Raw genomic sequence first — 142,787 nt, 5'->3', positions numbered from 1 at the left:
TTTTTAAAACTGTAAACACATGACTGCTAAAAGATACATCTGAAATAGTTTTATAATAAACTTGCCTTCCAGTCAGTCTTGACTCTTGGCAACTATCTAGACAAGTCCTGCAGTTCTGTTGGCAACATTTTCAAGAAGTGGCTTGCCCTTGCCTTCTTCTTAGGGCTGAGAAAGAATGGCCAGCCCAAAGAGAAACAATTGCATCCCATGCCTTAGGCAGGACTAGAACTCAGGTTTCCCCAGCTCCTAGTTCACAACGATTAGACCAATGTCCTCAATCATTGGAGTTGAAGTCTACACATCTCCAAGTTTGGAAAAAAACACACCAAATAGGCTCCCTAAAGTGGGGGAAGGGGAAAGAAAGGGGAAAGGAGAGCGAAGGGGAGAAGGAGAAGGGGGGAGAGAGGAGAGGAGAAGAAAAGGGAAAGGGAAAGGAAAGGCTTCAAATCAGGGATGAAATGCTACCAGTTCGGACTGTTTCGTCAGAATAGGTAGTAAAAAAATGCTACCAGTTCGGGAGAACCGGTATTTCCAACAATCAGCTGTGACCGCAATTTATTAGCTAGAAAGCAGAATTTCCTGCTTTCTAGCTAATATAAATCGCATGGCACAGCGGATTCCTCCCCCCCCGCTGTTCTCTTACTTTTGCAAGCGTGCTTGGTAGCAGGCTCCGCCCACCCACGCGGACATCATCACATCCATTTTTGACACTCTGGGAGTTCCTGTGCATGCGTGGAGGTGGCACATTCTCTCACATTTGCGAACTGGAAGCAAAGGTAAGTAGATTTCACCCCTGCTTCAATTACACCATTGTAGCCCTATCTCTTTTGCCTGATCACTCCCCACCATGATGGCCTCCCCTTTTCCAAACCAATTCCATCCCTGCATTACGCTAACTGGAGCTTGAAAAGGCCAGCAAAGAAACACCAAAGCTACATTACAGAGTTTCCCGCAGGATACATTTGGAGGGAAGCAGGAAGATCATGGAAGGAGCTTCACATTTTTTCTCAATTGTTTATTTATGAAAGTTATATATACCAGCTCTTCATTCCAAAGATGGCACAACGAGAAAGACAAAAAGCAAAGCAAAACCTAACAATCTAAATGGAAAGCATATGGATATTCCTCAACTTACCATCATAATTAATGCCAGTTCATTATGGTCATAAATCATGACAGTCATAAGTGACTGTCCCAATTTTATGGTCCTTTTTGTGGCGATCATTAAGGAAATCCATTGCTAATAAAGGAGAATATTTTTGTAGGTTGATATGAGGGGCCCTTGGTGCTCTCTGGGTTTGCTTGTTTTCTGACAGACATTTCATTACACATCTAGGTAACATTATCAGGGCTAGTGCTAGTGCTCAAATATGTTTCAAGACTGGAAGTTTTTAAGAAGACATTGGACAATCATTTGTCTGAAATGGTATAAGGCCATGATGGCGAACCTATGACACGTGTGCTACAGGTGGCACACGGGGTCATATTTGCTGGCACATGAGCTGTTACCTCCGTGTGCATGCGTGAGCAAGGCAGCTGATTTTTGGCTTCCGGAGAGCTGTGGGAAGCTGTTTTCGCCCTCCCCAAGGTTTCAGGAAAACCTCGGAGCCTGGGGGAGGGGGAAAAATAGGCCCAACGAGTCACCGGTAAGTTTGGAAACAAACTTCTGGTTGACCTGTTGAGGCCCGTTTTTTTCACCCTCCCCAGGCTACGGAGGCTTTCCTGAAACCTGGGGAGGGCAAATATGGCTTCCCCTGTTCCCCCCAAGAGGCTCTCCGGAAGCTGGAAATGGATCATTTCCAACTTCAGGAAAGTTCAAGGTTTCAGGAAAGCCTCCCGAGCCCAGAGCTGGGAGGTTGAAAAGTCCCCCAATTATAATTGAATTGTGGGTGTGGGTGTGGCCACATACGCACATGCAATTGCGCATGCACAATTTTGGCATGCCTTTACGAAAATGTAGCCCTCACTGGTATAGAGTTTCCTGCCTGACCAGGTGGGTGGACCAGAGGACTTCCAAGATCCCAACTCTGTTATTCTGAGATAATTCTTTGGTATTTGCTTCATTGGCTGGCCCATAAGCCACAACAGCCCTTCACATGGCTCTTATATGTCTATATAGCTATGTTAGGGCTGTTGGTGTCCTATGTTGGCAGCCCTGGGAAGATTCCTGATAATCCCTATGCCCCCTTGCTTTAAAAGTTTGAAGCTACTCCCACATTCGTCAAACCCGTAATTAAGAGCAGATCCATGGCTTTAGCATTACTCATTTTTTCCTTCTCTCTCTCCTTGTTTTTTTTTCTGCCTTTGTTTACCATCTTTTCCAACGAAGAATGCTGGAGAATTCAGCTGTTTGCACTCTGTCTGTATTTTGAGTTGGCTCAACAGAAGTGTTATGGGTCTTTGCTTTTTCTAACGTTTTCTGTAAACGTTTCCGCCGTCCTGTTTTAAACAGCACAGTGGTAGCAGCAGCCAGATGGCCTGAAGAAGCTCTCAAGCCAAGTAATAAAGACTCTTGTTCTTTTCTCCCTTCTGTGTCTTCAGCATTTGAAATTCGGAGCCATGTTGTCTATGTATATTATTTAGTTATTTCTATATTCTTCCTATATTATTTTTATAAACAATTCAAGGTGGAGAACACACAGAATTCTCCTTGAGCCTCCAATTTTCCCCACAACAAGAACCCTGTGAGGTGAGTTGAACTAAGAGAAAGTGATTGGTCCAAAGTCACCCAAACAACTTTCATATCTAAGGCAGGACTACAACTCACTGTCGCCTGGTGATTGGTCCAAAGTCACCCAAACAACTTTCATATCTAAGGCAGGACTACAACTCACTGTCACCTGATAATTGGTCCAATGTCACCCAGCCAGCTTTCATATCTAAGGCAGGACTACAACTCACTGTCGCCTGGTGATTGGCGCAAAGTCATCCAGCCGGCGTTCATATCTGAAGCAGAGCTAAAACTTACCGTCGCCTGGTGATTGGCCCAAAGTCATCCAGCCGGCGTTCATATCTGAAGCAGAACTAAAACTTACCATCGCCTGGTGATTGGCCCATAGTCATCCATCCGGCTTTCATATCTGAAGCAGAACTAAAACTTACCGTCGCCTGGTGATTGGCCCAAAGTCATTCAGCCGGCGTTCATATCTGAAGCAGAACTAAAACTTACCATTGCCTGGTGATTGGCCCATAGTCATCCATCCGGCTTTCATATCTGAAGCAGAACTAAAATTTACCATCGCCTGGTGTTTGGCCCAAAATCATCCATCCGGCATTCATATCTGAAGCAGAACTAAAACTTACCATCGCCTGGTGATTGGTCCAAAGTCACCCCACCGGCTTTCATGCCTAATGCAGAATTAGAACTCACACTCCTGGGTTTTTGTCTGGTGTCTTAAACACTTGATCAACTGACAGAACAAACAGTGGAAAGACAGGTATGATGTCCCTTACGGCATTAGGATAGTCAATCGTGGCTTGATTCATGCAAAGTACTGGATAGGATAAAACAGAGTTGGGTAGCATTTCCCAGTTCTTGAAGGCAGGGTGAGGTATGGGGTGGTGGGATGGAATTAATATCTGGGACTTATATCTGGAATCCGGGCTCTGTGTAGGAATTACAGCCAATTAGTTAAGTTGCCTTATTGTGGCCTCATTGGAATTCTTCTCGTGAGCAATAAAAAAGGGTGGATGCCACGAAAGTGAAAGCACACACTGCACATTGAACACGTGAATCCTGGTTCCTCTGCTGGGTATTTATCTGTGATGTCACTGGTATCCTGTGGTTGAGTTTTGCTCTGTTCTACTCTGTGATGAAAACTTGGTGATTTTCAGCTTTCTCTTCAACAGAAGACCAATGCATTCCACTGGTGCCCGGAGTTAGTGTGGACTTCTGCTGCTGTTGGGAAGGGACAGAGGATGAGATAAGCAAATGGCATAAGTGAATTCTTCCCTTTGAACTGCCTAAAATTAGTGTTTCTCAATCACAGCAATTTTAAGATATGTGCCCTTCAACTCCCAGAATTCCCCAGTCAGCATAACCAGCAATTCTGGTGAGGCCACAATAAGGCATTTGAACTAATTGGCTATAATTCCTATGCTTAGGACCTGCATTCCAGATCTAGCTGGCTGGGGGATTCTGGGAGTTAAAGTCCACACACTGGAAAGGTTGAGAAACTCTGGTCTACATTTTATCTTGAATCTGCACCATGTTTAGCCATTTGGAAGCACATTCTGGCAGCGTATTTATTTACTGCATTATATTTCATGTTCCCTCTAGAGGAGACCTGCCCCACTGGTGGAGGATAAATGGCCAGGTTAATGAATTAAAAACCAATACGGGCCACAAAGAAATACCTGGAGTGCCAAACAGCTGTTAGTTAGGCAGCTATTAGAGCAGTGACATTACAAGTAGTCCTTGACTTACATCCATTTATTTAATGACCGTTCAAAGTTACTACAAAGGCACTGAAAAATGGGATTTATGACCAGTCCTTGTACTTACAATCAGTGGTGGGATTCAAATAATTTAACAACTGGTTCTCTGCCCTAATGACCAGCTGGGTAGGTGTGACTGGGTGGGCATGGCCAACTCGACACCACTCACTTCACCTGGCCTGGTTTCTCATAACCGTGGGAATGCTGCAACGGTCATACGTATGAAAAACAATCATAAGTCACTTTTTTTCAGTGCCATTGTAACTTTGAATCAGTGGTGGGATTCAGCCAGTTGGCACCTAATCGGGAGAACCAGTTGTTAATTTTCTAAGCACTTCGGAGAACTGGTTGTTGGAAGAAATCTCCTTTTGTTTTTTTCCACTTTACAGGGCTAATCCTGTAAGGAAGGCAGGAAGGAAACATTTTGGTGTTGTTTCTAGCCTAACCTTTATTGCCCTGCTTACAGAAACTGCCTCTCTGGTTAACCCTTATTACAGCTAAGGCGAAGCGCCCATTGACCTGAGTGATGTTGAGTTGGCCATGCCTATCCAGTCACATGACCACCAAGCCCCACCTACCCAGCTGGTCATTAGGGCAGAGAACCAGTTGTTAAATTATTTGAATCCCACGACTGCTTTGAATGGTAACTAAATGAACTGTTGTAAGGCAATCGTGTACAAAAATACAAATAGCTTCTTTGCTTGCAAAAAAACTGCCCTAAATATGAATCATTAGATTAGAAATGAGGGAATACACACGGAAGGTCAATGATAGCCACAGCCATCATGGAAACCTAAATCTTTCTGTCTGAATACCTTTCCTGTAATGTGGAAAAAAACAAAGGCTGTTGGAAGGAAATTTCTTCCAACAACCGGTTCTCTGAACTTCTCCCAAATAGGTGCGAACTGGCTGAATCCCAACACTGCTTACAAACATCGCAATAGCTCCACAATCACATGATCGAAACTTGGGTGCTTGGCCACTGGCATGTATGTGTGAATTTATCCATGTATATATCCATGTATCCCGATTCATGGGATCACCATCCAGGACTTTCCCAGCCGGCTTCTGATAATAAGCAAAGTCAATGGGGGAAGTTGGATTCACTTAACAACTGTCATTCGCTTAACAACTATGTGATTCACTTAAAGGCAATGTTTTGCTTAACAAACGTTCCAGAAAACTCCAAAAATTGGATGTGATTCACTGAACAATTGGTTTGCCTAACAATAGATATTCTGGTCTCAGTTGTGATTGTAAGTTGAGAACTAACTATACTGGAACTGGTGGCAGCAACAAGGCTTGGTGGAGTTCAGCAATAGTGGAGGTCAATTTATTACTTTTAAAAAAACTCTAGCAGGCCATAAAAGGTTGCTTGGTGGATCACACAAGGTCCATAAGTCATATGTTTTGCAGGCCTGCTCTGGATGCTGGAGATATGAAAAGTCTCTAATTTCAACTCTATTAAAATTGTTCTGTGAGATAGGTTGGACTGAGAAAGAATGACACACACATACACCAGTCACTGGCCCATGAGTTCCACCTGCCTTCCCATCACTTGGGACAGAAGAGGAAAATTGGCCAGAACTCTTCTCAGTGTCTCCTGGTTTTTTTAAAAAGGAGGAAAGTTCACCATCTCACCTTTCCATTAGTCAACTTGTAAAAGAAAAAACCCAACCTTTAACTCTTCCCAAAGGGGATTCAGTAGTTAGTCAGGGATCTTTAATGAGGATGAAGAAACCCTCAGCATTTCCTGAGCTGTGGTGGCACAGTGGTTAGAGTACAGTACTGCAGGCTACTTCTGCTGACTGCCGGCTGCCAGCAGTTTGGCAGTTTGAATTTCACCAGGGCTCAAGGTTGACTCAGCCTTCCGCCCTTCGAGATGGATAAAATGAGGAGCCAGATTGTGGGGGGCGAGAGGCTGACTTAGGTAAACTGCTTGGAGAGGGCTGTAAAGCACTGTGAAGCGGTATATAAGTCTATTGCTATTTCAGCAGAATAACCGAATAAAAAAGTTGGAAGGGACCTTGGATGCCCTTCTAGTCCAACCCCCTGACTCTATAAGCCCATTCCAGACAAATGGCTGTCCAGCCTCTTCTTAAAGCCTCCAGTGATGGCGTAACCACAACGTCTAAAAGCAAGCCATTCATAGCAATAGCAATAGCAATAGCAGTAGACTTATATACCGCTTCATAGGCCTTTCAGGCCTCTCTAAGCGGTTTACAGAGAGTCAGCTTCTTGCCCCCAACAATCTGGGTCCTCATTTTACCCACCTCGGAAGGATGGAAGGCTGAGTCAACCCTGAGCCGGTGAGATTTGAACCGCTGACCTGCTGATCTAGCAGTAGCCTGCAGTGCTGCATTTAACCACTGCACCACCAGAACTAATTGTTCTGTCAGTCCAAGGAATGCCCAAATCCAGGAAAATTTGAGCATGGACGGCAGTGGCCTGTAACTGGAAGTACAGTTGCCAATTTGAGTGGAAGGTTTGCCTGTAGTGAAATGAAGGACAGCAGGCAAAACAGAGGACATCCATCCCTTGAGTTGACTTATTGGAAAACACTACTTCTGGTTTGTAGCAAGAAAAGACGGGGAAGATTGCCTTCATAGGGCCTGGGGGAGGGTGAAGGATGGTGTCTTTCATTCTTTCAAAAACAATTATGACTCCTCCTTGCTCTGTGGCAACCCAGCTGTGGTGACCATCCAGCCTCTTTTCTTCAATACTCTAGACCAGGGATTGCTAACCTTTTTGCCATTGTGTGCCAAAAGCGAGGGCAGCGCTGGGTGTGTGTGTGCACATGCGCGTGCCCACACCCATAATTCTATGTGCCCTCCCCCCTGCATGCGTGCGTGACACTCCCCCCCCCCCGTGCTGCCGCTTTTGGCACGAAATGGCCCCATGGTCCCATTTTTCTCCCTCCCCAAGACTCTTCCTAGGAACCTGGGGGCAAAAAAGGCCTTCCCCACCCCGCCCGGAGGTCCTCCAGAGGCCGGGAAACGGACCATTTTCTGACTTCCTGTGGGCCCGGTAGGTCCGTTTTTTGCTCTGCCCAGGCCCCAGAGGCTTTCTAGGAGCCTGAGGAGGGCAAAAGCGCCCTCCCCACCTCCCGCAGGCCCTCCAGAGGCCAGAAATGGCCCTTTTTCTGATTTTTCTGGTTTGCCCGTAGGGCTGTTTTTCTCCCTCTGGAGGCTTCAGGGAAGTCACCACGATCAACTTGCTGCAGGACAACTCAGCTTGGGCTTCAGGGAAGTCGCCTGAAGCCTCCGGAGGGAGAAAAATGGCCCAATGAGCAAACCGGAAGTCTGTTTCCGAACTTCCAGTTTGCGTGTTGGGTTGTTTTTCATCGTCCAGAGGCTTCAGGGAAGTCTCCAGAGGGTGTGAAAAATCAGCCGAAATAAAGGTCAAAATCAGCTGGCGCACACTGGAGCTGACAGGGCAATGCCTCACATGCCCTAAGAAATGGCTCCCCATGCCACCTGTGGCATGAGTTCCATAGGTTCGCCATCATGGCTCTAGACCAGTGGTGGGCAATTAATTTTCCCAAGGGTCCACATGAAAAACTGGGCCCGTTGTGCCAGGCCGAACCAGCAGAAATGAGAAGGTGAGTAGGCATGCACGCACAGACATATGTAAATTGCATATTTATGTAAATTATGTAAAAAGCAATCCATGTGGGGTCTACGACAACTCACCACGATCAATTCACCATGGCCAACTTGCTGAAGGACAACTCAGCGTGGGACAACAGTTACACTAATATCAAAGAAAGTAAGGTAAGAAAGGATGCCAAAGGAGGACAAAATAAAATGTGAATGACAAAAATTCAAATAATTTTAAAAACAATTTAAAATATTTAAGTTATTTATTATTTAATTAATTTGTATGTCGCCCACTCTCAAAGAGACTCAGGGCGGCTTACAAGTAAAAAAGGGAAAGGAAAGGACATACAAAAACAAGACAACATTAAAAGATCCACAACATTCACAACTTAGGATGGGGCTGGACAAGGTCAACAGCCCCAGGCCTGCCGGAACAGCCAGGTCTTGGTCGCTTTGCGGAAGGCCGGGAGAGTGGTGAGGGTCCAGATCTCCACGGGGAGATAGTTCCATAGGGCTGGAGTAGCAACAGAGAAGGCCCTCCCCCGGGGAGTCGCCAGCCAACATTGACCGGCAGATGGAATCCGGAGGAGGCCTAGTCTGTGCGATCTTATAGGCCTCAGGGAGGTAATTGGCAGGAGGCGGTCTCTCAAGTAGCCAGGTCCAATACCATGTAGGGCTTTAAAAGTAACAACTAGTACTTTGAAGCATGTCCGGAGACCAATGGGAAGGCAGTGCAGCTCGCGGAGGATAGGTGTGACGTGGGTGTACCTGGGTACACCCACTATCGCTCGGGTGGCTGCGTTCTGGACTTGTTGAATTGTCCCACAGCGGGTTGTGCCATGGTGAGTTGGCCATGGTGCGTTGTCCAATAGCAAGTTGACCGTGGCAAATTGGCTATGACGGATTGGTTGTGGAGAGTTGTCCCATTCTGATCCCTGTGGGTCAGACAGAGATAGCCAGAAGGCTGGATGTGGCCTTGGGGAGGGAGGGCCATAAAAGGCCCAAATGTATTTTGGAACAGGGGTCACCAACCTTGGCAACTTTAAACCTGGCAGACTTCAAGCCCCACAATTCCCCAGTGAGCAAAGCAAAGGCTTAAAGTTGCCAAGGTTGGAGACTCCTGTTTCTAGAAGGATGGTCAGAGAAAGAATTGGCTGGAGACTCAAGACTTCTACTTGCTCTGATGGTCAAATGCTGTCAAAGAGGGAAGGTTTAAAGTCTCGGCCCTCCACGAGATAATCTCTAGTCATGCAGGTCCTGTGTCACACTCAAAGCTGAGTCAGAAAAGAGCAGCTTTTGAATTGCAGCACCTGCTGGGGCTGCCACATTCCTAGGCTGAATTCATGGAAGTGTGAATCAGAGGCCGCTTTGCCTGCAGAAGGAAGATGCCAATGGGTCTCACGAAAAGAGCTCGCTCTCCCTTTGGAAACCACGTCTGCCTGACAGCGGATTAATTACATCATATGCAAATGTAAAGCCTATTGTCTTGACCTCCTTCAGAAAAGGATGACAGGTTATCTCGGAAGTCTACTTCATAAATGTTCAAAGGCAGACTCGTATTTCTTAGTTCATTGCAGCAGCAATTAAAAACTAATTCCCGGAAAGCAAGTCTGGTTTGAAAGAGAGATTCCCACACGGAAGACTTCAGGCTTACGTCTTGCCAACACGTTAACGCTCCTGTGTTTTAATTGTGGGGATGGATCAGAGGTGGGTTCCTACCAGTTCGCACCTATTCGGTAGAACCGGTTCGTCAAATCTACCGAACCGGTTAGGAGAGGTTCCACCAGTGGACCCGGAAAGCAGGCCACACCGACAGAAGAGGTTCCAAAAATTTTTGAAACCCACCACTGGCAAGGATCTTGTAACTTGACAGCTTTAAGACTTGCATGCTTCAATGCCAGAGTTTCTGAATAGCTACTTGGACCGACCTAAGTACTAATTCATAATTTCATATCCAGTCACGTGGGCGGCAAGCCACTCCCAGCTGGTCACATGGGTGGCAAGCCACTCCCACAAATGAGGTCACTCCCACAGAGTAGGTTCCAACAACTTTTGAAACCCACCACTGGGATGGATGGTATTTTTCAGGTCGAATGCTGTAGGTAGCATTTCAATGCGGGATGTGTGTGTGTGTGTGTGTCATATCCCAAGAAATGGGAAATCAAGACAAAATGGAGGCCATACCAAAACTAACATGAAATTCATTTCCCATCCATTTATTTAATTTGTATGTTGCTTGATTCCCCACTGTTAGATCGGGTGAACGGATGAGAGAGGACTCAGGCTTCAGTGACAAACAACAGCTCTTATTAGAAAACTATATAGACATCCAGCACTGGCCTGAGTCTCACAGCTAGCCCTTTTATAGGGAGCTGTCAGACGGCTCAGCTAATCGGCTTTGAGTATTTTCCCACCGGAATGGAGGACCCTGCTGGAGCCTATTGCTCCAGACTCAATATACAACACCCACTCTTCTGAGCAGTTCACAAGTTAAAACATCAAAGCGAGAAAGAAATTACAAGGATAAAAGATCAAGGGTGACAAAAATGGAATAGGAACGAAGGCTTGAAATTTTGGGCTTAGACAACTTCGAACTACGCTGCCTACAGTCTGACCTAAGCTTAGTACACAAAATTGTCTGCTACAACATCCTCCCTGTCGACTACTTCAGCTTCAACCGCAAAAATACACGGGCAAACAATAGATACAAACTTAAACTGCTCCAAACTCAATTGCAGAAAATACAACTTCAGCAACAAAGTGGTCAATGCCTGGAATGCACTACCCGACTCTGTTGTTACATCCTCGAACCCCCAAAACTTTAACCTTAAACTGTCTACCGTGGACCTCAGCCCCATTCCTAAGAGGTCTGTAAGGGGGTGTGCATAAGCGCACCAGCGCACCAGCACCGCGAGAGCCGAGGTGGCGCAGTGGTTAAATGCAGCACTGCAGACTACTTCAGCTGACTGCAGTTCTGCAGCTCGGCTGTTCAAATCTCACCGGCTCAGGGTTGACTCAGCCTTCCATCCTTCCGAGGTGGGTAAAATGAGGACCCGGATTGTTGTTGGGGGCAATATGCTGACTCTGTAAACCGCTTAGAGAGGGCTGAAAGCCCTATGAAGCGGTATATAAGTCTAACTGCTATTGCTATTGCTATGCCTATCGTCTCTATCTTATTGTCCCCATTTATTTGTACTCATTCCCTATGTATATACATATACCTACTTATATGTTTACATGTTATAGTCATACTTATACTTGTTTTCTCATACATGCTTGACAAACCAAACCAAAATAAAATAATAATAAAATAATAACATAACATAACATAACATAACATAACATAACATATAACATATAACATAACATAACATAACATAACATAACATAACATAACGTAACATAATAAATAGCCAGGCCTTTGAAGGGTCTTCAAAATACAGATCTCAAATGGAACCTCGTTCTAGAGGACAAGCATTTCTACAGAAAAAAGTGCACTTCTGGGGTTCCCATAGATGGCATTGATAATGTAACTTAGCCCCATTATGGGGCACTGACGTTGTTGCCTAGATCGGTAATGAAATGTCTGAAAGAAAACAACCAACCTCAGAGAGTACCAAGGACCCCACTGTTCAACCCTGAACTACAAATATTCTCTTCTGTCAGATGGCGTTATTTAATTGAAGGAACCCAGAACATGCCAATCCTACCAGATTGGATTGGCTGGGCAGATGCTATGGGAGACAACGGATCCCTTAAGTAACTAGACCCAATACCATGTAGGGCTTGATGGGTCATAATTATTCCTTTGAATTTTTCCAGGTGCATTACAGTAATCAAGCTGTGGGTGGCTGTCTGAAGGGTCTCCTTACCTCCCTATGGCCTTCCAACATCACAGCATGTGACTCATCTTCTTGGCTGCTTTTAGAACCTAGGAGGGATCTGGATCCAGTAAACAGGTGGAGAATCTCACTGCAGAGAGGACTCTGGATCACTTCCATACGTTTCAATTCATTCCAGGTCTCACCCTCAGACAATGCGCTGGGCACCTCAGTTTGCCTACCCAGTCAGAATCAGAGCAGATATGGATGACTTTATCCACCAGGTAGTCTGAATAATCCTCAGAGTAGCCTAGCAGATATTCCAAGGAACCCTCCTTGCCCAATGTGGATTAGGCTGCCTTCTTTTAGACAACTGTAAGTGAAGGCAATAGCAGCAGAGAAATATTGGTGTTTCTCCCATGCAAGTTTCCCGCATTGCCACACACAGGAAGGCCAGCTGATCATCGCATGAGCATGCATGCCAGGAACCAGGAAGAAGAATGGGTGATGCTGCATGTGCCAGTTGATATGGCTCCGTGTGCCACTTCAGGCACGCGTTCCATAGATTTGCCATCCTGGAACTAGGGCCTTGGCCAATTCATCCACCAGATCCTCAGGAAAAATCCCAAAAATCTATATGCAATGCAAGTGGGTCCATCAATCACCTGAGTGGGATGATCAAATGGGCCCTGTCTCCTTGCAGGGAGGGATGACACCAGAGAGTCAAAACCAATCAGAGAATGAGCTGTCTGCAGCAATGGACTGATGTCAACATGTTCCACTGCCAGATGGTATCTCAATGGCCTTGAGACAAAAAACACAACCAACAGTTCCCAGTATGTGTTAGGCCATCAGTGACTTGGGACAAATCCATGGATTCCTGAGCCACCCTGGACTCAGGATCACCAACAAACCGATATCCCAAAGCACCAACCAGCTGGAGACTCCAAGCACCAACCCATCAATGGAATCCAATACTTCAGGTGGAGATGTTGCCAGGCAGGAGGGAGGGAAGGATCCTAGAAGCAACCTCAACTGTTCCCTTAAGCCCAAATTCACACAGAGCATCTCATATCCATTCTCTCTGGAGCAGAGATATTTGAATAAAATGAAATGAAATGCACCGAAACAAGTGACTTACAACCTGTCCTTGCCCTTATGACCGTCACAGCCTCCCCAGAATCACATGATCAAAATTCGCACGGTTGGCCACCAGTAAGTTTTTACAACCGTTTGTCCATCCCAGGATCATGTGATTGCCAGTTGCAACTTTCCCAGCCAGATTCCGACAGACAAAAGTCAATGGATTTGTTTATTAACCACGTAATTCACTTAACAAAAAGTCAGTGCCACTCTCCAAACAATCACCTTTTTTAGCAATAGAAATTCTAGTTCCAATTGTGGTCGTACCTCGTGGGCAGGGGTGGGTTTCAACCAGTTCGCGGCGGTCCCTGCGAACCGGTTGGTCGCCGAACCCGGAAGTAAGTAACTTCCTGGAACGGCGAAGGGCGCGCCCGCCCGCCCGCGGTCCTTACCCGGTTTTGACGAGTTCTGTGCTTCCACGCATGTGCAGGACGCATACAGCGCCTGCGCGATCATCCAGGAGCAGCTGGAGCATCACGCAGACGCTAGTACGCATGCGTGCACCGCGCGCGTGCACGAGGATGCCGCCGGCCCCGTTCCAACCGAACCGGTTGGAACGGGGCGAGAAACCCACCCCTGCTCGTGGGCTACCTGTATTCAGCCCACAGCATGACCCTGGTGGAGAATTTTAAAGTTCATTTTATTATTTATTAAATAGACATGTCACTCACCACACAGAGGTGGTATTCAGCTGGCTCTTACCGGTTCGGGCAAAACGGTAGTGACGGTGGCTGTAGGCTTTGTCCACCCACCCTGACGTAATGCACGACCTTCTGTGCATGCGAGCACACTCACATTTGCGAACTGGTAGCGAAAGTAAGTGAATCCACCACTGTCACCACACTACCGGGCAGCTTACAAAACGATATGTGTGTTTGTGTGTGTCCATTTATGACAAGATAATCTGGGGGCGGGTGTTGAGGGAGGAAAAAAAGTGATGTTCCAGAGGGAGCGGAGCTGGGAAAAATGACCCTTTTGACAATTCCTGCCTTGTGGAAGTTTCTACTAAAGGCAGAATAATTTAGGAGAGGGAAGCGGGGGGGAGTGTCCCTTGCTGTCTGGGGTGTGTTACAGTAGTGGGGGTGTAAGGCAACTGCACCCCTGGCTGGCCTTTTGCTCCTTCGGGCATCCCCAGCCAATTGGCTTGGAGGCACCTGTGTCTTGGCGGTTCCTGCCCGGAGCCCGCGCTGCGCATGTAAGTCAAAGGCAGCTACACCAGCGAATGTGAGGGGAACCTCAGCAACCTTTATATACCCAAGTTATTTTTAACCACAGCCTCCCCTGCTGATGGCAGCGTTTCCTCTCCCAGGCGTTCAGGAAGCCCGCTTGGCTCTGCTTCCTGCTAACACGCGGTCCTGGCGTACAAAATCTGGAGTACTACAACAACACAGCACGGTGGGGGGAGAGAAAAAAAAAAACCCTGGCAAGTGCTCAAGACTTGACAGAAATCCTTTGAAAGCCTCAGAGGGCAGGCAGCCAGCATGCCGGGTGCCGAGGAGGCCGTGGCTTCTCCAGTGAGGACCCCACTCTCCAGCAACACCAGAAGCCAAGGCTCCTGCTTCAATAGGCCCTTTGCTGTCCAACCTGGGCCTTGCGTTTATGAAGGCTGCCTTTGTGATGGCGGCAAAGGGGGCTTGCTTCCCCCCCAACCCACCCTTCACGTTTTTGAAAGGCGGCTTTTGAGGAAATGACAGTGTTTCTCATCCCCTCAGCTTCCGTATTTTGACTCCATTTAAATATATAATATTCAGAGTTCCCCAAATAAGTGACAAGCGTTCTATTCAGTTATTCGTCCCTCCCTTCTTCCATGAGGTCAAGACATGATATGTAATTTCTCTTTCCCCTTTGGAACTTTTCTTTCCTTTAACAAGCCTGGGAGGGAGGTAAATAAGGGTAGGAAATAGTGATCAGCCCAAAGACACCCAGTTAGCTTTGCAACTCGGTGGGAATTTGACCATGAGTCTCTCTTTGTTGAATGTTTGGACCAATAAAGCAGCTTCCTAATGCTTACAATCACTGTACAGAAGAAGCTATTAACATCGCCCCTTCAGTAGAATTCAAACAGCAGTCTCTATTTTGGGGTCGCCATCCCAGTCCTTTGCAATCTTTCAATGTTTATTTTTGTGTACTGAAACTAGTTTCACACTTTGTGCTAAGCTTTTAGTTGCTGAACTGTGGTCTATAAATCATAATTGGATAAATATTAATCCTAAACCAAACAACTGCAAAATACCTGACATCAGTGGTGGGTTTCAAAAATTTTTGGAACCTCTTCTGTAGGTGTGGCCTGCTTTCCGGGTCCACTGGTGGAACCTCTTCTAATCTGTTCGGTAGATTTGACGAACTGGTTCTACCGAATACGTGCGAACTGGTAGGAACCCACCTCTGCCTGACATGAACAAAATCTGTAAGATCTGTTGTAAGAAAAAAAGCATCCACTGTTGATGGAATTAAATCTGGAAACTAGGGAACAGAACACCAAGAATGCTTCATGCAATACACATTTGGCTGTTTTGTAAGGCATAATCTATTTTAGACCAGTTCCACCACAAATCCGCGAAGCCCTTCTGCGCGGAGACATAAGCGTGAAGACTAATTCGCGCCATTCTAAGCGCTAAGGAAAAACACGACCCTACCGCGATGACATAATCGCGGAGGGCAAAATCGCGCATTCCCAAGCACTCAGTACCCTAAACCTAACCCTAAACCTAACCCTAAACCTAACCCTAACCCTAAACCTAACGCTAAACCTAACCCTAATCCTAACCCTAACCCTAACGCTAAACCTAATGCTAAACCTAACCCTAAACCTAACCTAAACCTAACCCTAAACCTAACCCTAAAACAAACCCCTAAACCTAATCCTAACGCTTACCTTAAATGAAGTCGGCTTTCTGCCGCGGCACCGTTTTAAAGCGCCCTTATGTTGCCGCGCTGTTGTCGCGGTGATGATGACGCACGGGAGACCAACTCTAAAAACAGCAGCTTGATTGATTGATTGATTGATTGATTTGTGATATTAAGTCACCCTTGACTTCTAGCAGTAACATAGATAGATTTTCTCCATGATGATCTACTCCAGGCCTGTTCTTTCGCTCATCACCACTATAATTGACTCTGTCCATCCTTCAACTGGTCATCCTCCTCTTCTCTTTCATAGAATTATAGAGCCAGAAAGGACTTTGGAGGCTTTCTAGTCCAACCCCCTGCTCCAGCATGAGACTTTATACCTTTCCCACAAGTGGGTATCCAATTTCTACTTGAAAACCTCCACAACTTCAGGAGGCAAGCAGTTCCATTGATTAGTTGTTCTCACTGTCAGGAAATTTCTCCTTAGTTCCAGGTTGGACTTCTCTTTAACGAGCTTGCACCCATTATTTCTTGTTCTGCCTTCAGGTGCTTTAGATAAGCCCCTCTTCTCTGTGACAGCCACTCAAGTACTGGAAGATAGCTATCAAGTTATCCCTAGTCCTTCTTGTTGTTAGACTAGCCTTACCTAGTTCAGTGGTGAAATTCAATTTTTTTACTACTGGTACTTTGAGTGTGGTTTGGTGGCCGTGGTAGGGGAAGGATACTGCAAAATCTCCATTCCCACCCCACTCCAGGACAAGGATACTGCAAAATCTCCATTCCCATCCCTCTCCAGGGCAAGGATACTGCAAAATCCCCGTTCCCTCCCCACTCCAGGGCAAGGATACTGCAAAATCTCCATTCCCACCCCACTCCAGGGCACGGATACTGCAAAATCTCCATTCCCATCCCACTCCAGGCCAAGGATACTGCAAAATCTCCATTCCCACCCCACTCCAGGGCACGGATACTGCAAAATCTCCATTCCCATCCCACTCCAGGGAAGGATACTGCAAAATCTCCATTCCCACCCCACTCCAGGGCACGGATACTGCAAAATCCCCATTCCCACCCCACTCCAGGGCAAGGATACTGCAAAATCTCCATTCCCACCCCACTCCAGGGCAAGGATACTGCAAAATCCCCGTTCCCTCCCCACTCCAGGGCAAGGATACTGCAAAATCTCCATTCCCACCCCACTCCAGGACAAGGATACAGCAAAATCTTCATTCCCATCCCACTCAGGGCAAGGATACTGCAAAATCCCTGTTCCCTCCCCACTCCAGGGCAAGGATACTGAAAAATCCTCATTCCCACCCCACTCCAGGGCAAGGATACTGCAAAATCCCCGTTCCCACCCCACTCCAGGGCAAGGATACTGCAAAATCTCCATTCCCACCCCACTCCAGGGCACGGATACTGCAAAATCCCCATTCCCACCCCACTCCAGGCCAAGGATACTGCAGAATCTCCATTCCCACCCCACTCCAGGGCACGGATACTGCAAAATCTCCATTCCCATCCCACTCCAGGGAAGGATACTGCAAAATCTCCATTCACACCCCACTCCAGGGCACGGATACTGCAAAATCCCCATTCCCACCCCACTCCAGGGCAAGGATACTGCAAAATCTCCATTCCCACCCCACTCCAGGGCAAGGATACTGCAAAATCCCCGTTCCCTCCCCACTCCAGGGCAAGGATACTGCAAAATCTCCATTCCCACCCCACTCCAGGACAAGGATACAGCAAAATCTTCATTCCCATCCCACTCAGGGCAAGGATACTGCAAAATCCCTGTTCCCTCCCCACTCCAGGGCAAGGATACTGAAAAATCCTCATTCCCACCCCACTCCAGGGCAAGGATACTGCAAAATCCCCGTTCCCACCCCACTCCAGGGCAAGGATACTGCAAAATCTCCATTCCCACCCCACTCCAGGGCACGGATACTGCAAAATCCCCATTCCCACCCCACTCCAGGCCAAGGATACTGCAAAATCTCCATTCCCACCCCACTCCAGGGCAAGGATACTGCAAAATCTCCATTCCCACCCCACTCCAGGACAAGGATACAGCAAAATCTTCATTCCCATCCCACTCAGGGCAAGGATACTGCAAAATCTTCATTCCCATCCCACTCAGGGCAAGGATACTGCAAAATCCCTGTTCCCTCCCCACTCCAGGGCAAGGATACTGAAAAATCCTCATTCCCACCCCACTCCAGGGCAAGGATACTGCAAAATCCCCGTTCCCACCCCACTCCAGGGCAAGGATACTGCAAAATCTCCATTCCCACCCCACTCCAGGGCACGGATACTGCAAAATCCCCATTCCCACCCCACTCCAGGCCAAGGATACTGCAGAATCTCCATTCCCACCCCACTCCAGGGCACGGATACTGCAAAATCTCCATTCCCATCCCACTCCAGGGAAGGATACTGCAAAATCTCCATTCCCACCCCACTCCAGGGCACGGATACTGCAAAATCCCCATTCCCACCCCACTCCAGGGCAAGGATACTGCAAAATCTCCATTCCCACCCCACTCCAGGGCAAGGATACTGCAAAATCCCCGTTCCCTCCCCACTCCAGGGAAAGGATACTGCAAAATCTCCATTCCCACCCCACTCCAGGACAAGGATACAGCAAAATCTTCATTCCCATCCCACTCAGGGCAAGGATACTGCAAAATCCCTGTTCCCTCCCCACTCCAGGGCAAGGATACTGAAAAATCCTCATTCCCACCCCACTCCAGGGCAAGGATACTGCAAAATCCCCGTTCCCACCCCACTCCAGGGCAAGGATACTGCAAAATCTCCATTCCCACCCCACTCCAGGGCACGGATACTGCAAAATCCCCATTCCCACCCCACTCCAGGCCAAGGATACTGCAAAATCTCCATTCCCACCCCATTCCAGGGCACGGATACTGCAAAATCTCCATTCCCATCCCACTCCAGGGAAGGATACTGCAAAATCTCCATTCCCACCCCACTCCAGGGCACGGATACTGCAAAATCCCCATTCCCACCCCACTCCAGGGCAAGGATACTGCAAAATCTCCATTCCCACCCCTCTCCAGGGCAAGGATACTGCAAAATCCCCATTCCCACCCCACTCCAGGCCAAGGATACTGCAAAATCTCCATTCCCACCCCACTCCAGGGCACGGATACTGCAAAATCTCCATTCCCATCCCACTCCAGGGAAGGATACTGCAAAATCTCCATTCCCACCCCACTCCAGGGCACGGATACTGCAAAATCCCCATTCCCACCCCACTCCAGGGCAAGGATACTGCAAAATCTCCATTCCCACCCCACTCCAGGGCAAGGATACTGCAAAATCCCCGTTCCCTCCCCACTCCAGGGCAAGGATACTGCAAAATCTCCATTCCCACCCCACTCCAGGACAAGGATACAGCAAAATCTTCATTCCCATCCCACTCAGGGCAAGGATACTGCAAAATCCCTGTTCCCTCCCCACTCCAGGGCAAGGATACTGAAAAATCCTCATTCCCACCCCACTCCAGGGCAAGGATACTGCAAAATCCCCGTTCCCACCCCACTCCAGGGCAAGGATACTGCAAAATCTCCATTCCCACCCCACTCCAGGGCACGGATACTGCAAAATCCCCATTCCCACCCCACTCCAGGCCAAGGATACTGCAAAATCTCCATTCCCACCCCATTCCAGGGCACGGATACTGCAAAATCTCCATTCCCATCCCACTCCAGGGAAGGATACTGCAAAATCTCCATTCCCACCCCACTCCAGGGCACGGATACTGCAAAATCCCCATTCCCACCCCACTCCAGGGCAAGGATACTGCAAAATCCCCATTCCCACCCCACTCTGGGGCCAGCCAGAGGTGATATTTGCCAGTTCTTCGAACTACCCAAAATCTCTGCTATCGGTTCTCTAGAACCTGTCAGAACCTGCTGAATTTCACCCCTGACCTAGTTCCCTTAACTGTTCATCAGACAGTTTAGCCTCAAGATGTCTTATCCTTCCTTTGTTCCACCTTTCCCAGCATTAGAGCCTTTCCCAGAGAGTTAGGTCTTCACATAGTAGTATCTGAAGGATGATAAGTTGAGCCTATTCATCTGTGTTTCAAGTGAGAACTCGTGAGTTTTATTTGATGACCCAGCTTGTCTGTCCATAGTATTCTCAGGAACTTTCTCCAATACAAAAGTTCAGAGACATTGATATTCTTCCTATCCTACTTCTTTAAAGTCCAACTTTTGCTTCCATTGAATGCTGCCGAGAATATAAGTAGTCCTTAGTTTACAACAGTTCATTTAGCAATCAGTCAAACTTACAACGGCACTGAAAAAAATGACTTTCGATCAATTTTCACACTTATGACCATTTCAGCATCCCCATGGTCACGTGTTCCAAATTCAGATGCCTGACAACTGACTCGTATTTATGACAATTGCAGCGTCCGGGGTCATGGGATCATCTTTTCCAACCTTCTGACATGCAAAATCAATGGGGAAGCCAGATCCACATAACAACCCTGTTACTACCTTAACAACTGCAGTGATTCACTTAACAACTGTGGCAAGAAAGACCATAAAATGAGGCAAAATTCACTTAGCAACAGAAATGTTGGGCTCAATTCTGGTCATAAATCAAGGACTACTTGACAATGGCAAGGTAGCATGGGTTAAAAGGGATTTGAAATCCCATTGAACAAGGTTAGGCTACATAATTTCTTTCTCTCTGCCTCTCTAATATAATCGGATTGGTGATGCTGTCATTTTCTGACTTTTTACAAAGCAGGGATTGTAAATCTGTGACTCTCTCCCAAACAACATGCTAATCCACAGGAAAGAGACCCACTGTCATAACCCTGTTTTTAACCTGATTCTCTAAAACTGAATTGAATACATTCTTTGATAAGATGAGCTTTTGAGATCCCCTCCCACCTTTAACACTACAAAATGTTGTTCAAACAAGAGGATTGGGAAGACCGGCATGATGTCGAGTCAAAAACATTCCTCTGGCAAAATTCCTGCAGGAAAGGAGGCCCCCTTGCAAAATGCAAAATGGAAAGTTATATACAGATTAGCTGGTTTTTTTCTTTCTTTCAAAGAGCTGCCTTGGAAAAAGCTGGCTAGGTACCAATCCATGTCATGGACAAATACTGGCTGTGTTTTGATGAAAGAAGTGGTTTCCATCCTGCATTTTCCAAATACATCAAAGCACATACCTACAATTTCACAGTCATGCCAGAGAACAGGCCAATTCAAATCGATTGATTTAAGCATCCTACAGATGAGCAGACCTTCAGATTTTTCAACCAACCAACCCCTGATTTCCCCCTATGCTGGATGCAGGCGAAGAACAGGGTTCACCAATCCTCTTGCCCCCCAGAAGGAACAGCCCCAAGGGCAGTTCTGAAATTCCAATATTTTTACTACCGGCTTGGTGGGCATGGCAGGGGAAGGATACTGCAAAATCTCCATTCCCACTCCACTCCTGGGAGAAGAATTCTGCAAAATCCACATTCCCTGCCCACTCCTAGGGGAAGGATACTGCAAAATCTCCATTCCCACTCCACTCCTGGGAGAAGAATTCTGCAAAATCCAATTCCCTGCCCACTTCTAGGGGAAGGATACTGCAAAATATCCATTCCTACCCCACTCCAGGGGGAAGGATACTGCAAAATCTCCATTCCCACTCCACTCCTGGGAGAAGAATTCTGCAAAATCCACATTCCCTGCGCACTCCTAGGGGAAGGATACTGCAAAATCCCCATTCCCTCCCCACTCCAGGGGGAAGGATATTGCAAAATCTCTGGGGCCAGCCAGACGTGGTATTTGCCAGTTCTCCGAACTACTCAAAATTTCCGCTACCGGTTCTCCAGAACCTGCTAAATTTCACCCCTGCCCAAGGGCATTTCTGCAATCAGTGTGGCTTAGTTTCAGGCTCATAGAGTAACCAGTTCAGTAAGCCCCTCTACAACTGTAGAAAGTTGTACTGGTTTGAGAATGGGGATGGAAGAAGCCAATTTTAGCGTTTCAGAAATTTGCCTCGCTACAACTCAGGAAGCCTCAGAAAACCACCAGAAATAGGTTGCCCTTTTATTTGGAAAGAGAATTACAGAGGGTTCTATTGGAGACAGAGGCACAGGAGCAGGCGGCAGTATTTTTATACACAATGGCGACCGCAAGCACAATTTTGGCATGTATGCGCTGCGCTGAACGGTGCCAGCTGGATAAATACTTGGCCTGGACTTGAAACACAAGGGCTCCTCTTTCATGGATGCTTTGAAGAGACTGCATTTTCTGCTTTCGGTGCATAGTATTTGAAGCCTCCATGTGGCAATCCTACAAGAAGACTGGAATGGCAAACCTTGAGATGCAAAATGATTCTTTTCTCAACGCTGGGAGAGAGAGGGGGGAGGAGGGAGGGACATGGCAGGGCATACTTTATCCAGAGTTAATGGACATAATATTTGCTTTTCTGCTTGATGATTATTTTAACATTGCGGAGTGAATTCTGTCTTGCTTTTCTTGGCTTCAGCTTTTACAACTGGAATCTGGCAGGCCTGCCTGTTGTTATGATTCTAATGCTAGTAGTTAACGCCTACAAAGCTGCTTTATTTCGTTGGGCTACTGAGCCCTGAGGTCTCAACCTAGCTGAAATTTGTCAAGCTTCAGGGGAAGCCAAAGGCTTCACTGTGGGGTCATTGATGCTCACTGAGCTTGGTGATTTTCTCGCAGACATTTCATTGCCAGACTAGATAAGATCACGAAAGGGAGCACCAGGGACCCCACAGTTCAACCCCGAGCTACAAATATTCTCTTCTATCAGATCCTTCCCTGCTCCATGGAAATTCTTTCAACCGGAGGCTGAACGAAGGGCTTTTGCCGTACTAAGTTCAGGCTTAGGCAATAAACATCTGTCCCCAGCTTGGCCTTATATTTGAGTGACCAGGTCAGAAGACGGGCTGAGAATATACCTTTTTTCTCCCCCACTAAATAAAGAGGCGAGGTGGCGCAGTGGTTAGGGTGCAGTACTGCAGGCCACTTCAGCTGACTGCTATCTGCAGTTCAGCAGTTCAAATCTCACCGGCTCAAGGTTGACTCAGCCTTCCATCCTTCCGAGGTGGGTGAAATGAGGACCCAGACTGTGGGGGCGATATGCTGACTCTGTAAACCGCTTAGAGAGGACTGAAAGCCCTATGAAGCAGTATATAAGTCTAACTGCTATTGCTATAATAAGACCTCCCTGCATAATAAGCCCAATCGGCCTTTTGAGCGCATGTGCTAAAATAAGCTCTCCCCCCAAAATAAGCCCTCCCCAAAAATATTTAAATGTATGCGCAGCCAGTCCCCGCCATTTCCTGGGGAAGGACATTCCACACGGGCCCTGTATGAACCTGCCATCCACACGGAATGGTGTTGCAGAGGCTGCTCCCGCACACCCTAGCTACTCGCCCCTTAGTGGCGGCTGTACAAAGAATGGCAGGCCCAGTGACACTAGCTGGCAAGAGTGTGCCAGAAACGAAGACAGAACTTCAAGCCCTCTCTGGATCAGCTGATCCATGGGCCGAGGGTAAGGGGCCTCCTGCACCTCAAAAATAATGAGACATCCCCGAAAATAAGGCCAAGTGCTTATTTCGGGGGGTCAAAAGAAAATAAGACCTTGTCTTATTTTCGGGGAAACACGGTATCTGCAGATCCCTCACACGTTGAACATAAACTGTTTCAACTCTTCCCCTCAGGATGGCGCTACCGGGCATTGCAGACCGAAATAAGTAGACACAGGGACAGTTTTTCCCCTCGTGCCGTCACTCTGCTGAACACCTAATTCTCATAGTGTTATCTAACATCTCTGTGTATTTACCCACGTAGTACGGTTGTAGTCTTATTCTTTATCCTTCTTATTATCTTTCTTATTAGTAGTATAGTCCAGGGGTGGGTTTCAACCGGTTTGCGGCGGTCCCTGTGAACCGGTTGGTCGGCGAACCCGGAAGTAAGTAACTTCTGGGAACGGCAAAGGGTCCACCTGCCTGCCCTCGCTCCTTATCCGGTTTTGACGAGTTCTGCGCTTCCACGCATGCGCAGGACGCATACAGCGCCTGCGCGATCCTCCAGGAGCAGCTGGAGCCTCGCACAGACGCTAGTATGCATGCGTGCACCGCGCGCGTGCATGAGGACGGCGCCGGCCCCGTTCCAACCGAACCGGTTGGAACGGGGCGAGAAACCCACCCCTGGTATAGTCGTAGTATAGCCTTTATTGTCGTACATCATGTACACAACTAAATTGGTGTTAGCCTCACTGGTGCAACCCATTACAACAAATACAAACAACATAAATAGTATAAAGAATAATCCCTATGCAAGTAATTAAGCGGGGGGAGAGAAAAACTAGTCATACATTTCCACGTGTGCTTGGAGTGATTGTGGTTGTGTTTAAAAGTCTGACAAGGATAGAAACTATTTTTAAAACCTGTTTGTTCGGCTGGCTATGCTTTGATGTCTTCTGCCCACTGGTTGAGGTATGAAGAGACATTGAACAGTGTGTGAATCATCTCTGAGTAACTTCCTTACTCTGCTAAAGCAGTGAGACCTAGCAATGTCATCCAGTGGTGTTAGAGGGCAACCAATGGTTTCTTGCGCCAAATCGATTACTCTCTGTAGTGCTTTCCTGTCCACAACAGTTAAATGAGCGTACCATTCTGTAATGCAGTATGTCAGGACAATTTCTATCGTGGACCAATCGAAAGAGGTCATCAGCTGTTGTTCCACCTGATTTTTTCGCAGGACTCTAAGGAAATGAAGTCTCTGTTCATTACTCCCCACTCTTAGTAGTATTACTGTTATGATTATCATTATTCTGTTGCTTTGCATGCGTGACCCGACAAATGCGCGCCCAACAGCAGTGCACCGTCAAAACCGTGGCGATAAAACTGTGACGTCAACAGCACGCCCACAAAGGCGCGCTGACAAAAGAGTGCGGACAGAAGCGCGATTAGGGTTAAGGTAAGGGTTAGGGTAAGGGTAAGGGTAAGGGTTAGGATAAGGGTTACGGTTAGGGTTAGGGTTAGGGTTAGGGTTAGGGTTAGGGTTAGGTTTAGGTTTAGGGTTAGGTTTAGGGTTAGGGTTAGGGTTAGGTTTAGGGTTAGGGTTAGGGTTAGGTTTAGGGTTAGGTTTAGGGTTAGGGTTAGGGTTAGATTTAGGGTTAGGGTTAGGTTTAGGGTTAGGTTTAGGGTTAGGTTTAGGGTTAGGTTTAGGGTTAGGTTTAGGGTTAGGGTTAGGTTTAGGGTTAGGGTTAGGGTTAGGGTTAGGTTTAGGTTTAGGGTTAGGGTTAGGTTTAGGGTTAGGTTTAGGTTTAGGGTTAGGGTTAGGGTTAGGGTTAGGTTTAGGGTTAGGTTTAGGGTTAGGGTTAGGGTTAGGGTTAGATTTAGGGTTAGGGTTAGGTTTAGGGTTAGGGTTAGGTTTAGGGTTAGGGTTAGGGTTAGGGTTAGGGTTAGGGTTAGGTTTAGGGTTAGGTTTAGGGTTAGGTTTAGAGCGTGCTTCTGTCGGCGCACTGTTGTCGGTGCGCTTCTGTGCTCATTCGTCGGCGCCATTTCGAACTCACGGTTTTATCACCGCGGTTTCGTGGGCACGCATTTGTCGAGCGCGCATTTGTCGGTGAACCCTTTGCATGTACACTGAGAGCGTCTGCACCAGAGACAAATTCCTTGTGTGTCTAATCACACTTGGCCAAATAAAGTATTCAATTCAATTTTAAAAAAAAAGAACCTATGTCATATGGTTGGTTGGAGTTCACCTGATAATGCCAGGAATGTAGCTGGCAGAAGAAAACATGCCATCCAGATCAAAAGGTACACAGTGTATTTTCCTCTTCTGTGAAAAAAAAAGAAAACACCCCAACCACAACATGTTCAAGGGGATTTGTGATAAGAGCAGAAGGTTGCTCACTCAGCCAAGTTCATAAGATGTCTGGAGACTAATAGCCTACTCTTCTCTGTTCAGCCTGGCTTAGCAAGTGGGAGCCTACTCGCATATTTTGGAAACTGAGCAGTGAGTTGGAATAGATTAGGGATATTTCTGTTGGTTTGTACAAGGGGAGGAACCTGCTGTATAATTTGCAAGAATTTTGGCAGAGTAGAAAAGCAGCTCTAGAAAACGAATGGAAAAGAAAAGCTTGCCAACTGTGGTCTCTGCCAGAAAGCCTCCTCCTGGCCTAGACTTTGCTCCTTAACATTTGTTAAAAACAAATCGTTTTAATGTAAAGAAAAGTGTCTGGAAAATATTTTCTGCTGATCTTTTGAACAGTCAAAATTGTGGCTTGGAAAGCAAAGCCAGCCAGCCAACTCAAATCGAGAACTTATACCATAGTAGGGCAACCTCAATAGGCAATTATTTGCTTATTTAGTGTTATCCATTTCTTTTTTAGCTTAGAAAACTCCATACAGGGCAATAAAAAAATAATATACTTACTGTTATTGCCTGTTACTTTTAGAAGAGCATCACCTATAACTTACCGGAAGCAGTTGTCTCACTTTTAAGGTCAAATCTTAACCATCCATGGCAGTTCAGAACTGAAGAAGCTGCTTGGATGAGAAGCGAAACGTCTTCTAGGAAAAACAAAGGAAGTCCAGTTCCCTTTTGAAAAATCACCTTTGGGAAATAAAAGTAGCCAGTTTGAATTCTGTTTGTGTGTTCTGATATTTATTCAGCAGATAGTGATTCTGGAGGACTCAGAAAGAGCCCCAGGCCTTCTATCTGGTTTTATGAGAAATAATTCAGAATGGGTATTGCAACATATCAAAAGTGATTGATTGTATAATTGGGACATCCTCTTTTTACGAATTAAGGTTTTATATTAATTTGGAGATCATATCCCAATTTAGTGGGAATAATGAGAGCTTATAAATTGGTACTCTCAAAAAGTATCTAATTATCAAATAACTTCATTCATGCTCAAAATGTTCTCACCTGTGGGAGAAGAGACTTCTTGTGCAAGCTGGGAAGGAAAAAGAGGCCATTTGATTCAGAATTTTCCTTAAAAATCTAAAAGTTATTATTTAAATAGTCTCTTCAGAGATGAGAGCCTAGAACAGTTATGGTGACCCTTTTTAGCACCGAGAGCCAAAAAGGGAGCACGCATGCGCGCTCGTTGGGGACACACCCCAGAAGAGAAGCTGCCAAGTGGGCATGCGCATGCTGGTAAGTGAACTTCCGGTTCCTGGCACGCGCATGCGCACCGGCTAGCTTGTCTTCCGGTTAGTGGCACTCATGTGCCCATGACGATCAACTAGCCAGCACGCATGCGCACAACAGAAACCGGAAGAGTTGGTCTTTCGGTTTCTGCACAAAAAACAGCTGATCATTGCGCACCAGATACCTGGAAGAGGAATGGGCCAGCCAACATGGCTCCGTGTGGCACTTCAGGCATCATGAGCCCAGAAAGATAGCACATATGGCATATTTTTGAGGCGCACGCATCAATATTGCTGGATATTACCTGGTGCTTCTCCCCTACCTTTTTAAAATCTGGAAGTTTACTCTTGTTTTAACTCTTTTAATTTTAATATTTAGATATAATTTTATGTTTTTATGTCTATTTGTATACTGAATTGCTTCATGGGGAGATGGGCAGTCTCTAAATACCCTGTTTTCCCCAAAATAAGACCTCCCTGAATAATAAGCCCAATCGGGCTTTTGAGCGCATGCACTAAAATAAGCCTCCCCCCAAAAATAAGCCCTTCCCAAAAATATTGCAACACAGCAGCAGCCTTGAGGTGACCACGCTCACCGCCTCCTGCACCTCAAAAATAATAAGGGCTCCCCGAAAATAAGCCCAAAGGCTTATTTCGGGAGTAAAAAAAAATAAGACCCTGTCTTATTTTCGGGAAAACACGGTATGATAAATAATATTTTCACTTAGACTGGATATAATACAGTTTAGAGCAGCAAAAGTTAAACTTGAGAAAAAAATTAAGGTTGCAATTACTATATGTATGTATGGGTTTTCCTGGGAGTCTCACTTAACATATTAATGAATCATCTTGCCAAGAACTTTGCTCTAATTAATAACTATGTCACAGGGTTAATCAGGTCCCTGCCCTGTATTCAGCCCTTCCCTGAATGAGGGGAGGATTCTGCAGAAGATGAATTGATTCAACAGATTTGGGGCAAAGGCAAATAAAATAAGAAGAGTTTGTCCTTAGAGCACGGGTAGGTAACTATGGCAACCTGGGGACTCCAACTCCCAGAAGCCAGCACCCAGGAATTCTGGGAGTTGAAGTCCACAGATTGTAAAGTTGCCATAGTTACCTGCTCCTGCCTTAGAGAGATTCAAGTGGAGATTTGGTGGGAACAGGACTTTTATTTTATTTTAGTTAGTTAGTTTGTCAAACATGTACGAGATAACAGGTATAAGTATAAACATGGACATGAACAAAGGGAATGGATATGAATAAATGGGAATGGTAGGACAGGGACGGAAGGCACGCTGGTGCTTATGCACGCCTCCTTCACAGACCTCTTAGGAATGGGGTGATGTCACCTGCAGACAGTTGAAGGCTGGAGGTGTGGGGGTTAGAGCAGTGTTTCTCAACCTTGGCAACTTGAAGATGTCCGGACTTCAACTCCCAGAATTCCCCAGCCAGCGAATGCTGGCTGGGGAATTCTGGGAGTTGAAGTCCGGACATCTTCAAGTTGCCAAGGTTGAGAAACACTGGGTTAGAGGATGTAACAACAGAGTCAGGTAGAGCATAGCAGGCATTGACCACTCTGTTGCTTTGAAAGCACTTGGATTTCAGCTTAGCCATATAACTATAAGAAACTGATGGCTCTTGCTGGCAGAATATAGGAAGTCCTCAATTTATACTTAGCAAATGTTCAAATTTATGAGGGAACCCCCCCACCACCCACTCAAAAAAAAAAAAGCTACTTAAAACCTTCCGGAACATTCTGAGTTCTGACGTCACCCTGCCTGGTCACATGGCCTATGATGGCATCCTTGGATGTGGGCTTGGACAAGGAGGAAGAGCGGGCTTCAGGGCCATCCGAGAGGGGCAATGTCAAAGACTCAGAACCTGGGATGGCTTAGGTGAGAAACTCAAGGAAGCCAAAGTTGGGAATGATAGAGTTCAGTGGTGACATTCAAATGTGTTTACTAGCGGTTCTGTGGGCGTGGCTTGGTGGGTGTGGCTTGGTGGGCATAGCAGGGGAAGGATTCTGCAAAATCCCCATTCCCACCCCACTCTGGGGCCAGCCAGAGGTGGGATTTGCCAGTTCTCTGACCTACTCAAAATTTCTCCAGAACCTGCTGGATTTCACCCTGAGTAGAGTTCAAGGCGAAGCAGCTCAGGCAGCGCTGAAGACAACTGGGTTAGACGAATAGCTGGCTGTGCAGACTGAGGAGGAGGCGTAGCTGCAACCAATGTCGACAAGGAAGAATTGCTGTCTCTGCCCGGCACGGGGCCAAGCCGAGAGAGGAGCAGTGGAGATCAGCGAGGCTGCTCGTGAGGAGGCAGCCTTGCCCTTCTCAATGAGGCACACCCAGCTGCACCTATTGAAGCAGGCATTAGAACCTAGTCTGTATAGGTGACAACCATCTGGAATCCAACTTGCTGCGTGTGCCTTGAAGTCTTTGTCCTGCTTTGTCGTGTCTTGACTCCTGTGATGTGGCTGTTGTCTTCGTCATGCCTTTGTCTGGCCATTGTTTTGCCTTTGTCTTGCCCGGCTGTGATGCTGCATTCTACGCTTGCTGCCTTGGCTCCCCTCCCCCTTGCCTTGCAACCCTCGGAGCAGAAGGAACAGCACCTGGCCTTGCTTGGGAGGTTGAACTTTGCTACGCTTGGCCTGAGAACTTTGGGGGAACTTTGCCTGGCTGCCTTGAAACAGGTCTTGCTCTGAGGATGTTTTACAAGTATGGTGGAGCAGTGGTGGGATTCATTTTTTTTTAATACAGGTTATGTGGGCGTGGCTTTGTGGGTGTGGCTTGGTGGGTGTGGCTTGGTGGGTGTGGCTTGGTGGGCGTGGCAGGGGAAGGATACTGTAAAATCTTCATTCCCTCCCCACTCCAGGGGAAGCTTACTGCAAAATTCCCTCCCGATCAGCTGGGACTCGGGAGGCAGAGAATAGATGGAGGGGGGTGACCAGTCCGAGGTGGTATTTACTGGTTCTCCAGACTACTCAAAATTTCCGCTACCAGTTCTCCAGAAGTGGTCAGAACCCGCTGAATACCACCTCTGCGGTGGGGCCAGGGAATGATTGGAATTAGTTGTACTAATAAACACATCTAACTCTGTCTGGCCTGGTATGCTTGTGGACAGGACAAGACCAAATTTTGGGGTGTCGGCAACTGGTTTGCATGTATATTTGAATTTGAATTTATTGACATTTGTATGCCGCCCACTCCCTTGGGACTCTGGGCGGCTTACAGGCAAGACAAAAACATATATAAAAATTAAAATTAAGAATACAAAGGTTAAAATTTCACACCATGCATACTGTTAGAGTGGGGCTGGATACAATCAACAGCCCCAGGCCTGCTGGAACAGCCAGGTCTTAGCAGCTTTACGGAAGGCCGGTAGAGTAGTAAGGGTCCGGATCTCTACGGGAAGATCGTTCCATAGGGCCGGAGCAGCTACAGAGAAGGCCCTCCCCCGGGGAGCCGCCAACCGACATTGACCGGCGGACGGTCCTTTGCAGCGCCCCATGGTCACATGACTGTGATTTCCCACAGTTTTGCTAGAAACTGGAATTTCCTGCAAAAAAACCCCCAACCCATAGCAAAAATAGGTTCACTTAATGACTTTAGCATTCGGTTAACGACCGCCACAAAAAAGTTTGTTCAAAAAGGTCCAGTCACATGGTGACTTGCTTTACTGAAGATCTGCTGTGGCGCAATGGTTAGAGTGCAGTACTGCAGGCTACTTCTGCTGACTGCTGATTGCCAGCAGTTTGGCAGTTCAAGTCCCACCGGCTCAAGGTTGACTCAGCCTTCCATCCTTCTGAGGTGGGTAAAATGAGAACCCAGATTGTTGGGGGCAATAGGCTGACTCTGTAAACTGCTTAGAGAGGGCTGTAAAGCACTGTGAAGCAGTATATAAGCCTATTAGCTATTTATGACCATCACGACTTATGACCATCATTGCCAGACTGTTACAGTCATAAAACAAGGACTTCCTTTAACAAAGACGCAGGCCTTGATCTTTTGTATCAGTGACTTTTCACATGTCTTTTGTTTCTCTCTGTATACTAGCATGATTTATCACAGAAACATCTGTTCATCCCCCATGGGATCAGCAGTGCCTATGGGCCATAGAAATGCATCACAGGGCAGTGGAGGAAATTGTTCTGTTGGTACGAGCTAGGGTTTCAGTCATTCTTTAACAAGTACAAGAAAAAGGAGGGGTGCTAAACTAACAGAGCTTCGGGATACAACATGTGCTTCACGGGGTGAGTAGGGTGTCCTTCCTGTGCTCCCAGCCTTGGCCTTTTTCTCAGGGTTCAGAAACCCGTTGTTGCCTATGGTTTACGATTCAGTTGGGCCACACGCTGGCGGGGCTGGTGCATCACTTTCAGTGGTTTGTCTTTTAAAAAAAAACTTGTTATTAACATAACAGTTGTATCAGTAAACCTCAGATAGTTGGTGGAGAGCCGCAGTTTTCTAGCGAGGCTGTTGAGTGGTTTTGGAACTGAAGCCACGTGCCCAAAGCAAAAATGACTTGGCTTCAGCTTGGGGTTGGGTTTTTTTTTTTTTAAATAGTTTTTATTTCCTTTGCTTTCTGAGATCTGGCTCACTGTACAGCAACGGTACATTGCAGATGACAGATACTGCAGTTTTGCTACACAGAGAGGCAGGAGCACAGATTCCCAAAGCTATGGGATTGAATCAGGGGTGAAAGTCAGCAGGTTCTGGAGAACCGAGAGTGGAAATTTTGAGTAGTTTGGAGAATCGGCAAATACCACCTCTGGCTGGCCCCAGAGTAGGGTGGGAATGGAGATTTTTGCAATATCCTTCCCCTGCCATGGCCATCAAGCCATACCCACAGAACCGGTAGTAAAACATTTTGAATTTCCCCACTGGCTTGAATGTGTGTTTGTTCATATATTTCCCTCTAGATTTGATGGGTTTCTTTAAAAAAAAACCAATGCATCTTATAAACTGAATAAAGCAGTTTTTTCCATCTCAGGGCTCTTCAGATGGGTTGACACTCCAGCTCCCAAAATTCCAAGCCGAGTTAGAATCTGGATTGTGGAAAGTAGAGGATGGCTCCTTCCCAGTTATTTTCCGCCCCTTGAATGCCTGGGTTGATATACCATATACTGCATCTATTTTTTAATTGGTGGAATGCAAGCAACATTTGCAAAGTAGTTTCTAGATTAGAGATCTATAGATTATATATTATCCTAGCAAATATTATATAAATGTCTTTATTGACCAAATAAAGCAGCAATTGGCAATAATATCTGCAGACCCACCTGGTGATGACTAGATGGCATATAGGAGATTCTGACTTGGAATTTAACAACTGTTAATAGCTTAATAACTGGGGCAAGAAAGATCATAAAACGGGGCAACACTCACTTAACAAATGTCTCGCTCAGCGACGTAAATTTTGGGCTCAATTGCGGTTGTAACTAGAAGACTACAGGTATCCCTTCTGCCCATTACAAGTTGAAGGATACATGAAAGAATATGGTATAGGCTTATTTATGAATGAAAAGACCACAGTTACGACAAAAGTACAAATCTGTGTCATCTCAATTGTTGTAGGTGTATGTGAAAGTAGGAAGCCATGGCTTGCTGATAGTTCATATTAGGTTCCAGTGAATTGTGATAACAGAAGAACCAAGAATGAGTTTTAGGGGAAATCGTGCAAGATGCTGAATGACTGTGGTCCGGGGTCGGGGTGTTGAGTCATTGTTTTAAGCTGTAAAAAGATGCTTGATTGATGAAGTGTATTAGAAAGAAGTCTGTGCCTGCTAACTCTATTTGCTAGTGAGCGCTGGATGGATCAGAAGAAATAAAACTAAACAAGAAGCTAAAACAATAAGAGGTGGAGCCCAGAAGGAAGCATGCAGATTAAATAAAAAATATGAATGTACACTGTAGTGATTTGGTTGTCAAAGACAAGAGGAATGAGAATGAAAGGGCAAAAAGAATATGTGAAGGAAGAGGGGATGGATTCCGAGGAAGAGAAAAGTGAAAAGTATAAAGAACCATACATATAATGTAACAATACATGGTGTTGAATGCTTAATTCTTCTGCTGAACACTAATTCTCACATTGCTGTCTAATATCTATGTATTTTATCCATGTAGTATGACTGTAGTATCATCACTTATCCTTCCTATTATCTTTTTTTTTACTCCCCATCTCTTATTGCTATTATTGCTACGATGGTGATTATTCTGTTGCTTTGGCTGTATTGTACACTGAAAGCCACTGCACCGGAGACAAATTCCTTGCATGTCTAATCACCCTTGGTCAATAAATAATTTTCTTCTATAAGACAGGACTGCGGGGAAAGGAGGCTGGCCTGCAGACGGTTAATATAATACAACATAACAATGTTTCTCAACTATAATGACTTTAACAAGTGTGGACTACAACTTCCAAAATACCCCAGACAGCATGCTGGTTGGGGAATTCTGGGACCTGTAGTCCACAAACCTTAAACTTTTCCCATAACCACACCGACAAAATATCCTAAGACATCTGCAGCATATTAAATATTTTTGTACTGCATGCCTATTTTTAGGATGCATGAAATTAAAACGAAAATCAAGAATGGGTGGAAATCCCACCTCATTTTCCTAGGTGGCATTGCCCTGTCAGTTTAGTTTAGTTGATGGACAATTTAAAACCGAAAGGAGCCAAACCAAAGAAAGGAGATCAGCAACTTCAGAACAGAATTTCTAGAATTCCTGCTGAAGATGAGCAGTATGGTTTAATTCAAAGATGAAACTGAAAAACGGCAAGCTGTGTTTCTCACTGGCTATGTTTTTCCGAAAGCAGCACTACTTTCCACTTAAAAGCTGCTGAATCACACAAACACTCCTGGTGTCTAACCACTTTTCTATTAGCCTCCCATGTAAAAAATGGCTTTAAATAAAACCACCTTAAGAAATCATAACTCTTTCTTCCACGTTGCTCACCGTGATGCTCTTTCCGGATATGGTTAACACAGCTCCAAATTGGTGGATTTCCCATTTCTTTCCTTTCCCAGCCATGCCAGGAAAGCAAGAACCAACTGTGTTCCTTCCAGGAGCAGCACTTTGGGGAAATGGTAAAAAAAAAAATAACTACAAGTATTCCTGGACTTACAACCAGCAGTGAAATGCTACCAGTTTGGACCAGTTCGCCTGAACCAGTAGTAAAAAAAAAAACTATTGGTTCACCCGAACAGGTAGTAAAAAAATGCTACCGGTTTGGGCGAACCGCTATTTTCGACGATCAGATGAGATGCGCAATTTGTATTAGCTAGAAAGCAGGAAATCCTAATCTAAATTGCTAATCTAAATCGCATGGCACAGCAGATTCCCCCCCCCTTCGCTGTTCTACTTACCTTTGCAGGCGGGCTCGGTAGCAGACTCCGCCCACCCGCCCGGACATCATCACGTCCGTTTTTGACGCTCCGTTCATGCGCAGAAGGCCCTGCACATGTGTGGAAGTGGCACAAGCAAGCGGAGCGCATGCGCACGTGCTCACATTTGCAAACCGGTAGTGAAGGTAAGTAGATTTCACCCCTGCGTACAACCTTTGATTTAGTGACCATTCAAAGTTACAACAGCACTGAAAAAAGTGGTTTAGGACTGTTTTTCACACTTATGACTGTTGCAGCATCCCCACAGTCAGGTTATGTCACGGCTCCTTCACTTAATAACCAAGAAAGAAACCACTCAACTCCATGTTTCAGAATTAAGTGTACTTTTATTGATTATAAACGATGAGAAGCAAAGCAAAGCAGGATCTGAGCAAAAGAGCGCAAAAGCAATAGATATCAATACATGTTCATTCTCCTCCTCTTGGTACCCCAGTCCATAGTCCAATCATATATCACCACAACTGTCAGGGGGAAACATCTTTAAACATCATCATCAGGTTGGAATGCTGGACAGTTGGCCTTGGCGGGAAAGTTCCCTCCTTCCACATGCGCAAACGGACGGTGAGAACAACTCCCAATTAACAGTCCTCCCGTACAGATTATTTCCCCCACCCAAACACCATGCCCTCCCTTCCCGTTTCAATGGCAGCCGCAAAGCAAGCAGCAAAACAGAGGCTGACAGGTTATCAAAATTCAGACATTGAGCAACTGATTCATATTTACGACGGTTGCAGTGTCCCGGGGTCATGTGATTCTTTTTTGTGACTTTCTGACAAGCAAAGTCAATGGGGAAGCCATTGATTCCAGATTCATTTAATAAACATGTTACTAACGTAACAATTGCAGTGATTCAGCTACCAATTGTGACAAGAAAGGTCCTAAAATGGGGCAAAGCTCTCTTAACAACTGTTTCACTTAAGCAACAGACGTTTGGGGCTCAATTGTGGTTGTTAGTCGAAGATTACCTGTACTATTACTTCTTGTCTCTTAGCCTAGAATGAAATATTTTCAAAAGTACCATATTTTTCAGAGTATAAGACGCACCCTTTTCCCTCAAAAAAGAGGATGAAAATCTGGGAGCATCTTATAAACTCAATAAAGCATTTTGGCCTCCTGAAACCCTGCCCCCTTTGCAAAAATGGCCTTGCATAGCCTTTGGCAGGCTTCCAGGGTGCTCCTGGGGGCTGGGGAGGGCAAAAATGAGTGAAAAATGGGCTGTTTTTTGCTCGTTTTTGCCCTCCAGCCCCCAGGAGCACTCTGGAAACCTCCCAAAGGCTATGCATGCTCCTTTTTTTTTTTTTTTTACAAAAAACAAGCCCGTTTCCGGGAAAAACGGGCTGTTTTTGGGAGGTCTGCAGAGTACAAAAAGTGTTTTTTTTTAATTTGCCTCTTCAAAATCTTGGTGCGTCTTATACTCTGAAAAATACGGTATTTTCCAGCTAAAATTCACCAAGGTTTTTTTTTTTTAATGCTGCAATTATTTTTTTAAAACAAAGAAACCAACAGCAATATCGCAACATTTTAGTACAGGTAGTCCTCGGCTTACAACAGTTCATTTAGTGATTGTTCAAAGTTACAATGGGACTGAATAAAGTGACTTACGACGGTTTTTAACAGTTGGGACTTTTGCAGCATCCCCGTGGTCATGTGATCAAATTTCAGATCCGTGGGTCCAAGTTTTTACGGTAGGCAACCCATCAAAAAAGGGCTGGTAAAGGCACAGAGCAGGGCCTAGGAGTGAGACTGAGCCTGCTACAACACACGCCAGCCAGCTGAATCACTGCACTTTATAGAAGATGGCATGACGCACAGCACAGGCAAAGCAGGCCACCCTGCTTGCAACCATTTCTTCCGATGTAGAGCAAGGAAATCTGAATGGAGGGCACCTTCCCGGCAGCCATGGGGGAGGGGAAGGGCGGTTGGGGACATTATCCTTTCTTCCCCTCCTAAAACGGTTAGGGGCCCCATTCTCAAACGAACGCAAGCAGGAAGTGAAGGTTAGCCCTGGGGTTTCAGAAGCTGATTGATAATAGATGAAAACAATTTTTTTTTTACAAGTGCTACCTAACCAGCTTCATCAAATTCATCCTTGATGTTTAAACCTAATTTGAAAGCAAGAACAAATGTGTTATTTTAAAAATATGGGAGGTGGGGGGGGTTGCCGTGATGGTGAATAGCTGTCAGGCTCTTGAATTCCTCTGTAAGCATTGATTGCAGAATTAAAGCTTAATTTGAGAAAATATATAATTTTTTTGTTTTCCGAACTAGGTCTATCCATTTGAAGACACCTAAACGTAAAGGTAAAAGTTCTCTTCCCACATATGTGCTAGTTGTTCCCGACTCTAGGGGGCGGTGCTCATCTCCGTTTCAAAGCTGAAGGGCCAGCGCTGTCTGAAGACGTCTCCGTGGGCATGTGGCCGGCATGACTAAATGCCGAAGGTGCACAGAACGCTGTTACCTTCCCACCAAAAGTGGTTCCTATTTTCCTACTTGCAAGAGCCAAAGTGGCGCAGTGGTTAAATGCAGTACTGCAGGCTACTTCAGCTGACTGCAGTTCTGCAGCTCGGCTGTTCAAATCTCACCGGCTCAGGGTTGACTCAGCCTTCCATCCTTCCGAGGTGGGTAAAATGAGGACCCGGATTGTTGTTGGGGGCGATATGCTGACTCTGTAAACCGCTTAGAGAGGGCTGAAAGCCCTATGAAGCGGTATATAAGTCTAATTGTTATTGCTGTTGCTATAATTTTTACATGCTTTTGAACTTTTAGGTTGGCAGAAGCTGGGGCAAGTAATGGGAGCTCACTCCGTTACGCAGCACTAGGGATTCGAACCGCCGAACTGCCGACCTTTCTGATCGACAAGCTCAGCGTCTTAGCCACTGAGCCACCTCATGCCCTCTTGAAGACACATATATTCAACTTAAACCACCATTTAAGTAAAAGGACTGTATTTGTTTTTTTAAATAATAGCTGAAGCTGAATAATAAACCCCTAGAGGCAGAACCCTAGTATATATAGGAAGTCCTGGGGCAGCACAGCACCATTTACTGTAACTCAACTGACTAAAGCCGTAACATGAAGGATTGTTATCACTCCCATCTTGATAACGGGAGAAGATAAGGAAGACTTTTTTTTAAAAAAAAAAAAGAAAGAAAATTGAAAAAAACATTTAACCAAAAAAAAAAAAAAAAGAGGTGTTTGCATCAATAGGCGTATGAGAGTATTCTCTTCTCAGAATCTAAGGAGCTGCTTCTGAGTTTAACCACATGTGCTAGAGTTCCCACCACTGATATCTAAGATAGCAGCACAAATGGGTACAGTCTCTTCAGACTAAGGCTGTGGCGCAACCCTGCTTGAATGATGTGTGCCAAGGTCAAAAGAAACAGGGCTTGCCTGGTATTCATTTTGTTTTCACCAAAAACTCAAAATCACCCAGAAAATCAAGGCAGGCTGCATAGCAGTATATAGGGCCTGTTCCAAGCAGAACCACAAATCCAGAAGCAGACTTTTAAAAAAAAGAAAAAAAAGCATTACTTATTACATGCCATTAATGGAAATGGAAACCATTCCTCCAACATACCAGAGGGACATCAGTAGTTTTGCAATGCACTTATGCAGAGGTGGGTTCCTACCGGTTCGCACCAGTTCGGTAGAACCGGTTCATCAAATCTACCGAACCGGTAAGAAGAGGTTCCACCAGTGGACCCGGAAAGCAGGCCACACCTACAGAAGAGGTTTTTTTGAAACCCACCACTGCACCTATGGTACTTTACATAGACAAACCTAAGAATAGAATAACAGAGTTGGAAGGGACCTTGGAGGTCTTCTAGTCCAACTAGTTTCCTGCTTAGGCAGGAAACCCTAAACCACTTCAGACAAATGGATATCCAACATCTTCTTAAAAACTTCCAGTATTGGAGCATTCACAACTTCTGGAGGCAAGTTATTCCACTGGTTGATTGTTCTAACTGTCAGGAAATTTCTCCTCAGTTCTAAGTTGCTTCTCTCCTTGATTAGTTTCCACCCATTGCTTCTTGTTCTACCCACAGGTACTTTGGAGAATAGTTTGACTCCCTCTTCTTTGTGGCAGCCCGTGAGATATCAGAACACTGCTATCATGTCTCCCTAGTCCTTCTTTTCATTAAACTAGACATACCCAGTTCCTGCAACCGTTCTTCATATGTTTTAGCCCCCAGTCCCCTAGTCATCTTTGTTGCTCTTCTCTGCACTCTTCTAGAGTCTCCACATCTTTTTTACGTCGTGGCGACCAAAACTGGATGCAGTATTCCAAGTGTGGCCTTACCAAGACATTATAAAGTGGTATTAACACTTCACGTGATCTTGATTCTATCCCTCTGTTTATGCAGCCTAGAACTGTGTTGACTTTTTTTTGGCAGCTGCTGCACACTGCTGGCTCATAATTAAACTTCTGAAAGTCCAATTCCTGAGAATTCAGTTTTGAACAGCTAACTTTTTAGAACACTCAAATAGAAAAGGGATTTTTTTCACAGTGTGAAAAACAACAGCCTTACCATGAGGGAACAGTTCAAACTGTTTTTGAAAGCTTGTCATTTTTCAGATACGGAAACCTGTTGCGCATGATACGCATAATTTATCCCACAGAATTCTGGTTTTTAGTAATGTTCTAAAAACACATGCAAACAAACTGCCAGTGGCTCGTGTGTCTTTTCTTGAGCGTTAGTAGGAAAGTATCTTGATTCAGCAAACCGTGGGTGACATATTGTTGCTGAAAATGAGATATATTTACTCACTGCTGTGGAATACCCTGACTATACCTAACTTGCTTTTCCAAGGCCTGTGGGTGATGGAGAAACTGTGCAACGTTTCATGGCAGTGCTATTTCCCTAAGCATTAGCACAACCCACCAGCCCTCTCTCTTCGTTCTCCATGGGTCTTTTTCCCCTTTATATACAGCTCCTAAAATATCTCTGCCCTGATAGGACGAGTGAATCCCGTCATGTTTTCATTCCTGGCCAATGACAAAGAGCTACTTCCTGCCCTGCTAAAGATGTTTCCTGTTGATAGCGCAAAGGACAGCAGTGAGGGATACTTCAGTTGCCAGCACAAGCATAAGTGAGGTCACTTTCTGTGACCTTTTGGAGCTTGGACAATTGCAATCACACAGCCTATAGGACTCATTGCCACAGGGGGAGGGAAGCGGTTCTCTTGAGCGGAATGCATCAGCTCACAACAATGGAATTCTTGCTCTAAAGCAATATTGCGGCAAACGGGCCCAACATGTTTTATGGCTTGAACCAAACAGTGGTCTCTTCCCCTTCCCAGTTCCTGGACTTCTCTCTTTCTCTTTCTCTCTCCCTCTCTGCAAAGTAGCAAATAGTAGTAATTACATCATATGATTGACAACTTGCTTCCTTTTAATCTTGCTCAACCTTAAGCGGCCTAAGGCAACCATCTTACCAGCTCTATAAGAACAATGCTCAGACTTTAAGAGATGGCATTGGCTTCACTCTACAACAATGTTGTTCAAATTTTTATGTGATTTAAAAAAAAAAATTAATTCTCCAGAGAGTTTTCTCAACCATAGAATTATGGAACCACCTTATACTTGACTCATTAAAAAACAACAGCTGTTCAGTGAGGACTACTTCTCATCAAATCATTCTTAGCCCTTAAAATCAGGTTAAAACAAAATAATGCTTAGAAGTCAGTCTCCCTTGGAGTTTCCATGTGACTGGATGTAAGATTGCCTGCTATTTTCTTTATCTTTTCTGGAGTTTGTCTTCGAATCCCGTTATGGTTCCAGGTTTGCAAGTGAGAAATCAAGGCAACAAGGGACACAACCAAGATTAGCCAACAGATCTTTTGTTTACAATATACAATAGCAAAATTGGGAGGGACATTGGAGGTCTTCTAGTCCAACCCCCTGCCTAGGCAGGAAACCCTGTACTGTTTCAGACAAATGGCTATCCAACATCTTCTTAAAGACTTCCAGTGTTGGAGCATTCACAACTTCACTGATGGTTGGGGGCAATAGGCTGACTCTGTAAGGGCTGCAAAGCACTGTGAAGCGGTGTATAAGTCTAAGTGCTTTTGCTATTTACAGCTTCTGGAGGCAAGTTGTTCCACCAATTAATTGTTCTAACTGACAGGAAATTTCTCCTGAGTTCTAAGTTGCTTCTCTCCTTGATTAGTTTCCAACCATTGCTTCTTGTTCTACCCTCATGTGCCTTGGAGAATAGTTTGACTCCCTCTTCTTTATGGTAACCCCTGAGATATTGGAACACTGCTATCATGTCTCCCCTAGTCCTTATTTTCATTAATCTAGACATACCCAGTTCCTGCAATGGTTCTTCATATGTTTTAGCCTCCAGTTCCCTAATCATCTTTGTTGCTCTTCTCTGCACTCTTTCTAGAGTCTCCACATCTTTTCTGCATTGTGGTGACCAAAACTGAATGCAGTATTCCAAATGTGACTTTACCAAGGCATTATAAAGTGGTATTAACACTTCACGTGATCAGTGTGGTCCTTGGACATCAGCTGCCCTTTTGAAATCCTTCCTGGAATATCGGGCAATAAAGCTACAGCAGCCCTTATGTGAGTGTAATAATGAATACAGGTGAGAATATTTTGTTTTGTGGTAGCTGAATGCTATGATGGGCAGATTGAGCTTAGGGGTCATAAGTGTTTAGTAGCAAACCGTCATGTAGTTGGTAAATAAAAACCAATTTATTGTTGCACAAGTTTTTCTACATCATAATTTACTCCAGCAGATGGGCGACCCATAATCTAATACAGTGGTCCCCAACCTTTTTATCGCCGCGGACCAGTCAGCCTTTGATAATTTTACCGTGGCCCGCTGAGCGCGCGCAGGGGTGGGGGGCGTTGTTCGCGACGACACATTGATTGTTTATATATCAGATTGTTTTGATTAAACTTCCCTGGAGCCAATATGCTATATGTTATGTTACTTAAGAATATATATACCTCAGAATCAGATACAACATCCACATCATTTCCAACTGAGTCAGTAAAATCATATGCCATGCCAAAACTATTTTAAATAAAGATATGAAATTAATCAAGTATTGCATTTATTTTTCAAAATGAATGTACAATTTTTTTATTATTTAAGTTTTGTACCCTATCTTTTCTAACTAACGTTAACTTTAAAAAGATGTTACATCAGACTACAATACAAGTAATTAAATGAAGACTAAAATAAGTGTTTTGGCATATTGAGCTTTTTATATTTCTTTCTTATATTGCTTCCTTAGTTGAGAACTTGCTCCTCAGCTTACTTATGCATTAACTGTTTGTTGCTTTTATGGTTTATTCATTCACTGCTCCATCTTCAGTTTTTTTCACAGGGGGCAGGGCTTCCTTCCTCCCTCCCTCCCTTCCTTCCTTCCTTCCCTCCCTCCATTCCTTTGGCCACCGATTTTGATCCAATTCTCTCTCTCTCTCTCTCTCTCTCTCACACACACACACACACACACACACACACGTTCTTTGGGGGGGTTGAATTACTCCGCCTCACTGCGCAAAGTCGGCTCAGCATGCGTTCGGCCCCCACTTATGCCGAATCAAATCCGCGGCCGGCGGGACCAGGGGGTTGCATTTCAAAGCCGCCAGTCCTCTTGCTTCTTCTCCTTCACCGGCAAAGCTCCCGCTGGCGGCTCCGCCCATGGCAGCAGCGGTGGTGCCTCCCCCTCCGCTCGGAGCACCTCAGCTGGTCTCTGGGTTATCCCTGCCTCCACCTCCGCCGCTTTCCTACTAGCTCCCGCGGCCTCAAAAGCACGGCAGAGGAGGAAGGGGGAGGGATAACGCGGGAGCCAGCTCAGGTGCTCCGCTTGGAGGGAGAGGCACTGCCACTGCCATGGGCAGGGCGCCAGCGGGAGCTTTGCCGGTGAAGGAGAAGAAGCAAGAGGACTGGCGGCTCATCAAAACAAGTCTGGGGAGGTCCTTTGCAGGCGGCCAGTTCTAGCCACCTGCAAAGGACTTCCCCACGTTTGCTTTACAGAAAACTCTGCGCGGCAGATAGAATCTGCTGCGCGGGCTTTTTTTGCGATGTGCGCGGCCGCGCAGGCGCGCACCTTAGAGGGAACAGTGATCATGGCCCCCGGTCACTGCACGGCCCGGTGCCAGGTACTCCACGGCCCGGCACCGGTCCGCGGACCGGGGGTTGGGGACCACTGATCTAATATACACAGAAAAGTGTTTTTGACAGCAGAGGAGAAAGGGGATTGGAGAATAATGCACTATGGTGAGATCCTTGGTGATTGCCGAGCTTGGCTGTTTTCTTGCAGACATTTCATTATTGTTATTACTTGCGAAGTCACGTCCGACCCATTGTGACCCCATGGACAACGTTCCTCCAGGCCTTCCTGTTCTCTACCATCCTCTGGAGTCCATTTAAGCTCATGCCTACTGCTTTAGTGACTCCATCCAGCCACCTCATTCTCCGTCGTCCCCTTCTTCTTTTGCCCTCAATCTTTCCCAGCATGAGGCTCTTCTCCAGTGAGTCCTTCCTTCTCATTAGATGGCCAAAGTATCTGAGTTTCATCTTCAGGATCTGGCCTTCTAAAGAGCAGTCAGGGTTGATCTCCTCTAGGACTGACTGGTTTGATTGCCTTGCAGTCCAAGGACTCGCAGGAGTCTTCTCCAGCACCATAGTTCAAATGCCCCAATTCTTTGGTGCTCAGCCTTTCTTATGGTCCAACTTTCACAGCCATACAATGCAACTGAGAAAACCATAGCCTTGACTATACACACTTTTGTTGGCAAGGTGATGTATCTGCTTTTTAGTATGCTGTCTAGATTTGCCATAGCTTTCTTCCCTAGGAGCAAGCATATTTTAACTTCTTGACTGCAGTCTCCATCTGCGGTGATCTTCGAGCCCAGTAAAATAAAATCTGTCACTACCTCCATTTCTTCCACATCTATTTGCCAGGAATTGAGAGGGCAGGATGCCATGATCTTAGTTTTCTTAATGTTGAGTTTCAAGCCAACTTTTGCACTCTCCTCCTTCACCCGCATCAAGAGGCTCTTTAGTTCCTCTTCACTTTCTGCCATTAGAGTGGTATCATCTGCATATCTGAGGTTGTTGATATTTCTCCCAGCAATCTTAATTCCAATGATTTCATTGTTAAACTAGTAATATCATCAGTGCACTGATGATGTTACCTAGTTGGGTAATGAAATGCCTGCCAGAAACCAACCAGGGAGCACCCAGGATTCCACAGTTCAGGATCCCACAGTTCAACTCTTGAGCTCCAAATATTCTCCTCCATAAATACCCTATGGGCTTCTTTTTACAGAATGTGTTCGGATAACACCTAAATAGAAGTCAGCAATGTTTTAACTTGGATTCCTGTACTGAGAACACAATGACTCTTTATAAACATCTCTCTCGCATGTAAACATGAAAGAAACATATCCCAGCAACACCCCCCTATGATAGTAGGCCCATGAGTGAGATCACTGAATTGTCTTTAACTGTACTGATGCTAAAAGAGTGTTTTCCCACTTATTACAACATCATCCAGCACAACCTCAAGGTATGTAAAATACATCCAGCCAATTGTAGTGGTGGTGGGGGGATAGAGGCAATGGAGACAGGATAGGGATTGGCTGTGGGAATTGCACAGTTTACACCTGCCCATCTTTATGCTGAGTCAAGGATGGAGGGGGAACACTAATTTCAGAAGTGGGGAAAAGCGCTTTGATTCTATATTTGGCATCTGATAGGTTGTGGTTCACTCAGTTGTTGGAACCGTTCCATGAGTCTATGATTAAATTTGCTTTTAATTTTAGCTGCAAAGAATAATACCGCTACTCTTTAAAATAAAAAGGGCTGTGTTGTTGTAGTCATTATTTACTTGACTTTATTAGTTAGAGTTTTGAAGTAGGTTATTTATCTTTTTTTTTACTATAACCTCTCCTCCTCCTCCTCCTCTTGCCTCCTAACCACCATCCCCTGCTTACCTGCCATGGTGCATTGCTGGTCTCACAAAAGATGGTCAGTCATAATGTGGTTTGTGATTTAGCGTTTTGTATTAACCCAAACATATTTCAGATTTTGTGTGAATCGACTGATTAAACAATAATATTAACCTACGGTAGGAGTTAGCACAAGTATTGCAATTTGTAAACCATGACTTACATACACTTCAGTGTAATATGTAAAACTTAGTTTTACTAAATTCTATAGGAAGTGTCATATGTGGATACTTAGACCATGTTAAATGTGTATTTAACAGAATACCAGATTTGGAAGAGACACCTTGGAGCTATTCTAGTCCAAACCACTGCTAAGCTGGGAAACCCTATACCATTTCAGACAAATAGCTGTCCAATCTCTTCTTAAAAGCCTCCAGTGATGGGGCACCCAAAACCTCTGAAGGCAAGTCATTCCTCTGGTTAATTGTTCTCACTCCTAGGAAATTTCTCCTACATTTAGGTAAGAAAACAAAATGCACAGGTAGAGTATATGAGGTACCTCGCTCAATAGTAGTTGTGAGAGGGATCTTGGAATCCTAGTGGACAATCATTTAAATATGAGCCAGCAGTATGCTGCAATTGCCAAAAAAGCCAACATAGTTGCAAGCTGCATAAACAGAGGGATAGAATCAAGATCACGTGAAGTGTTAATACCACTTTATAATGCCTTGGTAAGGCCACACTTGGAATACTGCATCCAGTTTTGGTCACCACAATGTAGAAAAGATGTGGAGACTCTAGAAAGAGTGCAGAGAAGAGGAACAAAGATGATTAGGGGACTGGAGGCTAAAACATATGAAGAGCCGTTGCAGGAACTGGGTATGTCTAGATTAATGAAAAGAAGGACTAGGGGGATACATGATAGCAGTGTTCCAATTTCTCAGGGGCTGCCACAAAGAAGAGGGAGTCAAGCTATTCTCCAAAGCACCTGAGGGCAGAACAAGAAGCAATACGTGGAAACTAATCAAGGAGAGAAGCAACTTAGAACTCAGGAGAAATTTCCTGTCAGTTAGAACAATTAATCGGTGGAACAACTTGCCTCCAGAAGCTGTAAATAGCAAAAGCACTTAGACTTATACACCGCTTCACAGTGCTTTGCAGCCCTCTCTAAGCGGTTTACAGAGTCAGCCTGTTGCCCCCAACCATCAGTGACCTCATTTTACCGACCTCGGAAGGATGGAAGGCTGAGTCAACCTTGAGCCTGGTGAGATTTGATCTGCCAAACTGCTGGCAGCTGGCAAGCAACAGAAGTAGCCTGCAGTACTGCACTCTTAACCTCTAACCACTGCACCACCGCAGCTCAGTAAATGCTCCAATATTGGACGTTTTTAAGAAGAGCTTGGACAACAATTTATCTGAAATAGTATAGGGTTTGCTGCCTAAGCAGGGGGTTGGACTAGAAGACCTCCAAGGTCCCTTCCAACTCTGTTATTTTATTCCTTAGTTCTAGGTTGCTTCTTCCCTTGCTTAGTTTCCATCAACTGCTTCTTGTAGGTATGAAATAGATGCAGATTCAATTTCCTGCTCTGCGGTATTGTCAACAACATTCCTTGCAGGGGCAAAGTATTATGAGCAATTTAAAGAATAACATTAGTCTGTGTTTCCTCAACCCACCTCAAACACTTTACTCATCCTCTGAAGATGTGCTTTAGATTTTCCCACTCTTTGAAGAATTACTAAGAAAAAGTAGCTTCTTGGGTGCGGTTCAGTCTTTTGAAAGGAACTTCGAACAATTGCACCAAAACAAGAAAAAGAACTTTTTTTTAGCAAAAGCTTTCTGCTTCACTAATTGCTTATCTCCTCCTGCTTGTACATTTGTATTTGGTTGATGTTCATCCTGTATTTTGCTGCTATAGACTTGGGTTGAATTGTTGCAAATTTAGTTTAATTTGTATTGGAAAACGTCCTGATTTCTTTGTGAAGGAGGACAAAGGCAGAAGCAGTTTGGGATGGACCCTGAAGGTGAAATCAAAATTGCTTTTCACTGTCCCCCAAAGGGCCAGACACGCGCTAACTCTCTTTACGTGCAACGCCAAAGTGCAGCTTGATAACAGGGTCCATGCTGGAAAGGATATAGATAACATTTGTAAAATGAAATAGCTGAATCATACGAGATTAGAAAATAACCCAAAGAAGAAGAATAGGGACCCAAGGAAGAGGTTTTATAACTGATGCTTGCTTAAGGAATAAATTGCAATCCTGACCTGTTGATAAAGCTCCTTTATTTTGTATCAATATTTGGGGCAAATGTCCCTGAGAAGCTGCAAATCTTTTGCCCTCACAATCTGGATTAAATCAGCCAAACAATTCTCTCACCAGGCTTTTATCACAAATTGAACCTGACTGAGGCCATGAAAGCAGTCAGGCCTCTAGGATCTTGCAGATTTCAAAGCACTCTGCTTTCCTAATTGTACCAAGCTATATTTGTTTTCTTTTCCACTTTGCAACCTGCTTTTTAAAAAAAAAAACCCACCTCAAATCCTTAAAACAACATGGGTAACTCATGCAAATAGATCAGAACAGCAAATGGCAGGACTTTTGACAGCTCAGGGCTGCAGGAACCTAGCAGTGTAAAATAAATGCATTAAGCCACAATCCAAAATTCATAGCAAAATCCGGTTTTCCAATCTTAAAGCAACTAATCCAGTTTTAGCCTAATGGTAGGGAAGGATTTAGGCCATCTGGTGCCTCAGCAGGTGGCCGATGGGGCTGGGAAGCAAAGTTATCATTGGGGAGCCTGTTTAATACTGTACAGGGAAATCAGCAAAAACATTCCAGGACGAAGGTAGTAAAAAACTTACCGTATTTGTCGCTCCATAAGACGCACCTGACCATAAGACACGCTCCCATTTTCGGCTTCCGCACATCCCGTTTTCAGCATCCGCATGTCCCGTTTTCAGCCTCCCACGCCCCATTTTTGGCCTCAGCGAAAGTCTTGCACGGAGGGTGAAAATGGGGTACACAGAGGCCAAAAACGGGGCACACAGAGGCCAAAAACGGGACATGTGGAGGCGGAAAGAGGATCCCGCATAAGCTGAAAACAGGATGCGTGGAAGCCAAAAACGGCTGAAGGGTCGGGGCCAATGGGTGGGCGGGGCTTCGGCGATATTCACTCCATAAGATGCACAGACATTTCTACTACTTTTGGGAGACAAAAAAGTGCGTCGAATGGAGCGAAAGATACAGCATCCCAGTGTCTTTGTTCTGATAATTGCACGGTCATGGTTGTCCATGAAGTCATTAGAAAGTCACCTGAAAATTTTCATGTGGACAGATAGTTCTCGACTTATGACCAGCCACTTAGTGATCTGTAATTGCGACATGGATTCAAAGTTCCGACGGCTGCCTCACCTGCAGGCATGTGATTGACTTTTGGACTCTTGGCAACCGACCCACATTTACGGCCGTTTGCAGAGAGTCCCACAGTCACACGACAGGATTTATAACTTTTTTTTTTTTTTTTTTGCAGGAAAAGGGAAAAGATTTTTTTTTTTTTTTTGCAGGAAAAGATCCCTTTACTTTCTATATTTTTTTTCTTTTTGATCTTTTTCTCTGTGTATACTGGATTATGTAACTTCTCTCCTTTTGTTTGGTAAAACTGTTTTTTTTTTTAAGTAGAAAGTCATCTGAACTTAAAAGGAGACTTTTTAACTGTACTCCATTTTAAGTGGTTGTCTCTGCTGCCCTCTATTGGCCAAATGGATATCAAAAATTAAACACAGCCTTAACAACAGCGGCTCTGATTTCTGTGTATTGTCCAGTGGTGGGTTCCGGATCCTGTCATAACTGGTACGCTGCGACGGGGCCAGGCACCCACCACGTGCACGCATGCTGGACACACATGCTCACCGCCGCCCTGCAGCGCTCCAGCTGCTCGGCGGAGTGTTGCGCAGGCACCATACGCTGCGTGCGTATACGCAAATGGCCCAGTTGGGTCAAATACAGTTAAGCAACGCAGGCAGGCAGGTGGCATCTCCAAAGCACTGTACCGGAATGGTGTCTGATGCTCCCAGCAGGCACCGGTACACCCGTACCGGAGCGTACCAGCCATAACCCACCACTGGTATTGTCTATATGGTTTGTATTTTTATAGGAGGTGTTATGTATTGAATATAATAGTGGTGTTAAGCCCTGCTAAAGTGAAACTAACCTTTAGACGACCCTAACTGTTACCTCCAACTGTTTTGGAGGGAAACTTTGAACATTCATATTTTGGGTGGGGGTTTTCATGTATTATGATTGGTTAAAGCCCTGCCAGGCAATTGCCTGCTGTTCCTCAGTTCCATTTTGAGTCAATAAATGCTGTTGTATCTATGCTGGTCTGCTTCTTGCCTACTAAAGCCCACATACAATAGTGACGACGAAGGTGAGATGCTGCACAGGAGTGTGTGGAATGACTCTATCCACTATTTAGTTCTACAGAGGAATTATTGAGTCTGTCATCGGCACCTCCATAATTGTCTGGTTTGCCTCTGCAACCAAACAAGACACAGACACAGACTTCAACGGATAATTAGAACTGCAGAAAAAAACAATTGCTACCAACCTGCCTCCCATTGAGGACCTGTATAATGCACGAGTCAAAAAGAGGGCTGTGAAAATATCTACAGACCCCTCACATCCTGGACATAAATTGTTTCAACTTCTGCCCTCAAAACTAGGCTATAGGGCCCTGCACACCAGAACAACTAGTTAGAAGGACAGTTTTCCCCCAATGCCATCACTCTGATTAACAAGTCCCACAATACTGTCAATAATTTACTAAGACTATTACTATTATTCTTCTCTTCCTTCCTAGTATCTATCTCTTCCCACTTATGACTATAATCATGTTGCTTGTATCTTTCAATTTATATTGTTTTATTTGTTTCCTAGTACGATTTGATAGCTTATTAGTAACCTTGTCTATCACTAAGTGTTGTATCTTTTTATTCCTGATGAATGTATTTTATTCTGCTTATGTACACTAAGAGGGTTCACCGACAAATGCGCGCTAGTCAAATGCGTGCTGACAAAACCGCGCCGTCAAAACCGCGCTGACAAAACCACGACGTCAAAATCACGCGCCAATCAACAATCAACAATCAACAAACCAGGACGCGAAAACAACCTTATAACCCATCCACCCTAACCCTAACCCTAATCGCGGTTTTGATGTTGTGGTTTTGTCGGCGCGGTTTTGATGTTGTGGTTTTGTCGGCGCAGTTTTGTCGGCGCACATTTGACTAGTGCGCATTTGTCGGGTCACGCACTAAGACCATATGCACCAAAGACAAATTCATTGTGTGTCCAACCACACTTGGCCAATAAAGAATTCTATTCTTTTGATTGTGTAACTAGTGAGTAGGATGTGTGAAGGTGTATCGAACTCACAGATTCATAACTGCATTAATAATGAAAATGTTCTCTGGGTTGCATATGAGAGCCAGTTTGGTGTAGCGATTAAGGCACCAAGCCAGAAAGCGGGAGACTGTAAGTTCAAGTCCCACCTTAGCTAAGAAAGCTGGTAGGGTGATTTTGGGCAAGTCCCTCTCTCTCAGTCCAACCCACTTCACAGGGTGGTTGTTGTGGGGAAAACAAGAGGAACAAGGTGTGCTGGATATATTATCCTCCTTGAGTTATTTGTAAAAGTAATAAGGGCAGGACACAAATAACTAAATATAGGAATACAGATGAAATGAAGAGTGATGGAAACGGAAATAATCTGAGTCAGCCTATGAGAGTCAGAGATGGCTCTTCTAACTATTTGAGTTGCTCATCTAATGAAACCTTTTTCCTGTCAACTGAGATATTTATTTTGTTATTATTTAACACATTTACATAAGCCATCAAATTCATGCATAGGGCACTGGATGCCCACATTAAAAACACACACACACTGTATAATAAAAAAAAACCATTAAAAACACCACACCATCCCTAGGACAGCAACAACACACAAATCAGCCACCTGACCAGTTCCATTCATGATCCCCAGGCCTGCTGGCAAAACCACACTTTAGGACAGGGGTGTCCAAACTTGGGAACTTTTAAGACTTGTGGACTTCAACGCCCAGAATTCTGTCTGGGGAATTCTGGGCGTTGAAGTCCACAAGTCTTAAAGTTCCCGAGTTTGGACACCCTTGCTTCAGGACCTTTGGGAAAGCCACAGAATGAGACCAACTGTACCTTGGGGATAATTATTTTCCATTAAAAGAATGGGGCCACCACCAAGAAGGCCCTTTTTCATGGTCCCACCAGATGTACATTCCTAATTGATGAAACTTGTAATATGCCCCGCCTTTCAGCCCTGGTGGAGCATGTGGATGTAAATAGTCCATGTAATTCAAATAGTTTGGCCTCAAAATAAAATGATATATGTGGGCTATGCAATCTAGGTCCGTGATGGAGAACCTGTGGCACGTAGAGCCCTCTCTGCTGGCACGCAAGCCATCGGGCAGCTCAGCTCCACACACATTCGTGTGGACCTCTGCTGGACAGCAGATTTTCAGGTTTCTGCTATGTATGTGGGAGATGCGGTGCATGTGTATGAGGTCGTATGCGCGGAGTGAGGGGTGCAGAGGGGAGTGCACCGGATGGCCCCGGGCCCCAGGAGGCTTCAGGGAGGCCTGTTAGGCCCATAACGGGGCACAGGGTGTGTGTTACGCACATGCACAGGGCGGGATCATGGGGGGGGGTCGCACACATGTGCAGGGGCATGAGGGAGTAATGTGCATGCATGGGGGCAGGGTGCATTGTAGTGTGGGTGAGGAACATGCGCAACAATCGAGGGCACACGTGCGATTTCAGCACACGAGGACAAAAAGGTTAACCATTACTGGTATAGGTTATTTTCTCCCTTGGATTCCAACTTAGGGATAGAATGAAGATGTTATAAGGCAGGGGTCGGCAAACATAAACACTCAAAGAGCCATTTGGACACGTTTCCCACAGAAAATAAAACACCGGGAGCCACAAAGGTCCTAACTGGAAGCCCCCTGTTCAATTCTGGAGCTGACCAGAAGTTCAGTTCCCCCACCATAGAGTCTCCTCCTACCGTGGCGTACTTTTTCCTCTACCTGTCATAACCGAAAGCCCTATCAATTGTGGAGACAACTGGAAAACCCTCCCCTTGCCATAGAGTCTTCTCCTGAAGTACTGTGCTTCTCTCCTCCTCCCCACCACCGGAAACTCCTCTCAAAATTGTGGCACCGACCGGTGACGGAGCCACAGCAGAGAGAGGAAAGAGCCACATGCGGCTCCAGAGCCACAGTTTACTGACCCCTGTTATAAGGAAATGAATGAGGATTAAAACATGGTGGATAAAAAAAATATGATGGGCAGAGCCAGAAGAAGATGGAGAGACATGAAAGATATGCTACAATGGCATCAAATGACAATGGTTGAGGCCATCAGAAGTGCAAAAACCAGAAATTTTTGTATCTCTCTGAACACCTGAAGTGAGAGGAGGAGGAGGAGGAGGAGGAGGAGGAGGAGGAAAGAGGGAGGGGCAGGAGGGCAGGTAAATGAAGTACTGTAAACCTCTTTGAGCTGCTTATGCTTGGCATCCTATATGGTACAATAAGACTGGTGTCAACAGTATAAGCTCAGAGTTTTCAAGATTTCCTTAAACCAGGGGTGTCAAATTCAATTTCATTGAAGGCCTCATCAGGGTTGTGTTTAACCTCAGGAGTACAGGGTGGGATGACCAGTTCGGCATCATTCATGTCAGGGGCGGCCTGAGCACTCTGCCAGTAAAAATAGGCTCCATTTTGAATTGTGACCAGGGATGGGTTCCTGCCAGTTCTAATCTTTTCTATAGAAGAGGTTCCACAAATCTACAGTGCCGTTTAGAACCAGTTCCAGCTCCCTCCCCCGCCCGTCCGCACATCATCAAGATGAAGAGCAAGAGGAGGAATTCTGGGAGTTGAAGTCCACAAGTCTTAAAGCTGTCAAGTTTGAACACCCCTGGGGTTTTTTTTCTAAAGGGTTAGGGGTGCGAGGGTCTTGTAACTTGACAGCTTTAAGACTTGCATGCTTCAAATGCCAGAGTTTCTGAGCCAACGTTTTGGTTGCTAAGCAAGAGCATTGTTAAGTGAGTTTCACCACATTTTACAAGTTGGCCATGCCCACCCAGTCACATGGCCAGCAAGCCATTCCCACCCAATCACATGGCTGGCAAGCCACTCCCACAAAGCAGGCCACACCTACAAAAGAGGTTCTAAAAAGTTTTGAAACCCACCACTGGCTGCGATGGTCTCCTGCAACCCTCTGCCATCAAAGACGGAGCTTGGGAGTGCTACCTGCGGCCCTCACAAGCTCCATTTTCATCTGCGATGGCCTCCTGCAACCCTCTGCCAGCAAAAATAGAGCTCGAGAGGGCCAAACGCAGCCTTCCCAAGCTCCATTTTCGCTGGCAGAGGCACTGCAGTGGACCAAGGAAGAACGAGGCAGGAGGCTCCTGAGGTAAGTTAACAGCTTTTTATTAGAACAGACAGAACAGTAGACAGGCTAGCGATAGATCGGGACTCCGCCTTGCTTGACAACTATTTATACAGAGCTGTCAAGCAGGGAGGCCAATAGGCGCGCATCTGACAGCCCGCGCTCAGCCATGCCATGCCTTAGCCAATCAGGCGCGGCCTGGCTGTTGCTGGCTGTCAGTCGTAGCCTTGAGGACTAAAACACCTCTTCCCCCCCCCCAGCGAGGGCGCAGGCGTCGATGTGGCGCAGGCGTAATTGTGAAGGTAGGTGGGACGGTGGTGGACATGCTCAGAACGCCTCAGTTCAACAGGCGGTGCCGGAGAGGTAAGACGTCCCCGTAGCAGCTCCTCCCCAGAGGGAGTGAAGCTCCGGGTGACATCACGGAGGTCTAATCCGGATGGCGGAATCCCAGGAGGAGGTAGGCCGTGCGGTGGGGGTGCAGCCTGAACAGGCGGGGAAATACAAACTGGCTGGCAAGGGGGTTGGGAAGGCCTTGTAGCAGAAGGCCTACACTGGAGGAACTGGGAAATGCGGTGACAGCTTGAGATGGTGTAACAGGTTGCTGGGACATGGCAACTGGGTAGGAGAGGCCTGACTCGGGGAAGGCCTCATGCGGAACGGAGGCTGCGAACTGCTACGGGCCTGGGGCTGACTGCAAGGCGATGGCGGCCGGCCACTGCAGGTCGGATGGAGTCGAGTCCTCTGGAGGGTGGCGGCACCTTAGTTGGTTCACATGGCGCCACCACTCCATGCCATCGGGTAGATGGACCCTGTAGGAACAGGGACCAGTTATTTCGGTGACGGTGGCAGGCACCCACCGAGGGTCCCTGGTGTAGCGGCACACGATTTTAGAAGGGGTAGGAGCATAATGGTTCTTTAGCCCAGCCATCAGCTTGTCCCAGCTCAGTTCGTAGACGGGTCTCGGAACCGCGAAAGAGAGGGCTGTCCCAAACATCTCAGGACCGCAGGCACTAAGAAAAAAACTGCACTTGCGTGCCTGCGAGTACCCCTACCTGTTGTTCGCTATTAGGAAGCACTCGAAGCGCTCCAGGAACCCGGCCCATGATTCGCCAGCAGTTCCAAAAGGAGCGAACGGGGGAATAGCGACCATGGTTCTAGTGGCTAACGTCTCTCGGCAGCACGGAGAAAAAAAATACAAATTCCTGTCTCTGTCTTAGGCTGTTACTCAAGGCCTGTGTATCCCACCCTTGTCGCCAGTGAAGTGGACCGAGGAAGAATGAGGCAGGAGGCTCCTGAGGTAAGTTAACAGCTCTTTATTAGAACAGACAGAACAGTAGACAGGCTAGTGGTAGATCGGGACTCCGCCCTGCTTGACAGCTATTTATACAGAGCTGTCAAGCAGGGAGGCCAATAGGCGCGCGTCTGACAGCCCGCGCTCAGCCATGGCATGCCTTAGCCAATCAGGCGCGGCCTGGCTGTTGCTGGCTGTCAGTCGTAGCCTTGAGGACTAAAACCAGTTCTTTCCTGTTTCCAGGGCAGCCCCTTCAGCCAGATCTAAGCACCCCATGGGCTGGATCCAGCCCCCAGGGCCTAGAGTTTGACACCCCTGCCTTAAAGGTAGCCTAACGAAATACTAATAGGAGACTGTTCATTGATATTTATGAGCAGATGACGTTTTTAACTACAGGGTCAGAGTAAAAGGTTTATAAATTTTCATTGGCCTTATGCTGCAAATGGGAAACACGAGGGAAAGAAAAGAAACTCCCTGAATCCTCTCTATAATTGGCGGTCTCCAACTTGAGAAATCCTATAATTTGTTTCTTTGATTATGAAGACTCATTCACCAACTGGCTGTCCTTCATGTATGCCATATTTGCAATTCTATGCCAGAGATCATGCTATCAGAGAGGTCCTGAACACTGCAGATTGAACATGCACACATACCAAATTTGAGCTTTTAAAAAGGCCTCTGTTCCAAGAATTGTTGTTGTTGTTGTTGTTGTTGTTGTTGTTGTTGTTGTTGTTGTTGTTAAATGTTCAATCACTGTGACTGGCAGGATCTACTGTCCTCCAACTTCAAAATTTCCTTGAGCTGGCCTAGACTCATATTCTACATTCTGGGATACTTTGCAAAACAGAGTAACAGAATAACAGAGTTGGAAGATACTACCATTTCAGGCAAACATCTATCCAATCTCTTCTTAAAAACCTCCAGTGTTGTAGCACCCACAACTTCTGAGGGAAAGTCGTTCCACTGATTAATTGTTCTCACTGTCAGGAAATTTCTCCTTATTTCTAAGTTGGTTCTCTCCTTGATTAGTTTCCATCCATTGCTTTGCTTTGAATATATAGAAAAAAAGTGGGATAGATAGCATCATAGATAGAGCCGAGATTGCGCAGTGGTTAGAGTGCAGTACTGCAAACTACTTTGGCTGACTGCTAGCTGCAGTTCAGAGTTCAAATCTCAGTGGCTCAAGGTTGTCGCAGCCTTCTATGGGTAAAATGTGGAGCCACATTGTTGGGGACATTGGATGATTCTGTAAAACTGCTTAGAGAGGGCTGTAAAAACACTGTGAAGCGACTTATAAGTCCAGGTGCTATTGCTATATTCCTATTGCTATCACTACCAGATGGATTCATAACTGGCTGACAAACAATACTCAACAAGTAGTCTTTAATGGGTCTACATCTACATGGAGGGAAGTAAGCAGTGGGGTACCACAAGGTTCTGTCTTAGGCCCAGTACTCTTCAATATCGTCATACACAACTTAGATGAGGGAATAGAAGGGGAACTTACCAAATTTTCAGATGATAATAAGCTGGTAGGAATAGCTAACACCCTAGAAGATAGACTCAAGATCCAGATGGATTTTGACAGACTTGAACATTGGGCCCTATTTAACAAAATGAAATCCAATTAGAGAAAAGTAAAGTCTTATACTTAGGCAAGAAAAACCAAAAGTACACAGAGAGACTTGGTGAAACCAGGCTTAATAGCAGCAACTGTGAGAGGGATTGTGGAGTGATCCAGTGAAATATGAGCCAGCAATGTGCAGCAATAGCCAACAAAAGCCAACACAATCCTAAATTGCATTAATAGAGGGATACAATCAAGATCAAGTGAGGTATTAATACCACTCTATAAAGACCTAGTAAGATCACAGCTTGAGTACTGCATCCACTTTTGATCACCACATTATAAAAAAAGATGTGGAGACTCTAGAAAGAGTGCAGAGAAGAGCAACCAGGATGATTAGGGGACTGGAGACTAAAACATATGAAGAATGGTTACGGGAACTGGGCTTGGCTAGTCTAGTGAAGAGAAGGACTAGGGGAGACATGATCGCAGTGTTCCAATATTTGAGGGGCTGCCACAGAGAGGAGGGGGTCAAGCTATTTTCCAAAGCACCTGAAGGCCAGACAAGGAATAATGGATGGAAAATGATCAAGGAGATATTCAACCTAGAAATAAAGAGGAATTTTCTGACAGTGAGAACAATCAACCAATGGAACAGTTTGCCCTCAGAAGTTGTGGGAGCTTCATCACTGGAGGCTTTCAAGAAGAGACTGGACTGCCATCGGTCAAAAATGGTTTAGGGTCTTCTGCTTATGCACGGGGTTGGACTAGATGACCTCCCAACTCTTGTTAATCCGAATATTGGGAAGGATTGCCACTCCTAGAAATGGCTTTGGCCATGCAAGCTGGAAATATTTGAGAGATGTGGTCCTCACGCATCTGAAAGACATCAAAAGATTCATACCTGGGTTCTAATAACCAACAACTGTTTCTCGCTCACAGGCTGCCAAATTTGTCTCTGGTTCTTGTCTTTGCCTGTCACTTGCCTTATCCTGCAAAGCTTTGTCTTTCACTCTACACCCCTCAATGTTTGCCATACAAGGTTATGGACGAGGGTCTCATCAGTTCCTGTGGGATGGATCTAATTTCCACTGAGTTTCCAAGCAGAATTCCACTTATGTTGTCTGGCCCAGCCGTATCTGTTGTGGACACAATGGACTGGCAAAGGCGGCTTCGGAAATCCCATAATAGCAAGATGGATTTCGGGACAGTAAAGCTATTCGGAGCAACTGGAAATGTAGTCCTTTGTAGGACAATTTCTGATTTATATGCCAGTTTCCTACACCCCCCACCCCCACAAGAATTGGTTTCCTAAAAGAGACATCTTAAAACTTGGCCAGTTTCAGAACCCAAGAAGCACTTGGGCTTCTTGTACTCAAGGGCATTTTTAAAAGTGTTATCTAATTTCTCCTGGACTAATTCTGGTTCACAATCCATGCCAACTATTCTCCATTGATTTGCAGAAATGGTGACACAAGATGGAATGAAAATTCCCATGATAAAGTCTTACTGTCAGTAGAAAGGACCCTTTTCCCTACATTATTACAGATATAATCAATATATACTTCCTTTTTTGTACAGAGCTTAATACAGAACAGGGAGAGGCAATCCATAGCTTTTAGGTGTGACTTCAGAGGTGTGTGCTATATAGCAGTCCTTAGAATCTGAACCCTCTAATGAAATATCGAGATCAGGGGTGTCAAATTCAGGGCCTGCGGACCAGATCTGGCCCACAGGTTGCTTAGATCTGGCCCACGGGCTACCCTGGACAGTGAAGGACAGGTCTGTGCGGTCCGGCCGAGCTCCATTTTCACTGTCAGAGGGCTGCAGGAGGCTGCTGCAGCCGAAATTGGAACTCACACGGGCTGTGCGCAGCCCTCCCAAGAAGATCCACTTTTGCTGGCAGAGGGTTGCAGGAGCTGAAAACGGAGCTCTGGAGCCTGTTTTTGCTGGCAGAGCACTCAGGCCACGACAGGTGCCTCCCGACATGAGTGACATCATGCTGGCCATGCCCGCTCTGACCACCCTCTCCCCAGCCCCCCTCCCCCGAAGTCAAATACAAACCTTAGGCAGCCCTCAATAAAATGAGTTTGACATACCTGACCTAGACAATCCTCGACTTAAAACAATTCATTTAGCGACCATTCAAAGCTATAATAGCACTGAAAAATATGGCTTATGACCCGGTCCTTGTTAAAGCATCCTCAAAGTCACATGATCAAGATTCAGGCCCTTGGCAATCGACATATTTTTACAACAGTTGCAGTATTCCATGGTCATGTGTTTGTCCTTTGCGACCTTCCCAGCTGGCTTTCGATAAGCAAAAAGAAGCCAGATTCACTTAATGAGAGTCTAGGTGGCACAGTGGTTAGAGTACAGTACTGCAGGCTACTTCAGCTGACTGCTAGCTGCAGTTCGGAAGTTCAAAACTTACCTGCTCAAGGTTGACTCAGCCTTCCATCCTTCCGAGGTGGGTAAAATGAGGGCCCAGATTGTTGGGGGGCAATAGGCTGACTCTGTAAAACCTCTTAGAGAGGGCTGTAAAAGCATTATGAAGTGGTATATGTCCAAGTGCTATAGTGCTAATGCTAATGACTTCATAAATTTAACAACTTCAACAACGGTGGCAAAAGAGCTCACAACATTGGGTCTGACTTTTTTAACAACCACCTTGCTTAGCAATGAAAATTCTAGTACCAATTGCAAGTAAGTTGAGGACTGCCTTAAGGCCAGAAGGTAATATGCAGCAGAATCAGTGCTAAACTTTTTTTTTTAAAGGGGTGCCTGTGGCAGAAACCATGTGATGCCATCAAGGCTCCAATAGTTTTCTATGAAGAGAACAATAATTCTGATAACATAGATTGAAAACACAGCAGTTGGCTGCTATTGGAATTGAAAACAGCAGTTTTCAATTCCAATAGCAGCCAATGATTTATCATATATCCTATTTAGACCCTTTATCTTAGGACACACATGGAAAACCGCCTGACATACTAAGAGGAATCAACCACTTCCTTTTTTGCTGATTTCAAAAACTGCAGCTGCCATAATTATATGAAACAGATAATTTTAGCAACTCGTTTTAGTTGGCAGTAACTGTATTTCTAGAAGGCTGCCAGCAGCACACCTTGAAATCCCCAGATATAAATACGAGAGTGTGGAAAGCCACTATCCATGTGTAATTTTGAATGTGACCCAATTTTTTTTTTATTATGTGCAGGCCTTTAAAGTAATTGAACCAATTTTATTTGCTTTTACAGGTAGTCCTCGAATTAGAACCATAAGCATTGTAAGCCATGATGATCACAAAGCAGGTGACTGGACCCAATTTTACAACGTTTCTTGTGGCAATTGTTAAGCGAATGCTGCAATCGTTAAGCAAACGCCACAATTGTTAAGTGAATCCACTGTTTGTTGTTACAGGGTGGTTATGCCAGAAACCAGAAGTAAACGGCGGTTTCCAGGAAAACCGTTGCAAATTGCAGTCATGTGAATGTGGAGAGTCGCAACAAGTGGGCTGTTTGCCAAAATGCGGTGACGTGATTGGGGGCTGACATTGGAAGTTTGACACCAGGTTGTAAAGTAACTTGGGGGGGGGGGTATTGTAACTTTGAAAAGCAGTCGGCCATAAGTTAAGGATTCCCTGTAACTAGATTTAAATGTAGATGAAATAAAATTCAGTTTCATCTTGACCTGCTAATTTGGAACTGGGAGGGTCCCACAAGAAGGGTCTCCCTGGGAGGAAGGAGAATAAGACGTGTCAAAATGGCAACCGCAAGCTTATAATATAAGACCCATCCTTTGCGATGTGTATCATAACACACACATCATTGGTGAATGCTTCAGATGTGTGCCATGCTATGATTCATACAAAACAAGGCAATCTCTGGCTATCAGGAATTTTTAAGAAGAGGCTGAACTGGACTGAACCCCTGAAGGAGCCACCCAATATCATGGAAGAAGCAAAAACCATTATTATTTTTTGGAGCCCTGCTGACTTTTCTTTTAACTGCTTGACAATGGCAGACAAGTTTTCTCTCCAGCCCCTGCATTCTCTTTTGCTCCTCCTGGAAGGTTAAAAATGGAAACAGTGCTTTTCTTTCTTTAAAGAAGCTGAGGTCCAAATAAGGTGATCCCCGAGTGCTAAAGATGCCAGGACTGACTGGGTTCCAACTTATCTCTTAGAAAGGTTGCCTGTGAAAGAAGAGTGGAGCCACCAGGGACACAATCAGAACTGTAGCCGACCACAGCGAGAAAGCTCTCCGAGAACTTTATCTTCACTTGCTGAAGTGCCCATTTCTCTCCACGCAGCCTCCAACTGAAGGCTAGCCTTCACCTTCTCTCTCCTACACAGAAGCACCCAAAGCCACCTTTACTTCAAACTGCAAAGATGGAAGCCATCAAGAAGAAGATGCAGATGCTGAAACTGGACAAGGAGAATGCCATTGACCGAGCAGAACAGGCTGAGGCGGACAAGAAAGCAGCTGAAGACAAGTGCAAGCAGGTGAAGGGTCTGTGTGTGATGTGAACGAGGGTTCATTGTTTGCAGGGGATTTGTGCATGCTTTTTGAATGTGCTAGGTGTTGCAAGAATTGTATGTATTGGTTGTGGTACGATTGCTGGAATAAGTACTTGGTTTTCCTTATAGAGCTTTTCCATTTGGGTTTTGTAGTTTAATGCAAAGAAGGAGTCAGGGGTGACATGATAGCTGTTTTCCAATATCTCAGGGGCTGCCACAAAGAAGATGGGTGGGGGTGTCAACCTATTCTCCACCTCTAAGCAGAACAAGAAGCAATGGATGGGAATTAATCAAGGAGAGAAGCTACCTAGAACTAAGGAGAAATTTCCTGACAGTGGGAACAATTAATCAATGGAACAACTTGCCTCCAGAAGTTGTGAGTGCTCCAACACTGGAAGTTTTTAAGAAGAGGCTGGAAAACTATTTGTCTGAAATGGTATAGGGCTTCCTGCTTGAATAAGAGTTGGACCAGATTAGAAGAACTCCAAGGTCTCTTCCAACTCTGTCACTCTGTTATTTTTCAAAGCAGGGCTTGTTCAATTGTGTTATTTCCATGTTAAAGACCAAATCTGAGGGGACGCATTTTTCCCTTTGCAAGTGGGTCTTACTCTCAGAAAAATGTTGGGTGTGTGCTACACATTCCCAGGAAGTTTAAGGCAGAGATAAAGTCATCCCTCATGTTCATCCCTCGTTTTCAACACAATTCTTCTTGGAAGTTAGACAAACACTGTTACAATTTTTCATTTTTAGCTATAACGTATTTCCTCTAGAACAGGGAATTGTTTTGAAACATCCCACTTACTCTACCTACCCTGCCCTCAATTTTGCTAAACAAACTATTTGAAAGGACTAAAGGGAAACTGAACAGCTGTCTCATATTTTCTGTGAGGATGTATGAGGTCATGGCTGATATGATGGAAGGAGGATTAAGAAGTGCTTATTGGTAACTTCTGTAACAAAGGGAGAGCACAGATTGCCCGCTGAGTTTACTGTTGATCTTTGGGGCCAGGATTCTGACATGGCTGGTGGGGGTTGTGTTACTTTCTCTCTACAATGCAATTAAAATGTTGCTAGGATGAAGCTGCTGCTTCCTTTCCAACTCTTGATGGATGTTTCAACTGTTCCAGCTCTCAGCTCCGTGTAGCTACTTGACTTGAGCCAAATGAACTGCTATGAATTTACAGAACTAGACATGGATTCAGACCCGATATATGTTTTCCTATTGAAATGGATACAGCTGGCCCCAATGGGTTCAGGCCAGGCAAACCACTCCTCATAAAATTATTCCTATGAAGGAGCATACAGATACAGGCTCCACCGGGTAGGAGTTGAACATCTCTAAGTCCAAGAATGGGCTTAAGATGTTCTTCCATCTCTCATTTTCTGATTTTTGGCAATGCATAAATTCAATCATTGCACAAACAGATAATGTCATTTGTTTTATTCTGGCTTGTGGCCATGATTTGTCACTTAGTGTGTGTCAAGGCTTAAGATACAGAAGGATCTTGATGGACTTGAACACTGGGTGCTATCTAACAAAATGAAATTCAATGGTGCAAAAGTAAAGTTCTATATTTAGGCAGGAAAAACAAAATGCACAGGTACAGCATATGTGGTACCTTGCTCAACAGTAGTAACTGTGAGAGGGATCTTGGGGTCCTAGTGGGCAACCATTTAACTATGAGCCAGAAGTGTGCAGCAGCTGCCAAAAAAGCCAACACAGTTCTAGGCTGCATAAACAGAGGGATAGAATCAAGATCACATGAAGTGTTAATACCACTTCATAATGCCTTGGTAAGGCCACACTTGGAATATGGCATCCAGTTTTAGTCGCCGCAATGTAAAAAAGATGTTGAGACTCTAGAAAGACTGCAGAGAAGAGCAAGGAAGATGATTAGGGGACTGGAGGCTAAAACATATGAAGAACAATTGCAGGAACTGGGTATGTCTAGTTTAATGAAAAGAAGGACCAGGGGAGACATGATAGCAGGGTTCCAATATCTCAGGGGATGCCACAACGTAGAGGGAGTCAAGCTATTCTCCAAAACACCTGAGGACAGGACAAGAAGCAATGGGTGGAAACTAATCAAGGAGAGAAGCAACTTAGAATTGGAGAAACTTCCTGACAGTGAGAACAATTAATCAGTGGAACAGCTTGTCTCCAGAAGTTGTGAATGCTCCAACACTGGAAGTTTTTAAGAAGATGTTGGATAACTATTTGTCTGAGGTGGTATAGGGTTTCCTGCCTAAGCAGGGGTTGGACTAGAAGACCTCCAAGGTCCCTTCCAACTCTGTTATTCTATTCTAAAATCTTAGCCATTCTGACTTACTCACAAACCTATGAACTATGGCTTAGAGCAATGTATGAACCTAGCTAATATTGTGCTTCACTGTTTGAGAACTTTTGAAAAAGTGTGATGTATTTTTAGGGTGCCCAGTGTCCACTTTGCTTTCTTCTTTATCACTAGAGCAGTCTTGGGAAAAGTAGGGACTGGGCAAATTTCTAGAACAGAAGCTGATGAGAGGAAGCTTTTTCACTCTGTTGGAATCTGAAGTCTCCTAAATAAAATTGACTAAAATATAGGTTTAGGTTTAGGTTTATTGGATTTATATGCCGCCCTTCCCCAAGGACTCAGGGCGGTGTACAACATTAAAAAAAACACATATTACAAAAGTTTAAAAAAAATTAAATAGAATATCCCAAACAAACCCAATTAGGATTAACAAAAAAAATCAATTAAAATAAAAAATGATCAATAATTTATTTTGTTTTGTTCAGGCCAGGCCGGCTTGCTGGAAAAGCCAACTTTTTAGGGTGCGTCAGAAGGACCGAAGGTCGGGGATTATACAAAGCTCCGGGGGCAGCTCATTCCAGATTTAATGAATTTAAGATTTAATGAATTTGTATGCTGCCCAATCCCGAAGGACTCCCGTCGGCTTACATAACAACAATTTTAAAAATACTAAAAAATTTAAAAGACAAAGACAAAGCAGGTTAAAAGAACACAACATACACTCAACCTTAGTGAGACTGGAACTCAATCAAGGGTCAACAGCCCCAGGCCTGCCGGAATAGCCAGGTCTTCGTAGACTTTTGGAAGGCCAAGAGAGTGGGGAGGGTCCGGATCTCGGGGTAGATCGTTCCACAGATGAAGGCGCTCCCACAGAGAAGGCTCACCCCCTGGGGGTCGCTAGCCAACACTGTCTGGCCAATGGCACCCTAAGGAGGTCAACTCTGTGGGATCGCACTGGACAGTGGGAGGCTTCCGGTGGAAGTAGGTGGTCTCGCAGGTATCCTGGGCCTAATATAGAGCATTTAAGTAGCATTTTGAGGATGGCATCAGCCCCAAACCAGAACTGGTTCAGTGAGGTGTACTTCTTTGCATCGAGGGTCAAATTTTCCTAACATATCAGAAGACAGAGGACAAAGCATTCTTTCCCAGCACTCAGAAGCCAAGGAACAGCCCAACACATTATCACCAGCCAGCCACTAGATAACAGAAATTCTCTTCTGTAGAGGGACAAACTGACACTCAGAGCATGCTCAACCTGATATAAATAGCTGCTTTCAGGAAGCAATGTGGATTTATATGGGAAAGTGGAAGGAGAGCGAGTGTCATTAAGATAAGAAAGGAGCATATTTTGGCCGCTCATTCTAAAGGAGCGGCTTGGGAAAAAATGACCCTGTAAGTAGCCAAATCAAGTCTCACATTGAACGAATGAAGCTGTTGTTTGATTAGTTTAGTTTACTTCTGTTTACTTCAGTTTACTTTAGTTTAGTTGTTTAGTTTAGTTTATTGTCATTCCACATCGTACAATGAAATTAAATGCCATCTTTAGTGTACATTATAACTATGAAAATAAAAACACAAACGCACATCCTTCACATTCTGTACAATTGAAATTGAAAAGCCGACATTGCATTAATATTGCACTATACTGTAGAATTCAGTATAATTACTGCCCTGGGATAGAAGCTGTTTTTCAACCTATTTGTCCTTGTTTATATTATCCTGTACCATCTGCCAGAGGATAATAGTTAAAAAAAAAAAAAGGATGCCCAGGATGAGATGGATCTTTAAGAATGTTTTGAACTTTCTTAAGACAGTGGGAGCTATAAAGCTCTTCCAAAGAGGGGAGAGGGCAACCAATGATCCTCTGGGCAATGACGTTAACCCTCTGGAGTGTTGCCCTATCTGCCACTGTGCAATTGGCAAACCATACACAGCAGGGGTAGATTCCGGCTGCCACTACTGCCAGTTCACTCAGGGACGCACCACACAAGCGTACTTCACGTGCATTTGCAGTGCAACAAGAATTGCTCCATGCATGCTCAGAAGGCAAAACCAAGTTGGCAGCCCCTATGGCGCCACCGAGAGTACCGGTTTGGGGGCATGGCAGGCCTGGATCACTGCCAGTTCCAGCGATCCAGGCCGCCAAGTTACTACCGATTCAGCAAAAACGGTCCGAACTGGTAGGAACCCACCTCTGATACACAGGTGTAATAAATTAAAATACTCTCTATGGTGCAGATTAACTATGGGTAAACCATGCATAAACCATGCTTAAATAGGCTCACCATGGTTTACAGTCCAAAACTAGCTGATTTCATGAAGATCCTGGGGCACAAACAGGTTAGGGGTTAATGCAATGGGTGAACCTAGTCTCAGCCATACAAATCATTTACAGATAGCATAAATACATGGGATTATGCATACAATTTGCTAATCCAAATCAATCTAGCTATGATGTCATTTACTTGGATTTGATTTAGCATGTTGCATTTGTATGAATGTATGTGTCAGCGTTCCAAATATTATGCAGAATTAAATCAGAGTCCAAGGCAGAGCTATCCTTAAAGTTCCAATTTAATAAGACAGACATGTTGTCACAAACTGTGGAATCCCAAATCTAAAAGCTTCCTGGGATTCCACCCATTTGAAAGTTAATGATCTTATCCCCACATCCATAAATCCATCACATAGTCCAATCTTCTTCAGCCACGCTGGCATTTCCACCCATCAAGTTCCGGTCAGATGCTGAAGTGCGGAGACAAAAGATGACCTTGATTGCTAGAAAGGAATAACAACAACACATTCCACAATTCTACTCCTTACTATTCCCCCCTCCCAATTGCCCACTAATGAAACAGCATAGTAAAGAAAGAGAGAGAAAGTGTGGCAGGCCAAAGATTCTAAAAGGAATATAACTGCAGGCCTGACAGTATGTATGCAACTGATAATAATATTAAGCTATAATGTAGTGTGATTTTGTCTTAGTAGAATGTGAATTCATCTGCTGGTTAGCACTGTCTGCAAACCAGATAATTATGGGTTGTTCAACAAACAATAGTGGCTGGGTTCACACACTATACTAACCCTAAACTGAACTACATTACAATGTAGCTTAATGAATGAACCCAACATGAAAATCATCATCTGTAATATTTCCTCAATTGCCAAAGGGAAGCTGATGGCTATTATAGAAACACAGTTTTCATTTTGCCAGCTCTTTCCAGAAGTCTTCTGTTGAAGGGGCTGAGCAAAAGGGGTACCCTGAGGTTGGAATTGCAAAGAAATTTGTCATTTTAGAAGCAATGACAAGCAAAGGTAAGAAGATACCTTGCAGGTTGCACCTGAAACACATCTTTCTCCCATGTAACTGTGTATTAATTTTCATGGAGGGGCATAATTTGCCCCATACATACAAGGTTTGCAGTTGAAGAGAAATAACATTCACACATGCAAAAAGATCACTATCAATAAATGAATGTTAATAGACCCCACAGCAAAAACAAAGCATTGAGATTAGTGACACAATTAGCATATCCAGAAAAGGAGATGATATAGATAGATAGATAGATAGATAGATAGATAGATAGGTAGGTAGGTAGGTAGGTAGGTAGGTAGGTAGGTAGGCAGGCAGGCAGGCAGGCAGGCAGGCAGGCAGGCAGGCAGGCAGGCAGGCAGGCAGGCAGGCAGGCAGGCAGGCAGGCAGGCATATAGATATAGATATATAGATATAGATCAGTGGTGGGAATTCAACATTTTAGTACCGGTTCTGTGGGCATGGCTTTGTGGGTAGGGCAGCAAAATCCCCATTCCCTCCCCACTCTCAAAATTTCTGCTACCAGTTCTCCAGAACCTGTCAGAACTGGCTGAATACCACCTCTGATATAGATATAGATATAGTATATAGATGTAGATACACTGGGTATGTCTAGTTTAATGAAAAGAAGGACTAGGGGAGACATGATAGCAGTGTTTCAATATCTCAGGGATTGCCACAAAGAAGAGGGAGTCAAAACTATTCTCCAAGGCACCTGAGGGTAGAACAAGAAGCAATGGGTGGAAACTAATCAAGGAGAGAAGCAACTTAGAACTAAGGAAAAATTTCCTGGCAGGTAGAACAATTAATCAGTGGAACAGCTTGCCTCCAGAAGTTGTGAATGCTCCAACACTGGAAGTTTTTAAGAAGATGTTGGACAACCATTTGTCTGAAGTGGTATAGGATTTCCTGCCTAAGCAGAGGGTTGGACTAGAAGACCTCCAAGGTCCCTTCCAACTCTGTTATTCTATGATAGATAGATAGATAGATAGATAGATAGATAGATAGATAGATAGATAGATAGATAGATAGATAGATAGATAGATAGATAGCACAAATATAACATAGATAGATAGATAGATAGATAGATAGATAGATAGATAGATAGATAGATAGATAGATAGATAGATAGATATGGAGATGGAGATGGAGATGGAGATGGAGATGGAGATGGAGATGGAGATGGAGATAGAGATAGCATCTAAAAGAACCTAGGCTCCTGATATGAAATCTGTACAGGAAGATCAGATGTCTGAGCTTTTAAATCTGACATACAGAAAACAGATCTAAGGAAAATCTTCTTTAAAACAGCCACAAAATGGTTTGAAAGAGGTGAAGAATTAGTCTTCACTACACACACAAAAGATATCAAGTAACTACTAAGCCGCTTCTGATAATGCTGTGTTTCTCATCCTTGGCAACTTGAAAATGTGCAGACTTCAACTCCCAGAATTCTCCAGCCAGCATGATGTTAGAAATTTGAGAAACATTGTCTTAATGGCTAACTTTGATCTCTGGATAGGTGGAGGATGAGCTGTTGGCTTTGCAGAAGAAGTTGAAAGGAACAGAAGACGAGCTGGATAAGTACTCTGAAGCCCTGAGGGATGCCCAGGAGAAATTGGAGCAAGCTGAAAAGAAAGCCACAGATGTACGTATAGACTCTTCATGGGGATTTCTGGGAAGGAATTTGGGGAAAAAGAGAGTTTGGGGGACTCAATGAGGTAAAAGACATGGCTAGGCGACAATGGATAAACTCTGAAGCTTTCAAGAACCTGGACCTTATTGTATCAACACCAATTTAGTAATTGGTGGTAATTATTACTATTCCCATAATCCAAACTGTAAGATGTGTGTATAGTGAAGCCAGAACATAGGTAGTCCTTGCTTAACAATGGTAACCTGTCACTAAGTGATATGATTGTAAAGCATGGCTTCACATGACCATGCTGCACACCGACAGCAATTCCGGTTGCCGTTGTTAAACAAATCATAAAGCCCTTTGCTACCTCCCGCTGGCTTCCCCATTGACTTTCCCTGTCAGATGCCGGCAGTGAAAGTTGCAGATAGTAGACACATAGCTGCGGGATATTTTGATGTCATAATTGCGAGCAAGTCACCAAACATCCGAATCATGATCACATGACCGCAGGGATGGTCACAACTATGAGGATCTGTTGTAAATATCCCACATTCAGTGCCATTGTAACTTTGGTTACAGAATGGTTGATGAGTATATAGAGGTAATTCTCCCAAAACCTGAGGCCTACCTAAGGAAGACATTGTTAAGGCTCCAATAAGGCAAAATTTATAGGAAATTGAACCACAACTGCATCAGCCAGAGCAGATTATTGGTACAACATATAAGCGTTAGCTGGAGAAGTATACACATTCCCCCCTTCCAATAAAGGTAAAGGTTTCCCCTTGCACATATGTGCTAGTCGTTCCTGACTCTAGGGGGCAGTGCTCATCTCCGGTTCAAAGCTGAAGAGCCAGCACTGTCCAAAGATGTCTCCGGGGTCATCCGGCATGACTAAATGCCGAAGGCCCACGGAACGCTGTTACCTTCCCACCAAAGGTGGTCCCTATTTTGCTACTGGCATTTTTACATTCTTTCGAACTGCTAGGTTGGCAGAAGCTGGGAAAAGTAACGGGAGCTCACTCTGTTACACGGCACTATGGATTCGAACCACTGAACTGCCAACCTTTCTGGTCAACAAGCTCAGGATCTTAGCCACTGAGCCATTGCGTCCCTTCCTTCCAATAGAAGAGAGTATAACTCAGGTTTGAGCAGTGGAGTGTTTGGTGCTCTGTGAGCTTGGTTGTTTACCCATACTCAGTGATATTGATAATGTTGCCTAGTCAAATAATTGAAGCACCTCTAAGCTCAGAGTGCACCAAGACCTCCTAATTCTTCCCACACTGACGTGCAAGCACTTCACTTCAAAAGCAACGAAACTAATACATTTGCCCACTATCCTTCTAAGATCCACGCCCCCAAAAGGCCTTATTGCCCCAATTTATTTCAAAACACTTATAACCAAATGGTCGCTTCCAAGCTTCTTCTTGGGGGGGGGGGGTGTCGCCTCCTTGGTGCTTTCTGAGTTCTGCACTGATGATGTTACCTAGTTTGGTAATGCAAGAAAACAGCAAAGCTCAGAGATTACTAAGGACACCCACAATTCAACTTTGAGGTACAAATATTCTTTTCTAAGCTGCTTCTTTTTGCAACTCCTTGCAAATGCACTGTTGAAATTTTACAGGGAAAAAAAAACCCTGAAAGTGTGTCCCAGTGGTGAAATTCAATGTTTTTTCCTTATGGGTTCTGTGGGCGTGGCTTGGTGTGCGTGACATGGCTTGGTGGGCGTGGCTTGGTGGGCGTGGCAGGGGAAGGATACTGCAAAATCTCCATTCCCACCTCACTCTGCGGCCGAACTATTCAAAATTTCCACTGCCGGTTCTTTAGAACCTGTCAGAACCTGCTGGATTTCACCCCTGGTGTGACCTCTTATCATTTGAAGCCGAACGATCAAAACTAATGTATGTTTATGTAACTTTCAAATAAGGGGGGGGGGAAGAGAACCAGGTCATCCCCTGAAGAGGAAAATATGTAAACACAACAACGGATAGAGTGGATGGAGGGAGGAGTAGAAGGAAAGATAGGAAGGAGAGGAGAAAGGAGAGGAATAGGAGAAAGGGAAAGGCAGAGGAAGAATGGGAGGGAATGTAAGAGTAGGAAAGAGGGGAGGAATGGGAAGAAGAGGGGAAGGGTAAAGGGGAGGAAGGGGAAGGAGAGAAGGGAAAGGAGAGGAGGAAGGAAGGAAGGAGAGAAGAAAGAGAAGAAAGGGGGGTAGGAAGGAGGGAGGGAAGGAGGGAAGGAAGGAGAGAAGGTGAGAAGAAAGGAGGGAAGGAAGGAGGGAATGTAGGAGAGAAGGAGAGAAGAAAGGAGGGAAGGAAGGAGGGAATGTAGGAGAGAAGGGGGGAAGGAAGGAGGAAAGGAAGGGGGAAAGGAAGGAGAGAAGGAGAAAAGAAAGGAGGGAAGGAAGGAAGGAGGGAAGGAAGGAGGGAAGGAGAGAAGGAGGGAAGGGGAAGGAGGGAGGGAAGGAAGGGGAGTAGGAGAGAAGAAACGAGGGAAGGAAAGAGGGAGGGAGGGAAGAAGAAGTAGGACCGTTGTAAGATAAGATGGATCTATGGGATGTTAAAAAAGCAATCTTCAAGTATATTGTTAACAGTAGGGAAAAATTGTTATAAATACATATTATTAATAACAGTTATGAGGTCATATAATTGTGAATGTATACCGTATATACTCGAGTATAGGCCGACCCGAATATAAGCCGAGGCACCTAATTTTACCACAAAAAACTGGAAAAGTTATTGACTCGAGTATAAGCCTAGGGTGGGAAATGCAGCAGCTACCGGTAAATTTCAAAAATAAAAATAGATACCAATAATGTTTTTGAATATTTATTTCAAAGAAAAACAGTAAACTAGCGGTGTATTCAATGAAATACTTCACTCACCTCATGATGCTGATGTCCCGCTGTGATGATGATGTCCCGTGCAGCCGCGGGAGCGATGTCCCGCCTCCTATGACACACGGCACAGTGATTCCTATCATTGGATCACTGTACCAGAGGAGGTGGGACATCGCTATGTGGCTGCTTGCCATAACAAGGAGGAGGTGGGACATCGTTGCAGAGCGGCAGGAGGGGGAGGAAGGGGAATCGTAAGACAGCCCTGCATTACATTAGAACGTGAGGAGGGGGGATGGTGCGGTGCGCGCTGCGCGGCAAACTGACACAGAGGGAGGGGAAACTCACAGGGGCACTGGGCCATTCACGAGTGTCACCCAGCGGCATGGCCCCGCCCCTTTTTCTCCTCCATTTCGGGCAAATTTTTCACTGACTCGAGTATAAGCCGAGGCGGCTTTTTTCAGCCCAAAAAGTGGGCTGAAAAACTAGGCTTATACTCGAGTATATACAGTATATGAAATTGACAAAATAAAATAAAATAAAATAAATAAAATAAAAAACAAAACAAAATAAAACAAAAAACTAATGTATGAACTACTATAAAGTTTTGGCATGGAGAGGAAACAAGTTCCAGATTCTCCATTTAAAACCAGCCTGGAAATCTCAGCTCTGCCCATTTACAATAGTGTTGCTGCCTTGTCCACTTTGGTCCTTGGCTCCAGAAACCGAAACTGTGATTTGTGAGCTTAACTCTTGCTTTAAAGTATTTGTACTTTCCTCCTCAGTCTAAAGGTTCTTGGAACTGCTTCAAGAGTGGTAGGAGCCAAATGATCCCTGCCTTTGGCACACATTGTAAAGAAAGGACCTGGAAGGAAGAAAAGATAGGGAGGAAAGAGGAAGGGGAGATTTTTCTGATAGCGGGAATTTATGTGTAGAAAAAGCCAGCCAGTTACAGTAATTGGGAAGTGAAAGTTGCTTCCTGCCTTCTCCTAAAACTTACTCAGTCTGAGCTGAAGACTGCCTCTTCATTCCAAGTTTTCCACGAAATATGTACAAGGGTTTTTTTTTGTATCCTGCCTTTATTAATTTTACAAATAACTCAAGTTGTCAAACTTATCCAACACACCTTCCTCCTCATATTTTCTCTACAATAATAACCCTGGGAGGTGAGTTGGAGAGAGAGAGAGACAGAAAGAGGGGGGGTGAGGGAGGGAGAGAGGGAGAGGGAGAGGGAGAGGGAGAAAGAAAGAAAGAAAGAAAGAAAGAAAGAAAGAAAGAAAGAAAGAAAGAAAGAAAGAAAGAGAAAGAAATTGGCCCAAAATCGTCCAGCTGGCTTTCATGGCTAAGGCAGGACTAGAACTTCTAGTTTCCTACTTTCTAATCTGGTGCCTTAACCACTAGACCAGAGTTTCCCCAACCTTTTCAGCATTGTGGGTTTTACAAATAACTCAAGATGTCAAACTTATCCAACACACCTTCCTCCTTGTATTTTCTCCACAATAACAACCCCACCAGGTGAGTTGGGGGGGGGGGAGAGACAGACAGACACAGACATAGACAGACACACAGAGAGAGACAGAGAGAGAGAGAGAGAGACAGAGGGAGGGAGAGAGAGAAAGAAAGGAAAGGAAAGGAAAGGAAGGAAGGAAGGAAGGAAGGAAGGAAGGAAGGTGACCCAAAGTTACCCAGCTAGCTTTCATGGCTAAGGCAGGACTAGAACTCAGTTTCCTACTTTCTAACCTGGTGCCTTAACCACTAGACCAGAGTTCCCCAACCTTTTCAGTTTTGTGGACTGACGGGGTGAGGGAGGGAGGGAATGGTTCCCATGTGTGCAGTGGGCAAGCTGCACAGATACATGATCACCTGCTGCTTGAGCAAGCGGGGATGTGCTCACATTCACACTCATCTGCCACTTCTGTAGCCTGGTTCTGAAAGGATCACATGCTGGTAGTGGGCTGCAGCCCAGGGGTTGGAGACCTCTGTATTAGACCAAAGCGGAAAAATCTGTTTAGCTGCATTGAGTCTGTGGGAGGAGATCTGCTCTTCCATGTTTTCTTTCCTACACAAGGATCCCACCCTTTCACTTTTTCTGCTCACACAGAGCAGGCCAGGTAAGCCCCCTTGAAGGCTCTGTATTTGGGGGGGAGAAAAATCCACAATTGCTTTTTTGATCAGGATATAGCAAACCAACCTTTATGAGTAATCTCAAAGGTGAACACTCCCTCATACAGGAATAGAGAGCCAAGTGAGGGACAAAAGGAAGATGCCACTAGAAAAGAACATTTGTTACTCAGGGTTGAACAGTGGCGTCTTTGGGCTCTCTGGTTATTTGCCTGAAGGCGTTTCTTTACCCAACAAGGTAACCTCATCCATGTAAGAGAGTGTGGCATTACCTGTTTATATGAAGTAGCTTGCCCTAATATTGGTGAGGGTGTGGTTTGCTACTTGGTAGCTTCTTGATTAATGTATTATTTCTGCTTGATGTTTGCTTGGTGTTAATCCCTGCTTATCCGGGTGTTGGCTGCGGAAGAGAATGTATTCCGGTCTTTTGGTTTCCTTAACTTTTGTATTGTTTATTTTGAACAGTGAGAAAATGTAGCTTATGTGATGGTTAATTAATTTGTCTGAATGCCAAACTTCCTGGGTTTTCCGAACATCTGTGGATTTAGCTTGGTCTAGAGCGCTAAATTTCCCAGTTGAAACTATGGTTGAGTCTCTCCATGTGTTGTGAGATTAAGTAATTTATAGGAAGGTGATCCCAGAGCCAGCTCTACAGCTTCCAATTAGGGCTGTGTTCACATATGCTTAACCAGTTGACATAAAACTCCTAGTAGGCGTATTTGTGCGCCCACTAAGCTTCCTTTATTTTGCAATTTAACATGTTATTAACATCTAGACTATTTTGTTGATTTATGCTTCAGTATACTGTGTATTCAAAGGAACCAGTTGAAGCAGGTTATGCTAACACAAGCAAATGGCTGCCTTTCCAGGTGGATTTTGATTCTCCCAAACTGGGTTGATCCTCATTTGCTCCCCAGGCATCGTACCCTGTGTGTTTCTGAGATGGGAGAAACCTTGTTTGGAGCTAGTTCGATCGGACGTACCCCGTGTCCCTGAAAATAAAACCTCCCTGGATGATAAGCACAATCGGGCTTTTGAGCACTAAAATAAGCCCTCCCTGGAAAATAAGCCCTCTCCCAAAATATTGCAACACAGCAGCAGTCATAAGGTGACCACAATGGCTACCTCCTGCACCTCAATAATAATAATAATAATAATAATAATAATAATAATAATAATAATAATACCTCCCCGAAAATAAGACCAAGTGCTTATTTCGGGGGTGAAAAGAAAATAAGACCCTCTCTTATTTTCAGGGAAACACGGTAGTTCCCTGATCTTAGGTATCCACATCACACATAGAGAGTTGGAAGAATGTATGGACGCGCCCTCGGTTGTTGCAGGAATTCGGTTTTCTTCCGTAGTCGGGCCTTGAATGAAGCACCGGCTCGGCTGAGCGCGGGAACTCTCGCTAGACTTGAGGGCGCGGAGGCAGACAAAGCGCCGTCCGTCCCCAATCTCTCGTATTCCCCAAATCCCCAGCCGGCACGTTCCAGGTGGGGCAGCCTGAGCCGCCTTTATTGCTGCCACTCAGCAGACGTTGTGGAGACAGGAGCCTCGCCGAAGAGACCAGGGCCCAACAAAGGATGCCAAGAAGCCGCCCCGCCGTTCCCGCCCCTCAAAGCCCCACCTCGCTCTCCCGAAAGGGCTGCCGAGCGGCCCCGTTTGGGCTGGGCCAGCGGTGGCCACGTCACGGCCCCGCCCTCCAGCGGTGCTGACGTCAAAACCCCTCCCCAGCTGCTTTCCTCCCGCCAGCACCGGAGCCGCATCCTTGCCGCCGCCGCCGCTGCCACCGCGGCCCCACGTGTGAGCTCCCGCAGCCCTTCTTTTGGCACCGGATCCGACTCGACCAGCCCCGCCGCTAGGATGGCAGGCACTACAGGATCGCTGGAGGCGGTGAAGCGCAAGATCCAGGCGCTGCAGCAAGAAGCCGACGACGCCGAGGACCGCGCCCAAGTCTTGCAACGCCAGCGCGATCAGGAGCGGGAGCTGCGCGATAAAGTGAGCATCGACGGCGGAGGGAAAAGCCTCCTTTGCCGGGGTTCCGCTCTCGCCTCTCGCTCTGCCTCTCCTCCGCTTCCTCGCCTGCCTTCCTCCTCTCTTCCCACATCCCAGCCCGGCCAGACCGCCGCCTGCTGTGCCTTTTGCCCGTATAAGGCAAGGCTGGAGGACGGGCGGACGAGGGTGGAGCCAACCCTGCTCCCGCTTTGCCTTCCACGTCTGCCAGGGCGGCACCGCCGTCTCTTTCTTCCCCCCTCTTCCTCCCTGCATCGCCGGGTCTGCCCCAGAGCGCTTTGGCCGCGATGCTCTTCCCTAGGCTCCCTCCGGGGTTCGGCGCCTCCGATCTCGGCCGGCGAGGCGGGGCGGCCTCCCTGGCTTTGCTTCCCCGGCTCCCGCTAAAATGAATTCAAGATTTCGCCTGGCCGGGAAGAAAGGGGGGAAAAAAAGGAAGCTCTCGGCTTGCAATGAATGGTCCGAGCGCACCCAGATCTGCCCCCCTCCTTCTGTTTGCCTTCCATCGCCATCTCGGATGGGGTGGGGCGCATAAGTGCCGATGGATATTTTTTTTGGGGGGGGGGCTCCGAAGACAAAGAATTGGACATCATGCCTGGAGGGGCTCTCCAATGTGGTCTGTGTCCCTTTTCCTCTCTCATCTTCCCTCTTTCCAAACTTGTAGGAAGCTAATGGAAAACAAGCAAAAATCACCAAGCTAAAAAATCTCTATGTGGTTCCCTTTCCGCCCACCTGCCTTTCCTCCTTCACCTTCGTCTGATCCTGGTCTTAAACTTTTCAGTTCCATAGTGGCTTATGGAGAGGCGGCTCTTCCCAGCCTCTTGCCGGTTCCTTGATCTCCAGTTGGACTTTATTGGGCCAGATCCGATGGACCTTATGTAGACTGAGCTTATACTCCAGGAAGGGGGAAAAAAAAAGATCTTCCTCTCCTTCTCTGAAACTGCTGTCCTTCTCCTCTTTCAACGTCCATTAATGATCCTTTCTGTGCCTGCAAGGTAGGACTTGGCTTTTAACCCTCTTGAGTGTTGGAGTCTGCCTGGAAGTTGCTCTCAGGAGGCCTTAAGTGGACTAATGTAACAGTGTTGGAAGGGACCTTGGAGGTCATCTAGTCCAGTGTTTTTCAACCTTTTTTGTGCAAAGGCACACTTTTTTCATGAAAAAAATCACGAGGCACACCACCATTAGAAAATGTTAAAAAAATTTAACTCTGTGCCTATATTGACTATATATAAAGTAATTTTCCCATGGCACACCTTACACTATGTCACGGCACACTAGTGTGCCACGGCACAGTGGTTGAAAAACACTGATCTAGTCCAACCCCCTGCTCACGCGGGAGACCTGTACTAGGGGGATTTGAACCGCCGAACGGCCGACCTTTCTGATCGACAAGCTCCGTGTCTTAGCCACTGAGCCATCTAGTCAGACTCTTTCAGAAGTTGATTTTCGAGCAGGGTGGGAGGGGAGGGCTGGCAATTATTATTTTTCCCCCAAATGGTTTTTTTTTTTAAAAAAAGTCTCCTTTCCGTGCAGTTTTATGTCACTTCAGTTCCCTTCGCTGAGGTTCTCAATAGCCTTTTAGTCATTGAGGATTTCTCTCTCTTGTCCAGGCCGAAGCAGAGGTGGCTGCTCTCAATCGCCGGATCCAGCTGGTGGAAGAAGAGTTGGATCGCGCCCAGGAGCGCCTGGGCACAGCTGTGCAAAAACTGGAGGAGGCAGAGAAAGCAGCTGACGAGAGTGAGAGGTATCCAAAGGCGGATCTGGCTGAGGAAGTGCTTAGTCTGATTTTTGGCGGCAGCTCTTCCCAGTCAAAAGTACAGCTAATTCTTTGTCAATCCCAGATTCTAAAAATCTTGGTCCTCATTCTGACTCCTTTAGATTTAAGGGCTCTCCAACCTTGGCAACTTTAAGCCTGGCAGACTTCAACTCCCAGAATTCCCAGACAGCTTTGCTTTGAATTCTGGGAGTTGAAGTCCTCCAGGCTTAAAGTTGCCACCCTGCTTTAGATAACCAATTGGGATCAGCACTGCCTTATTTCAGTAAAGGATCATGAACTTAAAAGTTCACATAATCAAAGGAATATACAGGTAGTCCTTGACTTACAAGAGTTCATTTAGTGACCAAAAAGTTACAACGGCACTGAAAAAAGTCGACTTAGCATCATTTTCCATACTTACGACCATAGCTGCATCCCCACGCTTTCATGATTTACATTCGGATGCTTAACTCACATTTAGGACGGTTGCAGCGTCCCGGAATCATGCGATCCCCTTTTTTTGCGACTTTCTGACAAGCAAAATCATTGGGGGGGGAAACCAGATTCACTTAGCAACCATGTTGCTAATTTAAGACCTGTGGCGATTCACTTAACAAATGTGGCGAGAAAAGTCGTAAAATGGGGCAAAAGTTGGCTACCAAATTTTCTCACTTAGCAACATAGGTTTTGGGCTCCATCGTGGTCATAAGTTGAGGACTGCTTGTATATATTGCCCATGTCTGCTCCCAGCCTTCCTACAAATATTCTGTAAAAATAAGGGACAGAGAATACTGTGGAAAACAGTGTAAAGTTAGATGTGCCCTGACATGTTCAGAATAAGGTCATTATTCATTTTACAATGTTTCCCCCTTGATTTGGAGTCAGATTGAGACTCCAATGGAGTGGTTAAGGTATAAGGCTTAGAAACTAGGAGACAGTGAATTCTAGTCCTGCCTTAGGCTCAAAGCCAGCTGGATGATCTTGGTCCGGTTACTTCTCTCTGCCCTATGGCAGAAGCAATGGTGAATCCCTTCTGAAGAACCTTGTCAACAAAAGTGCACAGGCTTCTCCTTGCAATCTTTGAGAATCAGACATGATTGAATGGAAGAAAAAAGTTACATGGATGAATACAGACCTCGGGTCATTTCCATCCCTGGCTGTGTTAGCCTGTTTTGCTGTCTCTCTGAGGCTTAAACCACAGATTGGCCATCCATGAGTTTAATTTTGCATGTGTCCCCCAATACTCTGTCCTGTTAGAATACAGTGACAAATCGCTAATTATCAGCCATGTAATATCTCCCCAAAATTTAAACATTAGAATGTTCTTTTCCTAAAAGCCTGCAAAAGCATTGATTTTGAGGCTGACCGCTGCCTTCACAGCCATGAGAAAAGCATGTACCATGAAAATTTGGTCTACTTTAGCTTTAAATAGTAAAAATAATAATAATAATTATGTGGTCTAAGTCAATAAGATAATGCGTTCTTGGAAGTTCAAAGAGTCTAAAGTGGCCTAATAAAAGTGACTTTAACAATTAAGGCAGCTTAATGAAGCAATCGGAGAATTACTTCCTTGTAAAAGGAAATCAGAGCTAGAGACATTTGTATACTAAGCTGCCTTAATCAGCTACTACACTGAGCTTTGCTTCTGGTTTACCAAATCTGTATTCTTGGTCTTAAAGAGAGTCAGTTAAAACATCTTAAAATGTCCTGACAAGTCTTGACAAGACACCAGAGGAATGAACAAGAACAAAGGTTTTTACGCTGTTCAGCTCACATGGCTTTCTTTGTTGGTTACTCTCGGTACTTTCGGATATTGATTGCCGATGGAAGAGGGCCACAAGCATTTTGCACACATTCAGTGGTACAGGTAGTCTTCAACTTGTTCATTTAGTGACCGTTTGAAGTTACAACGGCACCGAAAAAGTGCCTTGTGGACTGTTTTTCACAGTCACAACCGTAGCAGGATCCCCATAATCATGTGATCAAAATTCAGATGATTGGCAACTGTCTCGTATTTACGATGGTCGCAGTGTCCTGGGGTCAGGTGATTGATCCCTTTTGGGATCTACTGACAATGGGGGAGTCCAGTTCCACTCAACAACTGTGCTACTAACTTAACAACTGCAGCGATTCACTTAACATCTGCGGCAAGGAGCTTTGTGAAACAGGGCAAAATTCGCAAGAACTGTCTCGCTTAGTGACATAAATTTGGGGCTCCGTTGTAGTCATACGTTGAGGACTACCTGTGATGTACCTTGTTTTAAGAATTTTTCAGAAGTTCTCACAAGGCTAGGGAGTTTGTTTATTTAAAACATTCATGCAGCTGACCATATTCTAACCAACTCTGGGCAGCTCCCAATAAAAAGATAAAATAATATATAAAATCATATTAAAACTATAAAACTAAATGGATAAAAACATTTGAAAACCTGGCACCAAGTCAACCTCTTACTGTGCCATTATTCAATCATCTCCCAGCGTTTGGGGGGGCAAAGCCAGGTCTTCAAAGCTTTACAAAAGTTTAGGAGGGTATGTATACTTTTTTTTTTTAAAAAAGGAAGATATCTGTTGAAATTATTAATATGAAAGGTGTTTATTGAAATTACTAATACTATCAACATTAAATGGAGTCTGCTCAGACACTGAAATACACCCTGCAAGCGAGATGAAGAGGAGGAGGAGAGAAAGAAAGGATGGAAAGAGGAGAAGAAGAGAGGAAGGGGAAGTAGAGAAGGATGATAGAGGGAAGAAAGGAGGTAGGGAAGAGGAGAGAGGGAGAGGAGGTTGAATAACCATCTATATAATATATAATGTGTATGGAAAGCAGAAGAGAAAATGATAGTCTTTGGGGATTGATGGTAAGAGGAACAAAATAGTATTGGTTATGATGCAATGGTACATATATGATTATTTGTATGAAAATAAAAAAAAACTTTAAAAAAAAGTCTAGGAGGGCAGAGGTCTCCCGAATTTCAGGGAGAAAGGTGTTCCATAGGGCAGGACTTCCACTGAAAGGCACACTTCCTAACTCCCATCAGAAATCAATATTTAGGGGAAGGGGCTAGGAGCCTGCCCACCCTAACTGCCCTGGTGGAATAGGTAGATGTCTTTAGGGAAAGGTGGTCCCTAGATATGGCCCTCTGCTGTATAGATTGCAGGAGATTAGCCACTGATATCTTCTACTAAACTATTTCTCAACTCCAGCGCCTTTAATATGGCTGGACTTCAACTCCCAGAATTCTCCAGCAAGCAGGAGTTAAAGTTCCAAGATTTTAAAGTTGCTGAGGTTGTAAAACGGTGCTCTAATACAGTGTTTCTCAACCTTGGCAACTTGAAGATGTCCGGACTTCAACTCCCAGAATTCCCCAGCCATCATTCGCTGGCTGGGGAATTCTGGCAGTTGAAGTCCAGACATCTTCAAGTTGCTAGGGTTGAGAAACACTGCTCTAATAATACAGCTACAAGAATTAATGACATAAGGAAAGCATGCTGACCATGGCTCTTTGAAGTATTTCCTTTTGTTCTGTGGTGTATCTGTTAATTTGTATGAGTGCATTGGGAAACACAATGCGGTTTGTATACATTCTCTTCTGGGCAATGTGATAAGAAGGGTTTACAATCCTAAACTTTATCCCCTTGCCTTCCTCATTGAGAAGCATTGGGAAAAATTATTGACTTATCTAGTTTTCAGATTCAGCTTTCCATTTGCCAGCTTCTTTTCCCAACTCCAAATTTAGTCCTGCTCTGCTCAGTTTTCAGACAGATAACTTGCTGGCAGGAAGATAGATAAACAAAGTTTTGGTCCCTTTTCATTTTGTTTTTGGAAAAAATAAAAATAAATAAATCTAGAGATTATATCACAATGGTGACTATATATTAACAGTCACTAGAATTGTAATAATCATGTTTTGAAATGTATTTAAATATTAGTAGCTCGGGTTGGAAGTTAGCCTGATGGTTTGAGCTCCGAGCTTGGCAATTTGGTTGCAAACATTTCATCACCATTCAAGGAGACATCGACAGTATGTTTGAGTTGTGCTCGTCTAAAGACCTGTGTTCTGACAGAAGAGCACTACTCAAAACACACAATGTCTCCTCAAATGGTGACAAAATGTTTGCAATCAAATTACCAAGCTAGTTGAGCAAATACTTTACTGTCAGTTGGTGAGTGAAAAAAACTATGAAATATAATCCAGTAAATAATATTACTACTATAAATTGCTTTGCACTTAAAAGGATGCTAAGGAAAAGAACTAAGCTGCTCTTAGTGATTATTGTAACATTTATTGATCTACTATACTTTTCCTGATGTTGTGTTGTCCTGATATGTAAGAGAATAACAAGAGTTGGAAGGGACCTTGGAGGTCTTCTAGTCCAACCGCCTGCTCAAGCAGGAAATGTGAACTTCAACTCCTAGAATTCAAAGTAAACATTAAGTTGATTTATACAGAGCCATAAAAAGTACTGTATAAATATAAAGACAAATGAGTACAATAGTAGATGGTAGAAGCATTATGCGCATGAGTGCTTATTTAAGTAGAAAAGTCTAAAAAAAATACCCACAACATATAATAATAAAAAATAGAGGGATACAGAGATTCAGGAACCCATTCCTAGAAGGTTTACAGTGTGGACAGACTAGCCAGGATTAAGTTGTATTATACACATAAGATCGGTCACATTTTTCCAGTTGTTGAACAGACATGAAAGTTGCTGCCCATGCATTGGTCTTGATAAACATGGATCCCACCAAGACACACATAACATCTGTAAACAACTTTCCCAGAGGGTTTAAAACACTACTTTCCGCTCCTTCCACAGAGGTATGAAGGTCATTGAAAACAGAGCTATGAAGGATGAGGAGAAAATGGAGATTCAAGAGATGCAGCTGAAGGAAGCCAAGCACATTGCTGAAGAAGCTGACCGCAAATATGAGGAGGTAAAGCAGCTCTCCCGAGAGAGGGGAACACCTGGGAACAGTTTGGGGCAGGGAGACGTTCTTAGGCACCTGTCGTGCTGCGGGGCATTCCGGCAGTTTGAACTTATTTGGAAGCTGGCAAGCACAGTTGCCCTAAAGAAACGAGGAAAAGGCTGCAAACTTCAAAATGTCATTTGTCACCCCATGTCTCCCAGCCTATTTTGGTGGAATAACAGCCCAAGAGGTGAAGCTCCTGGGGTTTTTTTTCCCCTGCAGGAGGCCTTGGGCTCAGTTCCTCCAGTTTAAAACTGCCTCTGGCAGCATGTCTGGGAAATCCTTGCTCCGCTGGAAAGATCTGGAGTAAGACATAAAACTTGGCTAGACAAGCCACAAAGTGGGCGGGGACTAGGTAGTTTCCCAAGAGCTGGAGTTGCGGTTTCAAAGGTAGTTATAATGAACAAGGCGAGTTTCTATGATGCCCCGAATCTTAATTTTATTTTGATTGAATTCCTGTGCTTCTCGTGAGCCTGGTTTGCGTGTTCCCTTTGGAATGTGCTCCAGTCTATGTTGCAAATTTAGGACTTAACATTTCAAGTTAAAGCCTTGAGAATAACCCTGACAGAAGCATTATTTGCCACTCGGTAACCAAACAGAATCGCTGAGAAAATATCAGGGTGATCAGCGTTTCACCACCTCAGCTGGACTCCGTAATTTTCCAAGGATGTGCCAATTTTATTTAAGTGCCAGTTCGCTATTTTTGGAATGTAGAGGAGTGCAGATGTTGACCGTAATAGATGCTTTATGTTGGAACTGTATTGTTTGGTTTTTAATGATGTTTTTTTTAAAAAAACTTTCTCCAGGTTGCCCGTAAGCTTGTCATTCTGGAGGGAGAACTGGAAAGAGCTGAAGAACGAGCTGAGGTGTCTGAACTGTGAGTTGATCGTTGCTTGTCAGAAATCTGATTAAGGCAAGAAACTCATTAGTTACCTGCAGAGTAACTTCTAAAAAGTGCTCGAGGGCATCCAGAATCATCTTTCCCAACCTGTGTTCTCTAAGCACTTTGCACTTGCTATAATTTCTGGGCCACTTTTCAAGGGAAATTCCATGTGGGGCATTGCAGCTAATAATTAAAGCTCTTGGACACAAGCTGATTGTGCCTCTCGGCTGTCCGTACGCCTGTGTGAGCTCTACTCAGAAGATTGACACTTGAGAGTCATCTCTCTGAGGAACTATAGGTTTACTTGGTTGTTTTTCAGCTTGTTTGCCCTCATCTAGCCGCCTATGGTATATGAGGATAGTCTTGGATGCGTGTAACTACCGGTATCCCAGGGAGTCTTGAGTTGTATGTTGTCCGCATCTCTCTCTTTCTCTCTGCACTTCTAACCAATCCATTCCTGAAGAATTCTGGCGGCATGCAGCAGTGGGGAAAAATTATAATAATCTCCCAAATTACCGTATTTTTCAGATTATAAAATGCACCTTTCCACCCCTAAAAGAGTGTGGAAATGTTGGTGCTTCATATACACCAAATACAGCCATTTTTGGCCTCCCAAAGCCCTGCCCTCACAACCAATTTTTGCAAAAAATGGGTGAAAAACAGGTTGTTTTTTGCAAAAATGGAGGCATTTTCCCCTTCCTCCAGCCCCCAGAAGCACTCTGCAGGCTTCAGCAGGGCTGGGGGAAGGGAAAAACACCCCAACTTTTCACAAAAATGGACTTCCCCCAATCCTGAAGTCTACAGAGTGTTCCTGGGATCCAGGGAGGACAAAAATTGTTTTTCTTACTTACTTCTTCAAAATCCTGGTGCGTCTTATATACCAGTGCGTCTTATAGTCCAAAAATACAATAATTATAGAAAAGGAACACCTCCATACAAGGCCAGGATTCTTGAAACAATGCAGCCTTGACTTCCTTAAGGAGTACTCACAAGATGAGAGCTGGATGTAGTGACTTCTGTAAAGATGGGCAGTCGTAATTCCCACCCTGTGAAGATCACAAGAGAAGAACTTTCAACAGGCGATGTGTCAATCGCCAGATGGGCAGATTACATCCCAGTGTCTCGTGGCTTCAAATTCCCTAATAATGTACCGGCTGTTTTATATAGATGTGAAAAAGTACTGCAGAGAGAGTACTTTACAGAATAATTACTAAATGCTCAAGACACCAAACACAGTTCCCTCACTTTTTAGAGCAAAATCACTATCACAGTGTCGCTCATTACAACCTTATAGGCCCAACCCAGGAGATCCTCGTGTTTAATGGTGTGAATTATTTCATCAGAATGACTGGGGTTGATTCCATTCCTAAAAAAATCCAATTGGACTCGGTTCAGATAATAGCAATAGCACTTAGACTTATATACTGCTTCATAGTGCTTTACAGACCTGTCTAAACAGTTTATAGAGTCAGCCTCTTGCCCCCAACAATCTGGGTCCTCATTTTAGCAAACTTGGAAGGATGGAAGGCCGAGTCAACCTTGAGCCTCATTAGGATCGAACTCCTTCCTGTGGGAAGAGTCAGCCAGCAATATTGCATCCTAACCACTGTGCCCCACTGCTCTTATATTTAGGATAACCCCTAACATCTGAGACCAGGTCATCTTTTAACGCATGCTGAAATAGCAAATTTTCCCTCAGGACTTGTGGGGGGGGGGTGTTCCTGTTACACAGGAAGGATTTTGATTTTCCCCACACTTCATATTTTGAAAATGTTTTATGTTTTCATTATGGGCTGTCTTCTTGAGAGGTTTACATGTAAGAATGCTGGTACATATAAATTACAAAATAGGTGAAACAATACATCAGTAAAGAGGTTCTTAAAACTTCTGAGGGCAATGATGTTTTCCTTTAAGTAGTAGAACGCCAAGAGATGACTGTGGATGATTTCTTTTGCTTTGTGTAGGAAATGCAGTGACCTGGAGGAAGAACTCAAGAATGTCACCAACAACCTGAAGTCCCTTGAGGCTCAGTCAGAGAAGGTTGGTGGTTCCTAATCTTTTAAGAGACAGGAATTGGGTTTCCGTGTGTTTTTTTTTTTTTTGAAGGTTCAAGAATAGATGGGATGGATAGGCCTCTGCTCTTATAATGAACCCCTGAGATGATTTCCTTTCCTTTTATATTCTTCTTTAGTAGCCTGGGGTTTTATCTTCTCTGCTGAGGCCTATTAAGAAGGTGGTGGATCGACTCAGTTACTATGGTGAGGGATTCACCATTGAAGAATGAAAGTTAGGTTAGGGATAGATAGTCAAGAAGAAAATCCAGCTACGTGGTCGATATAATAGAATAACAGAGTTGGAAGGGACATTGGAGGTCTTTTAGTCCAACCCCTCTGCTCAGGCAGGAAACCCTACACCATTTCAGACAAATGGTTGTCCAATCTCTTCTTAAAAACCTCCAGTGATGGAGCACTTCCAACTTCTGGAGGCAAGTCGTTCCACTGATTAATTGTTTTAGCCATCAGGAAAATTCTAGGTTGTTCTCTCCGTGATTAGTTTCCATCCATTGCTTCTTGTCTGCCTTCAGGAGCTTTGGAGAATAGGTTGACCCCACTTCTTTGTGACAGCCACTTAGATATTGATGTTTAATTGGTATCACTAAAGGTTGACATCAACTTGATGGCACATACTCAATTGATCTAGTGAGGTCTAACTTTTTTTGAAGAGAGCTCCATATGCCAGTAGATGAATAGACATAAAAATACTAAATAATATCTATTGGATATTCATCTATTGCAAAATACACTATATTGCCAAAAGTATTCGCTCACAACTGATTCTGATTATGTGGATGGGTGAGCGAATACTTTTGGCAATATAGTGTATATCAACAGGCGATAGATTTGAAGCTCATCACTTCAGGGTAAGAAAATAGCAGGGATAAGTATTTTCCTTGCCCTCCATGCATCCTTAGCACCATTCCACACAAGTCTATTTTGAAACCAAGCAATCCATCATTTGGAGGATGAGTTGGCAGGTTTCTATGCATGGAGATTTAGTAAGGTTTGAATGCTGAACCAGATTGAAATCAAGGGTCAGCCATGGAAGCTCACTAGGTCACTGCCTCTTGTCCCTATGGACTGATGGAGATACAGTTGGAGAAGAGAGTACTGTATGCATTAGGAACTCTTCTTAGAGCTAGGTAGCATCTCAAAAATCGGGAATGCACTTTAACAAAAAAATCTCACCTGCTGTAGCTATGTCAGTCTTGTCCCAGGAAGTAACAGGACTGTATTATAGGCAACATTGATTATGCTGTATCGTCAGTGTTTGCTTTCAGGAATCATGTAAAGGAAGTCCTCAACTAAAATTTAGCCTGAAATTTATATTTCTAAGAGAGATATTTGTTAAATGAATTTTGCCTCATTTTATGACCTTTCTTGCCACAGTTGTTAAGTGAATCGCTGCATTTGTTAAGTTAGTAGCATGGCTATTAGGTGAATCTGGCTTCCGCATTGATTCTGCTTGTCTGACGTTCGCAAAAGGGATCACATGACCATGGGCATGCTGCAATGACAATAAGTGAGGAAATGGTCATACATCATTTCTTCCAGGGCTCTTGTAACTTTGAACCATCCCTAAATGAACTGTTGTAACTTGAGGACTACCTGTAGATGTTCTCCAGGGTGATCAAGGTCCATCAAATCTTGCCATTATATAGGTAGTCCTCAACCTACAACCACAGCTGAGCCCAAAATTTCCATTGTTGAGCAAGGCAGTTGTTAAGTGAATTTTGCCCCCTCTTCCGACCTTTATTGCCACAGTGGTTAACTGGATCAGTGCAGTTGTTAAGTTAGGACCACGATTGTTCAGTGAATCCGGCTTCCTCATTGACTTTGTTTGTCAGAAAGTCACAAAAGGTGGTCACATGACCTCCGAGACACTGCAACCATCATAAATACATGTTGTGTTTTTAGCAATGGTTTATTTCTTCTGTTTTGCTTCTTCATCTTTAAACAATGTTGCTGACATTTAGTGAGCCAACATGTGTGGTTCAAGGGTCTCAATAAAAGAGGGAGTTGGTGACCCTGGACTTCAGGCTAGAGCAGGGGTGTCAAACTCAAGGCCCAGGAGCTGGATCCAGCCTGCGGGGTACTTAGATCTGGCCCATGGGGCCGCTCTGCAAACAGTGAAGGACTGGCCCATGGTGAGCTACTTGCCAACTCCGTTTTGGCCAAGACAGCCTCCTGCAGCCCTCTACCAGAGAAAACAGAGCTCCATGTTGTACAGCCCCCCCTCTGAGCTTTATTTTTGCTGGCAGAGGACTGCAGGAGGCCATTGCAGCCAAAAACTGGGCTCACAATGGTTGCTCACCCCCCCTCCTCCCCAAGATCCATTTTCGCTGTCAGAAGGTTGCAGGAGGCCATCGCAGCCATAAATGGAGCTTGGGAACCCATTTTCACTGGCAGAGCGCTGGGGCCGCCCCAGGCACCCCCGACATGAGTGACATCAAGTTGGCCATGCCCTCCATGGCTACACACCCCTTCCTGAGGTCAAACACAACCCTACTGCGGCCCTCAATGAAATTGAGTTTGACACCCCTGTCTTGGAGGAAGTCCAGTGTATACGTAATTAAGAAATGAAATGGTTTCAGGTGCTTGTTTTCTACAATTCTCTCTCCCTCCTCTTACAAACAAAATGATTAATGTTAACCTTGTTTTCATAGTATTCTGAAAAAGAGGACAAGTATGAAGAGGAAATCAAACTTCTGACTGACAAGCTGAAGGAGGTGAGTGAGGCCAGTGATCATGTTGGCTTAGAGTTCAGAGAAGGAAAAGTGATGTCCGATCCGTAGTACAACCTTTTCATTGCTTTAATTGTCTGTTCTTAGGCTGAAACACGAGCTGAGTTTGCGGAGAGAACAGTTGCTAAACTGGAAAAGAGCATTGATGATTTGGAAGGTATGGGCTAAAGCTTTTGAAGCTTGGGATGGAAAACTTTTTCCACTGATGACACTGTTTGCATCATTACATGTCCGTGAATTGGCCTCTAGAACAGGGGTTTCCAACCTTAGCAACTTTAAGACTAGTGGACTTCAAATCCCAGAATTCTGGAAGTTGAAGTCCACAAGTCTTAAAGTTGCCAAGTTTGGAGATTCCTATTCTAGAAGGCTTTTTCCTTCCCTGAAGTATTTTATGGCAGTTTCTCTCATTATCTTGGTGCAATTTAACACAGCACCTGAGGATAGGAATAACTAAGATTAAACATTTCTCTTTTTTGTTGTGGATTTGATTGGTTGGTCTTCAGGTGAGCAAAGCTCATTCTTTGCAATTTGCCTAGCTTTTGGATTTCTTTTTTAAGAAATTGTAATAATTTAATGAAAAATCTAAGAGCTGAAAGTAGGATATATAATACTGAATAGGGGAGTGCAAAATGTTTTGAATTACAATTGTTTTGAAGGCATAGTATCTTCCGAGCTCAAAACGGCTGTCCCAAATTTGAAATATCCTAGTTTGATTTCTTGGAAATGTTTTATGCTGGAAACAACCTTCTTTGGGGTCCAGAAAAATCCAAGGTGATTATGACAGGCCAGTGTAAGCAGCTCAAATTTAAAATGTTCTTCACGCTCTGAAAATTGAATGCTTAATCTTTCCAACATTCTCAACTTTCTGTTGCTGAAATTTTCATGTTCCTCTTGCATTTCTGTGTTTTAACATTCATTTCTTTCCCTTTCTCTTTCTCTTCCACCTCGCCTTGCTTGTGGCAACATCTCTGAACTTCCCTATGCGCCTGTTGCTTCATCATTTCATCCTGCCTCTCTCGCCACCCTTTGCTCTGCAGATGAGCTGTATGCTCAAAAGTTGAAGTACAAGGCCATCAGCGAGGAATTGGACCACGCGCTCAATGATATGACTTCCTTGTAGTAGATCAATAACAGGGCTTTCTGTCCTGCTGAGTGTTTCTGCTTAAGCAGCTTCTGCTTTCCCTTTCCTCTGTGTGCTTTCACAATTCTTTTCCTGTAAAAATTGCACTTTGATTAAATATATATAGATATATTTATATATATTTCCGGAATCTTTTCTCATTTGTAGTTTATGAACTACAAACCATTTCTTCCTTGTTTCCTGTATAAAATAATAGTCTCTTTAACTTGAACACTGATTTAGCTTGAACACTGATTTAACAGAACATTACAGAGTTGGAAATTATTTATATAATTCTCCCGAAAATAAAAAATAAATAAATTTCCATTTGGATCTGGAAATCACCCTAACCCAGTGATGGCAAACCTTTTGGAGACCGAGTGCCCAAACTGCAACCCAAAACCCACTTATTTATCACAAAGTGCCAACATGGCAATTTAACCTGAATAATGAGGTTTTGCTACCTAAAATAATGATAACCAAGTCAGAGTTCAGCTAATTGGTCTAAGAAAAACATGACAAATGCACTTTTATGCCCCTTCATTTTTGTTTTGCTTTTGAAATGTTACGTTTAGCAACAATAAAAAAGAAGAACATTTGTAATATCATTTCTCTTTCCCATCCTCTCTCTCCTTCTCTCTCTCTCTCTCTCTCTCTCTCTCTCTCCCTCCCTCCCTCCCTCCCTCCCTCTCCCTCTCCCCCTCCCTCCCTCTCTGTCTCCCCCCTGTGGGAGAAACATGATGGAGCTGGGTTGGGGCAACGGCATATGTGCCTACAGAGGAGGCTCTAAGTGCCATCTCGCACCTGTGCCACAGGTTCCCCACCACTGCCCTAACCCAATAAAATCAGGCCATTTTTGTGGGAAACTCAATCTGAAGTTTTCCTTTTTGGGGTATAAAATCTATCTCCAGCTAATGCCTCCTTTGAGCAGTGGGTTGGGCTTTGATGACCTTTGACCACAGTTAACAACTGTGACTCTTGCTGAACTCTTAAATCTTTCACTAATTCCCTGTCATAAAGGGTTGTGTCACCTTTGCTCCTCCGGATGTCAGACTTCCTGGGTGTTTCTTACTTAAATCTCACCATCCCGGAACAGGTTTCGCTCCTTCTGCTGGCCCTTTGGAATGTGTATCAGGCACAAGAATAACATTAAGATTGAGGGGAAAGATGTAATGGAAGGAATAATGCTGTTTTAAACAGAGACAACCAAAATTGGAACATGAATTGCAGTGTGAATTCAGAACCAGAATTCCTATTCTTTCGAATTTTTTTTTTCCTTAATATTTTTTCCCCCCCCATTCTCACCAGAAAAAGTTGCCGTAGCGAAAGAAGAGAATTTGACTCTGCACAGAACGCTGGAACAAACCCTCTGTGAACTGGGCAGCATATAAAATCCGTGGGGAAAGCACCCAAACTTTGAAGGTCAAGAAAACCTCTGACAAGTCATCATGTTTGGATTGGCGGCAGCTTTTTCTAAACCCACTTTTCTTTTCTTCCTTTCACATTCTGCAAAGAGCAAATATGGGACCAAATCTTTTTCTTCCCCACTTTGAAATATTAAGGCTTTAGGCACACACTTGAACGTAGGCTTCTGTACTTACCCTGTCCTATATGACAAGCACATTGTGAAACTGGAAAAGTTGTCTTTTTAACCTTTTTTTAAAAAATATATGTGGATCCTTCTAAGGTGCTAGGCCCATCCAGTACTGGAAAGACACAATCCATATGTGTTCTGCAGAAAGCTGCTCTCTTTTTTTGCCAGTAAGTTGCTTTTCATGGCGGTTTGCTGCCCAAAACACATTTTGCCCAGTGCGTGCCTGTGTGTGTGTGTGTATCTGGATGAATCCTCTGTGATAATGTCCTTGGTTTGTTTGAAGCAGTGCCAGAGAATCTTTTTCTGCCTGAGATTCCTGGGTGTTACTGTGAACAAGGGAAATTTCCTTGCAAAACTGTAACAAAAGATAATAAAGTAGCCTGCACATTCCTTAGGCAGTTCAAGGCTGGAAACACATTTCTATCAGTACAACTGGAATAGAGGGGAGTTCTCTCCCCCACCCTACCTCCAATTCTTGCAAAGGCCCTCCAAATCTCCCCCAGACAGATAGGGAACAGGGGCACAGTAAGGGGAAGGGCAGGGCTGGACTGTTTTCTTGGGCAAATGGGGGTTAATTAGCATAGCACTGGATTCCACAGTGGGTGCCTTAATGATAAAAGGCTGCAACTGTTCTAGTTTAGACCAATGCTCCAAATAATGTCCTTTTTTGGTTCATCTCCTTTTAAGATTTCAGATGCAAGGGGAGGGGGGAGCCTACATTTTCCTGTTGGTCTTCTTTCTTGTGCTCTGATAGGAAAAGAGTTGCTTGTGTTTTGTTTTTTTTTACTTCTGTATTTATTCAATTTTACAAGGTGGGAAAAAATTGCCCAAACCAATCTGTATTAAAACTTTCTGGCTCCTGTAAGAGAATCCTGTAACATGATTTTTGATCTAATAATAATTTTTTTAAAAGTACATATTCCTTGATGTGGCATTCTTAAATAAATACCAAAACGACAGCTGATGATGAAAGCTGTGTTGATAAAACGGGAAAAGAAGAGAAAAATGATCTCTGGTGGGAGGTTTCAGCTGCTGAACAGAATATGAGTTGGGAGGGGAAGAGCATGAAATGGTGTGTTCAGTAACTGGTTTTTGAGCTATATGACTGTATTGAAGCTGAAAAGGCCTATTTAAAATGTGTATGGCTCCAGGTGCTTCTCTGAAAATAAGACTGGGTCTTATATTAATTTTTGCTCCAAAAGACACATTAGGCTTATTTTCTGGTTAGATCTTATTTTCAGAGAAATATGGTACTAATGGTGTCCATCTGGCTAACATTCTTAACTGGGACCTATTTGGGGGGTAGGATTTACAGGTGAAAGTCAAAAAATTAGAATATCGTGCCAAAGTTCATTTATTTCAGTAATGCAACTTAAAAGGTGAAACTAATATATGAGATAAGACTCATTACATGCAAAGCAAGATAGTTCAAGCCTTGATTTGTCATAACTGTGATGATTATGTCGTACAGCTCATGGAAACCCCAAATCCACCATCTCAGAAAATTAGAATATTACATGCAATCAATAAAACAAGTCCTGTTGCTCAGTGGTCCAAAGTCCTCTTTTCTGATGAGAGCAACTTTTGCCAAAAGCACCAAAAACTGGTTCAATGACCATGGGATTACTGTGCTTGATTGGCCTCTCCATTCTTCCTCCATACTCTGGGTCCTTGGTTTCCAAATGAGATGCAAAAGTTGCTCTCTTCAGAAAAGAGGACTTTGGACCACTGTGCTTCATTAAGACCAGGGTCAATGCAGCCGTCTACCAGGAGATTTTGGAGCACTTCATGCTTCCTTCTGCAGATGAGATTTATGGGGATGCTGACTTCATTTTCCAGCTGCCCACATTGCGAAAAGCACCAAAACTTGCTTCAATGACTGTTGGATTGCTGTGCTTGATTGGCCAGCAAACTCGCCTGACTTGAACCCCATAGAGAATCTATAGGGCATTGCCAAGAGAAAGATGAGAGACACGAGACCAAACAATGCAGAAGAGTTGAAGGCCGCTATTGAAGCATCCTGGTCTTCCATAACGCCTCAGCAGTGCCACAGGCTGATAGCTTCCATGCCATGCTGCATTGAGGCAGTAATTGCTGCAAAAGGGACCCAAACCAAGTACTGAGTACATATGCATGCTTATACTTTTCAGAGGTTCGATATTGTTCTATGTACAATCCTTGTTTTATTGATTGCATGTAGTATTCTAATTTTCTGAGATGGTGGATTTGGGGTTTTCATGAGCTGTAAGCCATAAACATCACAATTATGACAAATCACGGCTTGAACTATCTTGCTTTGCATGTAATGAGTCTTATATATTAGTTTCACCTATTCTAATTTTTCGAGTTTCACCTGTATATTACAAATCATGCGAGGTCTTTTTTCCAGTTGAGTCTTATTTTCAGGGAAACACAATAGTAGCTGGCAGAACCATTTTGTAGCAATTAGCATAATCTTTGCTTTGCAAAACAACTATGGAGAATGTGTGAAAGTACTGAAGACACTACAGGTAGTTCTCAACATAAAACTGAGCACAAATTTTCCGTTGCTAAGCATGATGGCTAAATGAATTTTGCCCCATTTTACAAACTTTCCTGCCACACCTGTTTAGTAACGTGGCTGTTAAATTAATCTGGCTTCCCCACTGACTTTGCTGTGAGAAGCTCACAAAAGGTGATCAACATGACACACACGGACGGACACCACAACCATCATAAATACGAACCACTTGCCAAGCATCTGAATTTTAATCATGTGACCATGGGGAGATTGCAAGCCATAAGTCATTTTTTTCAGTGCCATTGTAACTTTGAACAGTCATTACATGAATGATTGTAAGTTGAAGACTAAAATGAAAGAGTGTTATGTTTTAGAGACAGCGTCCATGTTTACAAGAGGTGCCTGGTAACTCAAACAGCAAACAGGCCGTTCCCATTGCAATAACAACTCTGGGCCACTCCCAAGTCCCACCTTTTAGAATATTGAACCTTGCCAGTGGCAACCACTTACACACGGACATGTCGATTGCAACATCTATTATCGCCTGTTTTAATTTGTCCTGTCCCATTTCCTCACAGTAGATAACCCAACAATCCAGGACCACCATCAGATAATTGGAAATGTGCAACTGTAACCCATCTCAAACTACTGAAAGGATTAGACTTTTAACTAAAATGCACAAAATTAGAACCTTCCTTTTTTTAGCACAAGACACTGAGTGGGGGACAAGGGAGTAGACAAGTCCTAGTTGACTTGGAAGTCAGGCTGACAACTTTCAGTTTCTTCCAAAGTTTTTTCACACTGCGTTTTGATGCACGGTTGAAGACAGCAGCACTTGGACATTGCAGAAGTGAGAATGCAACACACAAAGAAAGTGTGTCTTTTCTTAGAAGGAATTGCTGCTTTAAAATATTACAGGTATAACTTTCATATGCTTGACCCTAAATGGTGCACCACCCTAACACACTTCTACACATTATACTAAGAGGAAAACCCAATATGGGATCAACATAGACTTTAGTCTACAACTAGTCCGAGACTTGAGTCTAAAACCAGCTGAAGGAAGATAAACATTTACAAGATCGCAACAGTTCATAAAAACTACAAAACCAAAAGCAGCACATTTGCTGAGATATAATCTGGGTTTACATTACATTTCATTTTTGTCCCTTTCTGGAGCTTAGAGTTTAAAATTAAACATTGGTGCTACAAAACCAAAACGATTATCCTATCATCACCGTATATGGGAGCAGGCTTCAGGTGGGTAAGAATTCAAACAATATTGCTGGTTTTAGTCAACTCATTTAGTTTCAATATAACTTTTGCAGTGACATCTAACTCTCAATATGCTCTTTCGCTTGCTCTTTACTAATAATCAAGATATGTGTTTTTCATTAATTTATTTAAACAAATTTTCATCATTGCAAGTAAATCACAATGTGGAGAATATGCAGTGGTCCTTCCAGTAGATGAAGCTGCGAGTCATTAGAATTGTCCTTTACAAATAATATTTCTTAGGAAATGTTGAGATTGTATACCAAAACAATGGTAGAGCCGTTGGACTGGAGCATTCAGGAATGATGGAAATATGCTGGATGAATGCTTTGACAGATGCAATTATTCTTTTTGTATGCATTTATTGTATACTTTTACAATGCAGCAATCAAGTTAGAAAGCCTGTACACAGAGTAATTCTCCCACCCCAAGGATTTAAATTGTCCTTCTTGAGTTGCTTTTTAGCAACAGACTTCGCATAAATCCTAAATTTTGTATGTATCTGATCTCTATAACTAGCCAAGGATTAATTTGTACTTATGTGTGCAACAATAAAGCAGAAATAATTTAAACTGCTAACTGCCAGTTACTCGAAGTAATAGGTGCTATGTGTCTCTTTAAAAGCAAGTTTGCTCAAGAAAAGGAAGTTACAAGAAAATAGCAATTCTGCCAAATGAGCTGTAGCTCAATACTGCCGTCTGTGCTCATGTTAGAAACAAAGATTATATAAGAAGAAAATGTTGATGGAAAAGATGCTCATTTAGTCCAGCTGACTTTGGGGATGTCATAATGCTCAGTCAGAGTATCCAAGTGTCTATTAAAATCCTAGGAAAAAAGAATATTAGTCAGAAGCAAGAACTCTATTACTTTACAAATGCAGAGTATAAATATTCAGATTTGGCAAAGATCTATTTGAATAAATTTCATTGTGAGTATGTAAAACCCTGATTTCGGTTAATCTAGTTTGTATGTACTCAATAGAAGTTAATCCAAAATAAGAAACTTTAAATAGACACAATTTTTCCTAATCACAAGGATACACATTTAGAAGTAATGAAGAGAAAAGAGCTCAGAAAAATAGTGTTGAATCTATGTGTACCGTATTTTTTGGAGTATAAGACGCACCTTTTTCCCTCAAAAAAGAGGCTGAAAATCTGGGTGTATCTTATACACCGAATACAGCATTTGTTTTTCCTCCCAAAACCCCCAGGAGCAATCTACAAGCCTCCTAAAGGCTATTCATGCCTTAAAAAAAAACCAGGCCCGTTTATGCGAAAAACGGGCTGTTTTGGAGAGGTCTGCAGAGTGCAAAACTTTTTTTTTTAATTTGCCTCTTCAAAACCTTGGAGCGTCTTATAGTCCGGTGCGTCTTATACTCCGTAAAATATGGTAAATTGGCACTGGGAAAGATCCAACAGGCACCCAATGATAAGCATGTAATTACAGGAAGGAAGTTACATGTCTTACTTAACTACATTGAGGATTCCACTTTACTTGGCATGAAATGAAGTGATTGAGAATTGATGTTTGCCCCAACTCTACTGAACAGTTTGTCTTTGCCTCCTGTTGCAAAATTAGGTTGGGCCTTTCTTAAATATTTGGCAGGTGATTGAGGACTGCTCTTCTACTGAGAATTCAAGAAGGAAAAATGGATAGAGGTAGTTCTCAACAATCACAATTGGGACTGGAATTTCAGTTAAAGGAGTCATGTTACCAAACCAAATTTAATTAACCTTTTACCAATGTTTCTAAACAAATTGGTCGTTATGGCTTCCCCAGCTGACTGTCAGAAGCCAGTTGGGAAGATCCCACTGCAACACATTACAACCATTGTAAATGTGAGACAGTTGCCAAATGCCTGAATTGCAATTATGTGATTGCTTGATGGTGTCATAATTGTATCTTTGAGGATGGGACATAAATTAATTACCCAAGCTGTCATAACTTTGAACCATTGTTAAACAGTTGCAAGTTGAGGACTACCTTTACAATGGGAAATTGTATCACATGCCAGTTTTTAATAGATTTTATTGCTTTTTTTCAATTGTTTTAATGATTGTGGATTTGGATTACGAAGCTATGAGTCCTTTGACTGGAGCCACAAACAAATTTTAGTAAATAAATATATTTTTTAAAAAATAGATCAGACAAAATGGATGTAGGAGCAATGGTATTAAATGAAAGTGCGCATCTGTTTAGAGATGCAGCTACCAGAGCAGAAGGCTCCAGACAATAGCACTGGGTAAAAAATGCAAGGAAAACTACAACAATATTTTTATGGTTGTGTGTTATAGGCAACAGAAAATTTAAATAATACCTTTGTCAACCAGATTAGTTTTTCATGGAAGAAAAACATGGGGGGATTCAACTTGTCCACTCCATATAACCAAAACTGCAAAGTGCCCACGATTATTCAGTAGTTTGTATGTATGTATGTATAAAAGCTGTTCAATATATTGTACACAACCCAGAGATCCTCTCTGAGACAGGTGGATGGTTAAAAATATAAATATAAAAATAAAATAATGAGGCAGATTGCCTAAGGTAGATTCTCTTTATCTAGAGATGTTTAAACAAAGATTGAATAGCCATCTTTTTAGGAATGCTGTAATAATATAATCCTGCACTGGATTGTAGGTTGGATTGGATGATCTCAAAGGTCTTTCTTATGTTCTGTGTTTTCTCTAATGACTAATGGCCAAGAAAGGACGGGCTACCAGAGAAATAACTCAGGCTGTTCCATAATACAAAAGGATGTGAGGAGAGATTGAGGGGGGAAATTGGTTAACCTTCTTTTGCAAACAGCTTAGGTTTAATAGCAATTTGCAATATAAAAGTCAACATTTTAAGTCTACATCGATCCAGAGGGAAATTCTCATCCATATTTTCTCCTCCTTAAAAGCATCTTAAGTTGGGTGATATAGCATGCTGTGCCCATAACAAGAGTTTGCAATTATGATGTAGCTTCCAAGGCAAGAACTTACCTCTACTCTCTGCTTGTGGGTTTTGGACGCTTTTTTCAAGATTCGTTCTATTTGCTATAAAATAAAAAGAAAGTTATTGGTTATTGTCTTTTTGTCAAGGAACATTTTTGTTCCCCTCAACTCAAACTAACTGCTGTGGCCTCTTTCTCTCTTAGATACCAACCCTCTTTTCTTGCATTTTTTCATAGGCCAACTGTGCTGGAGTACGTTTGTCCAGAGCCCGCTTCTTCTCTTCTTCTTCCTCCTGGTTCTTGCTGCTGACAATCTGGTCTACAATCTTGCTTCTTTCTTTATCTTTCTTCTTCTTTCTAAAAAGAGATAAAGTAAAATTCTTTCACAAAGCACGGTGGGAAAAAAGAATACAATTTATCTACATCTTCACCTGTACTCTTTGATTTGGATGTTCTTGTTAAGGAAAAAAGGCAAATTGGAAACTGGCACAAAGAAGCCTCGATCAAGCCTGAGGATAACCTGGTCTTTATAGCAGAAATAAGGAATTTAAAACACTTTGATAATTATGAATTATATCCTCCACTTAACTTTGAGGAGTGGAGTTAAAGCATTTTCAGCTTATAAACTCCACAGTTTTCAAATGAATGGCCTCTGCCCTTTTATAGTGTGGGTGACTATGCAAGACCAAGACATTTCAAAAGTGGGCTTTAAGTGCCGTTTCCTTTTGAGGCAGCCCCACCTTGCTTTCCAGTTGCTGATGAAGAGCTTTTACAACCACAACAGCCATATTATTTCCTTTTGACTGTGGCTCAGTGGCTACGACACTAAGTTTGTCGACCAGAAAGGTCGGCAGAACGGCGGTTCGAATCCCTAGTACAGGTCTCCTGCGTGAACAGGGTGTTGGACTAGATGACCTCTAAGGTCCCTTTCAACTGTTGCTTTTTACTGTTTAAGGGCAAAAGAAGACGCGCCTGCCACAAAGAGTGGGGCGAACGTAGGATTATGAAAAACAAAACGAGCGTCTCCCCGGCCGCCTATGCAATTTCTGCCTTTGGAGGCCCCCCCTCACCGTTTCCCCGCAGATACGCAGTCGGTGCTCCCTTTCAAACGTAGAGCGCCTCGCTGGACAACTTCGTACTCCGACATCCCCCTTTTCTTTCAGCGGATCGACGTTTCCCTTCCTTCTCTCTTTCTCTCTCTCTCTCTCTCTCTCGGGGGCTGCGTGGACAAGACTGCGAAAGTATTTCCGGATTAAAGGAACCAAAACACAAGAAACTTCGGGATGCGTACACGGGCGGATCGCTAAAACCGGCGAACTGCTGCCTTTATCCATAGAGTGTTAAATTCTAGAGCGGCTCCAGGAACGAATCGCCAGCGTAGACTTTGCTATTTGGAACGTTAAAGGAAGCAAAAGGGAAACGCAGGAGAGCTGCGAGCAACTTCAGAGGGGGTGTTTTACCTGCGATACTGAGTTAGATGGATTAACAGAGTTGGAAGGGACCTCGTAGGTCTTCTATATCTAGACTAGTCTTTGATGCCTTTCAGAATTCAGAAGCCTGAGGACTACAACTCACAAGATTCCCAGCTTGCATGGCCAAAGCCATTTCTGGGAGTGGGAATCCTTCCCAATATTTTTTTATTTTATTTAGTTCATTTAGTTTGTCACTCATGTACAAGATAACAGGAATAAGAATAAACATGAATAAGAACACAGGAAGTGGGTACAAATAAATGGGGGTCGTAGGATAGGGACGTTAGGTATGCTGGTGCACTTATGCACCAGTATGATTAACAGAGTTAGAAGGGACCTTATAGGTGATATAGTCCAACCCCACCCCCACCCCGCCCAAGCAGGAGACCACACACCATTTTCTAACAGATGGCAGTCCAGCCTTTATTGAAAACTTCCAGTGATGAAGCTCCCACACCTTCTGAAAAGTTCTCCTTATTTCCAGGTTGAATCTCCCCTTGATCAGTTTCCATCTATTATTCCTTGTCTGGCCTTTCGGTGCCTTGGAAAATAGCTTGATCCCTTCCTCTCTGTGGCAGCCCCTCAAAAATTGGAACACTGCTATCATATCTCCCCTGATCCTTCTCTTCACTAGACTAGCCATGCCCAATTCCTGCAACTGTTCATCCTGTTTTAGCCTCCAGTCCCCTAATCATTTTAGTTGCTTTTCTCTGCACTCTTTCTAGAGTCTCAATGTATTTTTTATAGTGTGGAGTTAGACACTATAGCTTTGAAAGTGGACTACACTGCAGGGTTGTTAAAAGATGCTTGCCGCCTTGCCGGGATAACACTAGTTTGGGGAGTGGTGTTCTGCCTGGCCAGAGGGGGGAGTTGCCGGGCAGCTGCTCTCTTGCGAGCGGGCTCCCGAAGAGCCGGACACAGCCTCAGGGGTGAAGCAGCCATGAGATGACCACGCTCACGAGCAGCCGCCTGGCAAACTCCCTCTCCAGCCGGGCAGAGCGGCTGACCTAGGGGGTATCCCTAAGGCACCAAGCCACGTGGTGCCCTGCCCGCCCCAAGCTCCCGCAGCTTGGCACATTCAGGATACCCCCTAGGTCAGTCTATGGAGCTTTGCCCGGCCGAAGAGGGTGGTTGTGCGAGCACCTGTTCCGCCCCCTGCTTGCATGCCTCCCAGCCTCACCATGCCCTGGCCCAGCTCTCCCTGCAGGGCCAGGATGTCAGCGCTGCTTTTGCTGCCGCCACTGCGCTCTGACCATAACTTCTTCTCCAGCTTCCAAACTCCGGAACTTGGCTTCTGGTTCTTCCAGCAGCGGCTGCTCTAGGAGTGCGCTCTATGGTTGTGAACCCTATGGCAAGCTGCGGGAGCTAGGGAGCAGGCAGAGCGCCACATGGCTTGGCGCGTTAGGGATACCCCCTAGGTCAGTGAATGGCACTCTGCCCAGCTGGAGGGGGTTTGCCGGGCGGCTGCTCGTGAGCTTGGTCATCTCATGGCTGCTTCGCCCCTGAGGCTGTGCCCAGCTCTTTGGGAGCCCACTCGCAAGGGAGCAGCTGCCCGGCAATCCCAAAACAATAAGCCCTCTCCTGATAATAAGGCCCAAGCCATATTTCATGGGTCAAAAGAAAATAAGACCCTGTCTTATTTTCAGAGAAACACAGTAGCTACATTGGTGGCTTTAAGTATTGTACAATACTCTCCCCTCATTGATGAATAATCAAATGATATATGCTATATGACTATATTAAATAAATGAAAAATGGAGCATAAGACTGGTGTGATCTACCCAAAAACAGGTGTGAAAACCTCTCCTCTTAATCAGCACACAACCCATATTATTATTTTAAGGATTGTAACTGGAAATACTCCTAGGTAATGTAGATCATTTTATTTGATATTTTTTAATCAGAAGTATTGGGAGGGAATGCTGAATATTTAGTATAATTCGTACCTTGTCCTTCACAGAAGGAAATTGATTCATTCTTGGCTGTATCTCTCAAAAACAGTCCAGATTATCTTTGGTTCAGTTTCCCCCACTTTGGGCATTGTCAGAAATCAAGATCGTATTTTCTTTGATAACATACTATTCATTTAATGGATGGATTAAAAAATGTTTGGAAATCTATTCCAGTATTTTTGAAAAAGGGAGTACAAGTTTCATTAAGTAACTTCCATATCCACTACTTTGGTAGTCACACAGAGCTGCATGGGAAAAAAAAACATAGGAAGCAGCTCTGGCCCCGATAAAATAGTTTTAGTCATGGAGCTTAAATTGCCGTTTAATAATAAACTCTTGTAAAATAGATAAGATTCCAACATATAAGTGAATCTTCCAGAGATACAGAAGTTATACTGGAATCCCGAGTACCCTGAAGAAAAGTTACAAGATCAGGTTTCTATTGTGGCAATATGTGTTCACAGGGTCAATACTAAGTTTGATTTTTTGCTTGGGAATTTCAAAAAATCCTATAGAAATGGCTGAACCGAAGTTACTTTCTCAAAAGAGAAAGCAGCTATTTGTAAGTCAGACAAGAGTCTAATGCCAAAGAAGAACTGCAAGATTAGCACAGTCAGGCCAAGGCACAGTAAGCAAAGTGAATTGCTGTTGTCTAACCTGCTGGGAACCTTTATATGATTACAAGGACTTGTACCTTGCAGTTCAAAATCAAACATTTCTCTAATCAATCAAATAATACTCTCCCTGCACCAATCTCCTACACCGAGAAGGAAGCACAAGAGGAAAGGAATTTGACCTGTATATACAAGAATACACACTGATTTGTCTAAAAAAATAATTTACTTTTATTTTGAGACATTGTGCAATTTCTATTATGGGAGTGTCTAGAATGAGTGCCAAGAACAGACTAATTTGTTTTTCCTGATTCCAAGAGGGAGGGTGAGTAATCCGCTACAAATGTCAGTGCTTCATTCTGTCTTACAGGCTACACCCTATACTCCTTCATAGATTGGGAAGGCAGAGGAAAATCATTTAGAATTATGCTGATCATCACTTTTTCTACTAGCCATGATAACAGTTAATAGTTAGCATCTCCCGAGAGAAAAAGAAAAGCCTGTTTCAAAATGTCCGGTATCTGATTTCTTGATCTACACGCCCCCACATTTATCAGGAGCAGTGATGGAATTAATGCTTCTCTATCACAGAAGGGTCGATTATGAAAAGGAGCCACTTTGTCCCGTTGCATTAGACTGGTGTGGGATCAAATCCAGAGAGGAAAAAAGCCTGTGCAAATGGGCAAGTCCAGAAAGGTTGAACAGCACCTCATATTAAGGCCGTACCCCTCAAAGAAGGGCACATCGGAAAAAACTGCTTTTCTTTGGCTGATCTGGGCTGATCTTCATTCCTGGGCTATTGCCCTGAGGGCTATTGCCTTCCTAGAAAGGTAAAGAATGGCAAGAGTCAGTTACTAGGAAATTGAAAAGTCATTCTTAAACTTAAAATCCAGAGCAGAGTCGAAGCTCTATTATATTACTGTTATACCAGTTATGCCAGCAGAACTAGCCAAAACTGATGAAGTAATGCTGGAATACTGTTGGAACATGTAAGTAATATTAAGCTGCCAGCAATGCTATGCAACAGAATATCCAAAAGAGCAAAATCACATATGGCATGTAATTATGAAATTAGTTGAATAAAGAAAAAAAAGTGAAAGACACAGTTTCTGTACCCTCCCTTGGAATCGCAGTCTCAGAACTCCAATTATGAACTCTTGTTTTATATGATCACTGTATTGTCTGATAGTAAAGTCCCCCCTCCCTCGAAGTAATAGGGTTTACCCTGGACAGGCCATTACAAGAGAGGGGAAAGCTGTACGTTGGTGTATATTGCTGAGATGTGGTTGGGCATTAACAGGGATGTGATCCTATTGATTGGCCTTCCAGGATTTTAGGTTTTAAAGTAGTTGTAAGGTGAAGGACAGGGAAGAGAGCTTGAGGATCTGACTGTTTCAAAGCATATTTGGGGGTTATTCTTACAATTAGATTGGCAATTGCCATGCAATATGACTTGGAATTTCTATTGAGTTTGTGGAACTCTAAAAATGGGTGTGGTACTTTTACAATGAGCCTTATTACCCATAAGCTTGATCTGCTCTGTTCCTTGCTCTCTTGGGCTAATGGCCAGGTATGTCCAGCTGCAGCTAAGCAGTGGTCAATGCCTCACTGAGAGAGCGCTGAATGCCACTTGCCTTGAAAGAGGTGATAATGTGCCCTCTCTTGGAAGTGGCCAACTCTCACCTCCTCTTCTTGGGAAAAGTTAGCTATAATAGATTCTAGAAGAAGCAGATTATCTGCATTGCCTTGATTCTGGCCCTATCGTGGGGGGCACAAAGTATATTGGTTGCACAGATGGATGAAACTTTGTCATGGCCTGGGTGTAGGAACTCCACCCTTCCTCTTCAATGGTAGTAGCTGTTGACCCTGCAGTGCAGAAACACATTGACCCAGAAGGTATACATGGTCCCTCTTCTTCTGATGTTCCAGAAGGCACTTAAGAGCTTTCTTTTTTAATGGTTCGGGTTGAAAATTCTCAGCATTTTACTGTGTAATGCAATCCTATATTAATTTTAATTATTCCTTTCTTTCTACACTATCCAGAACTTGTATGATTTAAGTGGTCAATAAATATTGCAAAAACCAACAATAAATTAATTATACTTATAATAATCTTTCTGCCTACAGTACTAGAAAACCATATTGCTTGCACAAAATATACACTCCCATGTGCATGTAAACTTTTTGCTGTTTAATGCCAAAGAATTCACTCACAGCTTCTGTTCAATGTTCATGCTTTCTAAGAACAAGATGGAGTGGGCAACATCGAACACTGATCTTGTTGTAAATATCATATGGTGTTATGGTTAAGCATCATTTACAAAATCACAATGACTGGGTTCCCATAGTATGCTAAATCTAAACAAAACCACTTAATGATGTGTGAATCCAATCAATGAGTTGGACAATCAGGGAACATCTTCCTGTCCATGAAAAAGAATATTTGCCACAATTCATAGTCTTTTCCCAAGGGAACTCTATTATAGTAAAGGTGCTTACCAGTTTCTTGTCAATTTTTGCTTTGATGTCTCTGGCAAGTGTAAAAAATGCCTAAAATGAAAATAAGAGATACAAAAGTGCATGACTGAAAAATACTTCACTGCTGTTGAACTCTCCATTTTCTTTATATAAAGAACACAAAAATTAAATACAAATTATTTCAAATGAGGAAGGACACAGAAAAAATTTGGCCATTCATTCATACGCCAACAGCTAGCAGAATATGGCGTAACCTGGGATGTGTGGCAGCTACAACTGCCAAAATTCCCAATTGGCATAGTCAAAGCCCATTATGCTGGCTCCTATCTGGATAGGATTAGCTATATACTGCTTTTGTTAGGTGACCATAGAATGTGCAGTAAGATTGCTAGATATTTCAGATTGCGTTTACAGAACGCATAAATGGGGTCAAGCATTAGGCTTTGTAAAAGGCTGGTGTAGTGAACAAGAATTGTAGTCTAATGTTCAAAAACTAAAACTGTTTCAGGCATAAATTTGGCATTTGAATGCCTGATGGCTATGCTCTAGAATAGGGGTGTCAAATTCACGGCCTGCAGGCTGAATCCGGCCTGTGGAATCCTTAAATCTGGCCCACAGGGCCAGCCTGGAAATAAAGGATTGGCTGGTAGTGCCTCTGCTGGCCAAAATGGGCTGTGTGGGGCCTCTGCATGGCCTGTTTCTGGCCGACAGAGTGCTGCAGGAGGACTGGATTACAATTATGTGGCCTCAAGTAAGTGCCTGATCTGGATAGAAAATAAGCAATATCCTATGTTAATACTACAGTTTGATGCCAGATTTTGCATTCTGTTGGTCCATTTAATCAACAATCAACAATCTATAATTGACAGCCATTTCTGTTTACTATCCTTGAAATTTGCCTCTGTTGTTAGATCTTGTATTATCATGTTATTTATGCTATTGTATTTTTATTATTAGTTTTATAATTAAAAATACAATTGTAGAAATAGCTTTATAGTATGGCTATGGTAAAGAGGTCAGTGGGTTTTAAAAAAATAATACCAAATTTAATATGAATTAAATATATTGATGAATTATTCCAAATGACTCCCCTCTTTCTATATTAATATGATAGTTTGACACCAACCATTGAAAGCCATTAAGACATTTCTTAGCACTGGAAACCAAATCCCCACAGAATCTCATTTGAGATATCACCATTTGACATTTGGATAAGAGTGGTTTTGCACGATGAAGAGCCAATACTTACATTCTCTATATTAATGTTTGCTTTTGCACTGGTCTCCATGAATTTAATTCCAAAGCTAACAGCCAGCTGAAGAAAAAGAGACCCCAAATTAATAGCATGAAACAGAATTTTAACATGAAAGTCTCTTTCTCTATTGCTATCAAAAAACAAAACATTTAATACGATGGGAATACAAAGGCTAGACACACAATCTGACATGGGCATAGTAGCTACCGTCAAACAGGTGAGTTTCTGTTTTTTTTTAAAATTTAAAACTGCCTTTCAGAACAGTTTCCGTATTTGTAGCAATGACTACATTTCTAACAACATAGAAAGGCCAAAGGCCTTTCAGGGCTCAAAGGTTAAGAAAGAAAAACAGTCATCCAAGTTGGTTAACTGCATTAACCTAATGCTCTTTTCTGCCTTACAACATGCTATATTTGGCAAAATGCCAAAGTGCTCCAATTAGATCACCCATATGCCATGTTCAGTTCAAAGTCCCAACTAAGAACAAAGGATATCAGAGAAAAGAGCTTTCTCTCTTCACTTTGGTTTGCAGAACAAAAATAGATTAGGATTTTTAACTCAAATACTGTATTTTTCAGACTATAAGACACACTGGAATATAAGATGCACCAAGATTTTGAAGAAGTAAATTTAAAAAAAAAAAGGTTTTGCCCTCCCTGGTCGCCAGAAGCACTCTGCAAGCCTTCCAAACCCTCTGTACGCCCTGTTTTTTTGTGAAAAATGGGCATGCAGAGAGTTTGAGAGGCCTGCAAAGTGCTCCTGGGAGCCAGGGAGGGCAAAAATGCGACATGTGGGGGAGTCCTTCGGGAGTGGGCGGCATACAAGCTCAATAAAACATTTGGGAGGCAAAAAATGGGCCCGTTTTTTGCAAAAACAAGCGAAGTCAATGGAGAAATCAGATTCACTTAACAACATGTTACTAACTGAATAACTGCAGTGATTCATTTAACTATGGCAAGAAAGGTTGCAAAATAGGACAAAAATTACTTGTCTTGCTTAGCAATGGAATTTTTGGGATCAATTGTGGTTGTAAGTTGAGGATTAACTATACAAGAGTTGGATAATAATTTACTTCTTTTTATGTGATCCTCTGAATTTCAACCTTACCTTTTCACCTTGCTCTCGGGAAACCTGCCGTTTGTTGGTTATATCACACTTATTTCCAAGGATCATTTTTTCTACATCTGGAGATGCATGCTAGGAGAAAGAAAATATCTTCAGCCCATTTATGAGATCATCACAACATAATTGACATTTATGTAATATTCCTCTCTCATTGCTTAAGGAAGAATTGCCAGTATACACCACTTCTTTGTCATCAAATTTTATATAACCCTAAAGTTATAAGACAGTGATGGCTAACCTTTTTTGGATTGTGTGCCAAAAGCGGGGGGAGCGCAGGAGGGTCGGGAACAGATGTGCCCACACCCATAATGCTATGGGCGTGACCCTCTCTGCGTATGCAACCAGCACTCCCCCCCTCCCCGCTTTTGCACGCTTTTTTCATCCTCCCCAGGCTCCAGCAGCTTTCTAGGAGCGTGGAGGGGGCCAAAATGGCCTCTCCCTCCCTGGGGAGGCCCTCTGGATGCTTCAGGAACTTTCCTGAAGCCTCTGGAGGGCGAAAAATGGCCCTACAGGCAACCCAAAAGTTCAGGAAAGGTGACTTTCAGTTTGCTCATAGGACTGTTTTTTGCCCTCCCTTCAGGGAAGCCTCCTGAAGCCTCTGAAGGGCGAAAAACAGCCTTAAAAGAAAGCTAAAGTCAGCACATGCATGCACGTTGGAGCTGACTGGGCAATGCCTCACCTGCCCTAACAAATGGCTCCACGTGCCACCTGTGGCACGAGTGCCATAGGTTCGCCATCATGGTTATAAGAGATTTTAAAGGCCAACTAGCTCATCTCTTTATTTCATGTATCCATTTCATCCATGCTATTAATTTACAAACGGAATCCAGTTACAGAGAATGTTGTCACAATCAGATCTAGAGGTCTCACAGACTATGTTAAATAAGAATTGAATTTTATTTAGACTGCAAAGTATTAATAATGTTCCATTGTGCAATTTTCTGCAGCAATCAAAACATTATTAGATAGAAAGTGCTTCAACCAGTTTAAGAACAAATAGGAAGCTGCCCTAAGCAAAGAAAGATTATATGTCAATCTAGCTTTCAACAACCTGGCAATATCCAGATGTCTTACGATCACATCTCCAAAATTCCAAATCAAGTATTGGTTCTACTGGTTAATTTTTAGACATTGTTATCTCAACCCCCTTGAAAGTCATCAGGTCACCAAAATCTATTTAGGAGGATTGTCTACCCAGAACTATGACAGGATTTTTTTTTTTAGGATTTTATTGAACATTTATATGCCGCCCTTTTCCCTGAGGGGACTCAGGGCGGCTTACAACAATGGGGGAAGGGAGTGCAAAACAAGACTTAAAAGAAAAAACGTGAGTAAAAAAAAAAAAAATTAACCATAAAAACACAACATACACTCAACATTTGGGCGGGGTGAGAATAAATCCTATCCCCAGGCCTGACGGGATAGCCAGATCTTGAGGGCTGTGCGGAAGGCCTGGACTGTGGTGAGGGTGCGGATCTCCACGGGGAGGTTGTTCCATAGCGTCGGAGCTGCAACTGAGAAGGCTCTCCTCCGCGTAGTCGCCAGTCGGCACTGACTGGCGGATGGAATTCGGAGGAGGCCTACCCTGTGCGATCTGATGGGACGCAGGGAGGTAATTGGCAGGAGGCGGTCTCTCAGATAGCCAGATCCACTACCATGGAGCGCTTTATAGGTGGTAAGTAGGACCTTGAAGTGCACCCGACGATCAACAGGTAGCCAGCGCAGCTCACAGAGTATCGGTGTTATATGGGCGAACCGTGGTGCGCCCATGATCACTCGCGCGGCCGCGTTCTGGACTAGCTGAAGTCGCCGGATGCTCTTCAAGGGCAGCCCCATGTAGAGCACATTGCAGTATTCCAGCCTAGAGATCACAAGGGCTCGACAGCTCTTGGTGGGGTGGGGGTCTTAGAAAGAAAAAGAATTTTCCCATTAACTTTCATCAATTCGCTTATCTATCAATGAAAGAAGTAGAGCCTTGGACAATATGCTGTCAAGTATAAACTTTACTACTTTAAGTGTTAATATCTCCCAAATATCAGGAGACAAAATACAGGATTTCCCCCCTGCATTATGAGTACTTGTGAGAAATAACACAAAATCTGACCAAGAGGTTTTACACATTTTAATAGAGAAAACATACCTCTTCAATGTTTCTGACCCAGTTCTGAATATTTTCAAAAGATTTCTCATTAGTAATATCATACACCAGCATGATGCCCTAAAGAATGAGAAAGAAAAGTAGACTAATGCTTCTTTAATTTTTCAAGGACTTGATAATGTAAATGAGATAACAGATACAACTTAGCTGATAGCATTGAGAAAGATTTTCCAAGGAAGAGTTTTGGTGGAAAGAAGCAGGAGACTGATCTGACTAGTGATGATGGGGGTGAGGGAGGGTAGGCAGATGAGAATTGTGTGAGAAGCATTCAACTCTTGAGATTTAAATCTGATGCAAAAGAGATTAGGGAATCAGTGCTGAAACATAAAAAAGGAAAGAAATGATTCAATGGTAAGGAAAGAAAAAAGTTGCATTCTAAGCATTTAGAAAAGATGGAGGGAAAGCAATAAGCAACAAAAAACAGCAAGCATAGATACAAAGGCTTTAACATTAACTACAGCCACGTTCCTACTGAAGGAACATCTTAACCGAGTGGTTCTCAACCTGTGGTCTGCGGAGCGCTGGGGGGGGCAGGATGTCATCACAGGGAGTCTGTGAATGCTTGAAGAAATATTATGATTTAAATCTTGAGTGAAGTCTTGGGGGTCCATGGCATGATCTGTGGCCACAAAAGGTATTTAAAGGGGGTTTGTGGTGAAGAAAAGGTTGAGAATCACTGTCTTAACCGATTGGAGGAGACTTTGTAGGAGCCTATCCGGTGTTAACACACATCAGTACTGTAGAGAATTGAACTTACCATTGCTCCTCTATAATAAGCAGTTGTGATTGTCCGGAATCGTTCTTGCCCAGCTGTGTCCCTAGAATAGGACAAAATGTTGTTTCAAGGGCTTTATAAATACTAGTACTTTTAAATGACATCACTATTTGATAAATCTTTAATAGAAATAGACTTATATACCACTTTAGTCTTTACAGACCTCTCTAAGGATTTAGCCAACATATTGCCCTCAACAATTTGAATCCTCATTTTACCAACTTCGGAAGGATGGAAAACTGAGTCAACCTTAACGTCAGAAAATGTGAGACAGATTTCTGCTCCATCCTTATTCAGCTCCAGTGTTCTTAGGATGAAGCTCAAGGTGGAAGAGTGATAGCGTTTGGGCCATTGGATTTTCTGCTGACTTATGATTCCTGTACTATGAAGAGGCAAGCCTCTTTAGGCATAGAAGTGGGATAAGTACAAGGGAACCAGCAAATTAATGGTCAATAGGGCCTATAGGAATAGCGCACAAGTAGATTATGTACAAATACCGTACAGTGGACTTATGACATTTGTTTAGTGGCTATTCAAAACTGTTACTTATGACTGTTCTTTGCACTTATGACTACTGCAGTGTCCCTGGATGCATGGCAGCTGGTACGTATTTATGACTGTTGCACCATCTCAAAGTCGCATGTTTGCCATTTGCAAGCTTCCCAACCAGCTTCTGCCAAGTGAAGTCAATGGGAGCACCTAGATTCACATATCATCCAAGTGATTCATGTAACAACCATGGTGATTCGTTTAACCACCATGGCATAGAGGTAATTAAATCAGGCATAACTCACTTAACAACCAGCCTGCTTAGCAATGCAAATTCTGGTCCCAATTGTGGTGGTTAAGTGGAGGACAACCTGTTATGTAAAACAGTAGATTGGCTCATTCAGGATTCTTTCTAATTGTTCAATTTTGTATAGACCCATGGTCTTAAAAGATGGTACACAGTAAAATATTGATGATAAAGATGAGACAATTTTGAAACAATGTCTGGCCAGATAACAATTAATCAGAAGAATCAGATTGCTCCAATTCTATGAGATTCCTACTATTTTTATTCGCCTTCTTCTTTTTCTTGGCAGGTTCAGACCAGTCTGCAACCAACTACCTCTTTTTTACTTTCTAATAATATATATTGAACTTATATGACATCAAAGGTATATGTAAAATAGTAATATTTGGCATTTGGTTTGAAGCATATATATGTCATAAGAAGTCCATCACTGCTTTAAAGCAAACTTCCCCAATGTGGGTCTCTTCAACTGTGTTGTGGGCTCATCACATCTACAGGTGAAACTCGAAAAATTAGAATATTGTGCAAAAGTTCATTTATTTCAGTAATGCAACTTAAAAGGTGAAACTAATACTCAGTACTTGGTTTGGGCCCCTTTTGCCATCTACCAGGAGATTTTGGAGCACTTCATGCTTCCTTTTGTAGTCGAGCTTTATGGGGATGCTGACTTCATTTTCCAGCTGGCCACATTGCCAAAAGCACCAAAACCTGGATCAATGACTGTGGGATTACTGTGCTTGATTGGCCAGCAAACTCGTCTGACCTGAACCCCATAGAGAATTTATGGGGCATTGCCAAGAGAAAGATGAGAGAAATGAGACCGAACAATGCAAAAGAGCTGAAGGCCGCTATTGAAGCATCCTGGTCTTCCATAACACCTCAGCAGTGCCACAGGCTGATAACTTCCATGCCATGCCGCATTGAGGCAGTAATTGCTGCAAAAGGGGCCCAAACCAAGTACTGAATACATATGCATGCTTATACTTTTCAGAGGTCCGATATTGTTCTATGTACAATCCTTGTTTTATTGCTTGCATGTAATATTCTAATTTTCTGAAATGGTGGATTTGGGGTTTTCATGAGCTGTACGCCATAATCATCACAGTTATGACAAATCAAGGCTTGAACTATCTTGCTTTGCATGTAATGAGTCTTATCTCATATATTAGTTTCACCTTTTAAGTTGCATTACTGAAATAAATGAACTTTTGCACAATATTCTGATTTTTCGAGTTTCACCAATATAAGCTGAGGTTGGCTATATAAGGTTTTGATACAGCAAAATTGCTAATCCCTGAGGTGCCCCCTACCATATTTGCAGCTTAATTTTCTTGCCATCCAGTTCAATCGTCCTGATTTTGAAATCAATACCTACAAAAGATTTAGAAATATAACATTTGTTAGTTTTTAAGGAATCAGAGCATCCTATTGTGCTTTGCAGATGAGCATGATGGACAATGCAGTTTGTTTAGATTTTTAGTTATTTGTATACTTTTGTATATTACCTTTTCTCAGAATGACTCCTTTACCCACTTGTCCTCAAATTAATCACAGAAAATGTAAGAGAAACCCTGGTGTTGCAATATCCCAACTGCAAAAAATTAAAATCAGGGACTCCACTACTGCTGCTTAACCAGTTAAGGGATGCTGCCAAGTCATCAAAAGAAGTACCACTTGACGGCCTTCACATAAATTTCTTCTCTCATCTCATAAAGCCAGTCTCATCTGGCAGCAGCAAATCCCAATTTAACTATGCTGTCACCTATTCTGAGATAGGTTTGGAAGAGTGACTATTTAGTGAACAATGATTTGAAAGCAGGATTTCTCTGATCTGATCTAGCATTGCATCTATCATAATCCCATTGTTCTTTTGCTTTTTTATTATATTGTATTTCATCATTATTCCTTTCTCTCCTTCCTCTAAAACCAGCAAAGGTACAGTTTTTCACTCATTTTCTACCTGGAAAAGTGGCATCGACTTTTATCCATGTCTTAGTACAATTTTTTAGTTCCCTTCGCCAAATTACCAGGGCGGAAGGCCTTTCTCCTATCTGAGACCCCCTCACAATCCCCCTGAGAAAGCCAAACTCAAGAGAATTTGGGCCGTTAGTGCTGTGGACGTGGATCCGAATCAGTCTGCTGGTTCAGTCCACACGAGACCCAATTCCCTCCTTCACCTCCCCGTAAGGTCTCTGAGGGGACGCTGCTTCTCACCGCGCCGCCCACCTCAGAACGGCGGCCCACTTCGCGCCCTCGCCCCTCTCTTGAGCTGTGGGAGAGGGGAGGGGGCGGTTTCCATGGTAACGCCGACCGGAAGGGGTTGAGGTCGCGAGGCAGCGAGGAGTTGCCATAGCGACAGTGGCGGTAGGCGGAATGGCTCCTGTCGCCAGGCGGTGACGCACCGATTGTGGAGATGAAAGTGGCGTTGAAGGCGTCCTCGCTGAAGCGGAAGAGCGCGCACGTTTTGCCCACGCCGGAATCGCCGATCAGCAGCAGCTTGAAGAGGTAGTCGTAGGTCTTCGCCATGTTCTTCGACCCGGCGGCTCTATGGGATTTGCTACCGGCCACCAAAGCTGTCCATCTTCACAACGGTGGGATTTCATTGGCCACTGCGACTGAAACGTCATCAGGTGGCCTCCCTCCTGTAGATTATAGCCGGAAAAATTAGACTGAAAATCCCATTGGTCAATAGACGGTCTTGACTACAGCGGCAGCCTGCCATTGGCTAATATGTCCTCATGAGCTGGCAGCCTCTAGTATTGGCTGGGGCGGGTGAACGTTCGTTATCATAGAGTTATATCTTTTAGGTAGGGAATTTGGGCGGTGTAAGCATTCTGGGTCAAGTATAGCATTCTTGTTGGCTAGATGCCGCTCTAGGCACTACCCGTTCTCTATCTGCAGGCGGTGTAATTTTATACAACGGAAGTGCAAGTCAAGCGGATGTGAGCTCGCGAGGCTTTTGGGCGTACCGAGAAGCGCTGGGTCCGGGGGTGCCGGGGCTTCTCGTGTGCGGGCTGGTGGAGGACCGCCGTCATGTCGGCCAGCGCCGTCTATGTATTGGATCTCAAGGGCAAGGTGTGTGGAGAGGGATGGGCCTTCCGCGAAACTTCCAGCTGCAGGGGCAGTCTACCAGCTGCAAAGTGTAAATAAATAAATGCTTTCAAGAGAGGCAGCTGCTTTATTCTGCGATTTAAAAAAAACACAATTAAGGATATTATATATAGGAAAGGCTAAGTATGGTGTTAAGTTTGTGCTTTGCTAGAAACGTGAAAAAGTAATTCGGATTTTAAATTGAATATTCAGGGAGGGACTTAAAAACATGGAGCGATGCCAGAAAATCACCATATGTCCACATTTCTTTGTTGTTCTGTTCTCTCCCTCACTAAGTCCCTTAATGCACTCCAGCATTGAATGTCAGGAACCATTGATCTCTACTATTGAGAGAAGGAAGAAAGGCGAAATAAGCCCCAAGTTGAATCTGTTTAATATTATTTTTGTTTATGTAATTATATTTTGCTCTTCTGTAAAAGAGAATTGTTGGGAGGGACAATATCTGTTTCTCCTTTCTTGGGATGAAATTTACATCCATATCACTAGTGGCCCAATTAAATGAGCTTCTAGCTGTTACACTTGAAACCAATTGCAAGAAAACAGTTGCTATTTAAAGCTAGAGGGTTGTTTAGTATTGAGAATCCATGAGGGTATGGTACTACTATAGCTTGCTAATTGAAAAGTGGTTTCTTTTGTAGCACATACAAACTTGTCTGAAACAATGTTCATAAATTATTCAAAAACTGCTAATAATGTCCCTACTGTTTTAGGTTCTTATCTGTAGAAATTACCGTGGAGATGTGGATATGTCAGAAGTAGAGCATTTTATGCCTATACTTATGGAGAAGGAAGAAGAAGGGATGCTCTCACCTATTCTGGCTCATGGAGGTGTTCGCTTCATGTGGATTAAACACAACAATTTATATTGTATCTTTTGCCAAAATAAGGGTTAATGTGCTGACTCTTTAGCCAAACTTTCCACTTCAGGTTTAATTTTTTAAAAAGGCTCAAGTTAATAATTAAATTAGTCAAAAGAAAGGCAATCCGTTTCCCTCATTATTCACATGCTAATCTATACTTTGTTTTCATAAACTTTTCACTTTATTTATTATTTATCTCTATAAAATATTTTCAGGCTTAAAAAAACATTGTGGAGATCTAGATGATATTAGAGAGCAGCTGATCAGGTCTGAATTCACTAAATCTGGTCAGGGGAAAAAGAAAAATAATAACATCAACCTTTAAATTTCAGCATTGAAAGAGATTTCAAAAATGATCTACTCTAAACCCTGCACAGGCAGAAAATTCCCTATTGCTGCATCTTGGTAGATTCTCATCCATATTTACTTCTGGTCTAGTGAAACAAAGTTGACTGCCTTCTATTGTTGAACATTTCATGCTATGAAGAGAATATAAAAAGCAGTTCTGAAGATCTGCCTTCAATAAGCTCTGACTTTTCAATGACCAGTCAAATATAAATGAGAAGCATAGAAGCAGGAAATTCATATTAATGTCAAATTTTCTCTTACTTGAATTCATTAGTACTGACCCTCCTTTAAAAACACATTTTCCTGTGTGAGATAATCTTGCTTTCAAATCATTTCAATTGTGAATAAACATATGCGGTTCCATATGTTTAGCCTAGCATCCATCTGGTATTGAGCCTCCTAATTTTTTTTGTTGTTGTTGCCTTTCTTTAGACATTTCAATGTATTAATATCTTTCTTAAAATACAGAGCCTGGAATTGGGCATAGTATTAATCTGTCAAATAGAATAACCTGTTTTCCATAATCTAGATTTAGTGCTTTAGTTGATTTTGCCTCGGAAGACATTATCTTAGTGAAGTTTTGAATAATTGCATTTCTGGTTTTCTAAAGTTAGAATATGTATTATAAAATGTTTTGATACAAGTTCATAGTTTGCAGGAAATTAAGTAGGATATTCATTGAAAAAGAACCCAGTAAAATCTAAAATATAAAGAGAAATAGTTTGGAAATACGAATATCTATAAACTCCTGAATATGCTATCTCAGTGGTTGCCACTTCAAAGAAGAATGCCTGTGTATCTCTCGTGTTCTCATTTCTATACAAAGTAGTTCAGGTGAGTGCAGTATTGATTCTATTATGATTCAAATTCTGATATTTTGTTTGGCATTTATTCTTTAGAGTGAGAAGTAATTGTGATTATATCAACAACTTTTATTTAAAAAATAATTGGATAATGAAATTGGAGTTTTACCATATAGGCATATTGCATTTGTTTTTAACTTTTTATTTCAGGTCTTTTCTGAATATTTCAAGGAACTGGAAGAAGAGAGCATTCGGGATAATTTTGTGATTATTTATGAACTGCTAGATGAGTTGATGGACTTTGGATATCCTCAAACCACAGATAGTAAAATTTTACAAGAGTAAGGATGTGGCTTGGAGCTAAAAGACTCACATTTTCTGTATATTTAATAATACCAATTCAGGATGGCTAAAACTGTCCTTTATTTAGTTGGTGTAATCCTAATTTAAATAAATCTCTAGGGCTAAAATATGCAGATGCTCGCATTTTGAACATCTTGCCTGTGTTGATATAGATACATAACACAAGAAGGCCACAAGCTGGAAACTGGAGCTCCACGTCCTCCTGCCACTGTTACAAACGCTGTGTCTTGGCGTTCTGAAGGAATCAAGTACCGAAAGAATGAAGTCTTCCTGGATGTCATAGAATCTGTTAATCTTTTGGTATGTCTATGATTACAAATCATAAAGTGGATTGTGTGTGTGTGTGAGAGAGAGAGAGAGAGAGGAGGGGGGAGAGGGAGAGAGAGAAAATGAACTGTCTGAAAGTGGAAGCATCTTCAAAAGAGCCACTCTAGACCTTAGGGTCCAGATAGATGTATTATTCTACTATTTTGGCCTTGTCAGCAGCTTTTCAAGATCTTTGGAATTTCTTTTCCCAGCCCAGGACCACTCAATGTTTAAAGAAGAGCTGGTTTCTAATCACTGTACTGGAGTTCAAGTTTCAGAAAGGTCCAGCAAAATTATTTGAGTCTCTTTAATTTTAATAATTATGTATATTAGTGGGGTGAACGCTGAAAAGATATAAGAGAATGACAGAGAGAATCTCAGGTATATAGAGACTCAAAAGTTGATTCAAGTTGCTTTTTAACAGATCTTAATAAATAAAATGCATGTGAATCGTTTTTTGAGTCTCTAAACTGAGATAGCATTCACAGCAGATAACCCACCAGGTCTTGCTTAGGTACTGCCAGTAAAAACGATTCTACTCCATCCATGCAATTTGTTCCTTTATTTAAAACCTTACTGTCTAAGAGCACAGTGGCTCAGGTAGTTAGGACGCTGGTTTGGAAGTAAGTGAGCTCACGTGCGAGACCTGTTCAAAACCTGCATGCTGCCATGGGGCGCGGTGAGCTCCCCTCCTTCATTCCAGCTCCTGCTGGGACATGAATGGAGCCCTTAATTGGACGTCCTTTGGACAACAGTGATGTCATTGGCTAATCCTTTCAACCCAGAAGCACCTCAGTGTTTCTTACACATGTGATGCAAACGTTTACTGCAAAGTATCTACTTTTTGTATTTCTGCATGGGGATGTAGAAAACAAACCCACTATATCATTGGAGTAAGAGTGCTACTGATTCTGATCACTTTTACCAGAAGGAGCTGTTTGAAGAAAACTATAGCAGTGCTGGACTTTTCCTTTGCTAGAAGTATTTTGTATGAAAACTCGTCACTCATGATCAACTGAGGCCATTAGATCCATTTCATATGTACTATTGCAAAACCCAGATGTCCTGCATTCTTCACTTATGTTACATTTATTATAACATATTACTTTATGTTGATCACCACAGAATTTCATCTTGTTAGTTTTGCCTTTGAGTTTCTCGGTATTTTGAAATGTGGACACGCCCCTCCCCGCCCTTCAATTTCAGGTTAGTGCCAACGGCAATGTTCTGCGCAGTGAAATTGTTGGATCCATCAAAATGAGGGTTTTCTTGTCTGGAATGCCAGAGCTTCGCCTTGGCCTGAATGACAAAGTCCTCTTTGATAATACTGGCCGTGAGTATGTCTGCTTCTTCTGGGTTACCTAGCTTGCCTCTGTTCTTCCCTGTCCTTGCAGCCTAATTTTAAAGAATTGTATATGTGGGGAGGACTTGGAGGACATAAACGCTTGAAGATGTTGCAGGGCTTAAGGCATCGATCAGGCCCTTTAAACCTTTAAAAAAAAAGTGCTGAATTGTGACTGTACTTATTTATTTATTTATTTATTTTATTTATTTGTCTTGTATGCCGCCCACTCCCAGAGGACTCGGGGCGGCTCACAAAAGACAAGGGAAAGCGGGGAAACGAGACAAAGACAACATATTAAAAACAAAACCAACATTCACAATTTCCGTGGAGGTAGATGCTTCTCAGCTCCCCCCAGCCTGCTGGAACCCAGCCTGCTGGAACAGCCAAGACTTGGTGGCTTTGCGGAAGGCCGAGAGGGTAGTAAGGGTCCGGATCTCAACAGGGAGCTCGTTCCAGAGGGCCGGAGCAGCAACAGAGAAGGCTCTCCCTTGGGGAGTCGCCAGCCGACATTGACTGGCAGATGGAATCCGGAGGAGACCTAACTTGTGCCATGGATTGATGGGAGGATGACTGGAAGCTGCAAATAGGGTGCTGCTGCTAACCCATCATATTAAAAAACAATGTCATTACTAGAGTCATTGTACTAGAAAGGACCTTATGAAATCATCCCTTTGAACTCCCCTGTACTAATTGGAATTGTCCCAGAAACATTTTGTATTAACCAATTTAATTCTGTCCTCCTGTCAGTTTCTTCATTATGAAACTTAGAGGTTTTCAAAATCTGCAGTATCATGACCTCTTAAACTGGTAAATTAATTTGTGGGTGAAATAAAATTAAGCTGATGTGGTTTTGGTTTCGACATACTACTAAATGAGCCATCCCACCAAACCAGCCTGGGGCCTTTTCTCTGCTTTGCCTGGTGAAATCCCCTGAGGATATTTGCCAAGCACAACAGGAATGAGTTTTCATACCACTCCTGCTTTGCTTGCTCAACAAAACTGCCACCATCCTCTAATAGCAATAACACGTAGACTTATACACTACTTCACAGTGTATAAGTAAACTTCACAGTTTACAGCCCTCCTAAGCAGTTTACAGAGTAGGCACATTGCCCTCAACAGTACAGTCTGGGTCCTCATTTTACCAACCTTGGAAGGATGGAAGATGAGCCTGTGAGAATCGAACTACTGACAGGTGGCAGTAAGCAGAAGTAGCCTGCAGTACTGCCTTCCACCACGGCTCCCAAGTTGGTCACGACTAATCAGTGGCTCATCAGTCCCAGTATGAGAACCCCTGGCTTAGAGGGACAGACTTAGGGGCAGTGAGTATCAATTCTGTCCTTTACTGGGATGCATCGGTGGTCTGCATGTGGCTTGTACAGGGGTACTTACCTTCACCTGGTTTAAGCAATGCCTTTCCTTTCTCTTTTTATAGTGGGGATTGATTGCTATACTGTAGGAGGGAGGAAAGTCTCCAAATGTGGTTTGGCTCCAAGTACAGCTGGCTGAGGAATTCTGGGAGTTGAAGCCCACGTGTCTTAAAGCTGCCAGGCTTAGAGACCCCTGGTTTAGGAAATTAGCCTCGGGTAACCTCAGCACAGACCTACTTCTATAGCTTCCCTTTGTTGCAGTTACACTTTCCAAGACTGGGCTTTCTCTTCTATCTCCCTGACAGGCGGCAAGAGCAAATCTGTGGAACTGGAAGATGTGAAATTCCACCAGTGTGTTCGTCTGTCTCGTTTTGAAAATGATAGGACTATTTCATTTATCCCACCCGATGGGGAATTTGAGCTCATGTCTTATCGCCTTAATACCCATGTACGTGTGTTTCAAATCTTGGGTTACAAACAGAATCGTTTTACTTACACACACACACACACACACACACACACACTTTTTTGGGTGGGTGGGTGTCTTTCTTTTGGAGAGTTTGTGGCAGGGTGGATTTGATTTAAATCAACTTGATTTAAATCACGATTTAAATCACTAATAAAAAGGCTTGATTTAAATCAACTCAATTTAAATCATAATTTTTAAAGAGCAACTGTCATCTCTGTCCTGCAACGGCTCCTTCTCTTACCCTCTGTTGACTCACCGACAGTCCCAATGTTTCAGAATATACAGCCTCATGCTACACAACTAAGCTCCACTTCATGCCGAATAAACTAAATTATTAATGTATAGGAAACTATATTTAGATAGATTTTTTACTCCAAAAGCATTTCATTAAAATAAATTTGATTAAAAAAAAATAAAAAATCCGATTGAAATAAACAAAATCCGATTTTGGTTTTAAACCATCAATTTTTATCCACCCTGGTTTGTGGCCTTTAACTTTCTACTTAGACTAGGGCTGATGATATCTGTGACATATCTGGTGGGTTGAATCAAGCTGCATGTTGGATTGCTGCTGTATATGCTACTAAGGAAGGTGAAGTGATCCTGGAAAGAAAGTGCTGCAGCATTGGGGGGCTTTGTAGACCAGTCAAGAGCCCAGTCGCACTGTAGGTTCAGTATCCAGGGTGTCTTGGGGTTCTCTATAGGAGGATTCCCTTTTCTTAGAAATAAAGGAGAAACTGATGAATCCTCTGGCACTTGGGGAGCCAGTGATGCGATAGCAGTTTATCTTGTCATCTGCAGGTAAAGCCTCTAATCTGGATTGAGTCAGTTATAGAGAAGCATTCCCACAGCCGCATAGAGTACATGATCAAGGTGAGTGGAATCCAGAAAACTCTTTTGGCCCTTTGTGGTCCATTGTGCAAAGCAATTCTGTTCCCAAAGGTTCCAGAGAAAAGGTAGCAGGCTGTTAAAGCGCCCTGGAAGACAGATGTCCAACCGCAGTGACACCTCAAACAGTTTCAAAAGGCTCCAATGTCCATTCCTTGCTATCTTTCCCTACTGAGCATACAATAAATGTTGAAAAGACAAGGTTTAGGAAAGGTTGAGCAAGCACGGGCTGCGTGTGGCCTTGGAGCACACTTTGCACGATTAAATTACGATGGCGCATTAAAATAAATTCTAGTTGAATGGTAGAAGAGGCACAACATTTCTAACCCTGCTTTTTTTCTATCTGAAAAAGAAGCCAGGAAAAGATTGGTTCTTAGCCAATAAAAAAATGACCATTTTATTCAAACTAAGTACAACTTCTCCTAAGCTAGGCCTTTTGGAACAGTACTTGTAGAAAGAAAGGCACTAGGAAAAAAAATAGAAATTATACTTTATTTTGGGCTTGCACTTTCTATAGCAATTTTGAAATCTTTTTTAGGCCAAGAGTCAGTTCAAGCGCAGATCTACAGCCAATAACGTGGAAATTCACATTCCTGTTCCCAATGATGCCGATTCACCGAAGTTCAAAACCACAGTTGGGAATGTCAAGTGGGTTCCTGAGAACAGTGCCATTGTGTGGTCCATCAAGTCTTTTCCAGTAAGCTCATTGATTGTGAACGTCTCTGGGAGGAAGGCCAACTATATATATAAAAAAAAAGCTGTATGCATTTATTGATCTGAGCAAGTTTCATTAGCTCATTTCAAAAGAACTTTTCCCTGCCCGGCAAGGTTTAGTTCACTTCCATTGATCCCATGGAATTCTGTCTACCGCACTGGATAGAATTGCACAGATTTTGTGGAACGGATGGCTTTTTTTCAGCTCTTTGGCGCGAGAAGCCCTGAGAGGTGGGATAAAATGAAATTCGACTCTCTGCTAACTTACAGGGAGGGAAGGAGTACTTGATGAGGGCCCATTTTGGGCTCCCAAGTGTGGAAGCTGAGGACAAAGAAGGGAAACCTCCCATCAGTGTGAAGTTTGAAATCCCATATTTCACCACATCTGGAATTCAGGTAAGAAAGCTATCCTTGTGGCTCCTTTGCCAGCCTATATGGGATTTCAGTGATCTTGTCTGCTATGCTCCATGCTTCTCCTTTATCTGCCCCGCCCTTGTGAATGTGGGAAGCAAACGGACTTCTTCAGGCAGAGGCTGAAATTTTACTTGTGTTCCATTCCAGGTTCGTTATTTAAAAATAATTGAGAAGAGTGGCTACCAGGCATTGCCTTGGGTCCGCTACATTACCCAGAACGGAGGTATGTGAAAAGACACTTTGCTTATTAGATACCTTCAAGTGGCCTTGCAGCCACAAAATGAGGCTGGTATATCAAGTGCTTTACCTGGTGGGTGTCACATGGATGTGTGTGGATGGTTTCCAGGTGCTTGCAGTAAGAATGAGGTCTAGGTGGGGCTGAATTTGGTTAAGTAACCAAGAGCTCTTTGTCATGTGTTTCTCCCAGGATAAGGAATGAGATTATTATTTTTTTGTCAGAAATTTTGCCATTAAGATAAGGCATACTTTGTAATGTAAAATTTAAAATAGAAAACAGAAGATTAAAATATATGTGTCAGACCAGGGGTGTCAAACTCAAGGCCTGCGGGCCGTATCTGGCCCACAGGTGTTTAGATCTGGTCCACAGGGCTGTCCTGGGAACAGCAAAGGACCAGTCCGCGGTGCCTCTGTCAGCAAAAATGGAGCTCAGGTAACCATAGGCATCCCAAACACAAGTAATGTTGAGCTGGCCACACTCACCCTGACCATGCCGCCCCCCCATGTCAGATACAACCCTAATGTGGCCCTCAATGAAATCAAGTTTGACACCCCTCTGTTAGACAGATCTTGCCACAAAACCAGCAATATTAATTGCACAATTAATTAAGGGATGAGATGGTTAGTATATGGTTGAGCATAGTTTTTAGAATTAGATGATCCTATGTAAAAACCATGGGGAAAAAGTAAGGTCGCGGGTGGAATGGTGATTAGAAACTTGGAGTAGCAATGAGGAGACTCTTTTCAATTTCTTGAACAGGGAATTCAGCGCGGGGCTTTGGAGTAGCCACTTTTTCCCAGTCTAGCCTAATAATTGCTGTTGTAAAGATAAAATGAGAGGCAATTTTTCACATGCCTCTTCCATAGAAAAAAGCCTGGATGCTTTTTTTGGTAAGTGGTAAGGAATGAACAAGTTTTTTAAAAATGGAATAGAAGGGCCCCTCTATGTATAGCTTCATAGCTCCTCATCACCAAGTTCATTAAATTTTCTTTTCATCCTAGATTATCAGCTTCGAACACAATAACGTCAACTCAGCTACTGCGGCCAAGAAAGTAATCAATATCCCTGGTCAGAAACATGTTTGGTGCTTGAAAGTGTGGGCCAAAGTTGTCTTGCTGGCTGGAAGTGAATCAGGCTGTGTCCCATATCCAGCTGTACTTGGACCAGTGTTTAGTGCAGACCTCATGAATGTTTTTTTTTTCTTGTACGCCCCATTCAGTGTTGTTTTTTGTTAGGAGTAGCTGTTGCCTTGAAACAAGGCCAAGAGCCAATCTTGGGAAAACTTGGCTGGTCTTATTTCTTTGCTTCAGAAATTGGGGACTATTCGTCCTTGTTTCTGAAGTTTTCTGAGTATTAGCTGAGCTCCTTTTGCCAACCATTTGCCTGCTGATGCGTCTTAATGCTAGTTAAATGTTGACATCTTGAAATCAGTTTTGTTTCCATTGCTGGGTTGTTTTTGCAAATTAATTATCTACAACAGAGTCCCGAGATGCAGAGTTTACAACAGGCAAAGTCATTTGCTTGATGGCGCTCGGTTTAAGAAAAAACATGAAGTTGGTGTCACGAGGTGTTCTTAACGTGGGGCGGGGGGGCTCAAAATGGATGTCTGACACCCCCCCCCCCTCGTCCACTTCTGAATCATCTAGCCGAGAAGAACATCCTATCCATGGATCTTTTTCAAGCAGCAACTGAGATGACCAACATACAACTGAAGTCTCTGTGTGGAATTTGTAAGATGATCTGCTTTCATAAAGGAAAATCAACCTGTATATAGAAAATTTTTACTTTGTCACTGAGAAAGGTTCTAGGGTATTTTTGTTTTGTTTTGGTCTTCATTTCTTGGATGGTTTCTGTGCATAGAGAATCATGCGTGGAAAGCATTCTGCCGGCCCTTGCTTAGCTTTCAAATGGCAGAGTTATCTTAGGTGCTGCAGTATCTGGTGATTGTGAGAATGAGGCCATAATCACGGTAGTTCCTGTAAGAACTCCCCCGATGGTAAAACAGACGCACAGATGTCTTGTGAGTGCCTCCTCCAGTCTAGCCCCTTTGGGACTGGAATTCCCAGAACTGCCACTTACCTATCTTGCCCCTTGCAGTTCCAACGCAGCCTTTCTCAATTGGCTCCAACCACATATCAGGAAAGGCTGCTCTAGCAGAACAAGCAATTCCCCCCCCCCTCTTCCTGTTGGCTTTAGGTCAAAGATTTTGCTGGCTCCTCACAGCTTCCTTTAGAGCAATCCATCTTTGAGGTCTGCTCAGTGGCAGTTGGTCATTTCTGATAGAACACAAATCACTACATGTGCTCTTTAGCAACATATCTCTGCTCCAATTCGGCTCTTTTCTTTTTTTCTCTCTCTTCTAAAGAGTTGTGGGGTTCAAGTTCATGATATACTTGCAAAGATTACATTTAAGTTCTTGGGAACATTATGTCCTAGGTAACTTTGCAGCAAGACCCATCAGTTCCTGGAAAAACAGCCCTAGCATGTTACTTGTAACTCTGAAAAATCACTTGGTAATTGAACAAACACAACAGTAATGGATTGATGGTACACTTTAACCATTCACAGGTATATTTTCGCCCATAGTTACGCTTAAAAGGGCCATGTTTGTGGTGAGGCTCTCACCGCTGCTAAACTACAATTTCTAGCAGTCTTAGTGGTGGAAATCATGAATTGTGGCGCTGTAGCTTGCAGTTTTTGTTAGAATGATGAAAGCGATATCCCACTGCAGGATTACAAGTGCCACCCCTTGGGGACATTGTGCGTGATATCATGAAGTTCACAGAAAAGGGATACAGCTTGCATTGTGATGCCCCAGCTTTCATTCGTCTGACCCATCTGCAAATGCTACTGCCAAGAAAGTTGGAAACTGTAGTTCAGGACTCAGAAGGCCACAAAATCCCTGAGAAATACACAAGATAACAATTAATCAGGGGCAGATAGGTTCACTTGTCAAAAACCACTGCTGTTATTTAACTGGTTCCCTCCAGCTGCCAGAAATGTCAACATCATGCCTTTAACCAGGGCATTGTATTTGTTGTCTAAAAGTCTGTTTAAAATAAATGAAATGACCAGAATTTTAGAGAGTCTTGATTTTTATTTTTATTTTGCACGGATCTAGGTTTGGTATTTTCTGGTGCGAATGAGAAATTAAGATGAGAAGGGTTGACCTCTTGACTGAGGTCCAGCCCCCCTCTGATTGGGTGTGCTTCTTCTTAACTTTGTTGTGTCCTATCGTTTTTAAATTCTTTTTTAATATTTTCATTTCTGTAAGCCGCCCAGAGCCCTTCGGGATTGGGCGGCCTAGAAATTCAATAAAGAATGAATGAAATGAATGTTATGACAGTTTAATGATTGATGAGTATCTGCTTAGAAAATGGTCTGGTTTTCTTTGAAGCATTTTTGATGCACACACTTCAAACAATTATTGAAAACAAGCACACAAGAGACAAAGGGTATGATGGTTTATGATGGAAGTGATAAAACTGATGAAGGATATAAGGATTATGAAAAGTTCTTAGTGCGGGACAGACCATTGTTCAATGGTGCCATGTGAGGGCCTTGGCAAAAAAAAAAATGGATGTGGAAGAAGTGAAAGATGAGTAGAAATAAAATTATTGAAGAAATGGTTGTTACAAAAATGAGAGGAATAGTTAGATTTGGAACAAGGAGAGAAAATATAAAGTAATTTTGATGGGAAGCATGATCCTATGACTGCTGATCTGAAAATTATATCAAATGTGCCTGTTGAGGAAAATGGAATCAATGATTGCAAATTAAGCTAAAGGTTCCCATTGCATGTATGTGCTACTCGTTCCTGACTCTAAGGGGCGGTGCTCATCTCCATGGTCATGTGGCTGTCATGACTAAATGCTGAAGGCGCAAGGCGCCTGGAACATTGTTATCTTCCCACCAAAAGTGGTTCCTATTTTTCTCCTTGCATTTTTTTTACATGCTTTTGAACTGCTAGGTTGGCAGAAGCTGGGACAAATAACAGGAGCTCACTCAGTTATGCGGCGCTAGGGATTCGAACCACCGAACTGCTGACCTTTCTGTTCGACATGCTCAGTGTCTTAGCCACTGAGCCACCACATTCCCAGATTGCAAATTACACTTAAATTACAATTAAATTTTTTTTAAAAATTCAGTAATGTGTGTGATTGCAAATTACACACTACTACTAAAAAAAAAGTGCAAACAGTACAGTTAGCCAAATGAAACAAATTGTCTTGTATTCAGATGAATGCTACATTGTTAGAGAAGGTGCAATTTTTAAAAAGGAAAACAAAACTGCATACTGTACAGGTTATACCACCAAATTCTCTTCAGTCTTATTTCTTTTGCAAAAACTACCGTAATGTTCAGACACAAAGCAGATATTTCATCTTTAGCCAGATCGCTTTACGATATAGTATTATTAATTATGAAACCTAGTAAGGCTTTTAACTTAAATCACGAAGCACTTATACAACTGGTGGAAGCCATTACAATTTGGCAGCAGTTGCAACTGTAACTTACAAAAGCTACATACAAGTTACAAAGTAATTTGTAAGATTCAAGATACATGTTGCACACACACAAACACAAAATGTATCGTGATCTTGCAGATCCCAAAGGTGCCTTTTCAAAAGGCAACTGGACTTTCTTCATTTGTTTTTCCTTGAGAACGTTTTGCTTCTCGTCCAAGAAGCTTCTTCAGAAGCCGGAACTGAGGAAGCTTCTCAGATGAAAAGCGAGATGTTTTCAAGGAGAAACCACACACATCCCCACAAGAAAGTCCAGCTGTTTTTTGCAAAGCACCTTTGGGACAACCATGACCTGGGTGATTGAGAATCTCCACAGACGTGATCCTGGAGAGTCCCCCCTTCCCTCTTGGAGCAAAAAACCATTCAAAGATTAATATGTTGAAGAAAATTACACCCGTCCCTCCTCAAAACCGGAGTTGAAGAACGTTTATGTGCTTGCTTCCAATCATATATTTATTCTTTATAAGATATTCTCCTTTGCGTAGACCAGGGCCCCCCAAACCTGGCTACTTTAAGACTTGTGGACTTCAACTCCCAGAATTCTCCAGCCAGCAGAGCTAGATATTCTCCTTTGCGTAAACCAGGGGTCCCCAAACCTGGCTCTGCTGGCTGGAGAATTCTGGGAGTTGAAGTCCCCAAGTCTTAAAGCGGCCAGGTTTGGGGACCTCTGGCGTAGGCGGTGCCCGCTTGCTGAATCAATGAAGCCCACAACCATTTCCGCGGGAAATGGTTGTGGTTTTCACGTCCTCCCCCCGCCTCTTTTTTCTTTTTTTCTTTTCCTCTCGCCCCGCCTTTGCGCGCCCCCATTTCTCAGCCAGGGCAGTCTCGCGGGATCGCCTTTCCTGGGCTATATAAACCCCGGCGGGCGCCTCCTGCGTTCTTTTCTCGGCCGGCGCGAGAGGGGGCGTGTGTCTCTCCTAGCAATTGCGGCTCCTTGGGACAGCAGGCCGCGACGGGAGACGGGAAGATGGCGGGGCGCAACAAGAAGCAGCAGCAGCAGCAGCTGGCGGGCGAAAGGAACGAAAGCCCGGCCCTCCAGCAGCGAAGGGCGGGCGGAGGCCCTGCCCGTGAAGGGTATGTATATATATATACAGGTGAAGGGTGGAAACTGCCGCGTCTTTTTCCCCGGCCCCTTCAAACTTCGCGCCTCCGAAGCGGTCTGTGCTTTAGGATGGTCAACACAGGGGGGCAGAGCGCGCTCTCACAAAAACCTGAGGCGGAGTGGGGTCTCCGCCTGCGGATCCTGTCGTGAGAAACAAAGTTTTTGGGCACGCGGGATATATTATTAGGGTTCCCAGCCTAGGCAGGGGGTTGGACTAGAAGACCTCCAAGGTCCCTTCCCACTCTGTTATTCCATTCTATTCTATAAGAGGTAAATCCCGGGCTTGGTTACGGGATTGGCAAGGGCAGGCGGGAAGGATACCTCGTTAAATCTCCACCTAGGTTGTATTCCTTATGTAGGAACTGCGATTCGATGTGCGATTATTAATTGAGTTGTTATGATAAATTGTGTATAAACGACCAAGGAAGGAGGTTAAAACGACCAAATTTATTATAGCTTACCTAGGGATGTCGTGGCTAAGATGCTGAGCTTGTGGATCAGAAAGGTGGGCAATTCGGTGGTTCAAATCCCTAGAGAGCTCCTGTTACTTGTCCCAGCTTCTGCCAACCTAGCAGTTTGAAAGCACATAAAAATGCAAGTAGAAAACCAGGAACCACCTTTGGTGGGAAGGTAACAGTGTTCAGTGTGTTTAGTCTTTGCCGGCCACATGACCATGGAGATGTCTTCCCACAGCTCTGGCTCTTCGGGTTTGAAATTGAGATGAGCAGCACCCCCTAGAGTCAGGAACGACTAGCACATATGTGTGAGAACATTTACCTTTAACTTGCTCTTTATAATCAACCGGCGCGCACACACACACACACACACACACACACACACACACACCACACAGTACCCACCTCAAAAAGGTTCAGGTAGGTCTGGTTGAGGTCTGTGACTATATCAGACTGTTTTGAACTCTTTACATCAACATTTGTTGGTTCTTTTTTATTCTGTTCCAGGCAGAGACCCAAGGGATAGTTTGTCTGCTTACAAAAATGGCCTCCTGCGATGAAATGGTTGGTGCTTTGCAGAAGTGATTCTGCTGAATGAGAGGAATGTAATGTCTGAAGCAGTAGCTGTTCTGTTAAAAAAACAATGGTATGTTTTACTTCACTCTACCATGTGGATAAATTGCCTCTTAAATTAGTTTATATTCCTAATTAACCTCTGGGTCACATTCTGGCTATCAGGCAAGAAGAGACTGGGCAACCACATGTCTGGAATGGTATATAAGGTCTCCTGCTTGAGCAGGGGATTGGACTAGAAGACGTCCGTGATCCCTTCCAACTCTTATTCTGTTTATTTCCTTTAGATTTTCTCATTCTTGTTGACTTGATTGAGAAGCTGGTGAATGTGTTCCTCCACTAGATCTCAAAGCATATCTGGAAAGGATGCTTTTAAAAATCCCCACAATCTCCATTTTGAGGGGGGGAAAACCCTACAATTTATCCATTGCCACAACATTTCTGAAAAATTATCACTTGCAGAGTTACCAACTTCAGTCATAATTAGAAATGGACCTATGTCTGGAATTCATCTCCCCCTTTTAGCTTTGCCCTCTTAAGGCTGATGGTGCTTTAAGTGGCCAATACAGAGGGGTAAAATAAATTCTCTCTTAAACCCAGAGGTGAGGGTGAAACTTTTCTCTGGATCCTGTCGGGAGAAACAAAGATAAACAATTCTTCCTAAATATGTGTTGTGGTAGAAGACAATGTTATTGAAGAATGTGGCCAGAGCTGTTATGAAACACAACTAACTTTATTACATGTCATAGTTGGGCTTTTAGAGTAATTCACTTCATGGTTCATAGTTGCTTTTTTTGGTGCAAATTAGCCTTTTACTGGCAGGTTATTTTTTTAAAACCAGATACTTGGATATTTCATCCAGTATCACTATCAAATTCTATCTGAAAAGTATTTATACTTCCCTTGTTTATATTCTGCTAAAGTCGAAAGATTCCTGAGTACTATGCATTTCTATAGATTAAGAGCCTGTTTGGTGTGAGTTTGGGCAGTCATTCTCTCTTAGCTGAACCAACCTCACAGACTGGGCATTATGGGGAAAATAGGCATTATTTCTACAGCAATAAATTTTACAAAATAAGTTTAAAATATGCTTACTAGCTGATGTTATATATCTTCAACCCTGATTTGATTTATTTGTGAAATTTATGCAGCTGTCCATGTCACAAAAAGTGCCACTGGCTGGCGTACAAGACTTGTAAAACAATAAATACATAAAACTTATTAAAATGTAAAACAATCATTATTAGAATATAAAAAGGTTGGTTGCCACAGTCTAAAAAGATGTTGGGACTCTAGAAATAGTGTAAAGAGCAGTAAAGATGGTTAGGGGACTGCTGAAGGAACTGGGTATGTCTAGTTTAATGAAGGACTCGGGGTGACATGATAGCAGTGTTCTGATATCTCAGGGACTGCCACAAAGAAGAGGGAGTCAAGCTATTCTCCAAAGCACCTGAGAGTAGGACAAGAAGCAATAGATGGAAACTAATCAAGGAGAGAAGCAATTTAGAACTAAGGAGAAATTTCCTGACAGTTAAAACAATCAGTGCTTGCCTTCATTTGGGGGCGCTCCAACACTGGAGGTTTTTAAAAAGAGATTGGACAACCATTTGTCTGAAATAGTATAGGATTTCCTGCCTGAGCAGGGACTAGAACATCTCTCAGGGCCCTTCCAACTCTGTTATTCTGTTACCACAGAGAGAGGGGAGAATGAATATAAACCACAATAACAATCATTTTAAAATATTAGTAGTTCCTTGCAGTCTCCAGGCTCGGGGATATAAACAGGTCTGGTGAGATTTCCAGAACATTAACAGGGATGGAATTAAACTCGAGGAACAGAAAATATTTTTTTGAAATTATTGCTTAATGTTTGGCTTCTGGGTTTTGGATGGCTTTCTCTCTATTTTAAATGGTTCTAGTAAGTAAAGTTGGACATTGGGCAATGTCAGTGGGTTATGAGGTTTATCTCAGATGTAGCATGCATTTGCTGGCACCATGAATAATCTTTTTCCCCCTCAATTTTTCATAGAAAGAAAAGACATCGATAAAATTACTTGTGGCTGACTTCCCGGAAGAGTAATCGTGTGATGTCTAATCGTGTGATGTCTAATTTAGCCTGAAAAGACCTGGCTTCAAATTCTTACTTGTCCATAAATTCTTCTGAGCATATCCCTTGTGCTCTAGAGCTCTGAGGAAAAAATAATGGCCTTTGATCCATTGTTGAGGCAAATCATACAGGTATATTGACAATCTGCTTGTCCTGGTTTCCCCCCCCCCTCCATCTTGTAGAATTCAGAAATGTAGATGTAAAATAGAAGTTCACCAGCTGTTTCCTTTCCCCTTTGACTGATAAAATTGGTCTGGAAAGGGATTGCACCTATGAAAATGGATAAATCTTTCTCCTTCAAAAGAAATTGTAAGATTCTTGTTGAAAATATCCTCTGTTAACTTTAAAATATAAGTATCTGCCCTTTGGAACATCTTTCCCTTGGAAAACCTGGCTCTTTCCTGAGATGATAGGGTCAGGACTTCAGTGGACTACCAATAGATTAATTGTATGGATACTTTTAAAGGAACTGTTGGTTACAATATGATTATTAACTGTATTCTGTATGATGAATGGATATCCACAACATTTATGACAAGATTCCTGTGCAACATGCAAGGGTGAGAGGGGAAGAAAGAAGGCACAAGACCAACTATATGACACAGTCTCCCATACTTCACAAGCAGTTAGAATGCAACTTCTGAGATCTGCAAGTGGGCATCACACACTGCTCACAGACTACCATATGAGGACAGATCATGCATTGCAAAGATCATTTGAAGGTGGCAGATGCTTCCAGTGTAATCTACTAGATCCCCTGCATAGATTGTCCCTCTGTAGGGCAGACAAGTGAGGAAGCTAACCATTAGATTGCAAGAACATAATTAAGTAGTCAGACATGGAGATCCAAGCTAACTGGGACTCACATTGCAATGAAGGAGGACATACATTGAATTTTATACCATTAAGATTGTTGGCTGAGCAGGTACAAAACTAATGAAATTATTGAAGCCTGGGAAATGAATCCCTTGTCAGTCAAAAGGAGTGCTGATTTATCAGCTACCTAGGAGATGAGGAAGGAAGACTTGGCCGTCGGCTATACAATGTTAGCTGGCGGGCCCTCGGAGGAGAGCCTTCTCGGGGGCTGCTTCGACTCTTTGGAACCAGATCCCCCCCCCCCCCGGAAATCCGGACCATACCCACTCTGATGGCCTTCAGGAAAGCCGTAAAAGTTTGGCTGTTCCGTCAGTCCTGGGGCTGTTGACCTCACTATTGAGGTCCGGCCCCGACTAGAATGAATTTCTGATGGATGATTATTGTTTTAAATTTTATTGTTTTTTTATGTTTTTTATATTCTGTAAGCTGCCCGGAGTCCTTTGGGATTGATCACTATTGAGGTCCGGCCCCGACTAGAATGAATTTCTGATGGATGATTATTGTTTTAAATTGTATTGTTTTTTATATTCTGTAAGCCGCCCGGAGTCCTTTGGGATTGATCACTATTGAGGTCCGGCCCCGACTAGAATTAATTTCTGATGGATGATTATTGTTTTAAATTGTATTGTTTTTTATGTTTTTTATATTCTGTAAGCCGCCCGGAGTCCTTTGGGGTTGATCATTATTGAGGTCCGGCCCCAACTAGAATGAATTTCTGATGGATGATTGCTGTTTTAAATTGTATTGTTTTTATGTTTTTTATATTCTGTAAGCCGCCCGGAGTCCTTTGGGATTGGGCGGCATATAAAAGTTTTAAATAAATAAATAACACAAGGAAACAAAACCAACAACTTCTCTACTATCAACGTCCTAATTAACAATGAATCAATACCACACACAACTAGGCACCACATAAATACTACACATAGAATAGCCCAAAGCGCACAGTCTGGTGAGAAGGAAATTCCCTGAGGATGGGCTCCATCAGGAGTCCGTAAACTTAGAAGACTTAACTTCTGGTCCCCGTGACCAACCCAGCTTGGACCTTGTATTCTGTATAGTTTTACACTTTTTTTTATTAATATTGTAGTTTCTCAGCTGCCCAAAGTTAAAATTGGGCAGCTGTATAATTTTCTTAAATAATAAACCTCTAGTAGTTCAACTTTTAAACATTCTATTTTGGGGCAATGATAGCAATGACCTCTTAACTTTATTTGGAAGATGATTATCTGGACCAATTTTAATCAGGCCATGATATAATAGTAAGGGTGCTTCAATAACTTTGATGGATGGTTTAAGTGCAGCTATCTGTTTGAATTACTTGATACATTCTGATACCATTAATGTGCATTTTAAACTGGTAGGATTTGGCCATGGGGGATATCCTTGTGTGGTGGTTGCAATTCCGCTGTGCGCAAAATTTGTGCTGGGAAACAGTTTGTGCTGCTACATTGTAGTATGCAATTTGCTGGCCAGATACTATGGTAAAAGAAGGAAAGGTATGCAAGTTTTTTCCCCCCTGAAGGGATAAATCATTTGTGTGATAAATTTTAGTGGAATAATTCTATAATAGTTAAGCACCATTTTATGGTATTATGCAATAAGACCTAAAGGCTAACCAGAGGTTTGAAGATGATGAGTGCATTTTGCACCTTTGGGACACAATAACCAAAGCACATCTTGGGATTGCCCATCAACTAAGAATTAAGAAATACGATCCGGCTCATTGTTCTCAAGATGAAAGCCAGAGGTGAACCACAATGTGGTGGCATAAGCATTAACTGAAAGATAACATTGCATTCAGTCCTATTGTAAGTAGGATCTCTACATCTTATTGGAAATCTGGTACATACAGGTCTCCCACCATTTCTGGGCATGCCCAAAATTCTAGGAAAATCTCTCGGATAGGAGCCATGCATTTAAAAAAGTTTTTATTGCAAAAAGTAAATCCCCTTTCCATTCCAAATTCTAATAAGGGATATAGAAAATACAATTAGGATCATTCCATTAATCAAACACCTCTGTGATGGCATCAGCCTACAAAATGGAAGTACAATTGTACTTAATAGTATAAGAAACTGGCAGGTCAGGTCCATTCTTTCCATTACCAGTTTCTGAACATACTGTGGTATAATACTCCCACCCCGTCCCCATGCTAGGCAAAATATCTCTATTTCTGCACCATATGCTCCACAAATTATATCAGTGCTCTTTAGGTGTAGTGAGGTGGTGAGGCAAAATCATTTCAGCAACCATCCACTGATTTAGGTTTCCCAACCATGCAGCTGCCATCCAGGCAAAACAAAGCTGCCTTTTTGGGTCTGCTCTCAGAAAGCGGGAAGGATAGCGAGAAGTAGCAGCAAACTTAGGTTAAAATTCTCACACTACCTCCAATGTATGGCTTCATAACCCCAATCATTCTTGCACAATCCCACCTCTAAGCAAGAAGACACATTGGTAAAATCAGAATAAAAACACTTGTGAGCTGGATTAGGTAGCTCAAACAGATTTACAGATACACACTAAATATATTTCATAAACCTTGCATATAAATAAGAAAAAGCCCAATATTTGTTATTAAAAATAAAGCTGCCCTTTAAATTGTACAAAAACCAATTAAAAGTCTGGCGGGGAAAGTATCCTGCTTGGATGAGTTTCAGTAGCGAAAAATGTGTCAGGAGCATTTCCAAACACAAACTGCTAGACTGCCTCCAAAGAACATGTAGAGCAAATTCTTCACTTCATGGGTGATTTCGAAGCCGAACCCTTCCCCAATCACTACATGCCACGAAGATCCAAATTTCTTGTCCATTGTCTCTTTGATCATCTTGGCAGCGCTCTGAAGGAAAAGTTTGACATAGAAGGGAACAGAAACCAAAAGAAAAAAAGTAACAAGTTACTAAAATAGAATGTATTTTTTAATCTCACCAAAAAATTACCAGAATAAAAGGTGTGGACTGTTCCAGCAGGTATCAACATATGGGCAATGTTGGGCTGCAAAGCTAAGCAGCCCAGGGCCTGTTTAATACCTCCAGGAAGGACAGGCCTGTAATCTAGATGAAAAAGTTCCCAAAACATTCCTGAAAAAGGTAATAGGAAGCTACATCTGTACTGTTGCCATGAAAACCACACGTCCATATTAAAAAAGGAGCTAAATCTGACTTGATTCTTTTTTTTGGGGGGGGGAAGGGGGGAGAATGCACAAAGGAATAGCCTGAGCTGTAGGTAAACATGTTGACACCTGATCACTAACAAAACTGTTGATAGGAGTACATTAGCATGCAGGTTGTCCTTGACTTAACAACCATTCATTCAAAGTTAAAACGGCACTGAAAAAATTGCCAGCTTCACTATTGCAACGTCCCCATGGTCACATCATCAACATTCAAATGCTTGTCAACTGGCATGCATTTATGATAATTACAGCATCCTGGTGTCACGTGACCATCATTTCTTGACCCTCCCAGCCTGCTTCTGACAAGCCCATGGGGGAAGCCCAGCCCACTTAACAAAGACATGATTCACTTAACTCCAGTGATTGACTTAACAACTCTGGCAAAAAGGTTGTAAAATAGGGCATGACTGACTTAAGAATTGACTTAATAGCAAGAGAAATTCTGGTTCCAATTGTGACCGTATATTGAGGACTATCTGTACTTACTGCCAGAATACTTAACACAGTAACAAAAGGTTTTTGCCCCATTAGCTCCATGAGTTGAAATATTAGGAACACAAACTCCCACTTTCTTCCTGACCTTGCTTAAATGACATCTCCTTGCACAAATGTCAGCAGGGGGAAAGCTTCACATGTCCTGATTACTGAAGAAACTACCCTGACTTCTCTCCTGCAACCATATGTGCTAAACCGGTGGCTGCAGGAGACGATGTCATCTGAGTGACATAAGTATGGAACACAGCTTATCTATCTCTGAGGGAGATGGTAGGTTTAGAAAGCGGAAATATAAATAAATAAAATCTAAAACGCAAGCATGATGAACACTCTTTCCTGGATGCTTGAACGGAACTTAGCAGGCATTTTTCTGACCTAAATAAGAACTGAATCCAATTCCTCCAACGGAAACAACGATGTGCAAACTGAGGGGGCTAAATGCATGCGACACTTCTTACACTGAGCTACAAAAAAAAAAAAATCACCACTGTTAACATATTATGCAATGCTAGGTTTTAAGCATAAAGGGATCATGTTGGGGAAAAATGCTTTATTATCATTTTGGTATAGAAAGGGATTTAGCATCAAAAGCAGGGGTAAAGAAGGCATTCATACAAACTATGATTACTGCTTTTTAATATACACAAATGGCACCAGAGTTTATAAGAACATAGATTTATTGCTCCTTCTATTACCTTTCCTTTTAGGAAAAGGTGATTAAAAATTAACTGAAGCATATCTAGTATCTCACCAAATACAGACGTTTTAGTGTCAGTACCTCATTGTTGGTGGCATATTTTTCACATGCAGTGACACACAATTCCATGGCCTCAACTCGCATTTCTTCCGGCATGTCTGAGTGCTGGAGAAAAATTACAAGCATAGAGGACCTTCATCAGTATTAAGCCAGGATTGGTTATTGCATAACATTAACTCATAATCAGATGGTAAGACACAAAGAATGGAAGGATTCAAATCTCTTCCACTAAATTTGCCTTTATTCATTACAGACAATTAAGCACCAAGAATACAAGTCTACAGACTTTCTCTCCAGTAATCCTTGTCTACGCAATACACGCTAGTTTCAGATAAAATCCTCCTTTCTCACACAAATGTAACACAAAGGCGGAAAGCTTCACATGTGCCATTTTAACATGACTAATGAAGAAACTACCACACCTTTCTCCTGCAGCCATTTGTGGTAAACCAGTGCCTGCAAGAATCATTTTTGTCTTCTTTAATGCAAACAGTCCATAGAGGGTTTCTAGTTACCAATATTGTCTTCTCTCTAATCAAACGAGTCAATTTAGCCATTTCAGCATATTGATCATGTTCACCAACCATTCCTCCATTGTAGTTACCACCATTTTTTTTTCATCTTTGTGCATACAAAAATGTTAAGCCTGATTTTTGACCTTACTTCAGGCCTTGGAATGAACTTCTTATGCCAGCTTTAGAATGAGCCACGTTTCCTCATTAAAACATGGAGGGGAGAATAGACTCTCCTTGATTAGAAAACTTCACAAGCATTATGTAACACAAACAAAGAAGTATTAGCTTGCTTGGGCCCATAGCAAAGATTTCTTCATCATAGATACGCTATAAAAACATGGTTAGATATCATACAAAACAGCCATGAAAGATGTTGATGCTTACTAAGCTATGAGGGACAGAAATGCACATTTTGATCAAGGGTGTTCTGTATACCTTGGGTAATCAGATTTTTGCAGATAAACTAATAATTCTTCAGTCACTATGGCAACTACCGGTACTTCTCTCCATCCTTCCTCTCACTCTTCTGGTTAGATTTTGTGGCAAATTTAAGATATAAAAAGTAAATTAAATTTCAGTATTTTCTGACTCAGAATATATCATTTTTCTTCACTTCCATTCTTACCCTAATCAGTGGGAAGCTGTGAAGTCTCTTATAATCTGCTTCTTCTTTTTTCCCCTCCCCAGTGTCTGCCATTGTTTGTCCACTGTGACTTCAAGTGAGGGCAGAATATCTTGAAAGGAACCAATCACGTATAGGCTAGCAGAGTGAATTCAGGTCAGTTTTGGAAAAATACCTTATGCTATATAGAAAAATAAAGAAAAAAACAATATAGCATAATATTTGGAATATAATACAGAATCCTTTTAAGGGAATAAAAATAAGCAGTTATTTTTATGACAATTATATTTGTCTAGAGTTTTTTTTCTTACTAATATTGTTAAAATAGGCAGGCTTCAAATAATAACAATAACAAAATACTTGAATTATGGTGACTGTGATGATCTCTGTTTATTTGACTAAATTATTGCCATTTGTTTAAATTCCACATTGGGAGTCAGAATTTCAGAAGTAGCAAGTCATATATAGGTTTTTTACTCTTTCAGATAAGGAACTAGTTCTCTATTCCCCCCAGTGGAATTAACAGCTAATTACTTGGCCAATCTTGTGTAGTCACATATATTTTAAAGATTTAAAGTGTATTATAAGAAGAAGAAAATATCTTACTGGGGAATTTATGAATCAGCTATCTTTAGAGTAAGAGACACTTGTCTAGAGCGGGCATTAGTATATTTCAGGGCAAGCCGGTTTCAAATAATGAATTTCCAAATCACCAAGGCATTATTCTGTTGCTCCATAAAAAATAATGGAAGATGTGGATAAATAAGAATTAATCAACCTTCTGGGCACAATACTGGGTGATATTAGAAGGATGTCAATATGCTGGATTCCTTCTAAAAATATCACACAATATCATTCAGTATGCTGTTTGCAGGCAACATACTCCGTATCCTTGGTATATGATACATTTGAAAAATTTCTGATCTTTCAATGCAAATTGTTAAGAAGCAACTACTAAAGGATGAGCAGTAAAATAAATCAAAATACAAAAATGTATACAATAATTCTGCTTTCTTGGCAGACAAAATTTAAGAGACCTCAAAGACTGGAAGGAAATACATCTTGCTATCCAAATGATGGAATCTTAGGCAAATAACGTTCCATTATTAACAAATAAATATGCTAATGTTAAGGGTTTTTTTGTGTCTTACAGGAAAAGTGATTTCGGAGATATTAGAGTCTTAGCTTGCTTATCTTTTTGAGGACATTTAATGATTTTCTAAATATTGTAACTGTAAAACTGTGTTGCCATATCTTTGTATAAAAGATACTGTCTTGTATCATTGTATCATTTTTGTTTTGCTATGTTGCTTTTGAATTATTCTGTAAACCAACTATTTCAATAATCTTGAGGCATTAAGACTGCATTGCCTCCAAATAAATTATCCCATTGTGGTTCCACTGTAAAATTACTGAAACACAGTTTCACCAAATACCAATTATAGCAAAAACTATACTGTGTGTTAATAACTTCCAACCATTCCATTATTTTGAAACCCATAGCCAGAAGTTAGAGGTGTTGGCTCATCTGTGAATCTAGTTATAGTGCAAATACATCTCACAGTAGTAACTTTTGATTTGACTATCACGTGGAATCAGAATCAATTTAATGTCCTATTGAGGCACAATCAAAAGATCCATTTGGGTCACTTGATTTTGGATCCCTTCAATTTAGAATGACTTGTCAAATATTAAGATAAAAAAATAAGATTCTGTTGTCCCCTTCATTGCTAAGGAGAATAGTTCCTTATTCCTTAGAGCAGTGTTTTTCAACCTTTTTTGTGCAAAGGCACCCTTTTTTCATGAAAAAAATCACGAGGCACACCACCATTAGAAAATGTTAAAAATTTTTAACTCTGTGCCTATATTGACTATATATAAAGTAATTCTCCCACAGCACACCTTACACTATGTCACGGCACACTAGTGTGCCACGGCACAGTGGTTGATAAACACTGCCTTAGAGTTCCTTATTCCTTATAGTTTTTTATCCCTTATAGTTCTCTATCCCTTATAGTCCCTTATTCCTGATAGTTCCTTATTCCTTATAGTTCCTACCCATAATCAAGTGAAAAACTCTGCTATTTTATGCATTAAAAAGTACATTTCCAGACCCAGAAAGCTTTCTATCTATGCAAGGGCTGGGCTCCAGCTACTCATTTCGTGGGGCAAACGCACACTCTGCACATGCTCAAAGGTTATCGCACCCTGCTTCCCAGGCGATTCAAAGCCGGCGGGAGAGCCGACCCTCTCTATAATAGAGGGCCATCTCGCTTCAGATCCAGCCCTAACCGAAGACATGCCTGTATACCTTGAGTGAAAATCCGAATTGCCTCCCACGCACCTCCGAAAGGAGCGCCGAGGAAGAACCGCAGAGCCGGCTGGAACAATGATTCGGCTGCCTTCTTTTAGAGCCCAGGCGAGCCGCTTCATCTTCCCGAGCCCTGCTCAGATGCTCGCCTCCGCCCGCGGGTCATACACGGGCTGGGATGTGGGACAGTCCCACCCAGCCGCTCCGGAGAAAGGAGTCCTCTAAGACCCGGCTAAAAGCAGCGGCAGGCGGCACTCTCGGGAGAACCAGACCCGCCGAAGGAAAGGTGTGGGGCCGGTGAACGCCGGCCGGTCCGAGGAGGAAGCGAGAAGCGGCTCCGTCCACGCCGGGAGCCCCAAAGGAGCACTCGGTGGTACGTCTCACCTGCGTCACCTCGACCCCGAGCCCCCAAAAACCAGCCTCCTCGCCGTTGTTAAGGAAAGAAACGTGCTTGTCTTAGCAACCGGCGCCGGAAGTCCCGCCTTCCAGTTTGCCATTGGGCAGCGGTAAAAGGTGGAGGGCACGGATAGGGTGCGAGGATTGCCTATCATGAGGAGGGGGTCCTAAGTCACCTCCACAATTTAGTTGGGACATGGAGTGATAGGTGTCCACAATCTGCCTGAGGAGATTAGTGGAATAAGTTTGAGAGGGAGAGAAGTTTCTCTCTGTTTCTTAATTTTTCCTGTAGAAAACTTGAGGAGAGTTTTCGTGCGGAGATGCAATTACTGCATTACATAGATAGCACAATGGAGAGGAGGTATATGCTTTTGTTCTCCCAAATGGAGTTCATTGAGTGCTCTCCTTAATCTAGAGACAACCCAAACTACAGATTATTTTGTTCTACTTTATTCTTGGAATTAGAATTGGTATTGGGGGAAAAATACCATCAGGGGAGTAACAGAAAGCTCGTTATCAATGAGGTCTGGATCTTTTAAAATGAAATAGATTGATTTAAATTGAAAAGGTGACTTTCAAGCAAAATAAAAGAAAGTTAACATTAAAAAGGAATAGAAAGAAGGGTTAATATGTCCTGATCATATAAATGGAAAACGTAAACATACTGGCTTGCCATTCAAAAGATTCTGGAAAATGTGACCAACTATTCCTGCATATATTTTCTTTGCTTTTATATTGGTGTAAACGTTCAAACAAAGGGGGAAGGGGTTTTTATTATGTAAGTAGAGAACAAGTTTTCGAATATTCTTGAAACAGCTTTTGACTATCTGTATGCAATGCTCTCCTGTGTAGATCAGTGGAAGATTTTGAATAGTATAATATGCATGTTCTGTTGAATAGTCTCCCAATACTTTTAATTTTGTACTTCTTGGACAATAGCAGTTAACAATGATTTATACAAATCTTTGGAAAAGTATATGAATTTTGAAAGCTGTGTAGAAAGCTATCACCCAGCCCTGTCTCAGAAAAATGAAATATCCTAGGAAATATTGAAAAGGCAGAATATATTTTCCTGGATGTGAAAAGGGGTGAAACATGTAAAGACAAAGTAATTTCCTGCGGCTTCATACCCCCACACCCTTTGTCAATGGGCCATTAAGATGTCCAAGCCAGTCCCTTTACATAATAAAGAGTTCTTCCCTTCAGCTCTAGGGGAAGGGATTAAGGCATGATAATATTGGCCCTTTACCCAACTCACCACATGGCATCTGAGAACTCAACCAAATCTGGACTCAAAACACAACCTAGAGAGTTGCCCCTGCATGGCCCCATGGGAGTCTGACAACCAATCAGAATACAAACTCAAGATCAAAGGCCAGAGAGGGCATAAAACCAGGGACTCAGCATCTCAGTCCTTCCTTCTCTTCTTCTCCACCAACATTGAAGCATGTGATCACCTTTTCTGTTCAGAACTCAAGCCATGTGGTCCTGTCCACCATTAAACTATCTTTCCAAGCAGCCTCCATGTCTCCGGTGTCTTTTTCCCCACTTGGAGCCGAACCCAGAAGGACATTTCTTTCAACAGCTGGAAAACTTGGAGAAAGATAAAACAGAAGGAGTGGGTTATACTGGTAATTATATTATAGTGAAAGGACACATTGACACAAATCAATCTAATCTTTGCTGTTTGTTTCTATTAAGAATTGCTTGTGCTATTTTGCTACGGTTAGGAATTATTTGTTAGGAATTAATTCTGTAAACCTCAAATTATATATTTTGCTATTTGGTTTCTCGCTTCTGTTATTTGCTTCAAAGCTAGACACATCCTTGGGGATGGAACAAAAACAGTTACCCAGGAGCATCCTGCTCCATAGATAAACGGGGCCAAAGAAGATGGCTGCCTCAGAGCACGAACACACAAGTCTACAAGGGATGCTCTGTAAGATAACAAAGCATGGACAAAGAATGTTCCATGGATAAGGCGGGCATGGGCAAGTCATTGCCCATGTTGGGTGACAAACTTTTATCTCTGGTTGGCTAAATTTGGATATAAGACGTTGGTGCTAAACTCACTTATGTGTGGCTTTTCTCCTTGCATGTTTGTTGTCTATATGCATATGGAATAAGTCTACCCAGCTCTTCTTTGTACAAATAAAAGCTGTTATTTTCCAACTCTCATTTTGGCATTCTAGTGACTCAAGTGCAGTTTTTGGACCTTACAATAGTATTTTGATATAAATATATGGCAGACAGCAGTTATTGTCTACAGAAATAATTATATTATCGTACAAAAGTAAAATTGACTGAAGCCCCAGAAGCTGTTATGTGATGCTTTAGTCCAAGGGTGTCAAACTGGTGGCCTATGGCCCAGATGTCTCACACGCAGGCCAGGTCCGTGAAGAGAAAAAACATTGCAATACATCATGTGATGGCAACGTGATGCGGTGAGTGTGACACTCGTGCTTTAGTCCAATGGAGATCCATAAAATAGCAAGATGAATTGAGATCAAAATCTTAGAACCAGAGTTTGTGATGGGTCCAAAAAGGGCAGGTTGGTGGCTCAGCAGTTAAGATGCTAGGCTTTTCAGTGGAAAGCTTGCAAGTCAGGTTCGAAATCTAAGCACCACCTGATGGAATGAACTCGCCCCAGCTCCTGCCAACCTAGGGGTTTGAAAGCATGCAAATGCTAGTAGATAAATAGGTAGCACTTCTGTGGGACAGTAACTGTTAGGTAAGCTCCCCGTTAGGAGACCGAGTGTGTTCAGAGAAGCGTTGTGCTGAAAGCGTTGAGAGTTGTGTTGAAAAACACACAAACCAGCATACAGAGACACTGCAGTTTAATAGGCTTTTACTTTTGTGGAGATGGAGGTATCAGAGTCCATCAAACAGTCCAAGTCATACACGGTTAAGACAGTTATCAACATCTTTCAGTTAAGGGATAATCCAAATTACATAGTCCATAATCATACAAACAGTCCGGTACACAAAGTTTGCTAGCAGTTGCAAAACTTACAATAGCTCACGCTGATCACTATACGGCACTTCTAACAGCCAGCTTCCAAAACTCAGATCAGATCAGCATCTAACAGTGATTCTGGCTCCATCTTATGACCGATTGAGGAAACGGCAACCAATCACATTTACAGCATGATTTAAAGAAACAGGTTCAGCACTGTTACATGATTTATATATTGCACAACCCAACCGTTAGATTATATTCCTGACAGAAACAGTGCCCTGTGATATCATGCTGGCCACATGACTGCAGAAATGTCTTTGGACAGCAGTGGTTCAATTGCCTTGAAAGGGAGATGAGCTCTGCCCCTAAGTCGGCAATCGCTGATGGAGTAAAAGCCATAGAAACTTATTTACCTTTTTATCATTTTCTCTAACAAAAATTATACTTTGTAGTTATAGCTCCTCCTCCTCCTATGCAAATATGATGCATTTGGTGCATTTTCCAGATGGTTTCACAAAAATAGGATAAACATTGAATTGTTGCTGATGTCACTTACCATATGAGCCTCCAATTGGTCAAGGATTGAAACACAGCCATCATGTGGATTTCTACTCTGTAATTTTAAAGAAACAATTGTTCACCGGAATAAATGTATACACTTACAATACAAAAGCAAAGCTGGAAGGGGACCTTGGAGGTCTTCTAGTCCAACCCCATGCCTAGGCAGGAAACCTTATACCATTTCAGATAAATGGCTATTCAACATCTTCTTAAAGACTTCCAGTGTTGGTGCATTCACAACTTCTGGAGGCAAGCTGTTCCATTGATTAATTGTTTTAACTGTCAGGCAATTTCTCCTCAGTTCTGTTGCTTCTCTCCTTGATTAGTTTCCACCCATTGCTTCTTGTTCTACCCTCAGGTGCCTTGGAGAATAGTTTGACTCTCTGTTCTATGTGGCAACCCTTGAGATATTGGAACACTGCTATCATGTCTCCACTAGTCCCTCTTTTCATTAAATTAGACATACCCAGTTCCTGCGACTGTTCTTCATATGTTTTAGTCTCCAGTCCCCTAATCATCTTTGTTGCTCTTCTCTGCACTCTTTCTAGAGTCTCTGCATCTTTTCTACATTGTAGTGACCAAAACTGAATGCAATATTCCAAGTGTGGCCTTACCAAGGCATTATAAAGTGTATTAACACTTCACGTGATCTTGATTCTATCCCTCTGTTTATGCAACCTAGAACTGTGTTGGCTTTTTTGGCAGCTGCTGCACACTGCTGGCTCATATTTAAATGGACTCCAAGATCCCTTTCACAGTTACTACTGTTGAACAAGTTACCACCTATATTGTACCTGGCATTTCGTTTTTGTTGCCTTGATGTAGAACCTTACTCTTTTCACCATTGAATTTCATTTTATTAGATAGTGCCCACTTGGTGGGCTTTAAATGACAAAAATCAGGATGCAAGATGATTTCTCTGCATTTTTGTTATGCAAGGCAATAGATTAATGGAGTTTTTGTTCTAACATACCCAATAACAGTAGTTCATGAATTCTGTGAAATCTGTGGTTTCACTGTGGTTTCACAGAAATCTGTGGTTCCTTTGGAAAATAATATAGGTGGTTGACTTACAACCATTCATTTAGTAATCATTCGAAGTTACAATGCCACTGAAAAAGTGAATCATATGAGATGTTTGACAAACTAATAAATACAAATACAAAATACAATGGTATTTTGGTGCAGCATCCTCATGGTCATGTGATCAAAATTTGGATGCTTGGCAACTGGT

At 43.2% G+C, this 142,787-nt stretch overlaps 5 protein-coding genes, 1 long non-coding RNA gene and 1 other non-coding gene across 12 annotated transcripts; 4 read left to right on the top strand and 3 right to left on the bottom strand.

Annotated features, from left to right (window-relative positions):
• The first annotated feature begins 56,659 nt into the window (after nucleotides 1-56,659).
• On the top strand, nucleotides 56,660-90,476 carry TPM4 (tropomyosin 4). 4 transcript variants are annotated; one of them, XM_032237855.1, is made up of 10 exons: nucleotides 56,660-56,668; nucleotides 60,092-60,205; nucleotides 67,350-67,475; nucleotides 76,044-76,177; nucleotides 81,011-81,128; nucleotides 81,968-82,038; nucleotides 84,009-84,084; nucleotides 86,768-86,830; nucleotides 86,933-87,002; nucleotides 89,274-90,476. In XM_032237855.1, exons 2-10 carry the CDS (start codon nucleotides 60,092-60,094, stop codon nucleotides 89,354-89,356), a joined length of 855 nt encoding a protein of 284 aa, XP_032093746.1. In that variant the 5' UTR covers nucleotides 56,660-56,668; the 3' UTR covers nucleotides 89,357-90,476. The 4 variants fall into 4 exon arrangements, with proteins under 4 accessions (XP_032093746.1, XP_032093739.1, XP_032093755.1 ...); XM_032237848.1 differs by lacking the exons at nucleotides 56,660-56,668; nucleotides 89,274-90,476 and adding an exon at nucleotides 87,883-88,546 and having other exon boundaries at nucleotides 60,083-60,205; XM_032237864.1 differs by lacking the exons at nucleotides 56,660-56,668; nucleotides 60,092-60,205; nucleotides 67,350-67,475; nucleotides 89,274-90,476 and adding exons at nucleotides 74,134-74,421; nucleotides 87,883-88,535.
• A 2,968-nt stretch (nucleotides 90,477-93,444) lies between these two features.
• Nucleotides 93,445-97,576, bottom strand: FAM32A (family with sequence similarity 32 member A). Its single transcript, XM_032237816.1, has 4 exons — nucleotides 97,340-97,576; nucleotides 96,482-96,626; nucleotides 96,319-96,372; nucleotides 93,445-94,159 (listed from the first exon to the last, which is right to left on the bottom strand). Exons 1-4 carry the CDS (start codon nucleotides 97,414-97,416, stop codon nucleotides 94,091-94,093), a joined length of 345 nt encoding a protein of 114 aa, XP_032093707.1. The 5' UTR covers nucleotides 97,417-97,576; the 3' UTR covers nucleotides 93,445-94,090.
• Nucleotides 97,577-100,756: 3,180 nt separating this feature from the next.
• RAB8A (RAB8A, member RAS oncogene family) lies at nucleotides 100,757-111,492 on the bottom strand. Its single transcript, XM_032237805.1, has 8 exons — nucleotides 111,297-111,492; nucleotides 110,205-110,265; nucleotides 108,081-108,141; nucleotides 107,306-107,383; nucleotides 105,148-105,237; nucleotides 104,035-104,100; nucleotides 102,807-102,857; nucleotides 100,757-101,129 (listed from the first exon to the last, which is right to left on the bottom strand). The coding sequence occupies exons 1-8, from the start codon at nucleotides 111,418-111,420 to the stop codon at nucleotides 101,037-101,039; spliced, it is 624 nt and encodes a 207-aa protein (XP_032093696.1). The 5' UTR covers nucleotides 111,421-111,492; the 3' UTR covers nucleotides 100,757-101,036.
• Nucleotides 111,493-111,667: 175 nt separating this feature from the next.
• AP1M1 (adaptor related protein complex 1 subunit mu 1) lies at nucleotides 111,668-123,200 on the top strand. Its single transcript, XM_032237793.1, has 12 exons — nucleotides 111,668-111,969; nucleotides 112,716-112,872; nucleotides 113,980-114,047; nucleotides 114,227-114,357; nucleotides 114,532-114,679; nucleotides 115,892-116,018; nucleotides 117,706-117,848; nucleotides 118,671-118,742; nucleotides 119,296-119,454; nucleotides 119,742-119,867; nucleotides 120,033-120,108; nucleotides 121,125-123,200. The coding sequence occupies exons 1-12, from the start codon at nucleotides 111,928-111,930 to the stop codon at nucleotides 121,145-121,147; spliced, it is 1,272 nt and encodes a 423-aa protein (XP_032093684.1). The 5' UTR covers nucleotides 111,668-111,927; the 3' UTR covers nucleotides 121,148-123,200.
• A 2,313-nt stretch (nucleotides 123,201-125,513) lies between these two features.
• On the top strand, nucleotides 125,514-129,819 carry LOC116522758. The gene is made up of 3 exons (XR_004256998.1): nucleotides 125,514-125,723; nucleotides 126,714-126,852; nucleotides 128,809-129,819. It is a non-coding gene; the product is annotated as an uncharacterized LOC116522758 (long non-coding RNA).
• LOC116523735 lies at nucleotides 127,307-127,425 on the top strand. Its single transcript, XR_004257106.1, has one exon. It is a non-coding gene; the product is annotated as a small nucleolar RNA SNORA26 (small nucleolar RNA).
• Nucleotides 129,820-130,389: 570 nt separating the features above from the next.
• Nucleotides 130,390-138,105, bottom strand: DNAL4 (dynein axonemal light chain 4). Of its 3 annotated transcripts, none has more exons than XM_032237767.1 (4): nucleotides 138,022-138,105; nucleotides 135,330-135,507; nucleotides 134,211-134,294; nucleotides 130,390-132,601 (listed from the first exon to the last, which is right to left on the bottom strand). In XM_032237767.1, exons 2-4 carry the CDS (start codon nucleotides 135,399-135,401, stop codon nucleotides 132,437-132,439), a joined length of 321 nt encoding a protein of 106 aa, XP_032093658.1. In that variant the 5' UTR covers nucleotides 135,402-135,507; nucleotides 138,022-138,105; the 3' UTR covers nucleotides 130,390-132,436. The 3 variants fall into 3 exon arrangements, with proteins under 3 accessions (XP_032093658.1, XP_032093651.1, XP_032093665.1); XM_032237760.1 differs by having other exon boundaries at nucleotides 137,638-138,091; XM_032237774.1 differs by having other exon boundaries at nucleotides 137,671-138,091.
• Nucleotides 138,106-142,787: the final 4,682 nt, after the last annotated feature.

Source organism: Thamnophis elegans, chromosome 1, assembly GCF_009769535.1.
Source record: "Thamnophis elegans isolate rThaEle1 chromosome 1, rThaEle1.pri, whole genome shotgun sequence".
NCBI lineage: Eukaryota > Metazoa > Chordata > Lepidosauria > Squamata > Colubridae > Thamnophis > Thamnophis elegans.
Note: the sequence above shows the minus strand (reverse complement) of the source record. Positions and strands in the feature narration are given on the sequence as shown.

What these genes read in the sequence shown, in the direction of transcription:
- TPM4 (XM_032237855.1), top strand. Translation starts at nt 60,092, where the DNA reads ATGGAAGCCATCAAGAAGAAGATGCAGATGCTGAAACTGGACAAGGAG. An exon ending in CTGAAAAGAAAGCCACAGAT is followed by an intron (nt 67,476 to 76,043) that starts GTACGTATAGAC and finishes TCTCTTGTCCAG; the next exon opens with GCCGAAGCAGAGGTGGCTGC. An exon ending in CGAGCTGAGGTGTCTGAACT is followed by an intron (nt 82,039 to 84,008) that starts GTGAGTTGATCG and finishes TGCTTTGTGTAG; the next exon opens with GAAATGCAGTGACCTGGAGG.
- FAM32A (XM_032237816.1), bottom strand. Translation starts at nt 97,416, where the DNA reads ATGTCGGAGTACGAAGTTGTCCAGCGAGGCGCTCTACGTTTGAAAGGG. An exon ending in TGCGTATCTGCGGGGAAACG is followed by an intron (nt 96,627 to 97,339) that starts GTGAGGGGGGGC and finishes ATCTCTTTTTAG; the next exon opens with AAAGAAGAAGAAAGATAAAG. An exon ending in CCCACAAGCAGAGAGTAGAG is followed by an intron (nt 94,160 to 96,318) that starts GTAAGTTCTTGC and finishes CTTTTTTCCTAG; the next exon opens with GATTTTAATAGACACTTGGA.
- RAB8A (XM_032237805.1), bottom strand. Translation starts at nt 111,420, where the DNA reads ATGGCGAAGACCTACGACTACCTCTTCAAGCTGCTGCTGATCGGCGAT. An exon ending in CCCGAGAGCAAGGTGAAAAG is followed by an intron (nt 104,101 to 105,147) that starts GTAAGGTTGAAA and finishes CTTTTTCTTCAG; the next exon opens with CTGGCTGTTAGCTTTGGAAT. An exon ending in CAAAAATTGACAAGAAACTG is followed by an intron (nt 101,130 to 102,806) that starts GTAAGCACCTTT and finishes TTACCTTTCTAG; the next exon opens with GAAGGCAATAGCCCTCAGGG.
- AP1M1 (XM_032237793.1), top strand. Translation starts at nt 111,928, where the DNA reads ATGTCGGCCAGCGCCGTCTATGTATTGGATCTCAAGGGCAAG. An exon ending in TAGAATCTGTTAATCTTTTG is followed by an intron (nt 114,680 to 115,891) that starts GTATGTCTATGA and finishes CTTCAATTTCAG; the next exon opens with GTTAGTGCCAACGGCAATGT. An exon ending in CTACATTACCCAGAACGGAG is followed by an intron (nt 120,109 to 121,124) that starts GTATGTGAAAAG and finishes TTTTCATCCTAG; the next exon opens with ATTATCAGCTTCGAACACAA.
- DNAL4 (XM_032237767.1), bottom strand. Translation starts at nt 135,401, where the DNA reads ATGGCAGACACTGGGGAGGGGAAAAAAGAAGAAGCAGATTATAAGAGA. An exon ending in ACAGCTTCCCACTGATTAGG is followed by an intron (nt 134,295 to 135,329) that starts GTAAGAATGGAA and finishes ATTTTTCTCCAG; the next exon opens with CACTCAGACATGCCGGAAGA. An exon ending in AATATGCCACCAACAATGAG is followed by an intron (nt 132,602 to 134,210) that starts GTACTGACACTA and finishes CTTTTCCTTCAG; the next exon opens with AGCGCTGCCAAGATGATCAA.